Below are 142,064 nucleotides of genomic sequence, written 5' to 3'. Positions count from 1 at the left end.
AATAGCCATTGTTTAGCTATTTTCTTACAAAAATGTTGTTGGACATCAACAATTTTTAAAAGCTTATTCTCAAAAAAACACTATTTTAGATTTTTGCGTGAACATGGACAATATCTAAATGTATTACTATCATAAAAAAACGTTTTGATGCGTAACTTATAAATTTAAAAATAATTTGTACATTTGTAATTTTACAATTGCAGTTTTAAAACTTCACTCAAATATTAAAGAAATATTAAATTGATGGGACATTCTTCTTTTTTCATCATAAAGTACTCTAATAAAAGCTTTAATTTGATACAGGTTTAAAGAATGCGACGTCCTGGAACATTTTCAAAAATTGAAAACAAAAATTTTGTTTATTTTTTTATTTGGAAGATCAATTTTTCCAAGAACAAATGTGCAGATATATGAAAACATTTTCAAAAATTGAAAAATTAGATTTTCCTAACTAGCAAAATAAACTTATTATCTCAAATATATTCTATTAAAATTTTATAAAGATTTATCTATTTTTAGACAATTTATTGCAGCTTTAAAATGTAGAAACAAATTCTGATTTTACCATTTTTTACGGCTGCTAAATTTTGAGATATATTCTAAATTTTAAAAAATAAAGGGGTTTTTACGATTTTTGAAGGCAATATATTCAACTAAATTAAATTCAGTTTCTTTTAACATATAAATCATCAAAATAACTGTTGATTCATCGATATATTATGAGAAAAAATATATCGATTAATCCATACTATTGCACATTAAAAACGATTATTGGATATTTTGCGCAGGTCTACCCTAGTATACAGTCCACTTATCATAGTAATTCAAACAAACTATAAATAATACATCTTATAAAACTTACAAAACTACTTATATTTAACAACAGAGTGGTTCAATTAACACGAATCGCTTAATTAAAAAAAAATTAGAATAATATTGATAATTTCTTATTGGTTTCTTTTAGTTTGATGTTTTTTTTTTATTTATCAATCATAAAATATTTTTATAATTCATTTATTACACCTAACAATAGTATCAACTTTAATTTATAAAGTGGCAACACGCATGATTAACTGCTTATTTAATAAGTAATAACCTAATAAGAAATTGACTGGTCGATAACATTTTTTGAACTACTATTTCAGAAATTAACAATTTTAAGTAATAACTTTTGGCGAGACGCAAGTGATTTTAATCACTAGACATGTCACTACCGTTCTTTTTCTACCGCCTAAGTATAAACATATCAATTAATTCCAAAATTCTGGTTCAAAAGTTGTTATCGACCAGTCTTTTTCTTGATTAGATAAAATAAGCTAGTCAATTATATTGTATTACCATTTGAGAAATTTAAGTTACACAACCTTATAAGGTATAAGTGATGAACATTAAAAATACTTAATGATTGATAAATAAAGAGAACCATTGAACTAAAAGAAATCAATAAAATTATTATTAAAAATATTTAAGTTTTTCGATTAATTAAGTGATTCATAACAAGTGAATCATTGTGTATAATTTAAAACAAAATTTAACGCTGTTCTTGTAGATGCGTTGATCTATATTGTAAACATTTTTGTTCAGTACTAAGTGCGTGAGTTTTGTTTTTCAATTCTTCGTCAATTAGATTTATATGTCTAGTGAGAATATGGAACATTTCTCTGTAAAACAAAACAAATAATAAATTAAAAACAGATTAACAATTGTTCATGAGTTATTATCTCAACGTTTAAGGGGCCACCTTGATATGTCGGTTAATAATTTCTTTTTACCAATTGATTTTTTTTTTTTTAATTTAATAAAATATCATTGAGGGTCTGTGGCTTATATACATGTAGGGCTTTTGGATCCGAACCCTCCATTAACATAAAATCTTGATAGTGGTGTATAGTAGAGGATTGAAGCTAAAGTTTTCCTAAATACGCCATCAAAGCAGAGTTGACTTGATAACTGCTAAAGGCCCTAACACTACAAGTCCGGGCTCTATCATACGGGAATAATGGTTCCCTGAAACCAGAGTCAATTTTCGCATGTTTCAAAATACATAGTGTATAATAAGAAAAACTAGTATATAGAATGCGAAATTCAAAAAGGTGTAACGATTAATTATTTGATCTTATGAAAAAAAAGGCACAAGTCGATTTAGTTAACTAACTCAGGGGACAGTGAAGAGGCAAAGACGGAGCAAACGAAGCGAATTCCTCTGATCACGTGCTATTGAGGCATAGAATAATAGTGTAAATCTGAAAATATTCATTACTACCACCAAACAAGAAAGTCGTACTTTTACCATGTAATGTTTTTCTGGGGGTCATCCCATTAAATTTTCTTCCTACATGGCACAGGGATCCCATAAAATCTAGCGTCGGTACTGTCAGAAGATCACTTTTAAAATGACAAACCCAACATAGTCAAACATAATCTTAATCAAAACATAATCTAACAGTGTAATATTACAATAATAAAAAACGATGTAGAATAAATAAATATGAAATTATAATGTTAAATATTAGCCATAATTATTCAAAATAAGTGAATTTTTTTGTTATATCTATTAACTTTAAATTAATAGAATTAAATTTTTTATAAGTGTGATATTTGTATAATATTAACATCCTGTAGTTATTTAAATAATATTTTTTCCAATATTAATTTGAGCGTATTTAGTCAATTATATCATTAACTATAAACTAAATTATATTAAATAAAGTTTAAAATTAATGTTATTTTAGAATTATAATTTTGGTTGTTTTTTTTTAAGAAAAAAAATTACCTAGTCTTTTGTAATTTTGCAGTTAATAAACGAGTTGTATAGTTCAGCTCAAAAATTTCTTTGTGGAGTTCATGGGTAGTTTTATCAATACATCGTTCTGAACTGATTCTATATAACTTCTGTTCACATTTTGTTTCAGCTAGTTGTTTTAAATATAGTTTACTATCCACAGCAATTTCTAAATTCTCTATTTCTTTCAATAATTTTTCTTTTTCACCTTCCATCTGCAAATAAAATAATAAATAAAAAAATACAGAAAAATAAACTCGTTTTAACTGACCTTTAATTTTTGCCAATACAATTCATTTTTTAATTTTTCAGTTTCAAATATTTTGGCACGAAGTGTTAAATTAACTTCATCATTTTGTGCTCTTATATCATTTTTTATTTTCTCACGAAATACATACATGGTTTCTCGCAACATTTTGGAATAATTTAATTCTGTTTCTATTTTCAATTTTAGATTATTACAAAGTTGAAGCCACATTTCATATTCAATAAAACTAAAAAAAAAAATAATTGGATAGTAAAATGATAAAATTAAAAATTATGCTAGAACTTAATAATATATTTCAATTTTATCTAGAGAGGTTTTTTATAAAAAAAACCCTCCAAATTATATTGAATTTTAGTATTTTCACAATTATAAATGTTAGTAACTTATTTTGTATATAAATAAATTAATAAAATAATTAAACATTTACTCATTCGGAATTCGTAAAGGATCAGGCTTGAGAGAGATATGTTTCAAATCTTTAAATAATTCACTATTTATAGTTATGCTTCGATTTTTATTTTCTATATCTTCAGCTACCTTAATACATAAGTTTTCCAAGTTACAAATTTGTTCCCATGCAACATAACATTTTTCAGTTAGTTCTTTTTTCATTGATTCTAACATATTTTTCTCCTAAATAATTAAAACATCTTATTATAATATTACCCAGTAATTTATTATTCACTTACATTTTTTAATTCGATGTCAGCAATATCATAACATAAATCAGAACCACCTCTTTCATCTCTTATACTCATGCAATGATTTATTACACTAAAATTTATATGCAAAAATTCGAGAATTCTTTCAGATAAATTTTTTTCACTTTTTAAAATGGTCACTTCTTTTTCTAATTTCTTGTAGTATTCTTGAATTGAATTTTTCCACTTTAATAATTGAGTTTGACTTAAAGTATTATAAATAATTAGTAAATAAATATTTGAATTCAAAATCTTTTAAACAGTCAAACCTTTCAACAATTGACTTATTTGTGTGCTCCGTGTTCCAACATAAAGTTATGTCTGTGTTGTTTCTTAATTTATGTGAATCGTTAAGTAATTTAAAATTTTTACTCATTAAAACATCACTTATTTCTTTTAACTCAGATATTTTATTTAACCAATCAGGTTTAGAAATTTTAGGCATAGGTTTTTCAAGTACGACAATAGACATTTTTTATATTTTTATACCTAAGGACTAAATATTATTCCAAAACGTTCATAAATACATATAGTAAGTATTACCAATAACAAACAATTAAACAATTTTACTTAGGATTCATTGAACAAACTTAAAAAAAATTTTGATTATTTTGATATAACAACGGTTACTATGACAATGATTGTAAATATGTATTTAAATTTTTCTAATTTTAACTTCTATTTTGTAGTAATATGCTCAATGCTTTGCATGACGCATCTTACAATTATTAATGAAAAATGTATAATCTGTATTTTAAATAACTTGTAAACAATCAAATAATTTATCTGTCATAACAAATATGATGTTCAACACAATTTCTTATTATTTATATATATATGTCAATTTATCAATTGTTAAATATGTTATCTGAATATAATAATCCTGTAATGTATAATTAATACAATAAACAAAAAAAGATTACTAAAAGCGCTGACAACAATATCCCTGGATTGGGGGCAATATCATTTTACTATAAAAAACACTGAAATCCTTTCAGTCCGAGAGAGTCAGGGAAAGACTCCAGAGAGACGAAAAAAAAAGAAGAAGTGACAGCGACCAAAAGAGTTCGTTTTCTTCGAATTAAAAGTAACAATTATCAGTCACAGCCCTGTGTTGTTGTCGGCTGACTTTTATGCATTTTATTTATATATGAAAAGAACTTGCTTTAATTATTTATCTTTTGACGAAGTGCTAATTAAATACTTTTAAACATATATAAACATATCGAGATAATTATCAAATCATTTTACAAGCAATTTACAAGAATAAAAGAAGTAAGTAATTTTATGTTATCCCAATTATTTGGAGTTAATAAATTTGAGTAAAGAATGACAAAGCAATAGATCATTTATTAAATTAATATCTTAAAGTGTCAATTTTGACTGGTTGGTTAAAGAAATTATACATAATCACGTTATATGGTATTCGTGAACTGGCTCTGCCGTTTCGTTGCCTTAAAGATGTTTTAAAAAACCTAGCGTGATTTCTACTGTATAAATTAGGCTCTGGTATTCGTGGACTGGCTCTGCCGTCTCGTTGCCGAGGTATTCGTGAACTGGCTTCGCCGTTTCGTTGCCTCTTAGTTAGGACATTAGAAACTAACCAGACAAAAGTTTATTCTACCTCTATAAGAGGAATATAATATATTTTTATATCTACTTGTCTTTGTCGTTCTAAACCCTCGAACCATACGACCCCGATAGAACCACAACATCAGGTTCTCACTAAGCCCATCACCCTTCATTTATTTTCATTATTTTTACTTAACGATTATTGATTATTTTATTTGAATTATAACAATTTTAATTAATTTATGAGTGTTCTGAATACTTGTTTTTAGCTACAGCAAAAGAAGGGTTATGTCTTAGTTAAACGCGGGAACCTTTAATTATATTTTATTTAATAACTCTGGAAAATATCAAACAAAACAGAATGTTATATTTAATATATTGATCTATCAATTGAAATATTAATTTATCTATTTAAATAAAAATTAAATCAAAACTAGTCTTTAGGGAACTAAGACTTAATAAAGCTATGGTATTATCAACATCATTATTTTTATTTATTTTATAAGCAAAATAAATAGCATAATAAATTTTGATGCACTTTCTTAATTTTATTGATTAAAACTAGTTATTTAGGGTTTTATTATATAGTACCATGATTTAGAGTTAACCTAATTAAAGCACAACAAACATCTTATAAGTAATAGTTTAATAAAATCCAACAAGAGTAAACTTTTACTATACATTATTAATATATAGTGTTCAGTATGTAAGGAAACGGATTTCTTCTGTTCTCATTGTTTATAACAATTTACCTATTTCCTTACTTATTGAACACTCTGTATATATACAGAGTGAGAACAGAAGAAAACCGTTTCCTTACATACTGAACATTTTGTATGTATACAATACTATTATAAAGTAGATCAGACAATAGAATAATACCCAACTGTTTAATCATATTAACATAAAAGAACTGCAAGAAATACAAATTTAACGACATAAACAAACTTTTTCATTTTAAATTAAATATTTTATTATGTATAAAGTCAACACAAATAATTTATGAAGTAATAAAAATAAACAAAATATTTCAATTTTATAATTCTTAAAATATACTTAGTAAAAATGTTAATATAAACATTTATAAAAGAAATAATAAATAATATAAAAAATTCCATTCAATAAAATATTTACAGCTTTATAGTAAAACAATTTAGATTCATACATAAAAAATATAAATTCATTTTTTTTTTACATTTTTTTAGTTCTATAAAGAGTTACAAATTTTAAGATTAAAAATTTTCATAGGAACAATAAATTTATATATACATATAGGTATAATATTAAAAATTACTATTATTTCATAAGTCTTTTACTTTTTAAGTAAGTCTTTTTGTTCCACAATAAATTAATTCTGATAGTCTTTTAGCAAATTATATTATAAATAAGTCAATATTGATATATCTTAGAGCTTTCTTAAAATGTATACAAAAAATAAAAATAGACACCCTAAAACTAACCAATTGCTCCAAAAATTAAAAAATAGCATGAAAATATACACTTTTTACAACTATTATTATATATTAATTTTAAGTAAAAATTTAACAAAATTGTAGCAATTGATATTATTATTGAACAAAATAAGTCAAACTTAAAATAATTATAATAAAAATAATTTTAAATGCCTTACATATTAAATATGTAATAACATGAACTTAAATGGCAAATTGTAAAATCAAAATAGTACCAATATAAAATAGAACTTTTATAGAATTAATTAAACAAAAATATTAAAGAAAACTTCATAAATAAAAAATTTATAATAAAACTAAAATACTTTTTTAATTGTTTATAGAATACTAGATACAAAAATTATTTTTAGTTTTAAAATAATTAGAAATAAATTAATAAAAATAAGTTATATCCAAAGTAATATAGCCAATATTATTACCAATATTATTTTCCTTATCAAATTTTTTAAAAATTAGTCTGGAATGTCAATATAATAAATTAAAATATTCATATAATTTAATTAATTTTTAAACAACTAAAGAACTGCAATAGGTTCATCTTGTTTACGATTAGTTAATAGAATTTCTGGCTCACATTCAATTAGACCATTTTCTGGACTATATTGATTTTTTTTACTGATTTCAACCACATGTGGATACATTGAATGTAAAAAGAATATCATGTGTAAAAGATTCTTCATCATAAATACTGAAGCATTTTGATTATATACAACCCACATATATAATCGAATTCCAAGAAATGGCATCTGAACCAATATTAAATGCATAAAGTTATAACATATGGGCTGTGGAAAACCCATTGGCTTAGAATTAAAATCTGGTTGAGATAAACTATATAAAATCCAAACAGGTAAAAGGAAGTTAATAAAAGCTGTAGCATATATTAAGTATTCTATATAACCAAGAGAAACATTGATTGATATGACTATTGATAGTATTTCTACAGAATCAAATATTTCAACAATCCATGCATTAGTTGGCCACTTTTCACGGTTAATTTGTCTTCCAAAACATTCAGCGTTAACCAATAAATAAAATACAATTCCAGACAACCCAATAAGAAGCTGGTAAAAATAAACAATTATATCAATAAAAGTTAAATGCTTTTTAATAAAAATAATAATAGTCTCTTTTTACCTTAAGCATTTGAGGTCCCATGAAGTCATCATAACCAATTAATGATAAAACTTCATTTGAAAATATTAAAACAATTTTGCTAAACAAAACTACTACATATGTAGTCCAAGTAATACAATTTAAATATACAGGATATTTTGTCTTATGTACTACAACTTCTGCAGTATTAGTTTTTTTACTGCGTTCGTATTTGTATTCTTTATAACAGTTGAGGAATGTATGATAAAATAGTAATGTCAACACAATGTTTAGGACCAAGAATAATGCATTCGGATACCTTGAATACCAAGAATCTTGAAATACAATCATAATGTAAAAATCTAGACTGAAAAATTGAAGTAGTTGTAACGAAAATAATGCTCCCGCATCTAAAATGAAAATTGTTCTCATTTTTTTCATTGTTATTAACGGCACAATAAAATTGATATAGAACTGTAATTTAAAAGTCAATTAATATTAAATTAAAACAAATTCTTGAATTTAATAAGAAAAGTGAATTTATAGTAACAAAAAATTTGTACCTAATTAATATTTATCACTTCTACAAAGAAACTAATGAATTAAAAACAAAACGGCAAAACTAATAAGACTAATAATAACAGGCATTGTTATCACTATGTACTCTACATGTTGTTTACGTTAGCGTTGCTTCAGAACTTGGCGCTTTGACAAAGAAATGGTGACTCATACTTATGTTGATAATTACATTACAAAATTTATCGATAAATTGGCCTTGACTCTATTAGTGAAATAATTTACGTTATCACACTACTAATTAAATTTTGAACAATTGCTTATTAATACAAGTCTATTCAATAGTGTTATAGGAATTTTTTGCAAATATCAATTTAACAGCATTATAAAATCAAACTATGAACAAAATTATTATTTACCACGATAATAATTATTATTATTATTATTGTAATTGCATTAACCCATTAAGTCCAAAGTTTTCTTTTTATCATTTTTTTTATACATACGTTTAAAAAAATAATATTAATAATTTTTTTATTTATTATAAACTAATGATGAGATATTTCACGTTACCATGTGTTAACGCTAGGACTTAATTATATAATATAAACTAAAAATATACACAATTATTATTATTTATATATTTATCTCAACAACATAAAAATCTATGCGCAGGGTGGCAAAATTATTGGGGGAGCTAAATTTTATTTTTTCGCCTTCAAAAAATTCTTATATAACAATGTATATAATTGTACTAAATTTTATGGGGAGACTAAGTCTCATGCCCTACGCCCGTGACAAAATTGTACAATACTATAAAATTATTATAAATACAATATTGCAGCTACTCTCTAAAAGTATAGCTTTCAAGCTTTTCTTTTATTCAACCCATCCGTTCGGTTTCATAGAAACATTGTAAAAACATCAAGGAAATTTTTTCTTGTTCAGTGGCTGGAATGCAAGTTTTTTACTAAACTAATATAATGATACTAAGGTCAAATGTAAGGCGCATAGTCTTTAATAAATATGTTTTTAGCTTCGATTCAAAGCGGTGAAATACTGATTAATAATTCAAATGTTTATTCTTTTTATTATTTTGTTATTATTGATGCAAATACTTAAATTCTATTTAATTGATTACTAATTGTATCTATTTAAAAATATTACCACAAAATAATAAAATAATTTAATTTGTTCCTTGTAAATTGCAGTAGACTCCCAAACATTATAATTATAGAAACTGGCAAATATATAATATATAAACTTATATTACTAGCTTTTAATTAATAATATCATTATTATAATAGAACTATTTTTTTTTTAAATGTAATGATTGAAAAAACTTTTTTTGGGTAGTACCTTCATAGACGCAATCTAAAAAGGTCCAGTGGGGCTAAGACCTCCTTAAAAATTTAAATGTGTATAATTCTATATAAATGTTAAATTATTTAGAAATAATACCTTTGACATTTTCCGAATACATAACAAGTCATATAAAGTAATAAATTTTTGTCAATTCAAATTTTTAAAATGTCCTGAAACTTTTAAAACTATAATAAAATTATAATAACGTATTATATTAAAAGTCCAAGAATATATATTGTATACTATCCAGTAGCGTGTTAAGGATTTAAATACCTTAGAATAGATTTTTTGTCGCACTAAAATATTTTGTTTAGCAGAAAAAAAAATGTATTTAGCTTACACAGAAAAAAATGTCTGACTTAACAAGCTTTGAATATTTATAAATGCAAAAACATAAATTATAAATAACATTCTTTTTTGAAGTTTTGTTGGGTTGATCTGCTATGATGTTCTCAGACTCAGGGGTACCTTTATGTAGACACCCCTCTGATATCATTGAAACAATTTCTTCTGAATCGGTGGTTCCGATAACTATTCTCTAGTAGACCAAATACTATATTGTCCAAGAGATATAGTTAAAATGTTATAATTAAATGCGTGTATTTTAGAAATGTATATTATAAGGGTACGACACAAAAAAATTTCAATGAATTTCACTTTGCTCAAGTTGTTAGGCAAAACAAGGACATGTCACATAAGAAAAACTATTTAATTAGGTCTAATTGGGAATAATAGGGTCAAGACTAATGAAGAGCATAGCTATTAATTCATATAATTTGATGAAAAACAAAAAAAAAAAATCATTTTTACTATTAAAACTTAAATCTAGCGCCGATACTGATAGGGTCACTTTATAATTAACTAATTGATTTAAATTTTAAACATTTTATACGTTTCTACCAGAGAATTATTAAGAAATTTTGAGTAGGTGACATTTCAGATATAGTTTAAACAAATTTTGAGACATTAAGCTCAAAAAGTTTTAATGTTATAACTTGTAGCCAGGATTTTATAATGCGGAAATTATAATACAAAATTCTATATTTTAGAACATTTTTTTGCTTAACAATTCATTTTAGAAACGAATATTGCTGTCAATGGGGGGCCTAGTTATATCAATGTTTTTTAATACACCTTTACTTGATATTTTTCTTAATTTCAAATGAAATTACTCTTACAAATTCATTATAAAAGTAACTATACATACATTTTTTTCGACTCCATGGTAAAACCATTTTAGTTTTATGTGATTAGAAAAAAAAACTATTTAAAAAATATATACATATATTTTTATTTATTTACATTTGTTGAAATAAATATTATAAATAAATTACTTTCATAACAGTTTCATACTGATTATCAAAGTATTAAATTATCTATAATATGAATTTCAATAAAAATTGAAATTATACTTGAACCAAATAATTTCAGAATGTGTTAATTATGTACATGTAGTAAATGATAAATAAAAATTATTTTAATTTCATCAATTTAAAGGATTCTTATTTATAAAAATAAATGTGAGTAGCACATTATAAAAATATAAGTAAACAAAAGTTCCATTGAAATGATATGGTTAACAATTCAAAAATATGTTTTGAAAACATTAAAATATATGAAACGAAGCAAAATAAATTAAGAGATTAAAAATATACACACATTTTACTTGTAATGAGTTTTAATGTGAGCATAATATGATCGTAAATAGTTATACTGTCTATTACAAAGTTTGCACTTTAAATTCTTCAAATAATTATTTTTATTATTATCTAAATATTTACGTTCTGTTTGTTCATGAATAATTTGATGTTTTTTAAAATTTTTATACATTTTAAATTTGAGACCACATATTTTACACAAGAATTGCTTATTATTTAAACCTGAATGTTCAGTCTGATGCATTTTCCATTCAGCAATTGAAGCAAACACTTTATTACATTCTTTGCATTCTAATGTAGAATTTTTTAAATAATTAATTTCTACATTTTTTCTATGGTTAGTTATAAAATTTATACATTTATTTGGAGATTTTACATTTTTATCATCATGCATATTAGAAAGGCAAGATTCATTTTTATGATTAGAAATTTCAATAGAATCAGATTCATCACTTAATGTTATTGTTTCTACTTCACTAATGTTTTCAGTTAACCAAACACCAATATTTTTATTTACTACTGTCAATTTATCTGTTAACATGTCCTTGTGATGGAAGTTTTCTTTATTTTTAATTACAAATAATTCATTACTTGGTTCAATTTTTTCTTTACTATTACTTGTTAACTCTTTACGTCTTTCAATAAGTTTTGTAAGCATTAGAGCTAGTTTTTCTTTATGTTCAGACTCATCAATACTTTCTAATTCATTTGAAAGTCCTCGAACTTCTTTTTCTAAATTTTCTATACTAGTTATCAAGTATTTTTCCAATAAAGAATTTTTAACTTCTTCTTTATGAGACGTATTATTTTGATAGTATTCTATAAGCCAATTATATTCTTTTATATCTTTATCAAATCTCAACTCTTTACCAGCTACAGACCAAAATTTATCAGTTAATGTTTTAACTTTCAAAGAGAGCTGCTTTTTAAACGCTGTTAAATTATTATTGACAGCATCATCTGTATTAGGAGAATTTTCTTTAAATAGTACATTTTTAGAATTTTCAATTGGAATAACTTTTCTAGGCCTTCCTCTCTTTTTAACAGATTTTTCCACAATAACTTTTCTAGGTCTTCCTCTTGGTTTTTTTAAAGTAGGATCATCTGTACTAGAATTATTTTTATTTTTATTTTTCACACGTTGATGAACAATATCAGAATAACAATTATTTCTTGTTTGTAATGTATTCAATAATTCAGGATTCAACAAATTTTTTTTATTTTGATGACCACTTAATTCTTCTATAAATTTGCTTTTAGATTTTTGTTTACGTCTTTGTCTTCCATGTTTATACTTGTAATTCAAATAAATAAGATTAGGTCCATTGTAAGTTCTTGTACAAATATCAGTTCCAATATGAGCTCGATACGACATTTTAGAAGCAAATTTTTGACAACACTTTTGACAAACTACATTCTTACCAACAAAATCAAAATCTTTGAAAGGTAAAAGTTTTAGTGATCCTTTCTTGATTAAGAAATTTTCATACCCAGTCTTAATGCTATTATTTTTATCAGATAGATCTATAATTGGTGTTGTTGATACAAAATAAATCTGCAATAAAAATAATAAAACAATAGAATAATATTTAAAAAAATTTATTATGAACAATAGCAATATTAAGTAAGGTAATATAAATTTTTTTTTTAATTATTTACCAACTTTTCAAATTTGAATATAGACAAGTATTGAAAATAAAGATGGTTTATAAAAAAAATATGGGAAGTAGATACCTCAATGTTTAAACAATTACTTATTTTCAAATATAATTAAAAAGACCCAAGAAACACTAATGTATCACAAATATTATGTAATTTAATGGACCACAAAAATAAACAATTATTATAAAAAATTATGACTTCCAAATGTACATGAAAATTTAAAGAAATATTTAAGTTCTTTTTTTTAATTAATTTTAGATTTAAATGAAACAATTCATCAGCAAACTACCACTTTGTATATAATTACATTGAGCTTAAAAACACTCTGCATAAATAACATAAATAATTTCATAATTATTCATAATTCAATAATGTACTTCAATAATTTTATAAAATTAAAATGAAAATTTGATATTTGATTATAACAACAAATATAATAATAAAAAAGCAATATATTATTATTTACTATAAAGAATATATATAACCCAATATTATGGAATTAATGTGCAAATATAAACTGAAGGATCATAAAGATATTCCAACAAATTAAAATAAATATTAAAACATAAGAAGAAAATATAGTAAAATTTCTGTAGTGGATAAATATTACCTTTGGTAAATCACAAGTTGGCCCTGGACTAATAGCATGGAGACCCAAAAGACTGAGAAATTGATATTTAGTCAATTCTTTTTCAGACATTATTTTCTATATAAAAATATATAAATAAAACAGTATTATGAACAACAATTACATAAAATCTATGAATTAAACATAAAAACTTAAGGACGACAGTAAATTTTTATATATATATAGCTAATTAATTACCCAGAATATTGAACTTGATATACCAATGTAATAAACATTTATTTAACATTATTATATAATAAATAGCCCCTGAATTTTCTAAAAAAAAATTGATGATGTCATGCATTGAATTGTAAAGATTTTTTTTTTATGAAGCATTTATTTTTGTGAAACTTATAAATAATAAAATAAATAAAAATATTAAAAATCAAATTTTAAAACTAATAACTGAATTTTAAGGAAAATCTCAAATAACTCATTGAACATTAATCAAAGAAATTGCTTTTTAACTTTTTCTTACAATCAATTTTTTGTTATTTTCCATGTAATAAAATAAAAATCACATTTATACTCTGCTACTTGTTATTGTTTGAAAATGCTATCACATTAATAATAATAAAAATCAACAATGTGATTAGAAATGTGTTTTTGTAGACTAATTAAAGTCATAGTAATTTCCAGGTTCTTCAAAATTTTGCTTTTTTCAAGTATGAAACTTTTTGTTATGAATAGTAAAATATAATTATTTTTAGTCTATAATAATTAAATGCATAAAAAATTAAAAAATACTTTTCATTATATTCTAAATATAAGTATTGACATTTTAAAATATAAAATTAATGCATAAACAATTTAATAACATCCAAATGTTGATTTACAACGTTTTTTAATATTTTTAATGCTTCTTTTTCCTTGAAATATTTTTAATAGAGAGCATTTTAAATAAATCTACCGACCTTATACAAAGAACCACCCAAGGATCTAATTTACTTTATTTTCTTCTAAATAAACCTTTGCATCCAATTAACTTAAAAATAATGTATTTAACAATGATTGAATACTACTAAGTCAAAATGATTTTCTTTAAAAATTTTAAGAGAAAGATTATGTAGAAAATTTTTGACAAAAACTAAAATTTTAACAAAAGACGATTAAATATCTTAATTTTTGTTAATGGAAATTGTTATTTAATATATGTAAATTAGTTTTATACACTGAGAGCAGAATATTATATTGTTAAATGGTACATGTAATACAAAAGATGTTAATAAAAACATTAGTTTCAACACATATATTTTTCAAGATGAAGATATTAATAATTTCAGTTATTTTACTATGAGAAAGATTACAATAATTTAATAATAATATTTAACAGTATAACAACAATATTTATGTTTATATTAATATGTAATCAGGAAAAACTAATTTTTCAAGTTTTTAAACATTTAAAAAATTACTCAAATGATTTAACCTGTAGATCACTTTTTGAAGCGATTACATTACTATTTTCATTTGATGGTTTTTTAGAAAATATTCATTTTATTTACACTCAGAATGTTTAAACTTTAACATTATACACGATTTTTACAAAAATTAGAATATATTTAATAAAAATTGATATTTAGCTAAGAAAGAAAAATAGTTAAAACATCTTAATGTTAAACAAAGATAAATGATTAAAGTAGTAATGTTTGATATAAAGATATTATTACTGATTTTAATATTTATAGTATTAAAAAAAAAAAATTAATTATTCCAACATGATCGAGAAATTAAAATGCAACAAAAAATAAAAATATTACAACTTACAACATATAATAATTTGAAGATAAATTCGTAGTTCCTGAATAAAATTTTTTATAAAATTAATTAACAACAACAATTAAAAAATTTCATCATAATATGATAAATAAAAATTTAACTTAATTAATTTTTTTTTTTTTGAAAATATGAAAGTAAAAAACAAAAAACTAAATGTAACCCAAGTAGAGAGCACTGCTAGCAATGGCCAGCTGCAACTGGCATAAAAAATATCGAATCCATAGTAAATCGATGTTTATTCATTTTTTGTTACACCTTATCAATTTACCGTAAATGAAAATTAATTATATGTAATAAGTCCAAAAATAACATTGCTGTAAATATGTAAGCTAACATATATAGATATGTATACTCAATATACACTAGTCTATTAATTTTGAAGTCCAAAATATGATAATTGAATCGATTATTTTCAAAGGATAATGTAGTATCGATATGAACTATACCCTGTCGGATACATGTATAATCAGTGTAGCCATTGTCTAAAAAAATAATTCGTTAAAATGTAACTATAAAACAAAATAAAGTAAGGCATTATAGATAAAATAATTTTTTTTTTATTCAAAAACAATTAAAATACTGAACATATGTGACAATTATACAAAATTTTGTTTATAATAGACTTTTAAAGTATCTTATTTGGCTAGATTATTTTATAAAATTTAATTAAGTCTAACAAAAATTGCATATGATAAATTATGCAAAGTTATATAAATATATTCTTTGGTCGAAAATAGAACATGTTTTTCAAAATAAATATTGCACAAAGAAAAATCTATCCAATAACAAAAAATTATTTAAATTCAATGGAATTACGATAAATGAGAATACAAAGAAATTACAGAAACAATACCCTCACGGACGAAATCACGATCCAAACTTGACACAGAACTGTCTCGGAGGAAAAATTAGAGGGAGTAAAAAAAATTACTTTTGCTAATATAATTTTTTTTTAATTATATCTTTTTCTGTTATTATTTTATTGTAGCAACTTTATAAATAAATATAGTGTAGATTAAAATTATTAAATATTAACTAGAGGTAATACCGATTTTAGAAAAGATATAAAATATCTTAATACCGTCAGTAGCTTATTTAAAGAAAGAATAGGGGCACGTGCCCCCCGCCACCATTGACTAAATCATATAAATATTTTATCAAGCAATGTAATAATGTATAATATCATTATAAAAAGTTATTTTTTGGTTATCGATAATAACATGGGCTTATGAAATGTTAGTCTATATAGTCTTGTGGAGCAAAATTTGACGCCCGCACAGTTGTCCCGTTAATGTTATTACCTATTTTTAAAGTGTTTATTACGTAGAAATATTTTTATTAATAAAAATGGATTCAAATAAATAATAGATTTTTTTTTCAAAAAAATCTAAAATATGTGTTAACAAAAGTTATGAGCAAAAAAAAAGTCGTTTTATAGAACTTTATTCATAAATATATTTTTGTCCCCCCATTATAAATTTTTAAATAGGGCACTGAATATCGTCAAACACATTCAACAATAATTAAAATTATACATCATTGTTGTAAAATAATAATGTATATTAGCTTCGATGCGAAGCGGAGAAGGTATTAATTTTACTATGATGTGTATTTTTTTTTTTTATGTCTGTTGCCACTTTTTCTCAGCTCTCACTGGACCGATTTCTTTCGAAAATACGTCAAAAGATCACAAATCGTATCTAGTTGAAGACATTACCCTTAAAAATTGAAAAAAATTCCCTCGTTCCCCGCAAATGGGGGAAATATCCAAAAAAATTACAAATTTAAAAATCGCTAATTTTCGAAATTTTTTCACTTTTTTTTCTTAAAACTTCCATAACTTTTTGAAAAATCAACAAATCAACATAATTTTTTTTTATACTAAAACCTTAGATATTTACCTTTCATTTGATATCATTTTTTTGAAAATCTATCACTTAACCTGCTCATTGGGGGGGATTTAAAATGGCAACTTTTTTACAAAAATTAATTTTTTCAACTTAATTTTTGAAAATGTTCCGGAAATACTGCGTCCTTTAAACATATATCAAATTAAAGCTTATTTTATGTACTACAAAATGAAAAAAAAAAATTTGTCCCGACACTTTTTTTTCTACATTTAAACGGCTGCCGTAGTTAAAAAAACACTATTTTTGTGTTAAAATTTTCGATTTTCGATTTTAAATTTTCAACTTAAAAATGCTATAACTTTTTGAAAAATGTATATATCAGCACAAATTTTTTTTTTCTAAATACATTATAAGTACATCTTTCATTTGACATACTTTTTATTAAAATTGGACAATTTCCCCTTATATAGGGGGCGTTCAAAACTTAAAATATTGTAAAAAACATAGATCTTTTTCAACTGAACTTTTGAAAATGTTCCGGAAATACTGCGTCCTTTAAACATATATCAAATCAAAGCTTATTTTATATACTATCAAAATGAAAAAAAATATTTGTCCCGACATCTTATCTTCTATGTGCAAATGACTGTCGAAAATTTAAAAAAAAAATGTAATGTTTGCGATAAAAATTACATTTTATCGGGATGTTTTTTGTACTTAAAACTGCCATAACTTTTTCAAAAATGAACAAATAAAAATAATATTTTTTTATACTAAAACCTTAGATATTTCCCTTTCATTTCATATCATTTTTTTGAAAATCTAACACTTAACCTGCTCATTGGGGGGGATTTAAAATAGCAACTTTTTTACAAAAACTAACTTTTTCAACTTAATTTTTGAAAATGTTCCGGAAATACTGCGTCTTTTAAACATATATAAAATTAAAGCTTATTTTATGTACTACAAAATGAAAAAAAAAAATTTGTCCTTACGACCTATCTTCTATACGCAAATGGCTGCCGTATTCAAAGATATGCTGTTTTTGTATTAAAATTATGGGTTTTGTATTTTATTTTAATAGAAGTTGATGTTGATTTTGCAATTATCCATCAATTTTTTAAAATTAAACACTATCTACAGATTTGCATCGAAGCGTTTCTTATGATAGTGATTTTAATCACTGTCAGATNTCGAAGCGTTTCTTATGATAGTGATTTTAATCACTTTCAGATTAAATCTATACTGGACCTAACTATGTAATGTCTCCAAAATGCCGCGACCCCACTGTGCTACCGTTTTATAGCATAATTATAATTATAGTAATCAGTATTTGGTAAAAAAATAATGTTAATACATTTTAAATTCAAATAAATAAGAATTGCCTAATATTATTAATACTATCCATTTTAATTCTACTAATTTTTAAATAATAATGTATAAATTGTATAAAAGTGCTATTATTTATATAACTATACGTGTAATGTTATAAATAATCTATACACTAAATTATTATATACAATAATTAGTTATTTTGAATTATTGATCAGTACTTCACAAAACCTAACACTGGTACTGACTATAGGAGGGGTGATCATGAAACGGCCTTAATGAGATTACGGCCAAAATTTGACTAGACAGAGTTCTGCAGGAATAATATTACGAAATTATTAAGTTTAAACAATTATATTGTAAAAATTTGTTATATGATAAAATAATTAAAAAAAAATTCTTAATAATAGAGTAAGATATGAATATTTACCGTTATGAAACAAAATGGTAAATGTCAATATAAATGATTATTATATTCATTTTTAAGTGATCAAGAAATATCGTTGATTACTTACGAATAAAGGTATTCAAACTATCTTTAATGTTCTATAACTAAATTAGTTTGATTATTTTTAATAATAAATAAATAATTTTAAGTCTTTTTGGGGGGAGGGAGTTATTAGAATTTGAGCAATTACGTATTTGATTGAGGGGACAAATGAGTAAATACCACTTTATCTCATGTTTATTAAACATTTTTTTTTACTTTTAAATAAAAAATATTTTTATGCAGACATATTTTTTTCATGAATAATGTCATATAATTGAAATATTAAAAAGAAAAACTTAATTATTTCGAACATTATATATTAGTTTCTCCATTTTATAAAAAAAAAATGGCCATAAGTCATACGTCTATTAGCAAAAATAGTAACAAACATTTTATATTTCTGTTTTTCACATCAATATGAATTAATAACAAATTCATTTATTTAATAGCTTTTGTTAGAGAAAGTCTTATGAACATTTAATTTCTAATTAAGTAGTAAGAATCGTCTATTCAATGTTCCTCCGTAACATTAAAATGTTTAATATACATCACATTTTAATAGTTTAACTAGCAAATCATAAACGTTATTTTTATAAATATTATTAAAATTTATAATGTATATTTTTAAAGCAACTTTTTTGACTATACAGCCACATTTTATTTTTTGAGATAAAGTTTGTAATTTGGGAAAATTATACAAAATTTAATAATAATTAAAATTAATATTATTATTTATTTATTTTTCACTGTTATTTGCAGTATAATGTGATGATCACTATTAATTTAATAAAAAAAAAACACCAGTACAGGGGGGACGTGTCATAGTAGAGACGTACATAGTTGGATCAAGTATAATGATATCTGACAGTGATTAAAATCACTATCATAAAAAATGCTTTGATGCAAATCTTTAGACAGTGTTTAATTTTAAAAAATTGGTGGATTATTCCAAAAGCTACATGATCTGCTAGTTCCTTATTAATATCCTGATTAAGATATAGTAAGTCGAATAAAAAAGGGATTATCAAAAAATATTATTTTTCATATTAAAATTGTGTTGATCCATACATTTTTCAATAATTAAAAGCATTATAAAGTTAAAAATATAAAAAAAAATCGAGAATTTTCACACAAAAATAGCATTTGGTAGCCATTTTCACCGTGAAGATAAAATAAAGTCCGAATTATTTTTTTCTATAATAAAGTATGTTACATTAGCTTTAATTTAAGATATATATAAAAGTGTCAGACCTTCCGGAACATTTTCAAAAGTCAAGTTGAAAAAGTTAATTTTTTGTGAAAAATTTGTCCTTTTAAATCCCCCCTATGGGCAGGTAAAGGGTCAGATTTATAAAAAAAATATACCAAATGAAAGGTAATGATATCATGCATCTATATAAAAAAAAAAAATTGATTTGGTTATTTTTAAAAAGGTTATGGCAATTTTAAGTAAAAAATTTCGAAAATTAGCGATTTTTAAATTTGTAATTTTTTTGGAGGTTTCCTCCATTTACGGGGAACGAGGGAAATTTTTTCAATTTTTGAGGGTAATGTCTTCAACTAGATACGATTTGTGATCTTTTGACGTATCATTGAAAGAAATCGGTTCGGTGAGAGCTGAGAAAAAGTGGTAACAGACAAAAAAAAACACATCATAGTAAAACCAATACCTTCTCAGCTTCGCATCGAAGTTAAAAAGAAAATAGTGATATCCTTCATTTACAGTCATATACTTTTTAAACTTATCTCTTCAATTATTCAATGAAAGCAATAAGTTAATATGTAACACTTTAGCCATCCATTTAAATTACCACTCTTAATCATATCGTAAATTTGGATCAACCAAGACTATTAGAGAGATTATTTGACCCTTCTATAAAAAATAAAATTGTCCTCTCTATATTAAACGCCGCAATAGGTTTGGACCTATACTATAAACCATTTAACATTAAATTTCCGTCACTAAAATATTAATATGATAATATGAAAGTCAAAAACTTTTTTACTCTTAATACTTATTCTTACTAATAATAGGTAAAAATAAGTTTTCAAAGCCTCGTGAAAATTTTCCCTCGAATATGTTGAAATTAAAAATTTGCCTGTTATTTTATTTCTAAGTTTTCCTTCTTAGAATAAAATGTTCGTTATAAATGGGTTTATGAAGACATATTTTAGTAATTAGATTGTTTACAAATATCAAATAGTATTGCGACTACGCCTATCTTACAACCAAGTCGCACCTAAAATACATTAAAATATTTTTTAGTCTATGATTTTTATTTTAGAATTTTATATTTAATTATGTAATTATAGTTTGTCCTAATATGAGACCTGTGAGGTATAAACCCCCACAAATAAACTGTCTTTTAGTGAAAACTGAACGAGACTAAGCAATGTGGTAAAGAAGCTATTATCTAAATCAATGATTAACAATAGAAATCTTAGGCACCAAGATCAGTGCATAAGGGAATTGAATGAACTGCCAATAATATTTTACTATCAAGTTATATTTTCCTCATAATAATATAATAAATACATAACTTATAGTTAATAATATTATCACCATTGTACAAAAAGTAGACAAGTGATTTTATTTATTTTTTAAAACTTATTTAATAACAAGTATAAATTCTTAAATAAATTTATTAATAAAATTAATTTTATATTTAGAATTGTCGAAACACAAGCAATTGTAAAAAAAAAAAATTTTCATATAGTTATTTGGCACGACTAAAAAGAAGTATATATACAACAAATTTATTAATAAATATTAAATTTTTTCTGGCTCTTGAAATTTGTTCTTTTTGAAACCATTAGTTATTTTGGAGAGCATCTACTTCTTCATTTAACATAAAATTAGCTTATAATGACAATTTTTTCAAACCATGTTCATATAACACTGAATTCTTTACAATCTTAGCAACTGAAAAATTGTTTTCTATTATTATACTTATAGTTTAGACATTTATCTCCAAATGTAAAGTTCATAATTTTTTTTAGAAAAAAATGTTTGTTTCTTTATGCAAGTTTTACAATATCAAGATAATTAAAACCAAAATAAATCTATAAAATTGTATAGAACACAGACTAGTTTTATACTAATTTTTATTTTGTTTATTTTTATAAATTAAAAAATATATATATAATTAATGAGTACTTGTCATTACATATATAATTATGTATATGTTCCATAAAAGTCATTATCACTTAGTGGTTCACAAGTTACAACATTTGTTTTAGATTTTAAAGCAACACATTTATTTGAGGCATTTTTAGAAATGTCATGCCTATTACTCATATTCGATGATTCAAAACCTAATGGTTTCTGAACAAATTGAATGGATTGCACTTGTTGATTATTAATTAAAGCATCAGAGTATCCTCGGCTGTACATTGCTTTCAATATAGGATCTTGCAATAACATTGGTAATGGTTGGTTTTGTACATCATTTACACTCCATCCAGCAGATTTAACAATGGGTGATGGTGACCCTAGTAATAAATTATGCATTTCATTGATATCTTTCACTGTTTTGTTTAATCTATCAGTTAAATCTTTGGCCAAATAAGGATCTAAAGATGACATACTGTAACTATAAAATTTTTTAAAAATTAGAATTCAATGAGTAGTATTGCTTATTAATAGATACAGTATGGTATCATCTACCATTTCATTTCTACTGAGCTGATACTAATGGTTTTCAAATGGGAAATTCGAAAAGAACTTAATCAATATACATATTTTATTTATAAAAAATACTTTATTCTCAAAGTATAGAAAGTAGTGTTTGTGTGAAAGCGCATAAATACATGCAACTAAAAGAAACTATCATATCAGTCACTAACTTGGCTTATTAAGTCCACATAAAGAAAAAAACTTTTTAATTATGTAAACTACCTACTTGATAATGATATTGAGATATTAAGTCTGTATAAAAATAATTTTTTCTGCAATAGTTTCTAAATGTGTAAGATTATAATTTTTTATTAATAACATATGGGTATGTTATAAGTACACATAAATAGTATTTTATACTGATGTAAAAAAAATGTTTAACTGTTACTTAACGTTTTTTAGATGTTATATAATAAATGTATTAAATAAATTATTAATATTAGAAATAGTGCTCCTAAATAATCGTTTAAAATGTTTCAAACTTTAGAATACAGCCTATTATAACATTTAAAATGCTTCTAATTATTTTAACACGTTTTTAGAAAAAGCTAACAAAAAAAAGCGATTAAGCATTTAACATAATATTGTAAACACATGTATATTTTTAATTTCTTGTTATCATTAATACGTTTTCATATGGATCGATACATTATGCGTCTTCAAGACTGTGATAGTTGTGTTAATTTATCTACTGATATTTGATAATGGAATAAAATTTAAAAACACTCACGTTGTTTACATGCTCTGAATATTAAGTGAAATAAAATTTATAAAAGTGATACTAGTTAAAAATTACTGTAGATTAATACATTAAAAACAATTTTTTTTTTTTAATCGTACAATTTAATACTACATATTAGTTGGTTATTTAATTTTTAGAGATTATTTTACTTTTTTACCTAACTCTTGATAAAAATAAATATGTGTAATATTGAGATACGAAAAAAATACGATTAATTTGAACTGAATAAAAAATATTAACTTAATTTTTATAATTATATGTGAACTTAGAACGTTTTTGTAAAATATGAAATTGTAGTTTTATAAAAAATGAATCATGCTAATAATTGGACAGAAACGTGTGATGAACAAGCCCGAATTAGTGCAGAGCAGTTAGTTTCAACGTTTTCAACTCAGCCGTCATCTCGACAAGAAGTCTTGGGACATTTTATTAAATCATTTGCTACTCATTTCAAACGAGAATGTGATAGGTATAACTGGCCAGACAATGATTCTGGTAACAGCGATTCTGATACAGAATCAATGGCAACTGTCAAGAAAAAGCCATTTTTCAGGTATATTGCACTAAAATATTTAAAAAATACATAAGTTCATGATTTAAAATAGGATTTATTGCAGACGTATGTCATTTAGAGCTTTAAGACCCCTTTTTCATAAGCAACACTCAGATGAAGTAGAATTAGATGCAGCATCTATTGTATCACAGAGACCGATGAAATGTAAAAAGAAACTAGCAAAAATAGTTGTAGAATGTCGTAAGGAAGGAATAGTAAATTACAGATTAGGTGAAACAATTGATGGCGGTGAACCAAAATGGGAAAAAGCAAGACTTGCTCTAGTTAAAAGTACAGATGGCTACACTTTAGAATTTTATTCTCCTCCCAAAGTATGTACAAATAATCATTAAGTATATTCTACTAATAAACTATTTTTTCGCCATTAAATCACAAATATTATCATTTAACTTATTCCCATTGATATTTCTAAAGATTCATCTAAATTTTTTTTATAATGAATTGTTTGAATTAATTAAATAAAATTAATATTAAAGATTACAGGCAGTTCCAAAATTCTTTTTTTTATATATCAAGAATAAATTACTTAATTTATATTTCGAAAACTACAATGCATAAGTAACTTCTTTCATTTAGTTGAGAACTAGAACTTTAGTATGTATAAATAGGTAGGTATATGACTACAGTAAAGGTATATGTGTTAATTTTTGATACACTGTATTAAACAAGCTTTACTGTTCTCTCTGCAACAAATATTAGCTTATATGAAAAAATGTTGCTATGAATTATAATTATATATCTAATATAAAAATTTAATATATTAATATAATATAAAAAAAATAATAATAATAATCGCGTATGAAATATAGATATAATATTTGATGTCCAACAATAAAATCTTTGTTGATAGATTTTATTTAAATACTTCCAATAGATATATTTTTAATTTGGTAACTTTGAAAAGTATAAAAATATGATATTTAATATATTGATTGGAGTCTTTTATAGTTATAATGATCAATTAAACATTCTTTTATTTCCTAAACTTATCATGCAAAAGATGGTTCTTGGCTAAGCCAATGATAGTTGAGACGGGTCTTTTATATGACATATTTTTTTTAGCTCCAATGAAAAGCTGAGAAGGTATTAATTTTACTATAATGTGTTTTTTTTTTTTGTGTGTCCACTTTTTCTTAGCTCTCACCAAATTGATTTCTTTCAACAATCGTCAAAAAATCACAAATCGTATCTAGTTGAAGACATTACCCTCAAAAATTGAAAAAATTACAAATTTAAAAATTGCTAGTTTTTGAAATTTTTTCAATTTTTTTTTCTTAAAACTGCCATAACTTTTTAAAAAATGACCAAATCAATATAATTTTTTTTTTTAATCTAACCCTTTATCTGCCCACAGGAGGGATTCAAAATAACGTTTTCACAAAAAATTAACTCTTAAAAGTGTTCAGGAAATACTGACACTTTTATATATATCTTAAATTAAAGCTTATGTAATGTACTTTATTATGGAAAAAAAAAAAATTTTGAACTTTTTTTTGTCTTTATGTTGAAAATAGATACCGAATGCTATTTTTTAACAAAAATTTTTTATGAGAAATAATATTTATATCCCTTTTTTATTCGACATAATTTGTCATAATCAGGATATTAATAAGGAAATAGCAGATCATATAGCTTTTGGAATAATCCACCAATTTTTTAAAATTAAAAACTTTCTAAAGATTTGCATCGAAGCTTTTTTTTTTATAGTGATTTTAATCACTGTCAGATGTCATTATACTTGATCCAACTATGCCATGTCATCACTGTACCGCGACCCCCCTGTGCTGGGTTTTTTTTAAATCAGTTTTTAACCAAAATCGCAAACAAATCGACTTTATTTTGTTATATTAATTTATAGATATAAGTTTCATATGGCATAATTCTGTGTATTTTTAAATTTGTATGAAATTTAAATTCAATCCACTTATTTAAGAAATTTTACAAGTCATAAAATTAAAAAATGAGTTTTCAAATACAAGTTATTTTTTGTAGATAGATTATACATCATTTTTTAATTATTTGAAAGAAAAAGTAAAAATTACTTAATAACATTTTTATTTTGAGAACATACCTTTTGAGAACCTTGATTCGTGCAATTTAAACATGATTAATCAATCTTAATTCAACATTTATGTTCACTATATTAAAAAAAATATATTATTTGACTTGCATCATTTTAATAAGTAGTTCATATCTTATACCAATTCATTATAGTCTTTAAAACCAAAACATGGAGTGTTCTGTTTTCTTATACAAGATGCTAGAGAAACCAAAGAAATTGAAATGCCTGAACGATATGCTAATACTTTTGTTTTGAAGGTAATTTTTTTTATGCTAATACATATTTTTACATATTATTTTATAATGATTTTAAATATTTTATAGGATGAAAATAATATTGAATATATAATTGATGCATTAAATCCTGAAGAAATGCGCCAATGGTTAGCAACAATTAAATATTGTATGCGTAAACGAGATGGTTTACATGATGATATAAGGTAGTCGATCCATTTTTATTTTTATGTTTGATTAAATGCACACTCATTGTATTTTTATTTTACAGTATTATAGGAAGCATTGATGGTATATTAGATACATCAGTTACCCATTCAAATGATCACATCTTAAACTCTTCTTATAATTCAAATAATAATTTAGATATTGCAAATTCAGATGTTGGTAAGGAAAATTTAAAAGTTAATTTAATTTTTTAATTTTATCTTTCTACTTAATTTTTAATTTATTATAGAAAATGATATATCAGTATCTTTACGCCTGTATCCATGGTTTCACGGGATGCTTGCTCGATCAGATGCAACAAACTTAGTGTCACATCTTGGTACTGATGGTCATGGCATGTTTCTAGTGAGGCAGTCTGAAACCCGAAAGGGTGAATATGTGTTAACATTTAATTTCAAAGGAAAACCAAAAGTATATTTTAAATATATTTAGATTTAATGTACTCATTGATTTGATATTTTTGTATTTTTAACAGCATTTGCGTATGACATTGAATGATCAGGGACATTGTCGTGTTCAACATCTTTCATTCTCTAGTATACAAGATATGCTTGAACACTTCCAGACCCATTTAATACCTCTAGAAAATGGGGGTCCTGGTGATGTTACTCTTAGAGATTATATATTAAATACACCAATTAAGTATGGAGTCATACCTTCTAATAGTAATATCAATTATATTGTAATAACTCGAGATCCAAATGCTCCACCATCTCAAAATACTGAACATGGATTGCGACCTTCTGCACCACAATTATACCGAGAAGTAAGAAACTCAAACTCAACAAGTGTTAATTTTATTACTTTTATGTATAATAAATTGTTTATTTTGTGATCTAGTTTAAAACAATGTTGGCGCCCATTAGAACAAAGACGAAAGATTTACAAACTGAATTTACCAATCGTTTAACACCAGAACCTGGAGTCGGTAATATAGTCAGAGCAGTAAATAACCAGTATACTTTAAGATAGTCCTATTACTTAATGGTTTATAAATTTCAGTATTATAAGTAATTTTATAATTATTATTATTATTATTATAGTCTTCTTAATTTATTATTGAAATGGTTTAATCTTTTTTTGTGTTGTGTGTTCTTGCCTTATAGTGTATATTACAGTACTAAATACCTATTTACTAATAGTTAATGACTTAAAACTTTATACTATTTATATGATTCAATTAAACTCTAAATGTGTGTTATTGACCTTTTTTCGTGAAAATTATAGATTAAAAAAGTGTATCTTTGTATAAATATAAAATGTTAAAGGAAATACTATGTTTAGTATAAATTTATCATGATACATTGTTTATATATGTGTATACAATATTAGAAAAATGTATGCAGAATTTTTGTGTTAAAGAAAAGGTTACAATTGTTTATTTAAAATTTATAAAATAAAAATATAATTTTAAATAAAATATATATTGTGTAATATGTTTTAATCTCACAATTTTCTACATTTCTTACCAATTATCATAATATTAATCTAGATTATTTTCAAATAAAAAATATTATTACTATCCTCTCAGTTAAGGTGTAATGTGTTGTTTATTTTTATAAAAAGTTATTTGTAATATTTTATTTTATTTATGTTTATTTAATTTAACTAAAAGACTAATAACAAATTTGGATAATAATTTATAATTTGAGTTATTGAATATAGTAAATGACTAAACATCCTAAATAAGAACATTTTCCATTTATAAATAATTATTTTTAATATAATTTTTAGTGTTGGACAAAAATATTGATAGTTTGTTATGTAATAGTGAATTTGGAGAGAAGGTCCATGGCATCTGAACCCCTGACAACGTTTTTTATACATTATATAATATGTAGATTAAAAATCTTAAAGTACATATAATAAAAATTGATCACTTGTAGCTAATATTACTTAAAATTATAACTATTAAAAATATTATTAATTTAAAACTAAAAAATATTAAACTTAAAAAGCAACAAAAAATTACTGAAAAATCGCGGATACTTATTTCGGAAATAATGTTACCATTATCAACGCTAAACACATACTGACTGTATGTGTCAGTATATGTTTAGCAACCCCACTGTGCTGGGTATTTTTTAATCGAACCATTTCCCTTTATACAGGGGTGGTTCAAAACTTAAAATTCGTATAAAAAATAGAATTTTTTCAGGTTATTTTTAATTAAAATATATTTATTGATTATTCATACGTAATATAATAATCAAACATACGTATTTGTAAAATTATAAATATAAAAATTAATGAGACATTTACATCGAAGCGCTTTTTATGTTAATCACTGACAGATATCATCTATACTTGTCCCAACTATGTCGCGACCTATACTATTATTATAATTAATTTTATAAGTTTTAATTTTGTATAGGTTTAAAGAATGCAGACGTTCCGGAACATTTTCAAAAACTAAATTGAAAAAAAAATATTTACTTGCAAAAATGTCTATAGAGATATTTGTACGAGTGTGGTAATGAATACCGAAATAAAATTGTGTACTTTAAAGCCCGCGAACTCAAACGCATCAAATTTGCATACACATAACGCCGTCTGAGAACATTTTTAACGTAAATGTAATCTTTCGTAGTAAAACTCATTAATGTATACTTCAAACGTTCAATAAAAATTACTCTATCCAATTAATATGTTGATAACCGTAATAGTAAACCTTTAACATGTTTTTATTAAGGATAATACACTGTATAACCGGCCGCATGGATCTAGTATCTGGTCGACCTTGCATGTCATCCAATTTTATAAGCATGTGTTGTTCATATCATAAAAGTACTTATTGCACGTATTAGTAACATTATTTTTGTAATACATGCAGAATCCGCTGGCAATACCCAACCTACCTGGAGACTGTAAACGCGGGAGTACTTATGTTCTGTATCACTTTCACCTTCAGTGATATTGGTCTAAAGAACTTTAGCACAGTTTATACATGTTGAACTGTTTGTCACCTCGACGAGTAATCTATTCGACATAAAGTTCTTTAAAGACACTAAAACAATTCATTAGTACTACACCATTTTACAAGTAAGTAAGTACATTTTTATATATCATTAAATTATTTTTAATTATTGAAACAGAAATTTACCATTGTTATCACGTTTGTCAAATTATTGTTAGGGTTTTTCACATTTATAAATTATTAAATATAAAAACTTTTTTATTTTAAACAAGTACATTTTCATTAATATTTAAAAATAAAATGCTTTATGGTAATTTATGTGTATTATTTCAGTAATGTGTAGTGATTTAAACATTTTTTTCAATAATTAAGGAAAATTACAAAAATCTATATAACTAAATTGTTTGCACATAAAAAAAAACATTTCACATTTTAAATTAAATTTATAGTTAAAAGATCTCATAATGAGATTTTTTTATAAAGTAAACTTAAAAAATTACTTCTAAAAGCCAGAAATACTATATTTATTTGCAAATTAACATTTTTACATTCAAAAATTAATAATTATTGCTCAAAAAAAATTTTATTTTAATAATCTACGCTTAGAAATTAAATTTTTTTTAGTTGTTTTATCTTCTAAACATTTCGAAAGGAAAATTGAGTATGTAAATACAAATTATAAATTAATCAAATATATGCAAGACTTAATTACTAATCAAAAAAATTATTTTTAGCTCAAGAAGAGTCTTTTTTTTCGATATTTAGTACATAAAAATTGAACTAATCGATATCAAATTAACATTATTAGATTTGTATACGCATTTTTCTGAATAGAGATTTTATTTATAACTATGTTTAACACAATATCTTTTATGGCATTAAGTAAAATAGAATTATTTTTATGAAAATATAAATCTTTTTCGTTTATACTATAAGTTTAAAAAAAATATTTTCTTATATATTTCCCTCTTGCTTCGTAAAATTATAATGACTTAATTTTTTTCACGTGTTCATTTATATCATTAGATATAAATTTTCAATTTTCTTCTTACATGAGAAGTACACGACCCTATTTGATGATATAACGTGAAGTTTATTTAAAATATTACACTAATTAGACATTTTCGAGGTAAATATTTATTAAATTAATTTCCCTGCTAAGAAGAGTTAAGAACTTTAAATATAACACCTTCATAAATTTCAATAACTACATTTAAATTTTAATCACACTCTCAAGACTGTTCAGTTTACCAACTAAGCCGCGTGAACCCCATCTAGAAGTAATATCTTCTACAAGTGATTATAGTATCTAATATAGTTTGAAATAGGATTTCTGAAAAATATCTTTTTTAATTAGTAAAAATTACATTTTTTCATAACTCGATATTTTAATATGTGACTTAATTGTTTATAAATGACTCAAATAACCAACGAGCTATTATATAAGGTACTATTAAAATGCAAATAAAATTTCTATATTAAATTGTAAATAATTCAAATTTTTTGAAAAAAAAAATCAAATAAATAACATTTTTGATTTATTTACATTTCAATTATAAAAATCGTTACACCTTATTTAAAGCATATAAATCATGATGAGCTAAATACTTTAAGTAATTTCAAAAACTACTATCGCTTCTAAATTGCAAGTCATTCATGTAAATTCTAGTGTCATAATGATACTACACTTTAATTTACCATCGATGTCATTCTTAAGTAATTTTTGATGTAGTATTCGTTTGAAAAATACTATTTAGAATCTTTTATGTATTAAATAGCTAAACACCACATTATAATGGATATTTAAAGTATGTATTGTTGTAAATAAAATGGTAATGTGAACATATAAATTCAGTTTCATTGTGTTGGGTGCGGAACCAACAGTTTCTTTATTTACTATACAATTACTTAATTTATTAAATACTATTAAGGAAAGAATATTTTTTTGTAGTAATGCTTATTCGCTTTAATTTTTTCTAAATTGAGTTTTGCATATATAGATTTCATACTAATGGTTAAACGTGCATAAGAATTATGTGACATTTTGGTGAAAATTAGTTAGGGTGTTAAACTGGAAACTGAGCATTTTGTTTTTGTCCACAAATTATAAATATTTAACTTCAAATACTATCAATTTATAATAATTCAACATTTTGTGTTAATATTAATTCTTACGGCAATAAAAAATTTGAAATGAAGCACCAGAAAATTTCATAAAAGAACACGTACTATTTTGTGAACTAAGCCTTTAAAATTCGATCATTATATGACCGTAGCATTCTAAAATACAAAAAAAGTAAATAAATCAAAAATCTAATATTATATTCGTATTATTTCCACTCTATATTTATTAAGAAAATTATAGTCAGTATTCATGGAATAATAAGGAAAAATATTTAAAAACAGTTTATTTTTATATATATATATATATAAAAAAAAGTAGAAATACTTTATTTTCCGTGGCGCTATTGATATTCATTATCTAAGTATTGTAAATTAATTATTAAAATTAAATCAAACACGACAATCTATTTTTTTATTTGATTATTTTAAAATTGATGATTATTATAAATCTTCTTTTTATGAACAAAATTCTTATTAGGAAAAATATAGCAACCACTGTATATACTTATTTCTCTATTTGAAAATAGTCAAATTGACTATAGTCATCTTAAATTAAGTCATTAAAATATTTAATAATATGAATGACGTTTTACAGCGTCTTTCGCTGTAAGACAATTTACATTGTCTTAAATGACACAAATATTCGTACTACAATAACATATGATATGATATTATTGTAATACTATAGCATTCGCAAAACTAGTCAAACTAGATTATCTTTTTCAAATTTAATGTAAGATGTTCAATCTTATGCAACAGTTTATGAAGGATTTTAACCTTTCTCGAAAAAAATCGAGAACATTGCCCTAGGCATTCCATAAACTAATCCACATACGTATAAATCTACCAACGTAAACGTAATATGACTTTTTTTTATCAAGGTCATTGACGCACAATGTTAACCAAAATATATGAAAACTTTGTATAATAATAGAAAGGAAGTTTTAAAAAAGGTTAGTATTAATTTTTATAAGAAATTTTATATAATTTAATTAATTAGATTAATAAATTATTTACTTTTACTTTATTCATGTTTAACACTAAAATAGAGTACTTTAAGGTCACTGTTATGTTTTCATTGAATCAATTTAATTTTGAAGGTCAATTTAAATCATTACTATTGGGTTCTGTAATAGATTTTAATAATTATCTAACTGTATCAAAACATTTATCACTTACGTGTTAGGAATTTTTATTTCAGATGGCTGAAGGCCTTAGATTGTCCATTTTACTGGTTTTATTCGTTTTCAACTGGGCAAAGTCTGGTAAATATTTTGCTTTAATTATGAATAATTTGGTTCAGCTTTAATTAATAATTAAAAATAAAATAAAAACTTATCAGAGAAATATAACGATTTATTATAATATAGAGTACAGGATAATTTATTAAGAATACTACCCCTATTTTTCATCAATTTTAAATTTGACTTATTCACTTAGTAAAATAAAAATTGATTGTTTGGTTAGAAAACATTATTCCTAAGGGATACCCTGTAAAAATAAAGTTATCCCTAAAATCTATAAATTTTAGAGATATTCAACGTAGATATCTTATCTGTACGTTATGATAAAACAAGTGCCACTAAACAATATCTTCTTATCGCTTTTTATAAATATTTATATTTATATTAAAACTAATATCTCAAAAATTAATTTTACAAAATTAATCATCATTGACCAGTAAAATTTTTATTTTAATCATTCTCCATCTAATAGCAAAAGATATAATACGTTCCCATTTAACTTTTAAAAGCTACACCTAAAATTTCTACTCTTAGAGATAATTTTTTCTTGGAATATTATTGATATATATATATATATATATGTGTGTGTGTGTAATTCATGCTAATAAATCTAATTTAATCTATATATATATTTATGAAAAATTATTTACAAAACACTGTACTAGTATAATATTTTTTTATATCAAAGCCTTAATGGTTTTTTAAGAGAGGACTTTTGTCTATAGTTCATAACTCATTATACTGAAAAACAACTTTTATCACATCGAAAATATTAATATATTTCAAATCATATCTGAGATTTTTAGATTTTTGAGATCCAAGCAAGTGATCTTCTTGAATTAAATATATATAATAAACAAACAAACATTATAATATTTTTTTGTTATATTTAATAAAATAGAAGTCTTACATTTTTTATTGAAACAGGTTTTTTGAAGATAGTCGCTTCAGACCTTAAAATTATTATACAAAAAAGAATTTAAATTATAAATAAAATTATAAAAATATTCTCACAGTAATTTTTTCTAACTATACCTAGGTAAAAATCATGTTTTTATTGAAAATTATTTATTAAAACCAATATAAGACAATTTTTTATTTTAAAAAACTTGTTAGTTAAATTGCTATTTTGTAAAATGTGGATTTAATTTTACAGTTCAATAAAATAATAATAATAAAATATATATACTTATATACTAACATATATATTTTTACAAATACACTATTTTATTTTTTTTTAAAACCTCATAAACTTTTATCATTGAAAAAAAAATTGAAGTGAAATTTTTGGCAAAACTTTGACACTTATTAATTTTTTCTTTGTAAACCATTAATCATCTATATATACTTAATCAATTGAAATTTCTTAATTTTATACATTGTTTCAACATTTAAAAACTATCTTTTTTTATCTTATATATGATTTAGAAAATACAAAATGTGTGAATGTGCCAATGAAACAGATAATTTGCCAATTTGGTACTTCAAAAGAAATAACTGAACTAAATCCATGCCTTTGTACACATATAGCAGTTCCAGTGAGTTTAGAATTAGAAAAAAATGATGACACGAAAGGTAAGATTTTACACTAATTAATATTTCTGAATCTATTTACATAATTACTTAATTTTGTGATTCTTATTAAAGCAGATATATCAAAAACTATTAAATTCTATAAAGAAAGCAACATTAATCTTAAATTACTAGCTGCGGTTACCTTATATGCGGAAGATGTTGCAAAAAAACCAAACCAGATTTGCAAGGAGATAATAGACATACTAGTGAATTACGATGGTGTGCAATTAGATCTAAAACAATCCGATATATCAGTTGATAAAACATTAATTGTGCATTTTTTCAAGGTAAAATGGTTTAAACAATATATATTCTAAGTATGGTAGATTACTGTTATTGCTCAAATAAAAATTGTGAATTATTTAACGTAATCTCATATATTAAAAACTAGTATAAAAAACTCCTTTAAATCAACAATTTTTTTTATCAATATACATTTAATAATATTTTTGTTAAATAAATTGTATTTTTTTTTAATCGAACCATTTGTTTTTGTTGTTTTAAAAAAATATTTGTTAATTGATCAAGTTTGTTTTCTTCTAACAAAAATAATAGTAAAATTAGTAAAGAACTATGATTCATTTAACAAAAATTTTATTGAACGTATTTTGATAATGCATTTGTTAATTTTATCGGAGCCTTTCTTTAGTGTACTTGTAGACAAATTTTAAATACTAAATATTTATAGTACTGTAAAATTGGATAACTTTGATTTGACGGGACAAAATTGATTGAGACCCTATTTAAATTATAATGTCAACATTAAGATATTCGTATTAGCACTGGTAAAATGAAAATAACAATAAGAGGGACGGTGTGGCCAAGTTGGCAGTGTTAAAATTAGTTAAAATTTCCACGATCTCTCTCTCTTTCTCTAATTAAAGCCTTAAAATTGTACTCAAAATAACATATTATTCAGTACACATTATTAAGATTAAATTATATTTAAAAAAATGAAATTGTTGGTTATAGGAGTTGACGTCAAAAATGGAAAGTCATTATCGTACAATTACAAATAAAAATAATGCTGAAGTTGTAATAAAATCAAAAGAAATTCAATTAGTGCTTCCACCAAATTCTGTACTATTATCGAAGCAATACGATCTTAAAAAGTTATCTAAGTAAGTTTATTAAATTAGTCAGGCACGTATTCAGAAAGTTCCCATGGGGTTAGCACTCTCCATACAAAAATTTGGAGAAGAAAAATGTTTTAATTAAAACCCACTTCTCAAAAAATAAAATCCTGACTATGTGTCTATCCATAGTTCATTATTTGTGAATTATCATACTAATATAATAAGATTAATGATATAATAGGATCGTCGATTACTTTATAATAGCAACGCACAACCTTGTAGATACGACAGAGCAAAAATTTACCTATCATCCAAGCAGATTAATGGGTAGTGATGATCTATTAAATGCTGTAAGAATTAAAGACAACTATCAAGTTACTTAAATTTATTTGATAACCAATCAATTATTCGTTTTAGGATGCCCTGGTTGATCTTATTTTAAGTTTAGGAGTACATCATTCTTCATTACTACTATCCTTACCATCAACAGCAAACAAATTCGTATTAAAAGATCCTTTTTTAAATACACCTCGATCATCGACAGTTGGTTTGCCAACAATTATAACTCGACAACAAGTAACTAAATTGAAAAATAAGTATTTAAATGAAATTACAGACATATCGATGGTGTTTGGGAATCTAAATTAGAAATTTGTAAAAATGAGTATATGTTATTCATGATTTAAAAAAATCATTTGGTTATATTTGTATTATGATCTGAATTATAAAAATGGCTATGGTATATCCGGTGTATAGTATAAAGAGTTATATTTTTATTATTAACCCCTCTATTTTTCTTAAAATAATAATTATGCTAATAAAGTCCATTACGGTATTGTTTTATTTCATATATTTCTCGATTTATTAATTATTAAGTATTTTTTTAATTCACTCTTATAACTTATATGGACGTCAACCTAATTTTATTAAATTACAACATACATATTTAATTAACTTATAAAATAAAAAATGATTAAATCAATTAAGAAAAGACTGTTTGATAACATTTATTAACCCATTATTTCGGAAGTTTTAACTATTTTAAAATTTAATGTGTAGCTGAGGTGTGGTTTATGTTATTTTTATCACTATGTATAATTGTAATGCGCTTTACCTCAACTCTATATTTAGAAATACTAGTTCAAAAATTGTTATCGGACAGTAATTTTCATAACTAGAATATTTTTTATTTTGTAATCTAGTTAAATATGTATATTACCATTTTAGAAAAATTAAGTAATACCATTATTAGGTGTGAGAGATGAATTAAAAAAATATTTAATGATTGATAAATCTAAAAATATATGAAACTAAAAAATACCAAAAAGAATTTTCTTAACATAATTATTATTTTAAGAGAGATCGAATGGCTAATTTCAATTAACTTAAATGGATGAGATGAATGACTAAAGAAGATAGAATAAGGAACGAACATAGAAGAGGGTGTATAGATGTAGTGTCAATTGTGGTTAAGTTGAGAGAAAATATACTTAGATGGTTTGGTCATGTTATGAAGAAAGAGGAATTGAAAGCTATAAGAACAGTTATGGAAATGAATGTTGAAGCAAAGAGTGGTAGAGTAAGGCCGAAAAAGGATTAAGGAATGTTATTAAATGCAATATGAAGACTGCTAATATGTGTGTGGATGATGTGGAAGATCGTGTCAAGGGGAAGTTTAGAATAAGGCTTACCGACCCTAAGTATTGGGATAAAAGCGAGGAAAAAGAAGAAGAGTGGCTAATTTTAAAATATTAATGTATATATTATTTTATTAATTCAGAGGTACAGTTTTTTTAAATAATGTATAGTAAAATAACTTTTATAAATTTTTAATTTAGATTGTTTTATTCCAGCACGAGCATTATAAAAAATTGCAATATAAATAAAATTCCTTATTGGTGTATTAATTGATATTTTCATAGATGTGTGAAGAAATGAGGGAAGGAAATTGGACTATAGAGAGAGACGAGGATTTTACAGCTCCATATGCTTTTATGAATACTACATGGATGGCATTTGATGATAGTGTAAGCGCTTCAATAAAGGTAATTAATTAAAGTTTTTAAAGTAAAACATAGAAGTAATAATTGGAATTTGTTGTTAAATTAAAAATATAATTTTATTATTCAAAAACATATTTTACTATCCGAATAAATAATTCTTAAATAAATTATTTAATCTGAATATTTTTATGTTCTATTAATATCTTGAATGTAACGTGAATATCTTTCACGTTACATTAAAAAAATAATACGTTTACTTTTCAGGGTAAATATGTATTACTAAGAGATTTAGCTGGGATAGTAGTTACTGATGTTGAAGCATTAGACTGGAAATCATCTTGCTCGAATCAAACAAAAGCTGAACCTTTAACAGAACTCGCAAAAACATTTACAGAAACGGCAAGAAAGTCTAGAGCTGCCCAATTTCTAAGTTTACAAGAACAATTACAAAACCCAGTTGATCAAGAATTTTATTTTAACAGTAAAATAAATAGACCATTAATTATTTATTTTACGATAAATAACAAATTAATTAAAAATTATTTGTTCTAATACAGATGAAATTAGTTATTCGCCTTATTACATTGAACGCGTTGTAAGTAGAGATGGGGAAGTACATATAATTCGAAAAGACGTAAAAACAGAATTTGAATGTTCACGTCAAGGATATTTTAGACATCCTAGTGGTTGTAATCGATTTTATCGTTGTGTGAAATTCGATCAACAATCTAACTATTTTACTGTTTATGAATATGACTGTCCTGATGGTTTAGCATTTGATGAAAAAGTTGAAGTTTGTGTTTGGCCAGGATCGCTCTCCGACAGCGGAGCATGTCAAGGTATTAATTAGTAATCTATTTTAATTACTTGATAAACTATTAATAGTTTCAAAGTTAATACAACAATAATTATTATCAATTTTTAATATTTACAAAGTTCAGTTTCTTTAAAATATCAACTAGATTTTTTTTAATTTCATAAATTATTTTTAATATATAATATAATAATTTTTAAAGGTTCCAGTGAAATTGCTCCTGTTCCCAGAAATCAATTTATTTGTCCATCAATTGAAGGGTATTATGCCGATCCTGAAAATTGTCGTTGGTTTTTTGCTTGTCTTGACCACGCTAAAGATGGAAATACTCCACTTACCGCTTATGAATTCAAATGTCCATTCGGATTGGTTTTCGATGAACAATCATTAAACTGTGATTGGCCATGGAAAGTGGAAAAATGCGGTATTTAACTTATATTATGAATGTGCATTATAATTTAAATGTATTGTTATATATATATATTTTAGGAAATTCTGCGTATTCCCAAAACTTGGGTTATGGTGAACAGTCATATCAACCTTATCCACAACAATTTAGTGGATTACAATCAATAAATTCATTTTTACAGTATAATCAAAATTTAATAAATCAACAAAAATTATCGTATGGATCAGTTGACACACATATTTCTTCATACGAACCAAAATCATTGTATGCAAAAAACGAACCTCAGAATCCATTTAACACAAAAACATTGAGTTATACTCAATCATCAGATAAATTAACAGGAAGTACTCCAAATATTTCACCATTTTTTTACAGCTCAACCAAAATTGATCAGAGTAGCACACCTAGCCCTCAATTGGTACATAACATCGCTAAAAATTATGTGACTTTAAATAATTTAAAATCTGGTTTTATTTCAACACAAAACTATGAATCACCCAATCAATCCCCTACACCATTTAATTTTATAGAAACATATACGGATAGACCATCAAAATATGCTAGTTCAATTAGACAATATTCAAGTAGTACATTAAGCCCTACATTTACTTATGTTTCATCCGATGAGTATAACCCAACACAAAAATCTATTTTACCTTATAGTACTCCAGATACGTATGCTGTTCCAAATCAACCAACTTTCCGAATTAATGATTATAATTCTGAATTTAGCCGAACACCAGTGCCCGGAACTCTTTATCATCAATCTCATAATTTAAAATCTACACAATATGATTCTACTAAAGCTCCTGGTGTGCTCCTTCATCAACAAAATAATTTCCAAAGCATTCCAGTTAATCAAAATTATGATTCTCATAAAAGTGATATACAGTATCCTCCCTTAAGAGATTATGAGTTATATTCAACTACTCAAAAACCAGAAATTAAAATACAAGAGTCGGGATACTACACAACTAGTATACCAAAAATCTACCCAAGTTCAACCATACTTAACGAACCTCATTTTAATACAGAAATTAGGAAAGATAATAATTTGGATAAAAATTACGAGTATATATTGTCATCAAATGATTTTTATAAATACTCTAAAAATCAAAAACAATATTTTTCAACAAGTGCGCCATATGTACCTTCATCATCAAGCATTGGTTTGAATCTCTACGAAATTTTGTCTACTACACCAAACCCTTTGTCGTATGAAGAAAAGTTATACCAGACGCCGGTTAAATCTTCCTTTAACTTTGAAGATTATTTATCAAATGTTCCTAGTCAGTCATACCAGACAGCACCTATAATAAAAAATAAACATTTACCATCATTAAGGGAGCAAGTTTATTCACAAACTACTCCTAATTATTCTACAACGTCAAAACCTAGCATAAGATATTACAGTCTACCTCAAACTTCAGAGACATATAATTTAATCTTGCCTTATGTTCATTCTTCTTCAAAAATAGAAACAATAACCCAAAACAGCCCTAGTTATAGTTCTCCATCTTACTCGACAACTACAGCTAGACCTATTAAATTTGATATCACTGATTATAAATTCAAAAACCTTGAAACTAACGATTATTCAAATTACTCTCCGCTGAATTACATACCATCGTCTACTCCCAATACTTATACATCAACAGCAAAGCCAACAGTTAATTATTATACACCTTCGTCAATTTCTTCAACTGTTGATGATGCTTATATTAGTGATCTTATTTCAAAATTATCACATGACTCAAGCTATTCAAGTACAGTAAAAACACTTTATCAAAATAAAGATTATGAACCAAATTATTCTTTTAACATTGATGAATATATAGCGAAACTATCGGAAAACATTGAACATTCAACGCTTCGGCCAGAGTACTCGAGTGGTACTTATAAGCCAGAGGTTCATTCAAATAGCTATATTTCACAATTATTACCTACTTCGACATATTTCTCATCAACGGAAAAGCCTATAGAATTTAATGAGCAAACGTATTCAATTCTTCCTATTCAATCAACAACGTGTAAACCTGGAGCTGCTATTAAAGTATCTGCTCCTAAATTCCAATATGTACCTTCATTGGAATCTGTATTCAGTGTAAAACCTATAACTTATACACAACAATCAGAATCGTTAGGTGGATTTTCAAGTACAGCTGCCAATCTTATAGACAATTACCACAACATTCACAATTCTTTAGATTCAGCTTATCGTGCACCATATCCCAAGTATTATTCGCCACCAGTTGGAAATACACGTTATACAACTAATTACTCTTTGCCAAGAGAATACGAAAAAGATGCTGGACATGTTTTACATACCGGTTATCCTTTGTTTCCTTTACAACCAATCATTGTGGAACCAGTTAGTGCTGAGTTAAATGCTGAATTTGAAAAGTATTATATGGCTGGTATAAAAAAACATTTAAAAAGTGAAAAAGATGGAAAAGTATTTGCTGAAGGTGATTCTAACTCTTTATTAGTTGGTAAATTGGGAGCTCAATGTGATTGCACGAAAAAAAATAAGCCCATAATTGTAACTTCTACTACTAAAACAGTAATTGATAATGAAAATGATGATGACGAAAAAATAGTAAGCGTTAAAGCAGTAGAAACTAAATCTACAGTAGTTTTAGAAGAACTTAAAAAATCTTCGAAAAATAAATTATGTACTCGTCCGGGGTTATTTAGAGATCCAAAACAATGTAACAAATTCTATTCATGTAATTGGGATAAATGGTCCCAAAAATATGAAATAAGTGAATTTAAATGTCCAATTCACCTCGCATTTGACGAAAATATAAGCGCTTGTAATTGGCCATCCAAAGGTCCAACTTGCTCACATGATACATTAATTACATACACAACATAATTAAATATTATTTAATGTCTTCAAATATTCTTTCCATTCAAATAAGTTAAAAATTTATACTATTTTAGTTTAAGAATTTAATATTAAAATTAGGTTACATTGTTGTGTATAAAATAAAATAACAATATATTTTTATTAAGTGTAAGATAACATTTTTTAATTAATTAAAAACATCATTTAGGTTTTTTAAAAGAATTATTACTAATTTTGTTAGTTTACTTGAATAATCCAGATAATCATTTTTTTTAAATCAACAATAAATTAGTGTTGATTAATAAAAAAAAAACGGTAGCACAGTGGGGTCGAGGCACAGTGTAGACAAGGCATAGATGGGACAAGTATAGATGATATTTGACAGNTCCAGATAATCATTTTTTTTAAATCAACAATAAATTAGTGTTGATTAATAAAAAAAAAACATAAATTATTCATCATTTAAATATATCTAATCATTATATAAGAAATGGTGAACAGTAATGTAGTCATGAAATATTTCATAGGTACGCGCCTAAATCAAAGTATAACTCCCAATATATTACCCAATATTCTATACTCCCCAGAATTTTTTTTAGGGTGGGAAGAGAGCATAATTTTTTCAAAAAGAGGTACCATAAAGAAAATTAATGTGCAAAAAGTAATTGAAAGGTCAACTATGACTATAATTCAAGAATGGCTATAATTTTTAATAGAAGTTAATAGATATATTATATAGAATATAATAACTCCCAATCCTCTCATGATTGTACATGTCGTACGTCGGTAGTGCCCCAACGTAGACACAAAAGTTTATTAATGTTTTATATATATATCTTGATGACGAGTTCGTCGTCCGAGCTCTTCTTGAGTCCTCCCGTTGGATAAACTGATCAGCCCCAATCTCTCTAATTAGTGGACTACTAAAGGGGTAGAGTTTAGACCCGTCAGCACAGTCTAGCTCAAAAGTAGCAGACTGAAGGGTGGCTCCTTGTCAGCCACCAGCACAACTACCTTTTTACTATACCCACTAAAGGACGGTTAAGCCCAAAAACTAGCCAGCTCGTACACTAATTATTAAGATTGACTAAAGGACCAGCAGTCCAACCTAGACTCTAGCCGCACACACACACACACAAATTCTAAGAACACGGTGAATAAAATATTTGCGCTAAGGCCAGATTTTTAAATAGATATTTTATTTAAAAACGTATTAAACACAAAGTCAAATATAATATAAAAATTTAACACAAAAATTAATTAAATCTTACAAAAATATAAAGTTATTCTTACACCAACGACCTAACTCGTAACTCGACGTTTCTTCGACAAAAACGTCCAGTCTCGTCTCCCTCAGTATCGTCTCCCTATACTTTTCATGTTTCCCTTTTATATTCTTTTTCCCACTATTATTAATTTGCTTACCCTGCATTTCCCTTTTATATGGAATTATTATTTTGCTTAAGAGTTCAAAAATTGCTTACTACTATTGTAAAGCTTATATTATACTAAAATCGACGTAATNTTGTAAAGCTTTATTATACTAAAATCGACGTAATTCAATACTTCCTCATCTAATTACTACATACAATAACTTAAATAGTTTTTCTATCTTGATTTCTTAGTTAATTTTAGAAATTAAAGGTTTTACAACGATGTTTATAAAAATGATTTCTTAATGAAATTTTTAAATAATAGTAATAATAATATTTTTACTATGATGGAAAATAGGAATAATCCCCAACATTGTTATTTGATATTTTCAAATAATTTATGTTACATGTATTTAAATCATTTGAAAATCTAATGTTTATAGTATAAAAATTTAATATAAATGTTAGGAATAATAATTGTGTATTAATGGACCAAAATTATTATTATGGATAAAGGTATAAATATAAAATTATAAAGTCGGTACACACCAAATACCTGCATATACCTCCCAACTATACCACTGATGTATTTGCTTAGTAATTAATTTTTCTGCACAGCAAAATATAGTCCATAAATATTCTTTTATATAGAGTATAAACCCCCAAAAATGTAGAAAAAAAAGAACTAACAAAAAAAAGATTTAAGACATTAAGCATAAAATTATAACACATGCGGTTAATGTTGTCAATGATATCTCGAGAAAACACAGAATATACAATGGACTACAGTTAAACGTATATTTATGTGCTTAAGAAATACAGTTAATTATGGTCTATTTTATAATTTTATAAGTGTTAAACTTGAATTCGTAAGATACAGTGATATTGATGAAAACTGAATTAAATTGACACTTAAATTAACACTTTAGTTTAAGCAGTAGTAAAATATTATTTTAACTTCTACCTTCCAACATTTATGCATGAGAAAACTCTAAATTTTAAAAGAACATTTATTTACCTGGAAAATTTAAACAATTATTTTGTAATTATAATTGAAGAAAATTGAGATTCACAGTAATAATAAAAACAATATATTTAGTTTTAATTAGACTATAATTAATACATTTTATATCACATTATAATATTTAAATAACAAAAAAAACACATAAAATCATGGCTTCAAACTCAATCATTTTTTCTTTCAAATGGATCAGTCCAGACATTCATACCTAAAATTTATTTGAGAACTTTGTTTAAAAAAGTTTTAATTAAAATTAAGATTTCATACTTGATGGTAAAACTCTGGCTTGATCTAACTGAGAACGATTTATTTCTTGAGCTTTTTCTAAAAATAAAAAAATAACTTAACAATTAATTTTTAATACCTATAAATTATAGATATAATATAATGATTATCACTGTATCCCGAAGGTAAAGAATACTATGTACTAAAGTTGTAATTTTTCAGGAGAAAATTTTATTGCTAGATCTTAATACAGTTATAAATTACTCTTTTAAACTTTATTATGTCATAAACTAATCCAAATAATATAAATCAAGAAAAAACAAAATCAATGAAATATTTTGCATAAATCATGTAACCATAATACCTCTGCAAAATATTTTTTTCAAAATAAGTATTTTTTTATGCCTAATAAAATAGTATATTTAAAGTGGGCAAATCAAATATAGTTTTTGAGTTATTATAAAAAATATTAAAATTGACTTATTTAAAAGGTAAATTTTTTAGAAAATGTAGCAAATTTTTTTAGATTTTTCAAAAAAAAAAAAATTTTTAATGATTTCAAATTTAGGATCAAAATATTGAAACAAATTCATTTATTCTATTTTACTTATTTTTTTAATTAATTAAAAAAAAGATTTTTTTAATTAATTAAAAAAAAGATTTTTTGAAAAGAACAAGTTTATTTATAAATAATTTTTTTTTTTCATGATTACGTTAAAAAAAACTTATATAGCATAATTCCTACATTATTTATGTAGTTCACTATATCCTGTAATGCTTTTTTTTTTTTATAGAATAAAATAAAATTTGTCTCAAATGTTTTCTTTTATAAACTTAACATATAGTTTTGACTTAATTTTCCTGGAATTTGGTAACTTGATGATTTACATATTATTCATTCATTAATTCAATTTAATTGGTAAACATAAGTCATATTTCTAATTAATATACAAAAAAAAAACAAATTTTTGCACCCTTTAAGATTAGATTTAAAAACAATACCCTAAAACACCTTATATTTATAATATTACTTAATAAATGGAAACAACTAAACATTTTTAATTTTTTAACACACTACTTACTATATTCTTCTACATGAGTCATAGGATAAATGATAATAGGATAAGTTGCTAATCCGATAGAACCAACAAACGCCGAAATGAATGCTACATATTTCCATCCTTTTAAAACACTCATTCCTAATTAAAGAAGAAATTTGAACTTGTCAAAAATTTCAAAATAATATTTTTATTAATATTAGTTATTTAATAGTGATAAACCATCACTGATAATACTTATCACAATCATAAAATTTACTGTTTTTAGCAGAACTTCAATTATTACAGTCACATATCCATCGTTAGGACTTTTGAAATATGCAAAATGATTTCTTAATATAATCTTCAGAAATGTAAAGAGAATTAGATTTTTTTTTTGTAGAATCTTAATCTTTTCTCGTGTACGAATTATAAAAAATTCATAACTTTTTTTTAGTAAATTTACTTGAATTTTTTAAATGGCAATAAATAAATTAGCTTAACTATAAGGAATACGTCTAATAAAAAAAAATTACAACATTTCAACTAGTATTTAATAATTTAAATATAAATTGTTGGAGAGGTGTTGGTTAAGGTATTTCTCTATAGTGCTTCTATTTTTACTCAAGTTTAAAACTTATTAACGGTCAGTAATTTTCTTGATTATAAAATTTTCCAGTAAATTAAGTCTCAGAAGATGATGCATAAGACATTTTAAAAAAAAGCACTGTATATTTCATTTGTTTTCATTGAGTGAAATAGTTATAAGATACAATAACTAACTCCCCTAAAAAATAATTAGTAGTTAATAAAATTGTATATTTCATTGAATTATGAATTCACAATGAAACGTTTTTTATGATGGTGATTTTAATTACTGTCAAATACACCTANACGTTTTTTATGATAGTGATTTTAATTACTGTCAAATACACCTATACTTGTTACAATTATGCCGCCACCTAATTGGCTAGGTTTTTATTTAAAACTACTTTTTTTAAATTATTTTATCCATTCAGTAATAGTCTGACCACAAAGTTAGGGAACAAACATCATAAATCATTAGACTGGTAAGGTCATACCTTAATATTAATAAAAAAACTATTCAACAAAAACCTCATAGATTATTTGCTCTTTGATTGAGACAAGTGAACTAAATTTACAAATAAAACAATTTTAAAAAGATTTAGTTAACAAAAATTAATAAAATATTACTATTAACCCTTACATAGAGGGGTCCTTATATAAGTTAATAATAATGCATTTGTGGTCTTACTAAGGAAAATGTCTTGGATACATAAAATTCTTCTTAGCCTCTACCCCAAATATTTGGTGTTAAATTATGATGATTTGATGGGAATTTTACACCAGCTTTTGACCTGACACAACCTCATTATAGTTGAGGGAACCAATACGGCATTGTATAAAATTTAATAAAATCACTATCACTTATATAAAATAATAATAATAATTGCAATTTAATAGTTATTAATTAGTATAAATAAGTTATAGTTGTTTATTATAAATAAAATTAATAATTTCAGGTCAATATATTTTTAAATAATTATCACAGGCTAAAATAGTTAATATACACATATTTTATTTTTTAATTACAAAACATTTATTCATATTGTAAAACAGTAATATAATTTCATTTTCTCCATTTAATGGCTCTGTAAGCTTTGAAATTTGCTATTTTTTCTCCTATATGATCATAATTATAAGATAAAAAACATGATTCACACATATGGTTAACAGTTACAGGAGTTCTGTCATCATCACTAATCATAACAATACTAGCAATAAATTTATTGCAAAAGATACAATTTTTTAATCTTTCTTTTGCTGTACTTACAATTCTTGGATAATTATTTTGACCTAAACAATCATTTGTTTGAGCAAAACTTATGTCATTAAAAATGAATAGGTGTTCACAGCGTCCCAAATGTTGATATACATAAGGCTGGCCTATACACACTTCTAAATCTAAAAGCTGTGTATCCATTGTTAACACATCTTTAATAGGTCTCTTGTTATCTTCGGCCCATTTCTTCATAGAATTTGCATGGGTAAGAGTAGGTCCAGAACATAATGAATCGATATACAAATTATTATTTATATAAAATAATCCTGGTTTTAAGTCACAGTTCATGATAAACTCTAAAACACATAATTTAATAAATAATACATTTTTTATGAAAAGTTTAATAGTTTATTTTTTAGAGATATGATTATACATTATTACAATTGAAAAATTTCTCTTTAAATATATATAGCTATACTATATCTAATAATAAAAAACAATGATGATAAACCATTACCATATTATTACTATTATCCTTCATAGTAAATGATTTTAGTATACATTTAGCATATAACTGATAAATCAAACTATTAAGTAACTTAATTATTATATATTTTTTTAATAATTGAAAACATTTAACAAAATATACACATTAAACAAGTATACTATTTATTTTCATTTAAAAAATTAACCATGATACTATCTCTTAGTAATTGACTATCCCACAAAATGTCTTTAAACTCAATTTATATCTTAAGTAATTTTTATACCATAATAGTACAAACAATCTCTAAGTACACTAAATATAATTATATATCTTTTATTTTTATTGATACATACCAAATGGTTTGAAAGGATTTTCACTTATATCTCCACTAATTTCACTATCAATATTAATACATTTGATTGCACTTTTAACATCTCGGAGAGTCTGAGATTCATGAAATTGAATAGAATCATTACAGTGAGGAATAACGGCTTCATCAGGATCTTGATCTTTAATCCAATGAAAAGGATGATAAACAGAAATGGTAATCAATACAGTTTGACCTGGAATAATATTTCCTCTAGGAGTAAATACAGGAGGCGGCGTATAAATTTTTGTTCTCTTAATTTGATATAAATCACTGGAACTTCTTTTGTGTGTTTTGAGATCTCCATCTGCTGAATCATAAATAGGAAAAAGACATCGTGCATTTAAACAATCAGGAGAATCAAAGAAACTTTGGAAATTGTACTTTTGCAGTTTGATATTACAGTCATTCATTTCATTTTGTAAATTTGAATAATCCATATTTGGATTGATTGATTTAAGTTTATCAATAATTACTCGATAAGAGACTTTTGAAATTTTAACTTGATCAAAAGTATGAGCATTTTCTGATTTAAAACGTCTTATATTAATTAAATTTGAAAAATACCCTCCCAGAAATTCATGACTAAACTCCATCGGTTATCAATATCTGTGAAACATTTTTGTTGGATTAAAAAAAAAAACAATAATACCGTATGCCAAGTTCAAATAAAAATTCTTAAAGAACATCATTAATATGTACAATTATTTCTAATTAACATAAACAGCAATAAAATAAAATAAATTCATTAATAATTGATAAATACTTTCTATTATTTTACCTAGGGAATTGACAATCTGAAGTAATGCTAACAATTATTAATTAAATTATTATTTTAGTTCAATTATTTTCGAACAGAATAATTTTATTATTAATTGGACATCATTGGCTTATCATTGAACTTATCATGATTAATTAAAACATAGACAAGTATACTAATGGAATAATTCCTTAACACTAGTAAGCAGTGATAACCACATTTACAGAATAAATCAAGAAGATATGACAAATCTAATAACTATTGATTAAACTATTATTTGTATTGAATATTTTTTTTAATAATTATTATTTGCTTCTTAGACTACGTTCAAAGTATATATTTTTATTACTTATCAGTAGTAATAAAATAATAAAATTAAAAATTACATTTTTAGAATATTTTATAAAATTAACTAAGAACTCTTTGTGAATAAATAATTAAAAACATTTCCTAAATTTACTAAAATTTGCTAAAAAGGAATGTTTGAATTTGACGTTCAAATGATGCAAAGTAAACTAAAATTAATAAATCTTCCGTCCTGTATTTTTTTCTATTTGTTATTTATCGCCTATTAATAGTATTGTAAATAGATTAAATTTATCAAATGTATACTGTTCATTATTGCAGGTTAGTCAATATTTGATATACATTATTCATGCACCACATTTTCTAAATTAATTTTATTTTTTTGTTCTATTTTTAGCAGATATTGTTGTTATGTTAGTATGGCAGTTTAAAATTTTTATTTTACATTTTATTTAAGACTAAATATATGATGTTCTTTACATAGACTAAATTATAGCTCAATAGCAATCTATATAAGTCAATCAATCATAAAAGACAAATCTTATTATCAATTAACGTAATTATTGCATTAAAAAAAATAATTCTGAGGTATACTTTTGTTTCCAAAACAAATGTTATAGGTCAAAAACTTATGATTCATGAACTTGAGACTTAATTTTTAACACGCTTATATTAGTTTCACATGTATGTTGTTGTTTGTTTGTAAGTTTGTAACTCCACGCGGCACGGTTATTATGTCGCGTATGCCGTCGTCTATGACCTTGAGACTAGACCGTCGTAACGCATTCACCCCACCCCGCTCACCAGTCGGCGACAACACTATTTTTTTCTGTATAATTTTATTTTTGGTTCTCGTACCTGTATACACGTATATATACACGTGCGTGTCATGAATTATATATATATATATATAACAAATTTTTATTGTGACTGACACAACCCCGCGTCGCTTCATTATACACGATGCCCCCCAACTCATGCCACCTTTATCAGCCATCGCCCTATTATGAGTATTTGACTAACCAACATCTCGCGTTATACGCCGTGGTGCAAAGTCCAGCAAGTGCCGCACGGCCGACGATGTACCGCCGCAAATGATACCGTAGTCTTCTTCCCGTTGTCAAAGTGACAATGTCGACGAACTGATCTGTACTCGCGCACCGTCGCCATCAACGCTGCTAACCTTTTGACGCCCGAGGATCACGCCGGACATCGCGTCGTCGACGCCAACGAAAGTGCCACGATATTATGCGAAGATTATATATTCTTACCATCGCCGCTAATATTAATATATATATACATATATATATTATTATTTATATATACGTATATGTTAATATTCATTTATATATCCCTACAGCCGACGCCGCTGCCGCCATATATGCCTCGCGCCCCGCCCGCCAACAAAACACAGCTATACCTCGTGCATGATACGTTTACGTACTTAAGTCGCTTTACATGTATATATATATTTATTTTAATTACTATTAAAACTTATATATTAATACGCTTTATTCTCATTAAGAGATATATAGGGTATTTATTCCGATTACAAAGGATGATTCCCGTATCGTCATTTTACGTCACTACCTCCACGTTGCGCGCCTGCTGCTTTCCTTGGATGTGGTAGCCGTTTCTCAGACTCCCTCTCCGGAATCGAACCCTGATTCCCCTTTACCCGTTACAACCATGATATTGATAGTAACTACTATCATAACATGTAACTAAAAAGTGAAAAATAAATATAGTTTAAAAAAACTAAAAAACACGCTTTTAAAGAACATCGAACTAAAAAGTTAAAAATAATTTTTATAATAAGCTTAAAACAATAATGTAGGAAAAGTACTAGTATTATTGTGATAGCGTGGGTGCTTTGTGCCATATTTTTCGTATATTGAGCGCCCGACGCTTTTATCACAATAATACTAGTACTTTTCCTACATTATTGTTTTAAGCTTATTATAAAAATTATTTTTAACTTTTTAGTTCGATGTTCTTTAAAAGCGTGTTTTTTAGTTTTTTTAAACTATATTTGTTTATCTATAAATCAACCGAGTCCTAACTTTTATAAAATGAAAATTTCTTTCTCCCAGGGTTGTTAAGAAACATGTTTTTGACAAATGTAAATTTTGACATTTTTAGTATTTTAAAACGTAATATTCCTGCTTCCTACCTAAAAATTATATTTTAAGAATTAACGTTACTAAATTATTTTTTTCATTATATACAACTATTAAATGTTTGTGATAATTATAAAAATAATTATATTTTGAATTTATGGGATCGATAGCTTTAGCCTAGCGAAATCATTTAAGTATTATTTTTATACCCATCAAGACCTGTTAACTACGTGTATGAAAACTTTTAAATACGAGTATTAACTATCTAAATTAATTAATGAATTATTAAATTTAAATGGTAACTACCTATTCATTTTTCGACTATTGAAATATGATATTCTACAATATCATACTCTGACAATTAATTACACTTAACAGATTTTCATTTTATGTATTTTATTTATTTAAATCATTATATATTAAACGTTATGAAAATGGCCCTTTATTTTGATGAACCTGAGTTTAGGATCTGTACGTAAAACAAGGGAAATTTTTTGTCAATGTCGTATATTTTGAAGTACTTTTCAATGTTGCTAATTCCTATAAATCAAAATTGAAAAAAAATTTTTGTTCAAGTAATATCTAAAAATAACCCAAAATTAAACAAAATAAAACAACAAAATTATCTGTATTCTTGGATCAATGTTTATATCTAATAGTGTTATATTAAATATTTGTCGGTAAGTATATTAACATTCTGCACACAAAATATAACCCAGCAATAAATTCGCCTCTCTGACATTATTTATGATAACAGTTTGAATTTTGCCGCCTTAATTCATAATTGTTTTGAAAGAAGATTAAAAGTTATGTTTTAAATAATGGACAAATATTTGTATGAGTTCTTTGATTAACTTTTTACACATAAATACTTTAAGTAAAATCATTTGATGCACATATCTGAATATTCTCATATATTATTATTTATTAGCAATATTCTCTTTATATTTGTATGTAAAGTGAATCCAGTTATAAGTTCTGAAAACCTTCCTTTGTTATTTAACAATAAAATTGTTGAATCTAACAAAAATATACATTGGTTAGGTCAAATATTTTAGATTTACTGATTATTAGTAATTGGATTTATGAGTTTTCTTTAAATACTAATACTAAATGGAATGTCCGTTCTTCTGTTCCAAGTGGAACTTACATTCAGTGCAAGTTAGTAAATATATTGTTTTTTTGAATTATGTTTAATACAATAATTAATTAACACTAATATAATATTTTATAACTGTTTCATAGAAAATTATTTATATGTCACCATAGCTCTTNTAATGGACAAATATTTGTATGAGTTCTTTGATTAACTTTTTACACATAAATACTTTAAGTAAAATCATTTGATGCACATATTTGAATATTCTCATATATTATTATTTATTATAATTGTATTATTTATTAGCAATATTCTCTTTATATTTGTATGTAAAGTGAATCCAGTTATAAGTTCTGAAAACCTTCCTTTGTTATTTAACAATAAAATTGTTGAATCTAACAAAAATATACATTGGTTAGGTCAAATATTTTAGATTTACTGATTATTAGTAATTGGATTTATGAGTTTTCTTTAAATACTAATACTAAATGGAATGTCCGTTCTTCTGTTCCAAGTGGAACTTACATTCAGTGCAAGTTAGTAAATATATTGTTTTTTTGAATTATGTTTAATACAATAATTAATTAACACTAATATAATATTTTATAACTGTTTCATAGAAAATTATTTATATGTCACCATAGCTCTTACCATAAAGTTGACAAAGAACACAATAAAAGAGGACAATCTAAAAACACTAAGTGTAAAGCCAAAATAAAAGTTGTGGTAAAACTAGATTCTGTTTAACTAGAAAAACTGATCTCTACATTAAAGTTAGTATATACAAACATAATGTAGAAAATATAATAGACTTTTCTTTAACTATTTTAATAATATTTGAAATTGATTACTACACTATTTTACATATTTTTAAACACTACTTTGTATAACCCATTTAAGGAAACAATACAATTAAAGTTAAATCAAAATTTAGACAGTTTTACATTAGTTAGTATTACACTAACTTTAAATTTTAAAGTTAGCATTGAAAAAAATACTTATAAATTTTGAAAAAGATAAAAAGTAGTTTTTTCATTTTTTGAAATGTAGTTGTATCATTATATTGACTATTTTATGTATGGACAGGAAAAATTATTAGGTGTTTTTATAATTTTTAATGAACACAATTACAACATAAATATAGCAGAAGCTTTAAAATGCTTAAATGCTTTTCTCAGAGAAAATTTTGAAGTATATTTTAATGATGAAATGACTATAACTGAAGCTATTCTGTTTGTATGTATAATGTATCTATAAAATAAAAGTACAAAATTTTAAAATTATGTAATTAAGTAATTTTAAAAATAAATACATTTTTTTAAGTTTTAAATTAATATAAAATATATAGTTTACTTATTTAATCATTTTTAGTCATATGATATTTTTAACATGCAATATTCACCCGTTGAAAAATGAAATTAAATATAAGTTTTAAATTAAATTTCCCAGAAGTCACAATTTTACACTTATACCATTTTACTTGAACACCACTGAATTATAAATAGTGTTAAAAAATATTACTATTACATTTTTACATAATTTTTATTTTAATATTACTGATACATTTTTAATTGAATAATTTTTACAAAAATTAAATGAAAAAAAAATATATAGTGAAAATGGAATATCAATATATTTTCAAGAAAACCCTTTTGCTGTACTAATACTGACTCCTATTATGTTAAGAGCTCATGATTTGCCTCTAGTCATGGACATAGTTTTTGTTGATTCTACAAGCTCATGTGATCCAGAAAATCATTGTATAACTTTTTTACTCACTCCTTATGTTTCTGGTGCAACTCCTTTAGATGTACTTATAACAAAAGAATAAAGTGAAGAGTCATATTCAGCTGGTTTTCAATAAATTAAAAAAAAATTTAGACAATGCTTTTGGTGGTGGAAAAGGTCAAACTATATTTCTAACTGATAACTCTGATTCAGATATAAATGCCTTAAATAAAACTTTGCCTCATTCAAAATCACTTCTTTGTATATTTCTTGTTTTACAAGCAGTTTGGAGATGGTTGTGGGATGGTAAAAATGAAATAATAAAAGAGCATAGACAACTTTTCATGCATGCTTTTAGAAATATTTTATATGCTTAAACTATTGAAGAAGCTCATGCTGCTTACCAAATCACTCTTGAAGAAAGGAAAATGTATTGTAAGTGGCAAAATTATATTAATACATTTCGCTGGAATCATAAAGAGTGTTGGTGTTTATCATGGAGAGATCACATAAATAGAGGCCACTGTATTAATAACTTTAGTGAAGTTCAGTGAGAATTTTTAAGGAAAATATATTAAGTAAAGTTAAAGATTACAATGTTATTTCAATTATTGATTTTTGTTGTACCAATTTGGAACATTATTAAAAAAAAATTTCTCGACTTTTCAAATAATAAAAATGCAACTGTTCGTAATTTTGTTGAAAAAATTATAAAATTAACTGATTATGTGTCCCAAGAAGATATTAAATTGGATAATGAAGAATACTATGTACCAAGTCAAAAAAATAAATAGTTGATGTATTATGTTATGCCATCTATAGGTACTTGTTCATGTACAGCTGGAATGTATGAATAGTTTTGTAAACATTAAGGTATTGTGTACACGTTTTTTAATAAAGTTGGAGTTAATTTCCCTCCTGTTACAATAGAGGATAAACATTCAATTGCACAATTAGCACTAAGCACCAAATAAATCATTTTATGAAGGTCTTTAACCATTAGAGGTTATTCATAAAAATGCATTGACAGTTGAAGAAGTTAAATTTAAACCAGTAAATGTAATAGAAAATATAGAAAACAATATTAATGAAAATAGCATCTTTGGCAATATGGTTGAAGAAAAAAGTACTATTTAAGAAGAGACTTGTTTGTCAATAATAGAAGAAATCAATCAAATTTTGTTGAATATTAATACTAAGTATGGAGGATCAATCTATAAAAATGTACTAAAATTTAAAAATAGATTAAAAAAAATAAAATCAGAAGGGCAGTTCAACACATTTTTAGCCACTGCTGGAGGAACCTCTTTATCTTTAAGACTAAGAGATGGTACAACAATAAGAGTTCAGCCAACCACTATTTCTAGGAGGAAACCAGGCATAACAAAAGGAAGCAAACGTCTATTGGCAGGTAAGTATAATTTATAAATACCATTTGTCAATTAAACAAAATACAATGTTACTTTTATTTTTAGGTAGACCAGCAATTTCAGAAAACAATTGCCCTAAGAAGAAACCAAGAAATATACTTCAAAACATAACTAACTGTACGCCTAATGCAAAATCGCACTAATTTATTTCTGTTACTACATTTTTTAAATAATATATTTATAAATAATTTATAATATTAATGTTTTCTAGATATTAGGGATATCAACTCAAAGAGTTGACTCTTTTAGGTGTACTGAATGAGCTGAATCAGTATGCCATAGTACTGTGACTCGGTGTGGATTACTAAGAATTGAATTTAGTTTAGAACGTCTTATCAATAAATTTTGAATCATGTGAATTGTGATATATAGATTTAACTTACAGAAGTAGAAGTTGATGGAGCAATATTTAGGTCATCAATCGTGTCTTCTATTACATGAGTCTTTCTATTTATTAAATTTACTAATGGATGCTTAAATATAATATGTCTAATTAAATTTGAAGTCGAAGAATGATTATTTTTTAATTTTATACGACAAAGTCCACACTTTACATGAATATTATCTGCTTCAAGTTGAAAAAATCTCAAATAACACTTGATTTACTTATTTTAAAATGAAATAAAATACCTTTGTAAATTAAATAGTGTTTCACAATTTTTGATTTTATGCACAAGATTTATTGTGATTACAGGAAACAGTGTTTACACAATGAGTAAAATTTTAAATAAATGAGACTAGGTTATACATAATATGTCAGTTATTAGAACAATATTCATTCAAGAATAGACCTGTAATTGCATACAAGAAAATTTTGAAAAATATGAGAGAAGAGACCAATTTTTCCCACTGCATGCACTAAACATTAAACATTGATAATACCTACATTTTATTTGTATACCTAATTTAACACATAAATAAATCTGATGTTAATAATAAAAAAATAGTTTTTTTTTTTATTTTAAATTTACTCTTTATTTCAATAATACTTAACAAATTTAAATATAATTAGTAAAAATATTAAACAATTTAATAGAAAAATATTTTATAAATATCAAATAACCAAATAAATTACTTTTTGTGGGTATGTATTGAGAATCTAAAATTTTAACAGAAGAAAAAAGGAATCAAATTATTGAATGATTAGAACTTTTAACTTAAAATTAGCTCAACGATCTTATAGGTAAAAATCAGGGTTTGAGGCCCATTATCTCATAAAATTATTAATATATAACCAACTACTTTTTCCATAATGTACATACAATTTGAATTTGATTCTCATTTCTTTCGCACTTTAATTTAATTCCAATATATATAAACAATTAATGAATAAAAAATTATTGATAGCAATATTACATTTCATTTTACGATAGTAGTTAATAAATAATAATTATTTACAATGAGTAAAATAAATTATTATTCACATTTGTGTAAAACAATAATTCATATTTGATATTAGTATGCCTTTCGAGTTGTAATTCGCGTTCCACAAACTTCTACAACTCACAGATCAGAATCGCGTCTTTAAAGATTTGGGAATTGGAGTTGACTCAATGAGTCAACTCATTTGAGTGAACTGATTCATATCAGTGAGTCAAAAATTCCACCTCTAATTAATATACTACTACTATTAATAATAATAATTCACTGATATCAACTGTTATAATAAATAATGTGTAGCCAATCAGAGAGGCGAATTTATTGCTGGGTTACATTTCGTGTGCAGAATGTTAATATGCTGCCGGTAATATTTGATCAATAACTGTATAATGATAACAAAAATGTAAACATATAATTATTGATAACAAATTTAAAATATTAAATGTTTAGAATATGTTACATTTTGCACTGGACATCTTATAGAAAATTTTGAATGAAGAAAATGTTTATGTTATAATTTATTGTATATAAAAACATAGGAATAAAACGTTTTTATATTTTACTTGACCTGATCTAACAATTTAATTGTATAAAATTTAGAGTTAATGGTTTGAATTAATTTGAGTTTATTAAATTTTATTAAAATAAGTTTGAATTGATAGCAGATTAATACATTTTAGAAATTTAGTTTACAATATGAATTTATTTAAAATTAACTATATTACCCTTACTACTTAAATCACAATAATTAATTTTAACATAAATAAAAATATTTAAATGAGTACTAAAGTAGAATTCTCTATTAAACAAAACACTTTTCATGATAAAAAATGGTTGAAAGTAGAACTTCACGAGGCATTGGATGAACACTGTCTTAATAACTACTGGAATGAAATGATAGAAGATTCTGAACTAGTTCCCATTAACACAGATAACAATAATACAAAACAAAAAATAGGTTATTTACATTAAATATATATATATTTAAAATATTAAATTACTGAAAAAATATTAAAATTTTTTAGAATATTTGTGTAATGATAAAATTGGTCTTTGGGCTCCTAATTGCTGTATAGAAGAAGAAGATAAATTAGACACTTGTGTCTTATGTCATTCTAATAATGTATATGAAATGCATAGTTCTAAGCAACTCTTTGAGTCAATTGTGTGGAAATCAAATTGTAGTAAGAATTTTTGTTACCATTTTATATTTTACATTTCAATTTTTAGGAAAATAACTGAGTTTATAATTTTAAACATAAATCTATCATTTAAAATTTAACTAAATCTTTTAATTTGTAATTGAATTTTGTAGTAATAGTTACAAAATATAAATCCTCAAATATGTAGTTTATTTTAAAAAACACAAATAATATAACAGTTTTATTAAATAGATACTATAAAATTCAGTGACCAATCTTTGGGAGGACACTCGCCCTCTCCTATAACCATCTTGGCCTACTAAAATAGGAGAAATTACCTTTGGATAAATCTGGCAAAAAAATGATTTTGACATCTTAAATATTTTTTGTGTTCTTCTCTTGAAAATATTCTAAATTCATGCCTTACAATATTAATATTTTGTAAAAATAAACTTTTCGATCATACTTTTAATTAGATAGACATTGTTCTATTGTCTCATTCAACTTTTAGAATTTAGAATTTTTAATATTATCAGATCTAAATGAAAAGATGATTAGGGCTATAGCTAGAACTATTGTAAAGCAAAAAAGAAGGGTAACACTCAACATTTCTTTTGAAATATGAAATACTATAAGAGGTACATTAATGATTTGAATTAATCATCAAAGGTAAGCAATTAGTTTTTATGTTAAGTATATGATTACAATAAAAAAAACCCAGCACAGGGGGTGCGGCACAGTGGTGACGTAGCATAGTTGGATCAAGTATAATGATATCTGACAGTGATTAAAATCACTATAAAAAAAAACGCTTTGATGCAAATCTTTAGATAGTGTTTAATTTTAAAAAATTAGTGGATTATTCCAAAAGCTACATGATCTGCTAGTTCATTATTAATACCCTAATTAAGATAAAGTATGTCGAATGAAAAAGGGATTATTAAAAAATATTATTTCTCATAAAAAAATAATGTTGATCCATACACTTTTCAATATGTCATAGCATTATAAAGTTAAAAATGTAAAAAATAAAAGTAAAGTTGAAAAAGTTGTCATTTTAAATCCCCCCTATGGGCAGGTAAAGGGTCAGATTTATAAAAAAAATATACCAAATGAAAGGTAATGATATCATGTATCTATAGAAAAAAAATTATATTGATTTGGTTATTTTTAGAAAGGTTATGGCAATTTTAATTTGAAAAAATTTCGAAAATTAGCGATTTTTAAATTTGTAATTTTTTTGGAGGTTTCGCCCATTTACGGGAAACGAGGGAAATTTTTAAATTTTTGAGGGTAATGTCTTCAACTAGATACGATTTGTGATTTATTGACGTATCTTTGAAAAAAATCAGTTTGGTGAGAGCTCAGAAAAGTGGTAACAGACAAAAAAAAACACTTCATAGTAAAACCAATACCTTCTCAGCTTCGCATCGAAGCTAAAAATTAAATATTAGTAAAGCAATTTGTTAATATATTAATCCTAATAGACTGATCATCTTGTTCTATAATTTTAGTTTTCAAATATTCTGGCTATTCATTAGAGCTTTATCTATTTATTCTAGATGAAGATGATATAATTTCATTGATCACACATTTAACTGCTGAACAAAGAAAACTTTGTGAAAATATTTGCTATTCAACCTTATTTTTTAATCGAACTCAACTACGAATGACAATTGCTTCTCGTTATTTTGGAGCTTTTTATCGAGATTTATTTTTTCAATTTAAAACAGAACCACATAACAGTTTAAATGCAATATCAAAAAACATTACTAATACTGAAATTATAAAAAGGTATGTATGCTAAAACATAATTTAAAATTGTTAAATTTAAACAGTAAAAAATTTTCTGTGCACATTGAAGTTAACAAATCATGGTTGCCATAAGTTTAAAAATCCTAGATATATCAGAGGATTTTAAAATGGCTTGATATATTAAAGGAAAGTTAAAGATTTTGTAGAAATTTGCCTACAATTTTTGAAAATATATTTAACCATCATATATTTAGATTATGTTATTGAGAGGTAAAAGATTTAACCCCCATTACTCATTTATTTATATAGAACTTTTATATGTTAAAAATTATAGTGTGAGTTTTTTTGTTTATGCTCTATATGATTGAAATGAAATTTTTTGAATTCACTAAAAAATTACTCATTTTTAAGTCAGGGAATTGGAATATTTTAACTTTATGGCAAACAAGCAAGTTTTATAAATCTTTTTTTATGGTAAGTGACAAATTGTTTGAAATAGGACTTAATCTTATTTTTTTAGTAATTTGACTAATTAAATAGTCCAAATGTCAAAATTGTCACTTCATTAATAAACATAAAATAAAAATTAAAAGTTTCAATATTTATTAATATAAAATGCCAATTAAAGTAATAAAATTGGACAACAATTAATGAAAAAATTTTTACTGTGTATAATATTTAGGAGAATTCTTATAAGGAATTTTGATGCTAATTCTAATCTGGCTTCAGATTTTATCCACCTCATCTAGTTTTTTTAGATATTTACTAATTTGTAAATTACCAATAATTAAACAATTAAATCATTATAAACATTTGAAAAATAATATTTTTTAAACTTCTAAATATGAGTACAATTTTTACAATAATGTAATCAGATTTCCAGATATGAACTGCCCACTTCAATCTTGTGCCTTTTACAAATTGTACTATACTTTCTTTTTCATATAATTGTTGTACTTTTTCGTTTGATATTATTCTCATATTTGAGTTTCAGGGTTATAAACAGTTCCACAAATATTCCTTAACACCTTGCTTTCAAAGATATTGAGTCTATTCCTAATCCTTGCTATTGTAAACTAGGTACAACATGCATAAGACACAACTAGTCTACACTAGAGAAACTATATACTATGTATATAGTTTCTCTTTGGTTTTCCTAGTATCACAGTTGCCGTAAATTGACGTCAGTCATAGAAAGTATATTGAAAATTGATTGAAAAAAAGGCATAGTACAGGATTAAAACTCATGACTCTAGGCGTTGTAGAGACAAACTTGTCCACTATCATCTGCGTAGGTTAGGAAGGTATGACTTTTATTTACTTCCAACTTAAACAGGAAAAGACTATTTAGTAAACTAAAGTAACAGTGGATAGACGTAGTCAAAAGAGACATGCAAGAGTTGAGACCAAATTGACATGAAGATCTAAACTATGTGTTTAATAGAGAGTTGTGGAAAAATTTAGTGATGGCAGCAAAGGGCCTAAATGACAAAATTTAAGGCTTCTCCATCAAGTTTAAACATTTTTATAAACCTATAAATTTGATATTATAAAAACTTATAGGAGTTAGAAGCTATCTTTTAAAATAATATGATAATTATTTAACACTTTATATATTAAAATGGATAAAATAAGATCACGATTATTAAATATAAAAAAATAATTTATTAAATAAGGTATTTAATTTATAAAACAATCAAATTTTTGTGTTTATGAAACTTTAATCTTTATATTATCAACATGTATATACATTTTTAGGAACAATAAAGACGAAGAAAAAAATTCTTTGTTTGCTAAAATTGGTACACAGACAGCATTGAATTTTTCATTTGGATTCCTAGTCAGTACATGGCGATCAGGAAACAATTCAGATTTGTGTACACAAATGTTAAAAGAATCATTATCTTCATTACAAAGTGTTCCTGAACAGTATCTTATTAATAAAAATAGTATACCCAAGTATTGGATTGAAACTTTGGAGAGATCAACAAAGTTCCTTTTTCAAGTTGTGAATGGGTATTCAAAATAATTTATATTTATTATTTAACACTAGAAAATAATTGATTTTCTTTTTAGAAATGTTACTTTGTCTGATCCAAAAATCATTAATGCCAACCAAATTCCTGATATAGACCGCCAATTAGCTTTATGCCTCTCATTAGAATTAGGCATTCAAAGAAAGTCCTTATGTCAGTTATTACAATGTGTTCTTATGTTTTTTGATTTAGGATCATCTTGCAATAAGTAAAAACAGTTATTTTATTTAAAAGTTTTGTTGTTTTAATACTTTTTTTTTTTCTGAATGTAGGTTTTTCAGTGCATATTTATGTAACTCGGTAACAGTTACAGTTAGACGTTTGAATTGGTTTGTAAAAAAACTTCAAAAAGACACTAATATTAATGAAGAATACAATGACTATGTTAGTAATGAGAAAATTAAAAAATTCATTTTTTACTAGATGTAATTTTATCAGTATAAGTTTTTTCTAGGCTATGGTTACTAAAAGTTTTTTAAGATTATACGGCTGTTCTTTAGATCCAGAACCTAGTGATATGAAACACACTGCTGTAACAGTTTTAGCTTTATTAGATCAAATTGCTTCTGTTTTTTTGAATAATCAAGTAATTATAAGATTTTTTAAGTTATTGTTTTTATAAAATTATATTTAAAAGTCGTACTACTATAGAATGCTAAAGAAACTAAAAATGTCAAAATTTTTGTACAATATTGGGGTAAACCTTTCCATTCTGAAACTAAAAAGAAAGTAATTTCTGCATTAGAACAACTGTCTATAGTTTCCGTTGTTGGATCAAGAAATGAAATCTTAGCTCTTACCTCTCATGGCACTCTACATTTTATTAGTTATTCTTCTGATTCAACGGTAATTTTGTATTAATAATTATAAATAACTTATTTTTAAGAATAATAATTATTATTTTTATTTTTTAGAATTTTGAAGAAAAACAGTTATTAAATGTTCCTATCAAATCAATTGATGCTTATGATGAAACCTTTATGGCTATTACTAAAAAGGGAGAGCTTTATTCATGGGGTATAAATGAGTTTGGTGCTCTTGGACATGGTCAAAAGTATTCAACAATTACATTGCCTGAACAAATTTTAAATCTTCCTAAAATTGAAATGGTGTCATGTGGTAAAGATTTTAGGTAAATTGATTTTTGTTAGTTCAAAAATGTATAATTATTGTTAAAATATTTAAAATCAATGTTTTTCTTTGTTTTATATGATAATCAAATTAGTTGAGTTAAAATACATAGTTAGCTTTATGTATGGCTGACATTAGAATTAACATATACATATATAAAAAAATATTTTGTGTTAAGGAAAAAATTTATACTATTATAAACTCTTTAAAATTAATTAATTCAAAATTATAAATACAGTTTTTTTGAAAAGGTGATCAAGTCAAATCTTGTAATTTTAGCTTATTTATAAATTTTATTAGAAAATCTTTACTGCATTCAGTTATATTTTTATTGTGATTTGAATTTGAAAAGTCACTTTTACTATCACATAAAAAAAATGTGTATATTAATATTCAAATATAATAATGTATAATAATATTTTAGTCTAACGGAAAATTATAGTTTTTTACTTGACCATCTTCTTATAAAAACTGTCCACATGGCTTTATTAGCTTAGATGTGAAGCTGAGAAGATATTAATTTTACTATGATGTGTTTTATTTTTTTTACTTAAAACTGTCATAACTTTTTCAAAAATGAACAAATCAATATAATTTTTTTTTTTTAAATTTGATCTTAACCTGCCCACAGTGGGATTCAAAATGACAACCTTTTCACAAAAAATTAACTTTTGAAAGTGTTACGGAAAGTCTGACACTTTTATATATATCTTAATTTAAAGCTAATGTAATATACTTTAATATAAAAAAAAAATTTCGGACTTTATTTTGTCTTCACGGTGAAAATAGCTACCGTGTGTTATTTTTGTGTTTAAATTCTTGATTTTATATTTTACATTTTTAACTTTAAAATGCTATAACTTTTTGAAAAATGTATGATCAATACAATTTTTTTATGAAAAATAATATTTATATACCTCTTTTATTCAACGAACTTTTATTTTAAATCGGACCATTTCCCATAATACAGGGGGGGTTCAAATCTTAAAAATGCATATAGAAAGTAAAACTTTTTCAACTTAATTTCTGAAATACTGACACTTATATATATCTTAAATTAAAGCTTATGTAATATACTTTAATATTAAAAAAAAAAATTTCGGACTTTATTTTGTCTTCACGGTGAAAACAGGTATCTAAATCAATAAAAAAAATATGATTTTTGTAAAAAAATTCTTTTTAATATTTTTAACTTAATATCATTATACTTCACCCAACTATGCCACGTCACCACTGTGCTACAACCTCACTGTGCTGGGCTTTTTAAAATATTTTGATTTGTAATTATGTATAAATATTTTTATACTTAGTTTTTGTTTCTCTCATACAAATTTTTGTATTTTTAGTGCTGCTATTACTGAAGATGGTAAGATATACATGTGGGGCAAAATAAAATGTGGATCACATACCTGTTGCTATACCCCTGAATTAATAAAATCTATAACAGGTAAATAGAAGTATCTAATAATAATACTCCAACACTAATTAAAAATAATAATAAATTTTCAATTTTCTTTAGATTGGCGTATAACAAAAATATCTTGTGGTGCATCTATAAGAAATACTTTAGCTTTATCTAAAGAAGGCATGGTGTTTTTATTTGATTACAGTAATAATGAAAAAGGTTAGTATTTAACAGGGGTGTATTTACATATTTTCCGATTATAAGCATTTAAAAATTTGCTGCTCTTCATTACAGAGGGGGCTCATTTTTATATATTTTCGCCATAACACTATTAGTTCTTCCTCAAAAAAAAAAAAAATTAAAAATATTTTTCAAGTAAATCTATGTTTATTAATAAATCATAAAATAAATTGCTTGTATCTATTAATATACATATTATAAATACACAATAAATGAAAACGATTATGATAATTATTAGGAAGTCAATATGTCATAACAACAGTAAAAAAATAACTCGCTTTGTTGGTCTTCAATATTTTCTGCCCCTTAAAATATGCTGCTTTAAGCAGTTTTCTATATTGCCTGCATATAAATACACCTTTGGTCTTTAACTATATTAAATTTCTAAGGATAGTTTGATTAACTTGGTAATGAGGTAATTCCTGATGCACACTATCATTATTTGAAAATTGGTCATTAATGTCTTCTTTCACTGAAGATCAGATCAGCTTAGTAATTTAAGTTGCACTCCCTTTCTCATGTGACAGACAAACTGGCTGTCGCGGAGTATTTATAATTAAAACATCTTCTCTTTAGAGAAGGCCACAATAGCTCTTGATGGATGGACCATATAAGCAAAAATAATTTATGAAGAGGGTAGCGTATAATTATATATAATTAGGATTCTGAAGCAGTCGATTTCCAAAGTTAAATTCTGTATCTATTTTTCAAAATTTTGGTTATTTTTTTGGAAAAGAAAAAGCAAATTTAAAATTTAATAGCATCTTATGTAAATAGACATTTTTAAAATGCAAAAACATACCTTTTAACAAAATTAAACAACACTTTTTAGTAGATATTATTAATAATCCCAAAATTCTATTTTGGTAACATCAATTTTTGAATTCAAGACAAAAAATTATAACATTAAAAATTAAAATAAATTTTTTATGCACATTATTTTAATAACCCTGAGATCTGAAAATATTAAATATGGTTTAATTTTGAATTGAATTTTTTGAAATCTGATGAACAATGGTGTATTTTTATTTTTATTAGGATTGGATGAAAAATCATTAAATATAGTACCTACTATGATCGATTTTGACTATGAAATAATATCAATATACTGTAATAATGGCATGAATGCAGTGATTGATTGTGTCAAAAATGTATTTACTTGGGGTGTTGGACATAATAACCAATTGGGCCATAATAATTCATATCGAGTTAATAGACCCAAAGAAGTAAAATTTTTGACAGGTAAACAATTGAAATTTGATTTAAAAACATATAAGCTATTTTTGAAATGATTTATTATTTAAACAGGTAAAAATGTAATATCATTATCATTAGCTGACAATTATACTTTAGCATTGACTGATACTGGTCAAGTTTATTGCTGTGGCTTACTAGATAATGACAATTTAACTGACTGTAGACCAGTAGAATGTCTTATTAATAAAAAAGTTAATAAAGTAATTTGCTGTTTAAATCAAGTAATTTATTTTGTTTATAATAATTTAAGAATGTTACTTTGTATTCTCAAAATGATAGTTAAAATATTTTAGTGTTTTGCATGGTATGAAAAAGAAAATTTTGATATTGAAAATTGTTCACTATTTGTAACTGATTTACAAGTACAAACTTTGAGTACATTGGAACAACTTCTACATAATGAATACAAAGAGTATAAACTTAACATTTATTGGCCACCATCTCAACAACAAGAATGTGTATTGATAACTATTTTACATTTACTTACTATACAAGTAAATTCTCTAATAAACACATTAAAATTTAAAAAATTATCATTCAAATAAATTTTTTTATAGTTTCAATTAATTATTTCTAATAATATAAATGTTGATACGGTTGGGCTTATGAGTAATTCAAAAATATTATTAAGTATTCAACATATTACTACTGAATTAGCATCAAATTCTAAAGTTATCAATACAATTAAAGTAGCTGCTCAAAAAGTATTAGAAGTTGGATGGCATATATTATTTCAAACTCCAATTGAGAGAGCTAAAATTTTGAGTACTATTCTTCAACCAATGACATCCCCTAACAGTATGTAATATTTTAATTACTAATATTAATTATCTATTTCTTGTCATATTAAATCATTTAGATGATATGCTAATGAGTGGAAATCAAGAATTTATGATAAATCTTATAACAAGTAGTTTACTTGGCGATAATATTCTCCATTCATTTATACAAAGTGCTATTGAAAGTAAGTAAATGATTTTTTTAATTATCAGTTTGGTGTATAAACTCAATAACAGTTATTTTTATAAAATTTAAATTTTTTTAACTTTCTTATTGCATCAATTTAATGTTTAATAATATTATGTTAAATACTGTTATTTACATCATCTCACTAAAAGTTAGATCATGTGTTTGTTTATTTAATTGTGGTAATAACTAATTTAACTAATAATAATAAATAAATATTTATTGTTATTGAGTTTTCACTCCAAACCAATAATAAAATTTAAATTTAAATAATATTTTTGTGGTATAAAGGTGAAAAAATAAAAAATGTTGAAGTTTCAAAACAAAATTTAGAAGAATCAAATTTTTCCTTATTTTTTATTGTTTCTCAGCTTCTTAAGTAAGTAAATCTCTATAGAGCTTAATACTCTACTCACAATTTGTATTTTTACAGTAATTATTTTACAAGTATTTCAATTCAAATTCAAACAATGAGATTGCCTGCAGTTAATTTTAATCAGTCTCCAAGCTTAAAATTTATTGTAACTTTTCAGCGTCTAATTATAATGTTTCTGTATAAACCTAAGGAATTTAAATCTAATTATAAAACAGGTAAATATTTGATAAAAATTGTTATTTTTTATTTGTATTTTAAATTGATAAAATTTTATAATTTTAAAATATTTTCATCAAAATTTTTTAATTCATTCCTGAGTAATTTCATTAAATAAAATTTTAAATGTTGATACTAAATATAAGTGTGCAATACTGTTTATAAACATTCTTTTTATTTTTTTTTATTTATTAAATATTTTAGATCAATATATTGAATGTGCAGAATCACTTTTTTTGAAATATTTAAAACATTTTGTCAAACGATACTGTCAAGCTATTAAATTAGCTACTATAGTAGCTGGTCGTAGTTCCAAACATCATCATATAGTTAACAAAATTATTAGTATCACTGGTTTTGGTTAGTAATGTAAAATTGTCAAATAAATCAAGCTAGTTTACTAACTAAATTATATTTTTTATATTAGATAAATTATTCTTGGAACTTCTAATAAGTTTAATCATGGTTCACAAAAAAAACCCTTTACTTCTTAGACACCTAGATTGGTATAGTCTATTTTCACCTCTACTTAGTACATTAGATTCATTTAATTTAATGACAACTAACTTAGAACGCGAAGAAGATGATAATTTGTCTTGGCCAGAATTTTCAAGTATATATTTATGATATCTTGAAATGATTAATTTCTAATATATTTTTAAATATTTTTTGGTTTTAGACTATTCTTGTAATACATGGTACAAAAACACTGAAGATGTTTTGTTAATACGTAAAGCTGATTTAGAAAACCATAATAGGAATGGAGGTCATTGGGTTGTTTTCAATAAAAAAGTTTATGATATTCAAAACACAAGGTGACTATATTTACCAAATTTAATTTTGAAGTTTATCACTTTAAATACTTGAATACTTTATTTTTAGTGATATTATTTCATTTACAAACTTAATACATTCATCATCAATTATGGAACATATACTTACTGAAATGCCAGATGAGATCTTGCAATCATGTTTTGTTGGAAATTATTTAGATACTGAAGAAGATATTGTTGAGGTAGAATTTTAAAACATTTTGAAGATTCTGAAAAATAAATTTAATTTGTATTTTTTAGCCCATAACATCCATTTTATCAGAATCTCTTTTACTAGACATTGAAAGAACTTTAGGATTTTTACTAGGTCTTCATTCACATTGTCTTACTACCGTATGTCCTATTAATGACAGTTATAATAATTTTAAAGGTTGGTCTCAAATTCTCCAATCTGGTCTAGACTTTAGTAACAGAAAAGATTATGTAAGAATAAAGTAATTATTAAAATACCAATTGTTATATATTCCTCTTTTTATTTTAGGATGAGTGCTCAAATATCATTATTAAAATGTATAAAACTAACTCTAGAACTATTGACAGTCATATTCAATATAATTGTGACCATCCCGTAGAAGAAATACTTAGGATTGTTGCTAAAGTATTAGTTAAACACTTAGATTTAGTAAAACATGAAGTTATTTCTAAAGGTTAGTTAATTATTTTTATAATGAACAACTAGAAAAAGGTTTTTAGCTTCGATGCGAAGCTGAGAAGGTATTAATTTTACCATGATGTGTTTATTTTTTTTTTTATTTTTTTTTTATTTTTTTTTGTGTCTGTCACTACTTTTTCTCAGCTCTCACTGGACCGATTTCTTTTAACAATACGTCAAAAGATCACAAATTGTATCTAGTTGAAGACATTACCCTTAAAAATTTAAAAATTTTCCCTCGTTCCCCGCAAATGGGGGAAATATCCAAAAAAATTACAAATTTAAAAATCGACAAATTTTGTCATTTTTTTCACTTTTTTTTCTTAAAACTTCCATAACTTTTTCAAAAATCAACAAATCAACATAATTTTTTTTTAAACTAAAACCTTAGATATTTTCCTTTCATTTGATATAATTTTTTTGAAAATTTAACACTTAACCTGCTCATGGGGGGGGATTTAAAATTGCAACTTTTTTACAAAAACTAACTTTTTCAACTTAATTTTTGAAAATGTTCCGGAAATACTGCGTCCTTTAAACATATATCAAATTAAAGCTTATTTTATGTACTATAAAATGAAAAAAAAAAATTTGTCCCGACACTTTATCTTCTGCATGTAAACGGTTGCCGTAGTTAAAAAAACACTATTTTTGTGTTAAAATTTTCGATTTTCAATTTTTAATTTTCAACTTAAAAATGCTATAACTTTTCGAAAAATGCATGTATCAGCACAATTTTTTTTTTTCTAAATACATTATAAGTACATCTTCCATTTGACATACTTTTTATTAAAATTAGACAATTTCCCCTTATATAGGGGGGGTTCAAACTTTGAAACATTGTATAAAAAATAGAACTTTTTCAACTGAACTTTTGAAAATGTTCCGGAAATACTGCGTCCTTTAAACATATATCAAATTAAAGCTTTTTTTATGTACTATAAAATGAAAAAAAAAAATTTGTCCCGACACCTTATCTTCTATGTGCAAATGGCTGTCGAAATTATAAAAAAAATGTAATATTTGCGATAAAAATCACCTTTTATAACGATGTTTTTTGTACTTAAAACTGCCATAACTTTTTCAAATATTAACTAATCAAAATAATATTTCTTTATATTGAAACCTTAGGTAATTTTCTTTCATTTGATATCATTTTTTTTTGAAAATCTAACACTTATTCTGCTCACAGGGGGGATTTAAAATAGCAACTTTTTTACAAAAACTAACTTTTTCAACTTAATTTTTGAAAATGTTCCGGAAATACTGCGTCCTTTAAACATATATCAAATTAAAGCTTATTTTATGTACTACTAAATGAAAAAAAAAAATTTGTCCCGACGACCTATCTTCTATGCGCAAAAGGCTACCGTATTTAAAAATATGCTATTTTTTATTAAAATTCTAGGTTTTGTATTTTATTTTATTTTAAAATATTTTATTAGGGGAATAAACTGACTTTCATGAATATTATATAATTTCATTGACATAGAATAAAGTTCATAAGACATATGATATTATACTTATTAACATTTTTTACTTTTTTAAAGTCGAAAAAGTAATTTTTAAATTTGAGTTAGCTTAAATAGCCAATTTTATCATGCAACAAAAATCAACGAATAGTTGCCGAATGGGTAACACCTTGATCTTTAACGCCTAGGGTACGAGGTTCAAATCCGTTTGTGGCTTCTAAAATTTTGCATTTTTTTTTTGAGTTAGAATAGAATTTTCAAATCATTTGATATTTATCTCATTTAGATTCAATAATTTCAATAAATATAAAGGATCTTATCACTATAGTCTCCCCTCGTGAGAAGAAATTGATATTCATGTTAATATTATTTTACTATGTGGTTCTTTTTCTGGCTACGATTTATTTTGCCAACCCTCACTAGACCTACTTTTTTCAACGATACGTCAAATGATTCATTTAAGTTTATGATATTTAAGTTAATGATTAGTTTAAGTTATTACTCTTAAAAATCAAAAAAATATTCCTTATTCAAATAAAACTTAGCTTAACTAGATTTGTCCATACAAACAATTAAAATCATTAATTTTTAATATTCTTAAATTATTTATTGTCGAATTAAATTTGATATGATAAAAGTATTCAACTACAAAAGTAAATAATTTTACTTTATAATTTATTAATTTTTTAACTCTATTTCTGTGTGCTACTACCAGTCTATAATATGCCAAATTTTTTAGTAATATTTTGCTATATAAATCATAAATTTAAAAAAAAAATGATTTTTAGTTTCACCTGAAGTTAACGATGGAGTTTTACAATTATAATTATATTTTTGATAATATGCTCAATTGAGTAAATCTTTTTAACTACTTTGGTTTGATTGGTTCATTTAATTAAAGTAAATTATTAAAATTAATTAAGTTCTGAATATTTCAATTGCAGAATTTTTTTAAACACCAAAAGTTATTAGGATATGATTACTATTCTTTCTATTTCAGTTATCTATTACGATAAAAATGTAAAAAAATCGAATTTTTCTGACAAATGTACTGTAATTAGTAATTATAAAATTTCCAGATTGCATATTAATCTTAAAAATTTCATTTTTTTCAATTTAATAATGTCAATTTCAAACTTGCAAGTTGAACTATAAGTTATGGTAACAAATTCATTTTTTAGCTTCGATGCGAAGCTGAGAAGGTATTTTTCATTAAAACTTTCACTTTAAAAGACAATAAAAAATAGGTTCAAAATGATTACCTTTAACATATTAAAAATCAAAATCAGTATTAATTTAATACAATTTTTTTTGTTCTTAATTATTTTTTTTTATATGTAAATACTTATTTTTTAATAATAAGTAATAATATTAAAACTTAGAAGTAATAGAAAAAGTTTAATTGCACATTTGAAAACATCACGAAAAGTTTATTTAGAAAAGTATATTTTTTTTCTGATGAAAGTTCCTTTTGTTTAGTGTATTTATTCATAAGTAACAAAATTTTTTTATTAAAAAGTATTGCATAAATTCCTTTAAATTTGTATACGCATTAAAAGTATATGAATATACAACTCCTTTTTATTTTTATAATATCTCCGTAAAAATTACAATATTATATTATTGAATACCACTTTCATACTCAATTTAATTACTGTAATTATTATGTATTCATATATTATAGTTATAAATCGGGGTAAAATTAAGGGAATAAGTGTTATTGTTGTTTTTGAAATAATCTACCAATTTCATTTTTTTCTATTTAATAATATTTATTTCAAACTTGCAAGTTGAGTTAAAAGTTATGGTAATAAATTCATTTTTTTTTTATTAAAACTTTCACTTTAAAGAACAAAAAGAAGTAGGTTCAAAATGATTACTTTTAACATATTAAAAATCAATAATAATTTGAAAATAATTAATTATAAAAATTATATAATATATAATTAAAATAATTACTAATCTGGATATAATTAAGGAAATAGGAGTTGATGTTGGGTTGGGTTGGTTACATTTTTAACTTTATAATGCTATAACTCATTGAAAAGTGTACGAATCAACACAATTTTTTTATGAGAAATAATATTTTTTAATAATCCCTTTTTCATTCGACATACTTTATCTTAATCAGGGTATTAATAAGAAACTAGCAGATAATGTAGCTTTTGTAATTATCCACCAATTTCTTAGAATTAAACACTATCTACTGATTTGCATCGAAGCGTTTCTTATGATAGTGATTTTAATCACTGTCAGATTAAATCTATACTGGACCCAACTATGCAACATCCCCACTATGCCGCGACCCCACTGTGCTGGGTTTTTTTTTTTATGTTTTTACTTTATTATTTTATTGATAAATTTTAAATTATTTTTCTTTAGATAAATCTATTCCATTTGACACAGTTATTAAAATATTTAGTCAAATAAAAATTCAAATTCTTAAAATCAAACAAGATAATAATTTGAATTATAAAGAAGTTTGCAATCCAATATTGGAACGATGTAGGTATGTATACCTACATAATTATTTTTTATCATTTTAATTTAGTAAGTATTTAAATCTGTTTTAGATTTTTACTTAATGAAATAGCTCCTATTTTATCACATAAAGTTACCATTGCTGAAAAATTTCCTATTATAAAAGTGGAATCACATTGGAAAAATATAATTAACTCTGTAATTTCCAGCATTAAAACTAATAAAAATATAAAAAATCATAAGGCTCGTAATCAAAATTTACCATTGTATCACAATCCAAATATTAATGAGGTATATACATTTATTTAGTAAAAAATCTAATTTGTGTAAATTGTTTATTATTTAAAAAATTAAATACTCAAATTATAGCATAATTCAACAAATAACTGTGCTAAAAATCAAAGCACTTATTCAAAACAAACTGAAATTACAACAGAAGGTCAGTAATCAAAAAAAATTATGCATTACTATAGTACTCAAAATATCTTTAAGTTATTTTAAAAAAATAGAAATTAATAATCCTCAACAATTAAAAAATTATAACCTTAACCTTAAGTAAATGGTTAAATTTAGTTTTTTTTATGAAATATTTATTGGGTTTTAAAACTGTTTCAATTGTTTTATCAGATCAATAAATGGTATATTTTGTTTCATTGTATTAAAATCTCAAACAAAATTTTTTGTATTATTATTAAATTTACATCTACATTTAAGGTACTAATACTGATTTAAAAATAACATATGATGAAGAGAAAGAAAATAAAAAAGAGAAACGTATTAATATTAGTAAAATTATTTTATCATTCATATTGTCAAATGTTAATATTGATGATCTAAGAAATTTAATGCATGCAGAAGTAATTCCCATTTATTTTACTTTTACATTTAAATAATCAATTTTATGTTTGCTAATTTTTTTTTGCTAAGGTTGATCGATGTTACATAATAAAATCTGGTTTTGAATTAATAAATAAATTATTTAAAAACCCTTCCATGATTAAGTCTGTAAAATATTGTATCTTAACTGGATGGTTATCAAAAGTATCTAATAACATGTCATCTAGGTAAAAAAAATTATTTTTAATTATTTGGTTATCATATTATTTTATTGTCTATTGTTTTTTTTTGGGGGAGGAAATAGTATTTGTCATGATGTTGAATATGCAGCAGTACCATTAAAACTGAAGTTACTTATAACAAAATGTGATTTTATGCGGTGTTTTTTAGACCAAGTTAAACATATTGTCTTTAATATAGGACAAATACAAAAATCAAATAATGTTAGAGAAAAAATATTAAGTGTTAAAAAGATGGTTTGGTGCAGGTAAGAAATTATTAAACAATTTGTTTCAATAAAAAAATATCAATATTATATCAAATATATTGATTTATCCATTTTATTTATATTTATGTAATTATTACTTATACTTTTTTTTTTTGCATGATTAATTTTTTAGATTTGCAATTGCAACTTTTGGGTCAATCACTCGCGTTCTTAATGGAAAAGAATCTAATATTTTAATAAGCTGCAGCATTTTATCCACAATTAATTCAGTTATCAATTTACTTGATCTTACTACAACCCAGCCATCAGAAATAACTAATATAAAACAAGTTATATATGAAGAAGATTTAAATAAAACAAAAAGCTTAAAGGGAGCTGAAATTATACCATATTTAAAATTAGGAACAAGAGTAGTAAGAGGAGAAGACTGGAAATGGGACAATCAAGTATTATATTAATAAAAATTTAAAAAGATTGTATAATAAATAATTATCATAAATCTTATACTATAATTAATTTAGGATGGTTCAACACCTGGTGAAGGCCAAATTGTAAGTAAAGTTGGTGATGATGGTTGGGTTAGAGTTCTTTGGGATCATGGAGTTTCTAACTCATATAGAATGGGTAAAGAAGGAAAATATGATTTAAAACTTGCTCCTGGTTTAGAGACAAATGAAGAAAAAGCTGATAGTAATGTATCTTTCACAAATGATGGTGGTAATTATCAGTTTATTATATATATAAATTAATTTAGTTTTATCTCAAAAAAAAAAAATAGTAATAATGATATTAATTGAACTAGGAATTTTAGAAAATGCTATGGAAAATCCTTTTGAAGTGCTTAAATATGTGATGATCAAATTTCTTAATTGTTTAGCATTATCAGTTGCAATTTTTCCAAAAAATAATGAAAATTCTGTTCAAATATTATCAAAGTATTTTTACAGTACACTTAAGGTTAAATAAATACTAATCAATAATTGAAAAGTACCTCGTGTTATTAAATAATAATTTGTTAATTATTTTTTATTTATAGAAAAACTGGCCAAAGAGCAATTTTTCAAATTCAACTAATTTTCATTTAGAATGGGTCAATATTCCTTTATTGAAAATCATTACTACTGTATCACATGAATTTAAATACCAATTATCATGTAAACAGTGGGTTAATGTGCTTTTAACATTTGTTTCTCCATCATCAAACTGCACAAATTTAATAATTAAGGTATTTTGCAGAAAAAACTTTAAAAATAAAAATAATTTTTAACAAAATTTGCCTAATATGTATCAAGCATGTGACTTCTTTTTAAAATAACATTATAGTTATATAATGTATAATTATAGTTAATAGTATAACATGAAGAAGATAAAGTTTTGTTTGAAAATGGGCTACGTTTTGGATTTTGCCAAAATTACCATAATCTTTATTTGACTTTATTATAATTTATTTAAATTATAATTTTGGTATTATGTGTAAATTTGTATGTATCTTTTTTGATGGTTCTTGCATTATGAATAATTTTTTATCTTACTAATTTTTTTAATGATTCTATCAAAAAAAAAGATTTATTTTATAACTAATAACAGAACAAGTTTACTTATTAAACTTATTTACTGGTAAATTAAATATGATTTATTTTTTCTGTAATTAATTTGTATTTTTTATGAATACAGGGTGATCAGTTTACCATAAACCACTCGATTATTTGCAAAATAAATACAATAATGGGAAAAAAAAGTTTTTAACAATTTAAAGTTATAACTGAAGGTGAGAAGTGAGTACAGTACTATTTTTATGCCTAGTAATTTTCTGGCCGTACTGTTCTTCCCGCCTAGGTATAAAAATTTAAATAGCTTTAGAAGTTGACACACCTATAAGTTATTAGAGATGATTTTTAAAAATAATTTATATCTGATAAATCAAAAATTATATGTAACTTTAAACAACCAAAATATTTTTCCCATTATTGTATTTATTTTGAATGTAATCAAGTGGTTTGTAATAAATCACCTTGTATATAGCGGTAAAACATCATTTTTCCCCCTAGAAAAGAAATCTACAAAATTTATTTTTAGAACTCTCTGGAAAGTACTAAAATAACTTAGGTAGCTGATATACCCTAGATATAAAAATAATATTTAACCCAATCATTTAATGAAAAAAAATAATGTATTCTTAGATTCAAGCTTTACAACTAATAAAAACTCTAGTAACATCAAATACTATTGATTCATCAACTATTACAACTATTGTTGAAGCTCTTTTGGAAATAATTGGATCAACTGTCATGCAAAATAATTCTAAATATGACATTATAGGTAACTAACATATGTTTAGTAGGTAAGGAAATAAGTTTCTATTGTTCTCATTGTTTGTAACAACTGACCACTTTTTTTACTTACTGAACACTGTATAATTGATGTTTTGAAAATTTATATTCTATGATCTTATATTAATATCACATGAAAATTTTTTTAAGATGGTAAACCATCAGTACCGCTTACTGCTTCATATTCCACCACTTTAGCTGAAGAATGTATATTATTATTACGCACTCTACATAATATTTCAAGACAAATAAATGAACCAGATTCACCTTCTTACTTTGATTCAACACTTATGTTGAACTTAATAACAGCTACGGAATATTTAAGTAATCCTGTGCTTGAAAAAAGTCCATTTGTAAGTTTATTTCATAATTTTGTATAACTTAAGATTCTCTTATTTTTAATAAATATTTTTAGAAATCTCAAGGATTATCATATACTTCAATGGCATCATTGATGGTTGTCGGTGGATACGATAATCGCCCTAGAATTGGGGGAGATATTATTTTTAAAGATAATATTAAAGGTAAAACATTTAAGCATGCTAACCTGAATACTTAGAATATGTTATTATATATAAATTGGGGTGGTTCATTACATTTTTGTGATTTAAGGTAATATGTAATTACAAAATAAAAATATTTTTATATGAAATTTTCCTGAGTGTAATTTATAGGGCTGACTTCAAAAATTTCAAGTCTTATAAAAGATCTCATATGACAGACTCTAAAGTCAGTATGTTAAGTGAATAGATTTGCGTACTTTTCTTAAATTTTACATGAAAATGAGTTTTTTATTAATCCAATTCAATTAAAAATGTAATAATTCAGAATTTTATTTGCATATTTTTTGGGGTACTCTCAGTTAAATATGGGTTTTAAATTTTAATGAATTGTGATATACTTAATTAAATAGTAAATTTCATTTGGAAAAAAAATTATAAAATTGAAATTTTTTTTTTTTTCATTGAATAATAATTTATTACAACGAGACTTTTTAAGGAAAAAAAGGTAGTTTATACAAAATAATTTAAAAAGTTAAAAAATTATTTCAAGTTTATTTTATTTTATAGAAATTTACAGGATGATCCAATTGTGATGTGATGCCCTTTTTTTGAGAAACTTTTGATAATTTTACATTTTTATTGAAAGAAAAATGATTAGGTTTTAAAAATCTACAATATTACGTAGTTAAATAATTTTTTTGATCCTTCCAGTGTTACAGTTTGATTGGTGTATGTGCACTCTACCCTCACTACATGCCACCTGTGTATTTAGATTCCCATTTAAGAAAATTAAATTAGTTTTTTTAACCCTGAAGGAATGAAAAAAAATTTATTTAATTACGCGTTATTGTGGTTTTTTAAACCTTATATTTTTTCTTTAATAATTTTTAAGAAATTGTGTATCAAATTTGAAACACATTGTATACCTGTATAGAACAAGCTTTTTATTAATGAAAATATATTTTCCGAAATAAAAGTAATTTTATAAATTAACTTAATATAAGCAAAAACTAATTTAGTGCTTTATTATTATTTTTTATGCTAATAAATGTATATTTCGATTTTAAGATATTTAAGATAATTTTAGCATATTTCACTGATTTTTTAAAGAATATAAAAAGAGTATTTTCACCTATATGAGAATATCAGCATCAAATTATGTCTAATTTAAAAGAATATTATTTCACCCTTAGTTATAAAATTATATTTTCCATTTAGCTATAAAATTAATTACTTTTTGTAAAATTTAATCACTCCATAATTTTTGGCAATAAAAATTTATAAGACTGTACAAAAAATAGTGATATTATAAACTATTATTATTTTTTTAAGCCACGGTGTTAGAAATTGAGAAAAAAGGTAAACTCAAAGTACTTGTTCATAGTTCTGCAAAAATTGACAGTTTTTTCATAAAAGATGTTGAAAATATTCCAACTTGCAAAATAGCTATGGATTTCATGGTAGAATCTATGATTGATACATGGGCAAAAATGTTCTCAGTAGTAATTAATAATCAATTGTTTAAAACAGTTACTGGTTAGTGTCAAAAACTGATACTTAATATTTTTCAAAATAACAATTTGATGATAATTTTATTTTTAGGGGGTTCTGTTAATGAATCTTTTCTTAACTACCAAAAAGCATTATTAGCTGGTATAAAAGTAGTAAATAGTCTTCTTGAAAACCGAGTTTTACTACGTAAAATTATGATTAAACCAATACATAATGATGTAAAGTCTAAAAACCTATTTCAACACATCTTGTCTAAAGCAGTACAACCTTCACCGATAAAGCCAGAATATTCTAAAAATGAATTGGAAGAAGCTGCAATTAATTTAACACAATATCTTACATCAAATATGCAGTCTTTTAATGCAAGGCAATTTAAATATTCTAAATATTTTTCAAAAAGCACTTTAAACATGCTGTTAGCTCAATTATCTGACATGGGATTTAACAAACAAAGTGTCTTCAGTGCTATAGAAGCTCATGGTTATACAACTCTTGATACATTGGTTTCTTTATTGATGGAAGGAAAAAATGAAAATCTTTCTGATGTTACTGATACTTTCTCCTCATATGAAGATTACTCTGATAGAGATGAAGCTTCATTTACTGAAGAATGTACAGATCTCGTAAATTAAGAATCTGTACATTGTGATTTCTATATAACAATAATATAAACTATATTTTATTTCTAGCCTATAAATGAAGATAAAGTTGTTTTTAAAAAGAGAATAGATTTTGACAGTGCAGATAGTTATGCAAAATATGTCCAATCTGCTGTAGATGTTGGAATGATTGTTCGCTGTTGCAGGGAATATGAAAGTATTGGTATTGGTAGTGAGGGCAAAGTAATAAAAATAATGAGACAAGGAGGCCTTCATGATCTTAATGTTAAAGTAAATTCTTATACTATTTAATTGAAATTATCATCAAAATATAAAACATTATTAAATTAAAGGTAGAATGGAAAACTATTGGTATAGTCTACTGGGTGCGGTACATTCACATAGAGTTAATAGATTTTGGTACATCATCCATTGACTATACACTAATAGATAACAATAAACAAATAGAGAAAGTAAAATTATCAAATGACAATATTGAAGGTAAGTAATATTCAAAAAAAATGTATATTAAAAATAATCTTTCTTTATTAATTCAATTTTTATTTTATAATTAGAGAAAAATGTACAAACATTTTCAAATTATCCAAATAAAGAGGAAATATCAAAATTTATTGCTAATTATTCATCATCTGCAGAAGAAAATATTTTATCCCATTTATTTGATTGGAAATCTGATAATAATTGGATTAGTGAAAATCCTAAAGGAATTGTAAAACTTTTTCAGTACCACATTTTAGATATAGTTCATAAAGTATATAACATTTTTAGCATTGGATAAAATTGGAATTTTTATCAAACATAGCTATTTGTTCCTTAATCATAAAATTAAATGAAGAGAATGAACAATATAAACCTATACTTATTATAGTAAAAGGTGGCGTTTCTTTTAATATTATGGAAGAAATAAATAGAATCACGGTTAATCCTTTAGATAAATGCTTACAACTATTAAATTATACAAATAAGGTAAATAATATTATAGATTTGCTTTAATTAAAACTTAATAATAATTATCTGTTTAAAATTAATGTATTTTGAAATTTACAATTTTTCCTAGTGTCATCAATGTATTGAGATAACAATGCGTACTAATGATTCCACATGTATTGTCAATAGCTTAAAAATTGATGTTACATTATCAAATGAAGAAAGCATTCCAAATTCATTAGTATCTAATTTTGAAACAGTTCAAGTAATATTTTTATTAAAAACATTCATTTAATTATATTTATGTTTTTTTAATAATTTTACTTTATCAATGGAAATTTATAAAAAAAAAAAAAAACAATACTTTTTGAAAAAAAATTGTAACTTTCTTGTATTTTACATGTATTTAAATACCAGTTATCATGTAAACAGTGTGTTAATGTGATTTTGACAATTGTTTCTCCATCATTAAACTGTACAAATTTAATAATTAAGATATTTTTCTGAAAAAACTTTAAAAATAAAAATAATTTTTAACAAAATTTGCCTAATATGTATCAGGCGTGTATTTAGTGAGTAACTATTAAGTCTGAACCTCTTCAAAATTACATTATAATTTAATAGTAAATAGTATAATGTAAAGAGGATGAACATTTTGTTCAGATGTTCTGTAAATTAAATCATGATTACATGCTTGCAAGATGCAGATGACTCTTGTACACCATAAATTAATAAATTTATACCGTTAAATAAGATTTAATTCCTAATTAATAATTAAAAACACAAGGGAAATTTTTAGCATAGCTACTACAAATTTTTCATAAATATCATTTTTGAGTTATAATATTATATAAAATATGAACAATATTTTATGTAAAGAAAATAATTAATATTCATTTTTTTTAATACTTCTATGTTTATTAAGGAATTTCCACCTTTACCCGAATCTGAAAATAAGATAAAAGTAGATTCAGAGTATGCTGTTTTTGTTTGGGGATTAAATGATAAGGGTCAACTTGGAGGCTTAAATGGTTCAAAAATAAAGAGACCAACATTTAATGAAGCCCTTACAGCTCTTAAACCAATTGAAATTATTGGAGGATCGAAATCTTTATTTCTTGTTTCAAATGAGGGCAAGGTATAAGAAATTTAATATCTTAATATTTAACAATGATATAATGTGCAAAAATTTTGTAGGTTTTTGTTTGTGGTGATAGTAGTGGTGGTCGACTAGGTATTCCATTTTGTGGTAAAGTTACATTACCTCGACAAATACCAGGACTTAGCCAATTTGTTATTAGAATTGTAGCAGTACATTCTGGAGGAAAACATGCTATGGCTTTATCTCTTGATGGAAAAGTAACTTAAATAATTCTAGTATTTCTATAATAACACATGACTAATTTTTTTAATAAAATTCAAATTTTTAAAAAAATTATTGTTTTTATCATACATTATAGTTAATAAAATTATTTTTATTTATTTTATTTTCAAATATTTTAATTAAGTTTACATTGTACCTTCCTTCTCTGTTTATAATTCCAATGATTATTTTTTTAAATATTTATGCTAATTGTTGAAAGTAAGAAGTTAAAAAAAAATATTTAATTACTGTCTAAACAAAAGTATTATAACAATTAATTTAGTAAAAGTAAAATAGACAACAATTATAACAAAAGACAGAAATGACGATGCAACAACAATGACAATACAACTAACCATCGCCTGAGAGTCCCAAAAAAAAATGTTTAAAGTAGCCTACTATTTTAACTTTGATGCGAAGCTGAGAAGGTATTAATTTTACGATAATGTGATTTTTTTTTTTTTTTGCCACTTTTTCCTAGCACTCACTGGACCAACTTTGATGAACAATATGTCAAAAGATCACAAATCGTATCTAGTTGATGACATTACCCTTAAAAATTGAAAAAATTTCTCTCGTTCCTGGTAAATGGGAGAAATCTCCATAAAAATTACAATTTTTAAAATCGGTGAATTTTGTCATTATTTTCATTTTTTTTCTTAAAACTACCATAACTTTTTGAAAAATTAACAAATCAACTTAATTTTTTTTTTTATTGAAACCTTAAATATTTTTCTTTTATTTGAAAATCTAACACTTAACCTGCTCACAAGGGGGATTTGAAATAACAAATTTTTTACAAAAACTAACTTTTTCAAATTAACTTTTGACAATGTTCCGGAAATACTGCATCCTTTAAACATATATCAAATTAGCTTAAATTCCCAATTTTATTAATTGGCGAAAGCGATGAACAATTGTCAAATCGATAACACTTGTTTCTTTTGCGGTTAGGGTACCAAATTCGAATCCACCCGTGGCAATTAATATTTTGCATTTTTTTTAGTTAGAAAAATGTTCAAATCATTTTATTTTTATCTCATTTAGATTCATTAACTTTAATAAATATCAAGGATCCGATCACTGTAGTCTACCCTCATGAGAAGAAAATTTCTTATTCATGTTCATATTATTTTACTATGTGTTTATTTTTGTGGCTGCGATTTATTTTTCCAACCCTCAATTAACCTATTTTTTTCAATGATATGTCAAATGCTTACAATTCGTATTTAGTTGAAGATATTACCTTCAAAAATTAAAAAAAAATTTCTTAATCAAATAAAAAGTACCTTAAACAGCTTTGTCCATAAAAACAATTAAAATGATTCATTTCTAATATTTTTAATGTATTTATTGTCGAATTTGATATGATTATTAATCTTTAATCTTTTATTATAGAATTTTATATTAAACTTTTATCATATTAAAAATCAAAATCAATAATAATTTGAAAACAATTAATTATAAAAATGATATAATATATAATTTAAAAATTGATTATTATATATAATAATTATAAATCAAATAACTAATCGGAATAAAATTAAGGAAATAAGAGTTATTGTTGTTTTTGAAATAATCTACCAATTTCTTAAAATTAAACACTATCTACAAATTTGCATCAAAGAGTTTCTTATGATAGTGATTTTAATCACTGTCAGATTAAATCTATACTGGACCCAACTGTGCTACGTTCCCACTGTGCTGGGTTATTTTATACTACATTAGCATAAATTACAAATATTTACTTAACAGTAAAATAAATAATTACACTAAATTTTATTTTATTTTCAACACTACTTTTACATAAATTTAAAATAAATAGAGAAAACATTGTTTTTTATATTGTTAGTAATTAACTATTCTAATAGCTTATTTTTTTACTGAATAAATAAAAAATAATTTTACTGTGGCTTTGATTTTCAAATTTTATTTTCATAAAATTAAACAAGGTGTTATCATGGGGAGATGGAGAAGATGGTAAACTTGGACATGGTAATACTACAACTCTAGACTCGCCAAAAATCATTGAAACACTACTTGCAAAAAGAGTAGTCTATATAGCATGTGGAAGTGCTCATAGTGCTTCAATTACTTCTGATGGAGAACTTTATACTTGGGGTCAAGGCCAATATGGTCGTTTAGGACATGGAGATGAAATTTCTCAATATACACCAAAACTTGTAAGGATTTTTGTTTTACATAACTTATAGCTAATAACACTTAATAAGAGTAATTAAATATAGGTTATTAATATGTATAATTATTTTAACAAGGTCAAAGAACTTATTGGGAGAAATATTATTCAAGTGGCTTGTGGTAGCCGTGATGCTCAAACTCTTGCATTAGACTATGATGGTAATGTTTATTCGTGGGGTGATGGTGATTTTGGTAAACTTGGTAGAGGAGGTAGTGATGGTTGCAGTACTCCTCAAAAAATAGAAAGACTAGTTGGACACAGAATTGTACAAATCGAATGTGGCGCCCAGTTTTCAGTTGCATTAACTGCTACTGGACAAGTAAGTTGTATATGAATCTCTTATTTAAGAAACTATGTAGGTCACAAAATTTTGATAAATAATTTTTCTAGTACATTATATTTTTTGACAAATTATTTTTAAAAAATTTTTAAAAACTTCATACGTTTGAAAGTTCTTCAAAAAGTTTTAAATGAATATGCGTACATGAAAATAAACATGTATCTAGTAGCTGATTAACTTCCAAACTTATTAAGTTTTTAAATATTTTTCAAAAATTATGTGTCTGTTCATAAAAACATAATACACTTGAAAACTCGTTTATCAAAATTTTGTGACAGTTTCTTGAATTAGTAGTTTTTAAGTATAAATAATAAAAATAAAATGATTAAAAAAACGCATGTGGTTTTGACACATCAAATGAAATTTTATATTTTCTAAATTATAAAATATTCTTGTTAAAAATACCAGATAAATGACGTATGTATAATATACATCATTTACATATTATGTAAAGTTATTTTAGTTATTTATATTATTTTAAAATTAAGATTTGAAAACTTGATTAAAAATTGAATGAAAATATGATAAATAATAAAAAAATATTTTTCAAAAATACATTGGAATATTAATTTTTAGATTATAACACTTATAAAGGAATTACAGTACAGGAAACTGTACTATGATTTGGCAATATAAAACTAAAAAAAGATAATAATTTTACCCCAGAAAATTTAAACATATGATCACATAGATATAAAAATGTCTTCCTAACAAAAACATTTGAAATGGTTGCATAAACTTTAATTTTATTCTAAAAAACCCAGCACAGTGGGGTGGCGGCACAGTGGGGTCGTGGCATAGTTGGGTCCAGTATAGATGATATCTGACAGTGATTAAAATCACTATCATAAAAAACGCTTCGATGCAAATCTGTAGATAGTGTTTTAATTAAAAAAAAAAAAATTTTGTTAAAATAGCATATTTTTGAATATGGTAGCCATTTGCGCATAGAAGATAGGTCGTCGGAACAAATTTTTTTTTTTTTTTTTATAGTACACAAAATAAGCTTTAATTTGATATATGTTTAAAGGACGCAGTAATTCCGGAACATTTTCAAAAATTAAGTTGAAAAAGTTAATTTTTGTAAAAAAGTTGCTATTTTAAATCCCCCCTAATGAGCAGGTTAAGTGATAGATTTTCAAAAAAATGATATCAAATGAAAGGTAAATATCTAAGGTTTTAGTAAAAAAAAAAATTATGTTGATTTGTTGATTTTTCAAAAAGTTATGGAAGTTTTAAGAAAAAAAAGTGAAAAAATTTCGAAAATTATCGATTTTTAAATTTGTAATTTTTTTGGATATTTCCCCCATTTGCGGGGAACGAGGGAATTTTTTTCAATTTTTAAGGGTAATGTCTTCAACTAGATACGATTTGTGATCTTTTGACGTATTTTTGAAAGAAATCGGTCCAGTGAGAGCTGAGAAAAAGTGGCAACAGACATAAAAAAAAAACACATAATAGTAAAATTAATACCTTCTCTGCTTCGCATCGAAGCTAAAATAACTTTAATATGCTATCTCCTATTCTATTTTCCCTGCATTTTTAAAACGGTGAAATTATTATTACCTATTTTATTTAACTCTTATAGATAATGTTTTGTACCTTTTATAAAGCCTTAATAGTTTATAACACATAACTTGAACCAATTGCTTGTGATACTGTGGTCATTAAAAAAAACAGAACTTAATAGATATGCTATGATCACCTTTAATATAGAGGAATAAATTGATTTTTTGGGTTATCTTGATTTTTAGAATTACTACCAACATCAATTCTAAAATTTGTAATTTATTTTCTATCTATTTGTGGAGTTTGGTGAGAACTTAAAGGATAATTCCTCCCAAAAATATTATTTGCCTCCTCCCCAAAATAATATTTAGAAAAAATACTGTTTTCATATAAAAGTATTTCTAAAATTGGACAGTAAAATTAATTTTTCCAAAAATGTTTACTAACTTGATCTTAGTATAGTTTTTATTGTTAAGTTTTTAACTAATATTCCTTTGATTTAACATTAATGAATATTTGAAATTAATAATGTAGCAATTATTTGATTTTGAATTATTCAACATTTTCTACATTTTTAAAAAACCTTGATTGTGTTGGATTGGTGCATGCCTTAGACATTTTCTTGTAAATATTTTTTAAGTCATTAGTAGTAGCTCAATGTACATAGCATGTTTTACACATTACTTACTTTAGGATTAACTTCCTAAAATATTTTTCTTTTAAAACTTTTTTTAACCACAGCACGTTATTGATTTCAAGTCTTTAAATGTTAATATTATTTTATAGGTATGGACTTGGGGTAAAGGTGATTATTATAGACTTGGTTTAGGGAATGATGAACATGTCAGAAGACCAACACTAGTTAATCAGTTGAAATTAGTAACAGTAGATTATATAGCTGTTGGAACTTTACATTGTATTGCAGTGTCTACACAAGGAGAGGTAAATTTCCATTATTAATATGATTTATTCATGGTGAGAAAATACTCATAAATAATGAGTTGAAACTTGTTTTAAAAATAGAAAGGGTTTAAGTTTTTTAAATGAAGAACCATAAAGCTATTTTTTCTATTAATTGTAGTTTTATCTTAAATTTGTTTTTTATTTGAAAAATGAAGATAAAGTACTAAATTTAAAAAAAGGTGTCATCAAACAATAACTAAATGGAGTTTTTGTCCTTTTTTTTTTTTTGGCTCATTCACTGCTTTTTAATACAACTAACCTAGCCAAAAAATGTCTCAAGGAGATACTACAGTATTCTAGTACCATCCCANAAAAAATGTCTCAAGGAGATACTACAGTATTCTAGTACCATCCCATTAGACCCACCTCTGCTCTATGTTTTTAAATATCATACTTACATAGCATTAATTTTATATTTATTTAAACCAAGATTCTATTAAAGTAATACTTAACTAGTAACCATTTTTTTATAGATTGCTTAATAACAGCTGTATTAAAATGTTTATATTATAATATGTATAATAAAAATTATATTATATTATCTTTCTAAATGATATGTACTGTTGATATTATTTGTAATTATTATATAAGTCAAAGAATCTTTCTATTTTCATTTTTTTAAATATTTTTTATATTATTTATTTTTGTCTTACTATTGATAAAAAAATGTCTAAATAATTTTTAATTCAGTATCTAAAAATGTAGTTTATTAAAAAAAAAAAACGGTAGCACAGTGGGGTCGAGGCACAGTATAGACGTGGCATAGATGAGATAAGTATAGATGATATCTGACAGTGATTAAAATCACTATCATAAGAAACGCTTCGATGCAAATCTGTAGATAGTGTTTCCTTTAGAGAAATTGGTGAAATATTTTAAAAGCAACATGAACTCTTATTTCTTTAATTATATCCTGATTAGTAGTTCTTTGATTTTAAAATATAATATATGAATAAATACTAATTATAGTTTTTAAATTTAGTATGAAATTGTGAGGCCAGCTATGATGTATGGTTAATAGTGTTGGGCGGTTGATAAGAAAGTAGAGCAGAGAATAAGTGTAGCAGAGATGAGAATGCTTAGTTGGATGAGTGGAGTGACTAGAGAAGATAGGATAAGGAACGAGCATATAAGAGGAAGTATAGGTGTTGCGTCAATCGTGGATAAGATGACAGAAAATAGACTTAGATTGTTTAGTCATGGTATGAGGAAAGAAGAATCGAAAGCTGTAAGAACAGTTATAGAAATGAATGTTGAAGGAAGAAGAGATAGAGGAAGACCAAAAAAGAGATGGAGGGATGCTATTGAATGCGATTTGAGGACAGCTGATGTGAGCGTAGAAGATGTGGGAGATCGTGTCAAGTGGAAGCTTAGGATAAGGGTGCCCGACCCCAAGTAGTTGGGATTAAGGCAAAGAAAAAGAAAAATATTACCAGATATTCCGGTGGCAATTGACATAATATGATTGTTATTTCGGAATGTACAATTTAGCGTTTAGTTGGGTTTAAATAATATAGCGTCAAATCAATTACCTACTCTATCGGTTGTATCTCAATATACACTACACTTTAATGATACAATAAATAAATAAACTCACACATACACACATATGCATTTATAACATTGTGTCTAATGTAAGTATAACATGATAAAAAGTAACCGTAAAATGAAAAAAATGGAATATAAATTTTATTACTCATATTAAATGTAATGTAACTCGAAAAATATTTGTTTAAATGAAAAAATATAAGATTATATTTTTATTTATAATTGTCTTTTAAACAACTTTTGTGCGAAACTTTTTTTTGTAAGTTAAATATTTTTTTTTGAGAAAATTAAGAAAGCTCATATTTTTGAACTTTTGCGAGGATTTAAAAAAAAAGCTCAATTCCAATCTTGAGGACTATTAGTATGTCATTATACATATTTTAATTCAACTTTTAAAAAAACAAAATTTTTTCCGCAATTTTTCCTTTGTTGACAGGCCTAGATGTCAATTTTAAACTTGTAATTGAGCTAAAAGTTATGGTAATATATTCAATTTATTTTACTATAAACTTTCATAAATCTTTATCAAAAATTTTTCATCAACTTTAAAGAACCAAAAAAATAGGTTAAAATTGAAAATTTGGACTGATTATTTTTAACATATTAAAAATCAAATCAGTAATAATTTGAAAACAAATTTTTTTTTCTTTTAATTATTATTTTATATATATAATTAGTAATAATATAAAAAATTAGAAGTGATAGAAATAGTCTACTTGCAGATTTGAAAACAACGCGAAAATTTGATTTAGAAAAGTATATTTTTGCTTCTGATGAAAGTTCCTTGTAGTCCAGTGCATTTTTTTATAGTAACAAACAGTTTTTATTGAAAATTATTGTATCAAGCCCTTTAAATTTTTATACACGTAAAAGTAAAGCAAAATATAACTTCTTTATTATTTTTATAATTTCTCCGTTTAAATTACAATATTAAATATCAATTTCATACTAAATTTAATAATTATAATTAGTATATATTCATATATTATATTTTAAAATCAAAGAACTACTAATCATGATATAATTAAAGAAATAAGAGTTGATGTTGCTTTTGGAATAATCCACCAATTGCCTAATTAAAACAAAAAAAAAAAAAGTTTGTTGGGAATTTTTTCTGCTATTCTGCAAAATTACTCCTTCGTTGACTAGAATGAATCATTAAATAGAAAATTTTATGAGAATTAAAACAATGTTATTTTTAAGATTAATATGCAGTCAGAAAGTTTTATAATTATTATTTATTGTAAATTTATCAGAAAAACTCATTATTTTTTGCATTTTTATCGTAATAGAACACTTAAATAGAAATCATAGTAATCATTTCTAAGTAATTTTTGATATTTAAAAAGATTCTACTATTGAAATATCCAGAACTGAATTAATTTTAATGATTTACTTTAACTAAAAAAAAAAAAGTTAATATTTTGAATCCCTCTTGTGGGCAGGTAAAGGGTTAGATTTATAAAAAAAACCAAATGATAGATAAAGACATGCATCTAAATAAAAAAAAATATACTGATTTGGTCATTTTTGATAAAGTTATAACAATTAACAAAGTTATAAGTTTTATACACTGGACTACAAGGAACTTCCATCAGAAACAAAAATATACTATTCTAAATCAACTTTTCGCGATGTTTTAAAATGTGCAATTAGACTTTTTCTATAACTTCTAAGTTTTAATATTATTAAAAAATAGTTTTTACATATAAAAAAAAATAATTAAGAACAAAAAAAATTGTTTTAAATTAATACTGATTTGATATAATATTTAATATTAATTTGATTATTAATAAGTTAAAAATAAGGAAAATGACATATTTAACCTATTTTGTTAATCGTTTAAAGTTGATTGTTGTAAATGTTTATAATAAAAAAAAAAAATTTATTTTACCATAACTTTTAGCTCAATTGGTAAGTTTGACATTGACATAATTAAATAGAAAATTTTATGACAATTAAAAAAATTGTATCGTTAAGATCAATATGCAGTCAGAAAGTTTTATAATTACTATTTATTGTAAATTTATCAGAAAAGCTCAATATTTTTTTGCATTTTTATGGTAATAGATAACTTAAATAGAAGTAATAGTAATAATTTCCTAGGAACTTTTGTTGTTTGTTGAAAAGATTCTATAATTGAAATATTGAGAACTTAATTAATTTTAATGATTTACTTTAACTAAATGTACCAATCAAAACAAAGTTGTTAAAAAGATTTACTCAATTGAGTGTATTATAAAATTTGATTATATTTGTAAAAATCAATTGTTAATTCAGGAGAAAAAACAATCATTTTTTTTAGAAATGATTTATATAGCAACATGTTACAAAAAAAAATTGTAATATTATAGTCTAGTAGTAGCACACACAAATAGAGTAAAAAAATTATTAAATTACAAAGTAAAATGATTTAATTTTGTAGTTGAAACCTATCATATCAAACTTCATTCGTTAATAAATATTTTGAAAACATTAGAAATTAATGATTTTAATTGTCTTTATGGAGACGATGTAATAACTAACTGTTTAATTGATAAATTAGAATTTTTTTTTCAATTTTTGAGAGTAATATCTTCAACTAGATACGAATTGTAGTAATTTGACGTATTGTTGAAAAAAGTAGGTCAAGTTAGAGCAGAGAAAATAAATGATAGTCACAAAAAAATATCTTCTCGGCTTTGCATCGAAGCGAAAACTTAAAATATAGTAAAATAATTTTAATACGAATAAGAAATTTCTTCTTGCAAGGGGCGACTAAAGTGATGGGATCCTTGATCTTTATTGAAGTTATTGAATCTAAATGTGATAAAAATCAAACGAGTTAAAATTTATACTAACTTAAAAAGAATTAAGAAAAAATGCAAAAAATTCATTGCCATATGCGGGTTGGAACCTCGTACCCCAAGCGTGTAAAACATAAATTTTACCAACTCGGCAACCGTACGTTGCTTCCGGCGGTTGAAAAATTGGCTATTTAAGCTAGTTCAAATTTCAAAGTTATTTTTCTCGACTTAAAAGAAACAAACATATTTAAATAAGTTTAACTATCTATACTATATCAATTTTAATTTATATAATATTTATGAAAATCTGTACTCCCCTTGTCAGGTATTTTAAAATAAAATAAAATACAAAACCCAGAATTTTAACACAAAAATAGCATATTTTTGCATACGGTAGTCATTTTTACCATGAAGACAAATCCAGAGGTCAAATTTTTTTTTTTCACATTAAAGTATATTACATAAGCTTTAATTTAAGATATATTTAAAAGTGTCAGTATTTCCGGAATACTTTCAAAAATTAAATTGAAAATATCGTAGTAACAATACGCATGTTTAAAGTTTTGACCCCCCTTGTTAAAGGGGTATGATCCGATTTACAAAAAAAGCGTGCCAGATGAAAGGGGTATATCAATATTTATTATAAAAAAATAATAATATAGATCCATACATTTTTCCAAAAGTTATATAAAATATAAATTAAATAATATAACATATAAAATCGAGATTTTTTTCACGGAAATCGTACGTTTTTCTTTAACTTTGATGTCCGTTTTCACCACGAAGACAAGTCCAGAGGTCAAATTTTTTTTTTTCAAATTAAAGTATATTACATAAGCTTTAATTTAAGATATATATAAAAGTGTCAGTCTTTCCGGAACATTTTCAAAAGTTAAGTTGAAAAAGTTCTACTTTCTATACGCATTTTAAAAGGTTTGCACCCCCCCTGTATAAAGGGAAATGGTCCGATTTTAAAAAAAAGTATGTCGAATGAAAGAAGTATATATAAAGTATTTATCATTAAAGAATAAAGTTGATTCATGCATTTTTTAAAAAGTTATAGCAACATAATGTTAAAAAATGTAAAATATAATATCAAGAATTTTTTCACAAAAATAGCATATTTTTGCATACGGTAGTCATTTTCACCATGAAGACAAGTCCAGAGGTCAAATTTTTTTTTTTCAAATTAAAGTATATTACATTAGCTTTAATTTAAGGTATATATAAAATTGTCAGTCTTTCCGGAACATTTTCAAAAGTTAAGTTGAAAAAGTTAATTTTTTGTAAAAAAGTTACCATTTTGAAACCCCATCCTTTGGGCTGTTAAAGGGTCAAATGTTCACAAAAATATATAAAATGATAGGTAATTATCTAAGGTATCTATAAAAAAAAAAATTATATTGATTCGGTCATTTTTAAAAAAGTTATGGCAATTTTAAGTAAAAAAAATTGAAAAAATATCGAAAATTAGCGATTTTTAAATTTGTAATTTTTTGGGGGATTTCCCCCGTTTACGGGGAACGAGGGAATTTTTTTCAATTTTTGAGGGTAATGTCTTCGACTAGATACGATTTGTGATCTTTTGACATATTGTTCATCAAAATCGGTCCAGCGAGAGCTGAGATTGAGCGTTCACAGACACAAAAAAAAAAATAAAAAAAAAAAAAAAAAAATAAAAAAACACATCATAGTAAAATTAATACCTTCTCAGCTTCGCATCGAAGCTAAAAAAACAGTACAGTGAGAACCTGAAAAAAATGAAAATATTTTAATCAAAATTTCAAATTTTAGTAGCCGAATTGACAAATCAGGACATTTCCTTTTTAATATTATAGTATACTTCAAATGCTTTAATTTGATATAGGTTAATAATCGACAAAAGTCTGGAACATTTTCAAATATATTTATTAGTCTCGATTAAATGCTTCCTATACTTAAGTTTTATGTTTGATTTACATAAAATTCATACCAAAAGAAAGTTCATTTTTTCTATTGTATTATATTAACATTTGTATTTTTAAAAAAAGTTATAGTAGTTTTGAAATGCAGAAAAAATTCTGAATATGTAAATTTTTTACATATTTTTGAGATATGTTTTTTCAGTTGAGAGGATTTTTTTAAATTTTCGTTACTAATAAGTTGAACTAGATTAAAGGTTCTTTTAACAAAGAAATTATCAAAATTGGATTGATGAGAGATGATTATTTTTATGGACAGAGACAAAAAAGACATATGGTAAATTAATACCTTTTCGTCTTTGTAAAGAAGCTAAAAATTAACTGAATAAAAAAATGAACAAAACTAGTTTAAATTTAAAAAGAATTTACCAGCAATATAATTCTTTTATTTTTCAAATAATATTTTATAGGTCTATTGTTGGGGTGATAATGATCATGGGCAACAGGGAAATGGTTCTACATGTGCAAACCAAAAACCTAAAATAGTTACTAATTTTAACAATATTAAAGTGAATCGTGTTGGATGTGGATCTTCTCAATCTATTGCATGGAAATGTCCAGAGCTACCATTATTAATGTCAGATGAACCTATTCAATTTACACGACTAAAAGATTCTATGGGTGCAACTACTTTAAGTAATATTTCCCTTTTATATTTTTACATTCATTTAAACACATTTCTATTTTTACTAGATCAAAATGAAAATAATAAAATAAATAATGAAGATGATCAAAATAATATTGAAAGAGATTCATTATCTAGAACAATATTATCATTAGATTCAGATGCAGCTAAGCAAAATGCTTTGCAACATGTTTTAAATGCCTTACGAATTACTTTAGCCCGAGAAATTGTCTTAGCTACTCTAATGTCAAATTCTGGTAATAGTAAATATAAAAATAATTCTTTTAGTATGGATATATAATTATTATTGATCGTTATTTACTTTTAAGATATTGATATAAAAATATCTGAAGACATTATCAAATCAGATCAAGGAGGTGGCGAAGCACCAGCTCCTATTTCAGAAGCAGACCCATTTCTCATGGTAGTACTTTTTTTTTATTAATATTGATCTACCCATTTTTTTTCTCAATTTTTTTTTAATTATATAGAACCAAGTTATTACACCTGACAGTATAGAAAGCTCTCTACAAATGCATTCATCACTCACTGCTTCAGCTAGTACATTATCTTCCAAAGCTACAAATACTATGTCCATAGTAGCAGCTACTATAAAATCAAAGAACCAAGTATTTAAATTTATAATTTTCTATCTCTTCAATATGTATAATTTCATCAATTTTATAAAAAGTATATTCATTAATGTTATTTTTTTTAGGTGATTGGTTTAAATGACTCATCATTACTAAATCTAAAAAAAATTGATGAATTCTTGAATGTTTTAAATGAAAAAGATATTAGACTTTTATTAGATTTGTTAAAGTTAGCATTTGTCAATAGATTTAGTTCTAATGCTGATAAAGTATTGATTAATACATTGATTGGTAATAAATTATATTTTCAACAAAATTATTCAATAAGATTTTTTAACTATGTTTAGAGGTATTTTTTCTCATTTTATAAATATTAAATTTTAAATTCAATTCTTATCCCTTATAGAAATATAAAATTGATTTTTTATGTAGTAATATACATATAAAACCAGTTTAAAAATCAAATAATAGTCTATTTAAGAAAATTGCTGTCATTATCAACTTTTAAACAATCATTTAAAAGATATGTATACTTTCTAATGCTTGTTCAAAAGATATTATTGGCTTGACATTATTTTAATTAGACTATTAGATCTAAAACATGATAAATCCTTTAAATCCTTTAAAATTAAGAAATAATTGCTACTAACAAAGCCAAGAAAAAATATTCTCAAAACTATTGTTATTTTAAGAAAAATCTAGAGATTAATAAGAAATCAATCACTGTAGTAGAATATATAGATGTCATAATTTATTGTATTCTTTTCTATTTCAAAGCTTATATACATGCAAATTTACACGTAAATTTATTATTGGAATACTGTGTATCAGAAATGGAAGCAATTTATACTCATTGTTCATTTTTGGTATCTCCACCTTCAAAGCATGTTGTACAAGAAAGTACTCATCCATATCAAGATGATTCTTATCTTTCTGGATATGTGTCTATACCAGGTTTTTATTCTATATTTCACTAATAGTACTTCAGTAAATATTTACAAGATATAAGCTCAATCCAGAAAATTTGCAACATAATTTTAGTTTTCACAAAAATTATCATATTTAAACTTTCAAATAAACTTACAAATGATTATCTATCAAAATTTCTAAATAAATACTATTTTTGTTTATCAAAATTTATAAATAAATATTATTTTTGTAGGTGCTATTGCATTATACATAGAGTTTAATCCAAATTGTTCTACTGAAAAACTTAAAGATACCTTAACATTAATGGATGGATCTGAAAATGTAATTAGTGTACGATCAGGCAGGGATTCTGAATGGTCCACTCCGTTATTTGTTCAACGTATATTTTTTAATTTAGATTGTTTTGAATGCTTTTATCTTATTAAAAAACCTTTCTAGGTGATGAACTTCATTGGAAGTTTATGAGTGATAAATCAGTAAATGGTTGGGGTTGGCGATTTGTGGTTTATCCTATAATGCCTTTAACAAGACAAAGTGGTACTGATCGTGAAGTCTTTTCCAGACCATGTTTGCCTATAGTTCAAAATTTGCTGCAAGAATGTTTTAAAAGACAGAATAATATTCCACTTACGAAACGATTAACTGCTACATTAATGCTTTCATTGCATTTGACAACATTAAGTATAAATAAGAAATTTTTGTCCTCAGTTTTTTTTTTTTTTTTTTACTTATAATTTTTGTGTAAAGCTCTTGAAGAAAGAATCTGGTGTGTTAACATTCTTAGTGAGATATTTAAATGCTATTCAAATTTAGCATATGAACTTCTTATTTTACCTTATGGTGAAAGTGGGGTTGCTGATATATTAGTTCGTACTGAACGATTAATGTTTAAGCAATTTGAATATGAAGAAGCTGCTGTCTTATCAGGCAAACAACTCTGCTTTTCGGAGTATTTTAAAGTAAATAATAATGCCTTTATTATTATTTAAATTAATATAATTGTTATTTTTTATAATTTTATATCATTACAGTCACTGGTGATTATGATGAAATGGCTTAATAGTAGTTTAAGTAGTTGGCATTTTGATGCTAGTTGGTTTGTTGATTACTGTTATGGGAGTGATGTAGCAAATTCGTTAATTAAACGTGAACCTATGCCAGAAGAATTTATTAATCAAGTACATAAAAAAGTTGAAACTTTAGACAAAAATTATAAAAAAGACTCAAAAAATGCCTTTTTAAACAATTCCATTTTCACTAAAGAACATGATGAGCAACTTCTTCTATGGTTAAATAGGTAATATTGAAGTTTACTATGCATAATACAGCTATATTAAAACTATATATTAATAATACAGTTTCAATTAAAATTAATTATTAGTAAACCTGTTGATTGGAACATGACATGGGGTGGAAATGGTCATGTAGTTTATGTTTGGGGTCACAACCATAGAGGTCAGTTAGCATGTATTGATTCCAGTCAAGTAAAAAAACCCTTAAATTGTGATGCTCTGTCTGTTTTGAAGCCTATTCAAGTTATTGGTGGAGAGCAAACAATGTTTGCTGTAACTCCATATGGGAAAGTTTATGCTTCTGGTAAATTTAAATAAAAATAATAGAATTTGTATTTATTTTTAATCAATGAAATTTTGTAAAATCTATATAAAAAAAAAAGGCTACACAGAAAATGGACGTCTTGGTATAGGGCCGTATAACCCTAAGAATCCTTATGTTGTAACTCCTCAACTAGTACAAGGACTTAACAATATCATAAAAGTAATATTTATATATTGTTATTTGACCTTTTATATTTTATCAATTATTTATTTTTTTTTTTTTAAGGTTGCTGTAAATTCAGGAGGACGACATTGTTTAGCATTATCTTCAAATGGAGAAGTATTTGCTTGGGGTGATGGAGATGATGGTAAACTAGGATTAGGAAATAGAGTGTAAGTATAAAGAATTTTTTGTTTATTATTAATGTATGCTTAATAATGATTAAAATGTTCAACTTCTAGTTCTTATGTTAAACCTCAATTAGTACAAGCTTTAAATGATAAATATATTATTGATATTGCTTGTGGAGGTTTTCACTCAGCTGCTATATCTCAATTAGGCCATTTATATACATGGGGAAAAGGTCGTTATGGTCGTTTGGGTCATGGTGACTATGAAGATTACTTGTATCCGACATTGGTTAGTTGTGTATTAAATTAATGTCATAAATAAGTAGTTAAATTAAATACAATTTATTTTAAAATAATTTTATGTAGGTGCAAAGCTTAATAAACTACCATGTATTAAAAGTAGCATGTGGTAGTGGTGATGCTCAAACTTTGTGCATTACATCTGATGATAATGTTTGGTCATGGGGTGATGGGGACTATGGTAAATTAGGACATAATATATCAGAATCATGCAAAGTAAATTTTAAGTTTAGATACATTTTAATAGTTAGTTAATTTTTTTATTTATTTACTAGTTACCATGTAAAATTGAATCACTTTCTGGGAAAGGAATTATTCAAATAGATTGTGGCTCTCAATTTTCTGTTGCTTTATCATCTAATGGTACATTATACACATGGTAAAAAAATTGAACTATCTACTCTATTTGTATAATATTTAGTATTATATAATATACTATTGAAATTATAGGGGAAAAGGAGATTACTTTAGACTTGGTCATGGTTCTAATGATCATATACGAAAACCAAAACCTGTAAGCGGACTGCATGGAAAGAAAATTATACAATTTTCAACAGGTTTAAATAATTAATTTAATAATTTCTATGTATTATTGACTCTACTTTTACAAATTGATAGAAAATTATTATTAGGTTTAATTTAAAATATTTATTAATATGTTTCAGGGTCCCTCCATGTATTAGCACTAACTGATGATGGAGAAGTTTTTGCATGGGGTGATAATGATGAAGGTCAGTTAGGAGATGGTACAACACATCCAATTTCAAGACCTCGTCCAATTACTGCTCTTAAAGTAACTGAAAACTTTACTAAATTTTTATTTCTATTACTTTTGTACATTTTTATTTGTATTTTAAAGGGTAAACCAATACAACAAGTAAGTTGTGGCTCAGCACATTCATTTGCATGGGCTAATGAAGAAATTTGTCAAGTAGAAAAATCTACTCCAACCTTAGTGCCTTTAGAGTATGATTTATTACAAGAATTTGATATAATTGAGTTAAGAAATCGTTTGTTACTTTTACATCATTTTTCATTAATAATCAATCAAACAATGCTATTATTTTTGCCATTAAATGGTGAAATTAGTTTAGATACCATAAGACCATATATGATATATCCTGTTAAAGAAAGCATTTTTAAAAAAGTAAACTATTACTTCATATTAATTATCTATCAAAATTAAGTAAACAATATATCTAATTAGGTACTTCAATTGTCAATGGTGAGAGAACAGCGACATGGGCCTGTGTTTGAGTTAAACAGAATTCGAACCCGAAAAACTCGTAAATCTATAACAAATGATTACACTCACACGGTTTTTGGTCAAATGGTAAATAACATGGACTTTTTAGATGATGATTCATTGTTTTTGTATCATAGAGTTTGGAAAGTTCAGTTTGTTGGTAAGTATCAATTAGTAGTATTTATTTATACACACAGAAAATTATTTTGGATAACTTTTTAAATTAAGTAAACTAAAAAATATTTTATAGTAACTATTAAACTATTCAAACAATGAAAATATTCTATAATTATTCAATAGTTTTTAACATTAAATATTTTTGTAAAATATTCAATACTAAAAAGATACTATTCAGTTATATAAAAAAAATGTGTAAATGCCCATTACTAAAGTAATCCTTTTTATCATCAGGTGAGAGTGTTGATGACTACGGTGGAGGTTATAGTGAGAGTATTACTGAAATATGTGAAGAACTGCAGAGTGGATCCCTTCCAATACTAATTCAAACACCTAATGGTAGAGAAGATACTGGTACTAGTCGTGATTGTTTTATTATAAATCCATCTGCTACTTCTAAAATACACTTGAAAATGTTTGAATTCTTTGGTAAATTATTTATTTATATATTTTATTTATTTATTTAAATAAACCTTGGTTAAGGCTCAAGTATATGAATGTTAAATAATATTATCTATACATTACTTTATAAATTATTTTAAAGAATAAAAAAAAAAAAGAATAAAATGCATATATATGTAAATAACTAGTATTTTATTCATATCTAAGTTAAAATAATTTTCTTATGATATAGTACATTATTAGGATAGAAAAAATGAAAATTAATTACAGAGGTACATTTTATGGGAGGATTATAACCATATGACATTTTATATAAAGGAATGAAGAAATTCTGACAGGAATGTGAAATATATATAGGTACTTGGAGATTAATGAAACCTAAAGCTCAAAACAAGACATGTAACCATTTATTAAATGATACATAAAAGAAATATAAACTAATTTACATCTAGTTGCAAATGTTTTAAGTTAAGGCAAGAACACGTTTATGTAGTTGTGAGGACTTCTTTTATAGCGAATATAACAAACAAAATGCCTTCATATGCTTATAAAAGCTTCAAATAAATCAGTTTGTGATGGATTCCACACCAATGAACTATACTCTAAAATGTATACTGTGCTTAATAAAGCACAATATTTTTTTACACATAAGTATTTATATATAAATAAATTATAACTTGTCTTCAAATTATTTTGATACTACTAAAATGTTATATTTAATACTAATTGCTATAAAAAATTTTAATAGGTGTTTTAATTGGTATAGCAATTCGGACGGGTAGCCCATTAAGTATTAACTTAGCTGAACCTATGTGGAAGTTGTTATGTGGAATGAAACTTATGCCTACAGATCTCATTGAAATTGACAAAGATTATGTTCCTGGTAAAAAAATTCATCAAAAGAATCAAACAAATGATTAATTAAATAGCACAGAATAATTATAAAATATAAATTTTAGGATTATTATATGTTCGAGACTTAGAAGGAGAAGATGAGTTTACTAATCTTGATATTTCATTTTGCACTACATCCTCAACAGGCCAAACTGTTGTTCTTAGTTCAGAACATAAACTTGTTACCCATTACAATAAGCATGAATACATACAAGCTTGTTTAGATTTTAGGTAATTAAAATTAAATTTATATCATCACTAAACATTTTTTTATATGTAAAAATCAATTTTTTATAGATTACATGAATTTGATTTACAAATAAAAGCTGTACGAAATGGCATGGCTAGAGTAATACCAGTTCCTTTGTTATCACTTTTTACAAATACTGAATTAGAGTCTATGGTATGTGGATCACCGGAAATTCCTATTAATATGTTACTCAGTATTGTTTCTTACAAGGGTAATAAATTTTATAATATATGAATGTTTTTATAATGTATAAAAATTTTAACACAAAAATAATTAATTATTACAGGTATTGAGCCAAATGATAAACTAGTACAATGGTTTTGGGAAATTTTAACTGAATTTTCTACACATGAACGTTCTTTATTTTTAAGATTTGTTTGGGGTCGTACTAGATTACCAAGAACTATAGAAGATTTTCGAGGAAGAGATTTTGTATTGCATGTTAGTATAAATAATACACATATTTTTTAGTTTTTAATTTAATATCTTTTTCATTTTAAGGTTATTGACCGATATTCACCTCCTGATCACTTTTTACCAGAAAGTTACACATGCTTTTTTCTTCTTAAAATACCACGATATAGTAATAAAGTATGTATATTTATTTTTGAAAAAAAAAACTATTTTATTGCAATTACAATTTATTTTAATGATTTTATCCGGTCCTTCTGCTATTTAAACAGTCATTGGAGAAAACCAAATTTTAAAATAAGGATTCTTATGTTATATGAAATATTAAAATAAGGAATAAATTATAATTTCAGTATTGAGCAAAAACTAACTTAGTAAAAATGAGTTTTCCAATGTTTCTTTGAATCAATTTTTTAAAAACTTTGACTTGGACAATTGATTGACTCGAGCACAAATTTTGTATAGTTGTCACATATTAAACTTTAATTTTAGTGAATCAGATATAACATTTGCTGTATTTATTTTAAAATATTGAGAAAATACAGGCAAAATTTAATTGTTGATTTTTTAGTAAATATTTTCTTTACTTGTAAGAGGACAGTAAAATATTTGTATAAATATATATTGATTTTAAATTATATTCTATGTATTACAGGATATAATGAATGAAAAACTTAAATATGCAATTCATTTTTGCAAATCAATAGATACTGATGATTATGCTAGAATAGCGTTACCTCGAAGTATAGATGGATCATCTATTGATACTGAAAGTTTAGTCAGTGATGACGATTAAAAGACTTGAAAGATATAATTTTCTTTTTAATTAACCTATTATTATTTTAATTTATATGATAATGTTTATCTCTTTTTGTTAACATCTAACTATTTAGCTATTAATGTTTTTTTTATTTTTATTTAATAATGACCTTATAATTCATTTTTTTAGGTAATTTTTCAATAACTATCTTGATAAAAATTTGTGTATTAATAAGAAAAAATATAAGAACGATGTAATAGAAAATATGAATGAAATTAATTAAAATGTTCAAAAAGACATTTGTTGTAACTAAAAACTTTTTTTAGTGAAATTTAGTGTATTATATTCATACTACAATATAAAATAATTGCCTTGAAGATAAATTATTATTTTGATTGGAAGGATTAAAAAAAATATTAACATGCAATGTCCCCATGAGTTACAGTTACTCTATACTGTAAATATAACCATTAATTTAAAAATTATATTCTGTTGTCTATATAATTTATATATAGGTGTTCAGTAAGTAAGGAAACGAGTATTTATTGTTCTCATTGTTTGCAAAAAGTGACCTGTTTCCTTAATTACTAAACACTGTATATTTACTTCTTTAGTTATGCATTTTTAGTTTTAAAATTTATATTATAAACAGTAAAAGAGTAAACACCAGACCTGAATTTTTTGCTCTTAACAATATTTTTTTAACTACCTCTTTGTAAACAGTCTTTTAATATTATCTATTCGAATTTTCTTAAAATAATAATTATATTAAGAACATTTTTTTTGGTATTATTTAATTTTATATATTTTTTTATTTATTATCAAGTATTTATTTAAATTATCCCTTATATCATATATATATATATATAAATCATATAAGGGTATCAACTTTACTTGATTAGATGACAACATACATATTTAACTAACTTATAAAATAAAAATTATCCAATTAAAAAAATTTCTGGTTGATAACAACTTTCGATCCATTCTTTCAGAATTTATAGCAGTGTAGAGTGATGGTAAGATGTGGGTTATGTTATTTTGTTACGCATTACTCCGCCGTGCTTTTCCTCTACTCTATATTTAAAAATGTTAATAACTTCCGAAGTACTATTTCAAAAGTTGTTATCTGCCAATATGTTGCTATTTACAAAAATGTAGTTAACATCCTTATAAGAATTAGAGAAGAATTCAAACAGTAATTAATAATTTATAAATCAAATAATATATGACACTAAAAATACCAAAAAAAATTTTCTCAATATAATTATTATTTTAAAAGAAATAAGTCGCTAATATTAAAAGATTCGCTCTGTGTAATAATAATAAAAAATCAACATAAATTGATTTCTTTTTTATAAATTAATATAGTTTTCGTAATACTTTATTTACTTTGAGGGACCAAAACTTCTTAGATAATTGATATTAAACTCCCAACGATTTAGTATTTATATTAAGCACTTCGTCACTCAGTAATTATTATTTACAATCAAATTTCTTTTTATTTTGTTTTATAAGTTTTAGAAGGACACTTTTATTTTAGTATAAAAACTATTGTAATTCTCTTGAGAGTTAAGAAGAAGTAGAAAACCTACTCAGTCTCTCTCTTGATGCTACACACCATTAATTCCCGAAGTAGTCGATTGTAAGAGAAATGGTAACGGTGCGTGCGTATATATGTTTTATGTATTGTCCGAGTTCCCTTAGTTTTCTCGATTTGAAAGAGAAAGGAACAATTCCGATATGTGTGGGTGAAAAAAAGCTTACTAAATCCAATCAATTCTCAAGCGGCACAACGCCCTGCTTCTCTGTTTTAGATAAGTTGCTCGTGTTTCTTCACCCTTAAAAATCAATTTCCTTAAAAACTACTAATATTTTACCTTTAACCAGTCAAAATAAAAATTCTTATAATTGTATTACAGTTGTTGAAAAATGATAACAATTTTTTTTATGACATAAAATTTGCATTCAAAACACAACATATAAAAAGTTAATAAAATAAAAATGATCACAATATTAATATTTGATAACAACCTATTCTTCTTTTAGCTTCGATAAAAAGCTAGAAGGTATTAGTTTTACTATGTGTTCATTTGTATTTTTTGTATTCATCACCTACTATTTCTTAGCTCCCATCGGACCAATTTTTATCAACGATACGTCAAAAGATCACAAATTGTATCTAGTTTATAGCATTACTCTTAAAAATTGAAAAATTTCCTTCGTTCCCGTTAATAAAGAAAAATTCCTAAATAGTAGTTCAACTTTTTTTACTTAAAACTATAATAAATATTTAAAAAATTAATTAATCAAAATCATTTTTTTTATAAGTACTTAAAATGATTTTCTTTGACTACGTATAAAGGAAATAGGAGTTCATATTGCTTTTAGAAAATTCAATAATTTCTTCTAAAAATTAAACACTATCTACAAATTTGCATCAAAGCGTTTTTTATGATAGTAATTTTAATCGCTGTCAAATATCATCTATACTTGTCCGATCTGTGCAGCGACCTCACTGTACTGGGTAATTTTTTCTATTCTAGTTTGATTGAATATAAAACTTCGACTTATAAAGATATAGTGAATTTTTGTTGTAAAATTGACTATCTTTAAACAATTTTTGTATGTTTAGTTTAATTGTGTTGACTATCAAATTTTACCTTAAAACAGTTTATACTATGTAGGCAATATTGTCTTCAATTTTATTTAAGCTGTACACTTTATTTTCTTGATAAATATTATGAGCACGTGTAACTTATCACGTCATTCGTGGAATACCATAGAGATGGTTACTCATTTTTTAAAACTAATTTAACTTCAAATAGTTAGAAAAAAGTCATTAATTTTCCCAGCTTTGCTTATATTTTTACTTTATAATTTCTTTGTATAAATGACAGTACTAAATGATTTAATATTAAATCCATACTAAATTTTATTCCAATAATTTATTCATGTATTTATTATTCATTAATTCATTTCTTCTTAAAATTAAAGACTATTTGCAGATTTTCATTGATTTATTTTCATGACAAAGTTTTTAATAATTGTCAGATATTATCTATACTTGTCCCCACTATACTACTGAATTAATTATATTAAGTTCTAGTATTCATTAAATAAGTCATTATTTTAATATAGTGTTAAATAAAATAAATTAAAAATTACGATAGAAAAGTTCTGAGTTTGCAACAAAACTAAATTGGACAATGTTGTTATGAGTGTTTCAATTTTACTTCCTATGATGTCTATACATAGAGCGCAATTTAATCGTTATATTTCTACCGTCAAGACATAATAACTTGTATAATATATCACCTAAAGATTTTTGTAATCTCTCCATAAATCTGCCATTGAGAACGTAAAAAGAACGGGAATAATATATGATGCTCAAATAATTTTTTCTGTAGTTATTTTTGTGATAATAGGATTTTTCCTTTGTTTTATACGTTATTTACAAACAAAGTTATTTATTGGTTGTTTTTATTTGTGTAAAAAGAATTCTGTTTAGAGATTTAAAGCCGACACAACTATATTTAAACTGTCTACGAAATATCAGGAGCCTATCAAAGGGTCTAAGGATATACCCCCATTGAATAGCTCTATTAAAAAATGTCATAATTTTCGATTGAAAAATGGATTTTACTACCTCTTTAGTTTATTTATTCTCGACATTTGCATGATAACATTAAATTAATAAACATAATTAATAAATCAACGATAATTGTTTTAATAACCCATAAGTTATATAGCATTTTTGCTTCAGTTAAGGACAACCTAAAATAACGTTACAAGCTCGCTCATATTAAACACTATAGGTATAGCTTCTGTGTAATGTATACATTACACACTATGTAAAAGGTTAATGTTAGGGTCTCTCTTTTAATAGGGTAGCCTATATTTAAGTTTTCCTGCGTCTTTCCTATTTTTTTTAATTTTATTTTAGTGTACTCCCTTCGGGTCTCCCGTCGACTACATTAAATCAACGTGTGCCGCATGTGCATTTTGTCAAATGTGTGCGTGAGCTCATCACAGAGGTACCTATATTAGAGTCCTCCTCCAGTACTCCGCGCATAGCATACGTACACAGATTTTTAACATTTTGACATGTCCGGTAGTTAAGGGCCAAAGGGTCTGACAGGAAGTGCGAAAAGGTCTCTGGAGGGGTCGTTGGGACATCCTCGTGAACAGACGTCGTTAGAGAGACTAGCAAGACAAGATTTTTTGAGTGGAAATAGAAACAAATGATTATTAATAATTTGCAGAAAAATAACCACGTGAAGAGATTTTGACTCGTTAGTAAACATGCAGAACTTCAGTTAAATGAATGAAAAAATATATGGTCAGTTATTTTGTGGTGCATTATGGGAGACAGAATTATTACCACAAAAAGGCCATTAATATTTCTCATTAAAAAAATAATAGCATGTATGACTAAAAAAATAAAGTGCAATCATTCTATCGGTAAGCAAGACTGTGAAGAGAACTGGTACTACCTCTCCTAAACTTTTGAATTTGAAGTTTCATATTGGGAGAATAATTATTATAAAAGTGTAACATGATATCAAAGTTTATTTCACATAATTCTTCGCTAATTTGTTTCTGCCTGCTGAATAATAGGTAGAGACAAACTAGCAAAATCGCAACCAAACCCCAATACGTTGCTAATAACAGAACATTTATTAATGGAATCATTATAATATATTATACTACGTAAATATCAATGAGTATCGATAAGATTTTATAAACAGTTTCAGTGTTACTTTGTTAAAAATTGTATTTTATTTCTAAGCAAATTAGAAAAGAATGAAATAGAAATAACCATTTTATATTTATTCAAGTGTGATCGGTAGCAGTCAATCGAATTCTTAAACCTTAATCTTTTGGTTGAGCATTGGCTATGGAATATTGTGTTCTTTTTGAAAATGAAGGTTTCTTGTACTTATACATATATATTATAATCCAACCCGTTTGTTGAGCGTGCGAAATTCGACAGACACAGAGAAAAGGTAAAAAAAGATTAAAAATCGCGAACCATTAATATGTATAAAGGAATGTATATGAATAGTTTATTCGTTTTACATTAAAACATTTTTCAAACACCATGACGGTAGTAAGGAAGAATTTTCGTGGGTGTATTAAGTACTCCTCATTTCAGAAAGATGCGTGAAATGCGCTTTTTCTATTTTTAATATAAAAATGTCGAAACGAAAGGGGTGGGATACTACAGCGAAGGGGTCCAAAGGCAGTGGATTGACAGTCCGTGCGCGTCTCCTAGCAACGCCCTCGTGGACGTATCTGATATTTATCACTTCCTTATACTCTCGTGCTACCCCGCGATTCACCATTACCGGTACATTCCCGAAATCAAAAAAAATACAGAGAAAAAAAAGATTTATGATTAGATTGATATATTAAATATTGATTTTCTAAATAATTCTACTTCTAAGTATTATAATACTATTGATACAGTACCTGTAACAAAAAAGAAATTAAATGCGATTTTTTGTGTACACTCTTAAAAAAAAATGGTCGAATTTACATACACATGTGTTGGAAGTTTTTAATACAAAAATACAATGAAAAATATTTTGTAAACATTTATGACAGTGTTATATTTGTCTATGAATTTTTACTTCATATCAAAATTACACTACTTGTATGCAATTTTAACGTATATATTACAAATATTATATCGACGTTTGGGAATTTATGGATAATTCCTGACAGTGTACATATATTTCGAAGGATTACAAAACGTTTTTTAGTTTATTGATCTATTATGCAATTAATATTATCTTACAACACAATTTCTTAATTCTCTACCCGGAACTTTCATGTCTACAAAGGAAAAATTACGTCTCCGTACGTCACCTTTTAGATACAAAAATTAAAAAGACATCAATTTTAAATTAATGAATATTTTTTATAGTCAATGAAATAATCTCGTAAATCATTTTACCAGCACATCTTTATTTAGTCACTGCGTTTATGACCGCAAATGTGTTAATTAATGCATGTTAATGAACATAGTATACTTAGCTAAAATTTATAATGATTTACGACGTCACGAAACAATGATGCCAATAACTTGATATGTTTGACCAGATTTAGGAATATGGGAGGAGCAGGCTAATATCATAGTTGGACAATAATTTTTTTTTTTAAAGGCCACATATTAAATGTGTATGCACTCCTTTTAATGGATGCCCTCCCTAAAATCCACCCTGCTATATTGTGATATAACTTAGTTTAAACAATTATTATGTTATACTTATTTCTTGTAATAATAATATACCTATTTTAAAATATAAAATTATACAAAAAACTAAATTAATAATAAACTACAAATTAAAAAAAATATTCCATTAAGTATACCATGCATACATAAAGAAATGAAAAAATGTATAATAAAGATTTCATTTTTCCAATAAAATCTACAGGTACACTCTTACAAAATTGTTTATGAAAATATAAAGCAGGTATATAATCGTATAAAGAACCGTTGGTTTCAACATTATTTAGTTTGGTACATTAAAAAGTGGGAGTTGTAGAAATCTTAAAAAAAATATTTTTCATTTTTTCTACCTAACTTACCGTGTATATACTGTATTAATATTATACCTAAAACATTATTTTGGATTTACAAATACTCTTTAAATTTTAAATCGATTTACACATTATATACTTTATTGTAAAAATATATACAACCACTTTTTTGTAAAGGAAAATATTGAAATTACGCAGTACTACACATTACAATTGGGCTCCATTTTTTTAAAGCGAGGTGTAGCGAACATTTTGCCATTAAAAAGCATTTTTACGTGATAAAATTTCAATATTTATCTGGAATATTTTATAGTTAATACATTTTCTATATTATTTAAAACATTTTATCAAAGCTGAGCATAAAAGTTTTAATGAGTTGAAGTTAAGTTATATTTTTAACTATTAATTATATTTTATATTATATTTTAACGTATTAATAACTAAGTTAATTAACTATAATTGTTAATACTACTTAACTATACATAAATTTTACGTTAAATTAATTTCTCTTTTGTTTATTTAATAACTAATTAACACATATTTTTGATATTTTTCGTGAAATACATATTTTTTAAAATAAAATTCTGAATATGATAAAAAAATTTTTTATGAAAATTAGAATAAATATTTAAATTATTATTATTACACATTATAGTCTCCGTCATAAAATTAACTGTATATCTTGATTTTTTTAAATTATTCACAAGGAGGCAAAGAATACATGATTTTTGTATAGCTAAAAAAATAAATTGGTTTTTTTACACTGCATTATTTAAAAAAATAAATGATATTCTTTATTACAAAAACGATTAAAATATATTTCAATGTTGTAAATAAAAGAATGTGTTGCAAAACGAAAATTGTGTTTAAAAATATATCAAATCAACATTAATAAATTAAACAACGTGAAATTTATTTATAATTGTTTACTATTTTTATTAATTAATAATATGCATTTTTTTAAATGTTTTATTCTATATTTTTATCAAACATCAAATTTTCTCTCCAATGATGTAATAATTATTATTACAAGAAATATTATTAACATTAAATTTATCAATTTGTTATTGATTTTTAAAATAAAAAATAGTACTCAACAAGTAAACGTATAATAATTTTATAAGTAAATATATTTCACATTTTACTTTTGTAAATTTTAATATGATTATTTTTTTCAATGAACAAAAACAGTCAACGAAAAAAAATTGATTATTGGATATGGATTCTATTGAATTTATTGAAAAAAATCTCTGAAGCAAACTGTTATTCATCGCGTTGAAAATGAAATATATAATAAAAAAGATAGCGGTTGTTGATGATAAATTTTTTTTTTGCTACCTCGTGGACCGTTAGATTTACTGAACAACCGCCAAAGGTTGCAGTTGCGCAAGAAAATAGACCCAAAGATGGTTCTCAGGCCTGACCATTTTTTTCGCTCTATATTTTCGTAGTTACTGTTGCGTCATTTTGTCCGGGTCATTTTATGGTTATGAAATGTTAACAAAAGCAATAAGAAAATAGTAAACACAATATTGTACTGTAAAAAGAAAAAAAGGTCGCATTATTTTTTATTTATACGTTACCTATTATGAAGTGTACACTTTTTTTGCTCCTATATCCAACGTGTGAAAAAATTTGTGGCCTGTAGAGTAAAATATTGCGTATGGCTTTGAAACTGTACATACATCAAATGTACCTTTATCCCATGTAATCTTTATATGTTATGCAAGCACCAAAACCTATGTACCTAGTTAAATTCAAAACTGTCCTTTTTCTAAAGAATCGCTGACAGATTCCTTCTGGTACATTTTCTACTCGACCTTTTTTATTGCCACCGGTTAGGTGTTAAACATAATGTTTTTTTGCCGTACTGTTTACTGTTTTTTTATTGTACTACGATTGAATAGATAACTTTTATACTAAATAAAATACTTTTCTATACATTATTTCACTTAAAATAATAATTATGAAAATTATTTTTGATATTTTTAGTTTCATATATTATTCAGTTTATCAATCATTTGTTGCTTTTTAAATCACCCGTTATACCTTATATGGGTGTTAAATATATTTTATTAATATAATTAAATAAATAAAAATCAATGTAAGTATGTTTTCATTTTATAAAATGTGCACATACATACTTAACTAGCTTGTAATATAAAAAATGTTTCAATTAGGAAAATTACTGGTGGATAACAACTTTTGACCTATTATTTCAGAATTTATAACTATTTTAAAATACAGTCTGTAGCTGAGGTGCATTGTATGTCAATATTTATCATTAAACATTTCTCGGGCCCATCTTTCCTCCCGCCTAGGTAAAAATGTTATAGTACTATGTCCTAAAAAATACCAAAAATAATTATGTAATATAATTAACCTTGTATTTAAAGGGTAAGTTACGAAGATATACCAAATCTAATAACTATAATAATCAAATAATCATTTTGCTGTAATTTTTTTTTAACAATTTAGTCTACGTTAATAGCAAAAAACATTTTTTTGAAATTTCAAAATAGCCATTCTTTATTTTTTTTTTAACAAAAATTGATGATTGGTTAAAAAAACTTTCAGATAAGTACTTATTACAAACATATTAATACATAGATTGGATAAGTAGCGTGATTGAGTACAGCTCATACTAGTGTAATTGGTCATTAACTACTACTAAATTTCTCATATAATAAATTTTAAATTTATTAAATAAACTGAATAATACTAAATATATTTATTGAACACTTTTAGAATTATAGTGAACCATAAAAAAATTCAAATAGTTAAGAGGACCCAGATTTAAATGCATTCAAAAATTTTGTATGATTCACTTTGAAAAGTCTCAAGTTGTAGAAATATATTCTAGCATAGAATTTTTTTGATAACCCTCAATTCCCTCAAAACGAACCTTAATAACACACATTACTGAGTTTTAAAACTAATCATTTTAAATTTGAATTAGCTGATAGTGTGTTTGGAATAACTTGACAAAATTTATAAATGAATTTAAAACCAGGCCCTAGTTATGACACCTTATGTAGTGTGAGATAAGTGTTAAAGTGGTGTAATTTGATCCTTTTTTACTACACCGAGTATCATATTAAAACTGTAATAAGTTAAAAAAAAATCTGTTTCAATTAGTAAATAGATCTGTCACACTTAAAACTGTAAAATATATTGAAGTAAATAATCTTACTTAATATCTTATTAGTACTTCAGTCTATACTTTTTTTCATTCTGTTTTTAAATAAATCACCAATCGGTCTTTATAAATTATCAAAAATATTACATAATACACCGACATGTTGTATATTGGGTATTTATTTTTATTTTAATATACATACAATTAATTTTTTTTTTTAATTATTAATATAAACAAATATTTGAAAAATTCGTCTAAATTGTTCAAAACATTGTAAATATAACAGTGAAAAAAAAAATATTTAATTTCATTGTTTGCAAATGCTGAAAAATTAATAATAGATGATTTTGTGAATCATAACTTGTAAAAAAATGCGTTTCTTCGAAAATAAGACTGTTTTTTCATTTTTACTACCATTACAAAATTTGTTAAGAGGCCGCATGCGGTTAAAAATCGTGGTCACCTTGTGTTCAAAGAAGTCGATACACATTTTGTATTTTTTGCTCTCTTTCTTAACTGAGTGTAAAGCGCGTATATGTGTATTTTTTCTTCCTCTTTTTCAACCCCGTCTCCTCTTTCAATTCCATAATAAATAACCCAAAAACGTGTGCAGCTGACCGTTTCCAAGAAACGCGAAAAAAAGAAAGAGGAAAAAACACGGACCGTCTGATGCTGCCAGTCCACAACGCATTCTGACCCTTTGTATCATTTCCTAAAAATACTATCATAATTGCTACAACGGATTTTTTTGTGTTTGAATTCTTTAAAGCAAATACTTCGAATACTAATAAAATAGTGCATTTTATTATTTGTATCAGAAATGCATTTGAACGAATAACAGATAAGGTAGCACTTCCTTTACACGACTGTTTTTAATAGTAAAGTGGTATGGTACAGAAAATATTACATTTTTATGCGATACACTTTTTTATCCGAATTTAAAACCAACTAACACTGTAATGAATTTTTTCAATGTCGAGTTCGAAGCCAAAAGGTTCTATATTTATTTGGTGGCTAGTAGACTTACGTAATAAATGTTCAACGGTCCGTTTGTGCCGGAAGCCTAACTACAGTATTCCCTTTACACTGGTTTTATCACAGAGTTTTTCAAGAATGAACGGCTTCCTGCTATTCTCACAAAATTCGACTACAAACGTCATTGATAGCATTATTAGATACTGATAATTGTGTCACGTGTTTTATTTTTAGATCCGTGTCTGTTATGATTTCATAAATGAATTAAAACGCATGTGAAACTTCCGTACTAAATGAATAAAAAATACATTTAAGAGAAACACGTCAAGCTAAGTCTACGGTATAGGGCACTACAGAGAACATGTAATTGAAAGTTCTGAATGTGTTATTTAAATGTGAACAATCGTTACTATTGTAAACACTAAACAGTGATTCAAGCAATGAGCTAAAAAGACATTAAATAAAGAATGTATACGGCCAAACGGGTTGTTGGGTTTTATGTGCCATAAGCAGACAGTCTTTGTAGTCAAATGTCCAATAAAAACTGCAGCGGCGGCAAAAGTGGTGAGCGACAGTTGAGGTTTCAAGTGATAAACGTACAACATTTTATGCTCAGGATAATTCACAAAACAATGTATGAGTTGTGTACAGAATTTATTTCATGTAATCGTATGATAAAATTACACTCCTTAAGCAAATCATTAGCAGTTTTAGGAGGCATTATAATATGTTCATTGTTTGATCGATTTTGTATTTTCCAAATCGGTATGGCGCCGTTGCAATTATTTATATTTTGAGTTATTGTTAAGAGTTTTCAATTACCATTACGTACAATTAATGCACAAAATAATAAACGACTGCGTCTTAAATGTTCTGCTGAAATTATTGTTTACTATCATGTCTCGCTCATTTTTCTTTGTAAGTATAAAAGTTTTTACGCACACGCGTATTTCAAAACCGCGATAATGATACTACAGTGCACTTTTGTATAAAAAGCGATTAACAGATATCATTAAAAACCACGGATGTTTTTACAGAATACTAGATAGATAAAAAACCATGAAATTGTAGAAAAAAACTCGCCCCGAAGTATTATAGTGCTGTACCGTTTTAATATTTTTAACGTTTTCACACCGAATTGTCCAAAACTGCCTTGGCTTGTAGATTACGTGCGTCTAAACAAGAGATATAAAAATGTACACGTCGTGTGTGCGAAACATCCAAGACCCGATTGTGCTCGTCCCTAAGGCGCATACGAGACACGCATTTTATCATTATTTTTTAAATTATTTCTGCATTGTGTACTTTAAACGTAGTCTATTGTATTATTGTGGTCATTCGGTACATCGAAATGAGCAAAAATACAAAATCTATTCCCCCCAGTATAGATGGCCCGTACAAAATTGCATATTTGTCAGGGAAAAAACTATTGGGATATCATCCCATGCACAGTTAAAAATATAATTCGATGACAAGTTTAAAAATTTATGGACTTTTCGCTGTTTTACATAAAAAGGATCGATTGTTTGACCTCTGACGTGTCCGGTCGATTAATGGGTTTTGGACAATAGGGACTTCCGAATTTTTATTTCTTTTGCCGGACGGGTCACACGGCTGCTGGGATGTGTACATTTAAGGGGTCAATATTGTACCACTGTTTTATACAGCTGCCCTTTGACACCCCTTAACCCCCTTTTGGCCATCAAAATTGACCCCCGTTGGCGTAATGATAATAGTAATTTACAAATAAAACTGGTTTTTTCTTTTTGAAAAAATCGGAAAAAATCTGCACAATATATTTTAGTAGATTAACTTTAATAGTTATGTTCAAAAAATGTGTATTTTTGTCCATTTTGTTGTATATGCCTACAACTATTCTGAAACGTGTGATTTTCTTTTATAAATTATTAGTTGAATACGATTCTTTTTCTTTATTGTGCACTAATAATACAATAGAACCGTAAAATAAAATAAAAATCTCATAATTTATAAAACTATATTACCCATTACGAGATTTAAAATTATATATACTGATTATTATTAGAATTAATTTTCTTAAATTAAAACTAAACTTACTCTTTGCGTGTATGTATTCATAATATTTTTCTAAGTTTCTTGAAAAACAATTCTATTCTGTTTTATTTATGTTTTAACTTTTCACCATCGTGTTAATCGATACTTAATATCTGTTATGTGAAATTTATATGTTACTACCTAGAGATGTTAAATAATTAACAATACTGAGTATTCAACAATAGTAATTTTTGATAATATTGTGTAATGATTTTGCAATAAGTTTTCTACAAGGAATTATTTTTGTTTAAGTACACGATGCGTTAAATTAATCACCGAATTTTAGCTTTGAATCTAAAAATATAATCATTGTTTTGGTTATATAATCTTAATCTATACAACCTCTATAACATATATTAACGACAATTTTTATACATGCAGCTGTAAATTACTTTACTTGCAAATTAAAAAATTATAATTTAACTAAATTTTAACATTGCCTATAATATGCTGTCATTTAAAACTGATCATTTCTACAGTAAAATAATTACTCAATTAATCATACAAAGAGATATTTATTTACATACAAAATATTGTTTCTCTAATTTTTAGTAAATAAATTGTACTTGCGTTTGTACTCTTTTACTCGAATGATTCTCTGTTCTGTTGTACATATCAGAACGTATTTATATGACGTTTCAGGTATGTGCTAAGACATGATTGGAAAGTTTTTTTCCAAGTATGAACCAACATGCGATTTCGATAGATGAACGATGAAGTTTTGAACAGAACAAGAAGCAAGGGGAAACAATTGACGTTCCCCTTCGGAGACACGGGAAAAAATATATAAAGGGGTGAATGAGAGTGCAGCATGAAAAGGAAAGGGGTTGTAGGAAGGAGGTAGAAATAAATTCAACAATGAGCGAAGGACAGGGGATGTGTATATACACTACACATTTTCAATCGATCGGTAACGTGGGCCATGATGTGGCTGTGCGTGTAAGTGGTGAGAAGAGCGAGTGGAGATTTGCTATATGAGGCGGTGGAAAAAAACCCTATTGTACGTGACAGTGTGTCTTTTATGAAAGGATCGATGGAAAATAACTATTTTTCAGAAGGGTTATGGTTTGTAACAAAATGGCCGGTCCAAATACAATATATATCGAACTACACATTCATAATATATACCTCTGCATCGTAACACCGGGTCTTCCATGCGCGTTGTTTTTCTCTGGTCCAGAAAAAAGGGTTTGCATTTTTACCCAAATAGCATACAGCTGTTGTACCAGTGTTAATAATAATAATGGGGCAATAACCGAGCGTATTGCAAATCCTATCCCTTTTTTCCTATGGATTATTCATGTTTTTGATGGATTCGTCGATTTTTTCCACATTTCTCGGATTTTTTATCTTTTATTCGCCATACCAGGAGGTCGATCCCACCCGCTGATTCTCTTGTTCACCAAAAACGCAAATACGTTATTTGGCACAAGAATGAACTCTTTCAATCGTCACATTCTTCGTACCACAATTTCAGAATACAGCTTTGTGCTATTGATGTATTTTTTACTCCAAAATAAAATGAAAAAAAAATATCGACCAGATATGTATCTCCGCATGATATTATTCATCGATATTTTTTCAATTTTGATGATGGTGAGAAAAAACTTGTATAGAAATTAAAGAACTAAAATAATCAAAATATTTTCCTACTATATAAATATATTAAATTTAAAATTAAAACCCATAAATTACTTTTATTTGCGATTTTTAGAAAAAAAAAAATTCTTTAATTTAAAGGTAAAACGAAAATAATACATTTGATAACATTCAGAAAATTAAAAATGGCAACCATAAATATCTGTCAAACAAGACCAATATCAAAATTTTATTTTATTTTTTATCTTTCACCAATACCTTAATTATGTTTTGCTTAAATTTCACGTTACAAATGTAATCATCTGAAAAATACTATTTAAAAACAATTAATGAAAAACATTGAATAAATATTTATATAATAATATCTACTTAGAAAAATTTTGTTTTTCTATTCATAGAGCCTGTAGGGTCTGACAAAATAATACTTAGTGCTTTAGTCTTAAAAAGAAAACACATTAAGATGTATTCATTTTTACGAGGAAACAATTTTTAAAATAAGTATTCATAAACAAAATGAAAACATTAAAAGTGGAGTCAGTTCAGTAAACATTTATAGTCTATTATATAAATACCTTAAATGTAAAAATAAAATTAAATCTTTATATATTTCCTTTTAGTTAATTAAAAAATGAATTTTCTGAAAAATAACTAGAAGATACATTTATAATTTTAGGTTATGACACTATTCGAGTTAAAATTATCTTATAATGTCGTAAAATAATTTTATCGCACTATTAGAACATTAGTTCTCTTTTATTCAAATATTTATAAAAAAAATATTAAGTTATATTTAATAAAATAGACGATGACTTTGCCAAAAAGAGTTTTTTATCGATTGTGCTTAAAGTTGCAAATGATTTATTTTACGTATTGACAAATGATAATTTTCGAGACGATTTCAACAGCCAAATATTTTCTGTTTATTTATTTTTTATTAATGTCTATTTCAGATTTCCCATCATGTGAGTTTCAATGACGGCTTTTCGTTTTCTTTGCTAATAATTGTTTCCAACGGATGACTCAGTTTCTCATATAAACCCCATATCAGCGTCCGTTCGTGAAATATATACCCTTATTTTCATTCCTGAGGGCCGAGGGTGAATTTTGTAGTGATCGGAAGGGGGTACGTAAACGGGGTGTTTGCGTGGACATTCGGGAAAAAATAACGAATGACCATTGGGCATCGGGGGAGTGCAGTGGCAGAATAGGAGAGTCGGTTTGAAATATTGCGGTCCCTTTGCACCGCTACCGCCCTCCGATCACATTCGGATATCGTTTTCTTCTCGTTTTTCACTCGATGCCCCCGAAAAATCATAAATTCCACTCTCCTTTTTTTCTCCTCTCTTTTTTTTTCCATCAATACTTAATGGCTCGGACAACAAATGTTATTCCTCCGCTGCTCTGTGCGCAAACACATTAAATCCACCGCGATCAACTATATACATTGTACTGTTGTAGGTTTGTGTGTGTGTACACTACTTGCCTTGGCTGCCCTTCTCACCCGCGAACGCAATTATCATAATTCTACCGCGTTCTTGTTGTGTGTGCTGTCGAAGGCGCACGGCTCATAACATAAATTTTATCGCGGCTCCTGTTCAGGGTAGAGCACAAAAATTATTTTCTATCGTTTTGTAACCTTTTGGGCCACCACCCGAAACTATTACCAACAACGAAAAACGGTCATATCTTTGAACTTAAACACGAGTGAAATACATTCGGTACGTTCTGTAAAGAATTGACTTAATATTACGACAATTAAATTTATGTGTGGAAAAATTGTACGGCTAACTCGGTTTTTTTGCAATCCTACTCAGTTTTTCGAGCAAATTTTCGATAATTAGGTTTAACAGTATAAAAATCGATGTCTCTGCGTGAATGTAAAAAAACGTAATACACACGTACAATACTGCAACACAAAATAGTTTATTATATCTGTTCATTAACTTTAATAAATGTTATTCTTTGGTCATGCCATTATTAGTTTGCAAATTTCAAAATGTTATGTACTTCGACGACAATATGATTATATTCGAAATTTCTGTACTTTCTTAGTAATTGCCAACATTTATTTGGTCTCGGCGTCTGTTGTCTGCATTATTCCATTACATTTCAACTTATAAATACTTTCGAGTCTGTTTAAAATAATGTATTTTTTAGAAACAAAACAAAACACATTTGACAGTCACAAAGTCAAAATGTCTTTTTCACATTTAGATAAGCCAATCTTTTAAAACCCTCTAGGAGTTTTCTGATTAAAGTATATAGTTATTATAAACAAAATATATAAATATGTTTATTTATTTATCAAAATTGTTATGATAATATCGCTTAAATCAGAATAGAGTATTAAATTAAAAATCGAAAACACTACAATTAAAACAGAAATTTATTTGGATAAACTAATGATATCCAGAAAATGAAATTCTACTTTAATTGATTAGTTTTGAAGACTTAATCTCCAAAAAAATTTTTAATTGATACATTTTAAACTTTTCATTTCAAAAACCTATACCCGCGCATATATGCCTCGTTCTCTAGAATGTACAAAATTATACTGATAAATATTTTTTTAGATAAATCTGCAAAAATGTAATCTGACGGAGAAATAAAAATTAACTCAATGGCATTTTTTGAATATAGGTAATTGAGATAGATATATAACCACATTTGACCGAAATCCTCTGACCGCGATTATATGGTTATTTTTGTAATTTTTCTAAAAATTGATCGTTACTAGGAAAATGTAGAAAAACTATAAAGCCATAAGATAGATTTTATACACAAATTTAAGAAACAATTTAAAGGTTTTGGAAAATTAATTAGCTTTATTCACTCGTCATAAAAAGTTTTATAGATTTACGCAAAATGTCAGCACAGAGCAAGATACAAGGAAAAGGAATTAATTTAATGAAAGTTCTACAGTCTATAAGCCTTCTTCTAACTAGTTATAACACAGTTGATAATTATTTGAATTATTGCCTCTAAAAAGGGTATGGCATTATTGCTAAGAATTAGACGCGATTGACACAATAGGTACCAACATTTTGTTTAATATTATTCATAATTAGTCTAGACTATGAAAAATGATTTACTACTTTCGAACGCAGACCTTTTTCGTTTAATGATATGAAAGTTCTCGGAAATTGTTGTATTTAATTGACAATAACAACCGATAAATGGCATTATTGTTGATATCGCTATCGATAACTGTTGAAAAATCCATTATTTTTTTTAGAAAGGGAGGCCAATTACAGAATTATATGACGTCTAATTATAGAACACTAGGAAAAAATAATCTATTCCATTAATTTGCACATGTACGTGTGTCCATAGTAATCCGATAACAACTCCAATAGTATTCAACCTACCCGTCGTAACTGAAAAACAAAACAAACTTTTGAATAAAAAATCAAAATCGTGCCTGTTAAAATAATTAACCAGTTATTTTTATAACAATTATATGTTCATGAAGAATATTCAATATTTATTTATTTTATGATTCGTGTCCATTGAGAAGAAACGGCGACTGTGTAGTAACCATTGAAACTCGTTAAAATCACAATAAACCACAATACGTAGGCAGTGGTGATAGTGTTTGCTTAATACGTGTGTTCACCGCACGGGTCTACCGGTCGTTGCGGCGGCGGCGGCGGTGGTGACAGACACAATGCTGATGAGGTAGACGTGAACACATCACACACACTCATATAGCTCGCGCTCATTTGAGGAGGTGCGCGTTTTGTTGTAACCTCGGGGCGGCGGCGGCTGTTGAGTCGAGCAGATGGTGATGCGACCGGGACATACATTTTGCTGGCGCGTACGCGTTCTATTGGGGGGAACATTATAACGTAATAATATTTCCTGTGGCACGCGTCTGCGTCTCATTATATATATATAGCACGAGGTGGCCGCGGTGCTCGAGCCGTAGGTCGACGAGTACCGCAGGTTCTTCTCCTACCGCCACTACCGTTCGCCCGACACCTTAAATGTTAATTATCCAACACCCCCGTCCCATCCCAAAATGCATCAACTACCATCACGGACCACCTAAGATTAATGACGTTTTAACCGCCACCTCCTATAGGTATATTACAGTTATAGTCAAAACATTTTTTTTTGTTCTGAGGGTCCGCTTTAAAGTTTTTTTTGACGCACTATAAAACGTTTGTCATTATTTTAAAACCTAAAAGTAAAGGAAAAAATAATAAGTTACTAAGCTACTGCTCTCGACGCTTCGCAAAATAATTTATACTAATTATTCGTACAAATTGGGGACAGTTTTTGTTTATTACGTCGTTTATTATTGTATATTGTTATTTTATTATATTATTTATTGTACATCATTTTAATTTATAAAATCTGGCATATTTTTTACAAAACAAGTTATAAAATACTCTCTTTTATGAAATTTCCACTAAAAGGCAAATATAATAGTAAATTTAATCAAATATTTTAAATAACTAAATTTCATTTTATTAAATAAATGTTGAAAACGATTCATAGAATTATACATATAAACGGGTCTTTAATTGATCTTTATATTGAAATTTTAAATATTTTAAGTTTAGTATATTAATGCATTAAATATATAGTTATTTAGGTAGGCATTAAAAACTGTCCATAATGTAAAATTTAATTATATATATTACTGTACAGCTATTTTAGTAAATAACTCTAATTAAGCAAATAATATATTATTAATTAGATTTTTGCAATAGGTCAATAGTGAATTGACTTGCTATAATAGTTAATTGATAATGAAGTATCTAAAAATACTTAAAAACGTTAAAATATCAGAAAATGTTGGTATAAATTTTTACATTTCACATATTGAAACTTTACATAAAAATATCACTTTAGGAATAATTATCGTTAAATAAATTTGTTAAGGGCATTACAATTATTCGGAAATCAAATTTAAAATTTTTTTATTTTATATAAATTGAATGTTTAGAAATTAATTTTTAAACGATTTAATAATAAAATAGACATTTGCATTTCAGATGTAAAATAATATTTATTATGACATTTGTACTTAATTTAATCAAATGGAATACGTACTCATTACAAACTGTAATTAACACTGGATTGCTACGACCTTTAAAATAACCATTTGATACCGGATATCAATAATTAAAACTAATAGGTAAATTTAGTCCATTATGTTATAATAAAATACTAAAAAAAATTTATTTTTTTTATAACATTTTTTCTTAGAAATTTTTAATTTTTTAAATATTTTTTAAAAAATAATTGAGAAGCAATTGTTTTATAGTTATTGAATTTAGTTCTATTTTTTACTGTAATTGTAAGTGAAACAACAATATTTTTTATTATAGGTAAGACACATTACGTCATTTTCATTAAATCAGGTAAATTCAATTAAAACGCAACAAAAAAAATCTGAATCAGACAACAAATTTTTCGTAGGCACAATTATTTTTTAATGCCTCATTATGTAATTCGTTGATGAACAAGTTGCTTTTGAAATAAAAATTCATTTGTTTAAATGATTATAAATTAGACAGTTAGAATTCACACGGATCTTGTTCATAATTATGTCTGTCGTGCTGAACCCAACCGTTTTAAATAAATATGAGCGGATTCCAAGTGACTCTATTAAACGAGTTACTTGTTGTACAACGAGCGCACTGCTGTATTTTTACTCTGTTATTTACCCAAACGTCATTATACTATTTACCGCACAATACCATAGAGGTTTCTACATATTTTTACGAACCGATCGTTAGTAAACAAAATAATAATTACTGGCAAGTCGTTAGGGGATTTTTATTTCTTTTATTAGATTCGCTGTGTATTTATTATACCGTCAAAATGCTGAATAGCATTAGCACGGGGTCGACCATTGCGAGTTTAGGTATACATACATAATAACTTACAAATATCATATAATCATTCATAATTAATACACCAATAACGAATCTATTAATTGCAAATGCGATACTAACGAGTGGCTTATGGGCTCAATAAGAAATAGCATATATTTAACACAATTAAATTATTAAGCTTGACATGTTCTATATTTTCACCAGGTTGTCCTACAAACCCTTTATTGCATCGTCTAGGGGTATTTTTATTACACGTTATGTATATGTAATAAAATGGGTGTGTTTGAACCATCGCCGCCAGACCTATCATTGGTGGATGGATATTTAACTGGGTACTTTTTTTTTTACCGGCCTTGAGTTCATTATACACGCAGAGACGGAGAAAAAAAACGCAGCCAACCCTTCTAATAAATATAGTGCCGGTTCCCTCGTCTTCCAATGAAAACGTGTTACTTTAGGGGGAAGCCTTGCTACGAGCCTGTATCTTTTTTTTTAACATGCCCGGGATTTGTTTTTTTTACCACCCTTCCATTTTTACCCCGTAAACCGATTATACACAGCGCAGGTTTTACGTTTTTATTACATGTCTTCACGCATAATATGAAACCTGCTGTCAAAAGCGTTTAGCTAAACGAAGACGGGGGAAAAAAAATATACATTATATTGTGTATCCCTATTCATGTAATAATGTTGTTACTTATCGTACAAAATGTTCAAAAACGATAAAGGCCCGCAAGGTGCGACAGTGAGGAAACAAGTGCCGCCACAGAGTTTACGACACTTTTATGAATTTTAATAGACGTGCATTTATTTCCATATAAAAGGATTGACAAGCGATTTCAAGCCTATACGATTTTTTTGCTGCTCTTACATTTTTTTTGTTCTTCATTTGACCAATAAAACCTAACTATCTGGGATCACTCGCCTAATAACCCACATGAGTCACGACCGCATTTGTCATTGCCGCCCAAACAATTAAGTACCGGTATTATAGTTTGTGTTTTAGTATGTCTATTGCGTTAATTAATATTTCTTTAGATGTTTTTTCATACAAAAATATTTTTTAGAGTTAAGTTACACAATTGATTATGTTTTCACTTGACCAAATTTGTTTATTTTAGCTATGTGTCTTGGGTACGGATCTAGAATACGTAACATAAAAAACTATCGGTCAAACTATTAATAACACTTAAAAAAAATTAGCGTGCTACCAATTCAATAAAATACAGTTTAGTAAAAATACATATAGTGTTTGGGTTGAAATAATTAATTTAAAATTTATAAAAAAGTAGAAAAGGCACGTGTTTGTAAAAACCCATAGTTAATGGGCTAAGATGTATAAAGATTTTAAGGATATGTAACAAATATTTTTAAAACAAAATTTTATGTAGTCCGTGTGATTTTGTTGACCTAAAATTGTATTTAAATTAATTCCATCATCGACTCCACTCTGAGGACACTCTTTATGATACACTTACAAAGAGCACATTATAAGTCTTAAATTTTATTTTTAGGATTATCAAATAGAATGTTATTCGGTTAAAAAGCATTCGATTCAATTAAAATTTTTAATTTGATATTGAAATTATTAATAAAATAATGATATATTATCGTTTAACTACTGTTTTATTGAGCGCTACAGTTATATTGTTTACTATTAGCTTTAGTAATGCATTGTAAAATATTTAAAAACATTGATATTTTATTATAGCCCATTTTACTTATGCACCTTTCTTATTATAACACACTGATTATTCATTTTTATTATGCCATATAAATAGGTAGCACACATTTTTTTTTGTCTAAGAAAACAATTTTCAACACATTGAAACTGTCAATAACAAAACTATTAACAAAATGTGTGTCAAGAATTGTAATAATCATTTAGTTGTGGGAACAACTATTAGGTTATGCTTTGGACCTTTATAATTAATAATGTGTTTTATGTGCCATTAAAATTACACATGAGTTTACCTGCGCGTGTAATACTTCAATATGAAACATTTGCGAATAATGGGAATCCCTAACTACTATAAGTAAACAAATTAACAATATATTGTTATATTAGTAATTTTATACGCGTCAATTAAAAACTTTTGGTGATTTATGAGTTAATTAACAAACGTAATATTTTTTTACATATTTTTAAGAATTTCCACTAATAATGAAAAATGATTCAGAATAAAATTCTCTTCTAAATATTGTGTACGACATTTTACTTCATTCACATAACTACAGTCAGTGATTTTTATAAAAATAAATCATTGGTGAATATCAGAAATATTAATTAAACATTCGTTTTAAATATAAATTTAATTTTACTATTATAAAACTAAACATTTTTTAATATTTGAAAATAAATATTAATTTTTGTAATAGAAAATGTTTAATTTATACAATAAATACAACATATAAGATTATGTGTGTACAAAACAACTTTTAATTTCATTTACAAATATGTGATAAATTATCATATTATAATTATTATTAGTTTTATGTAACTGTAATAGTGAAATAATATTTCAGCACTGAACTTAGACATGATTGATTTAATTATTAATTTTAACACTATGCTTTGAATAGGTTAACGAAATTAGTACATAGACATATTTTAAAATTCAGCTAATTTTCAATAACAATAACAATAATATTAATATAACGGAATGAAAGTAAACCTTCGTTTCATAATACTCAAACGGTATAAAGTATCATCACTTTACATTAGCTTACAATTGAAACCTTAAATCAGTAGTTACAGTTAGTTATATAAATGAATTCGGTATCATCATCAAACAATGGTTGCTTTGGGCTTTAATTTCGTGTGAAAACAGTTATTCGAGGGAAAATAACGTGAGGGTTGATCAAAGGATTAAAATAATACTTATTGAAAGTCTGTTCCCACAGTTTAATATTTTATTTTTATTAAATTTATATTGAAATAAGGGGTTAGTATTGTGTATTGCTTCTATCGATAAATTATAGATTGACACATAATTTACAATTTATCATACGTAGATACATAACAAACCAACATTTTGTAGCTCTGATTTTTGAATTAATATTTTAGTGTGATTTTAAAAATATTAATACAGTAAAACTTCTTTTATTTTACACGCTGCGAACAAACATTTTAACGTTTAAAAGAGGTTTCCGTCGAATAAACTGTCCGTTACATGGAGATTCACCGTAGAAAATATAAGTTCACAATTGGTGAAAACAAACTATGACATATTTTGTACATACATTCTGAAAAAATTTGTTTTCTTAAGTTTAACTTAAAAAAAAAACAATCCAATAAAAATTTACATAATTTTATTGATAATTATAAATTTATAATGATTTTCTATTTAATTACTCAAGAAAGTTTACACTCGCATAAAATCTAAGTAATTATCACTAATGATTGTTTCCAATTGGTTAATAAAAATCAGTACTAGTTGGTCAAATGAAATATTGCCAAAATTCTATAATCGTTTTTACGGGAAAGTACCGGAAATGACATATTTTTAAATAGCTCAATTAATATTTTTATTTATAGGAAGTTACCTAGACTAAATCGATAAAAGATTTCTATAAATTGAAAAAATAATAACATGATTTTTAACAGCGATAAAATGCAGACGGGGTTGTAGTGCTCGTGACATAAATAAGAGATTATTGATAAATTATATATTGTAGTATATTTATCGCACTCTATATTATTGTTCAACATTAAACAGTATGTTTATCAGTGTTCTTACTAAAATATATTAAAATATTTTCTTTACGTCTGGCTCGTGTAATAATGTATTGATTACATAAACTTTTTCTTGTTGTAATGAATTAAAAATAAAAATATAATTTGTCAATAGATAATTTATATTTATACGCATATTTCACAACTTTTTAAAGTTAAGCTTTTAAAAAAATTCAGATATTTTTTCATGGTACAACTTAAACCTCACGTAAAAAGTACTGTTTTAAAAAATTGAAAATATTTTTGCCAACAAGTGATAAATTTATTATTATGACAATTTCTACATGAAAAGGTTTATAAAAAATTATGAAAAACTGTATTATGGTTATAATTTGCATATGAAAGAACTGCAAATACTATTTGTCATTAATAAAACATTTTTTTTTAATTTTCGTATAACAAAGTTATGTTGACCTAACAATTTTTAACTTCCTAAAAAATTATAACTTCGGGGTTTCAATTTATCGAATATATGGCCTCGATCAACATTGTGTCAAAAATTTTCAAAAAAGTTGTTTCAGTAACACATATGCATTGGTATAGTAATAATATTTACTATACTCAATAGTTATACTAACATAATCTATACATGTAATTGAAAGATACAATAAGTCATTGAGCAATTTCCTGAATTTTCCAATCGATGAATTCAACTAAAATTTTTAGTAATATATTATTGAAAATTTTAATTACGTCAAAATAGAAGAAAATAGTAGTAATAAATAAAATAGTAGATCAGCTGCTCAATGCAAAAATGTTTTCTTTTATAAAGATGAAATTTTTTTTATGGGTTAGCCAAAATCATCTAAATGTTTTTCTAATTTCCGGTGATTATCATTTTGGTAGCTTTATAAAACTGTTTTACAAAAACACATTAGAATAAATATTTATTTAGGTAGGCCTTTGATAAGCTTTTGCTTTAATTTTCTTTACTAATGGCGATGGAATGATGTTGTTATGGATGGAGATGAAAACATTTTTTGATAATAAATTTTGTGGGTTCTGTAATCTCAGAGTTTTTTTATTTGTGTTAACTTAATCGGGACATTATTGTATCCTAATGTATACATAAATAACAATTTTCATATTGAGTTTTAAAATATATAACATGCAAATTATACAAAAATGTCAAATATAGTATGTCGATAAGAGGAATCTATGTCCCTAATCCCGTACAATTTAATCATCACTATTTACATAATCGTCTATAAAGAAGTATTCGAAGGGAATAAGTTTACTAGAGTTACAAGAGCAATTTTTTATTTTAAAATAATAAAATTTTACCAATTAAAAACCCTAAAATACAATTTTAATTAAAAAAATATACAGACCTCGGTATATATAAACATTTATTGCGGTTTTTCGATTTTCGCTTATCTTATGAACAAAGCATTAATAATTTCACATAAGTATTCATATTTGCTAAAAAAATTTAACCATTACTATTTGCAGATAGTAATTACACATGTGTAACTAATCAAAGTTATTTATTTTAGTAAAGATTATTTGCATTTAGATATAACGCAAATCACTGATGATCATTAGTTTAGGATTATAACTAAATTTCGTTTTATAGGGTAGATTTGTACACGTTTTCATAAAAAAATTGTAATCTTCCATCTGTACATCGTCTTCTTCGTAATATACTCACATAAGTAAAAATGTTGTGTTTTCCATTATTTTTTCAAATTCTATAAATTTGAACTTGTAATTAATTTTTTTTTTTTTGTAAATTTTTTATTTCATATGGTAATGGAACAATATAAAAACTAAGTAATTAACATTTTTATAAAAATGGGGTTTCCTCCTGCTGCAAAAAGGTCATAAATTTGATTTACGCGGTATTTCTATATGTTTTTTTACTTCTAATCAAAGCGCAATGAAGAACATTGTTAATGTTTTTGGTGAAAAGTGGATTTTAAAACACTTGATTGCGATATCATCATGCCAACCTGGTCATAAGTTGTTCAGCGAGTCGCACTCGTCATTGAATGCTTTCATTTTTTTGAACCTTAAATTACTAAGTGAAATTATCCTGTCGGAATACTATTATTTTGATAATTAATTTTAAATTAAAATCAAGTCGCAAAGTATATGTACAAAGGCCAGTCGGCAGTTTTACCGATAAGCTTTGAAAGAGTAGGCTGTGCTGCGGCGTTTTTATTGACACGGAGCAAAAAACACACCCAATTACTGGGCCGGCCCAATCCTTTCGTCGTGCGTACGATAGATTGCATTATATTGTACACTGGGAGTAAAAAGGAATGAAAAAAATAGGTAGCGACGGCGGTAGAAGGGAAAAAAACTAAAAGAGTTCCGTAGAAAAGCGCACGGCGGTGGGCGTGTATTGTTGGAGGTGGTGGCGGCGGCTAGTTCCGTTGGTGGGGATACGCCGGTCCGTTGGGGTAGGTTAGCTGAGCGACCGCAGCAGATGAACCTGCAATAACCGCCGACGTTAACACACCGGTTCTTGCGCTTCTCGTGGTCGCTTGTAGTGTATCCGTAACACCTCCGATGATCACGTGCTCCTCTCTGTGTGCATGATAATTTGCTATTACATACATATTTTTTATCTATCTTGTCATTAAGTTATACATTTTCGCGTGTTTACAAATACGTATTGTCAAACTCTCGGATATTGATAACGACAATAGTTTTTTTTTCTAAATCAATTTAGTTTTTGTTTTAAAATGTTAATGACATCAAACTGTTTTGCGGCTTACGCGGCTGTGAAAATTTGAAAAAGAGTTTTTCGACATTCAGTGGATGCATAATTGTTGATTTTTTAGCAGTTGAAAAGTATTTATCCAAGGTTAGTTTGATTAATTACTATATCAGTTACAAGTATAAACTTTTTTAATGGCTTAAAATTTTTTTAATATAGAAATAAGTTTTTATTAACGGTACTTAGAGGATGCTACTAATTTTGAATTTTACCCTTATACTTGATAATAAATATTTAATTGTGATTAAAATGTGAAAAAAAAAAATCGCTATAATATATTTATATATTAATATGATAATAATACATTTAAATGTTTATTGTTCATATTAGTTTTTGCAAATGTTATTTTCTATTTTGTAATGTTAATAATTTCTGATCAAAATTTCCCTTGGTCTGAATGAGAACCGGCGTTGATCAATTGGCTACTTTTTCCGATATAGTTAAATTTAGAGTTAAAAAAAAAAATTTCAATAACGCTAAATCATTTCATTGTGTTATTAAACGGTACTTTTTTTATTTCTTTACCGGTTTGTTCATTATCTATTGTAGCCTTTAGAAAGTAAAGTCGATAACATTAATAATAGTATTATTTAATGATTAAACGTTGGCTATCGCGTTTTATTGCATTTTTGTCTGGGATAAAAAAATTTCGTTGTCTACTGTCTTTTTTGCTGGTGTATTTTTAGCTTACATTTTATATGCGTTAAATTGAACGTGGTTTTAGTTACGAGACAAGAGAATATCAGTGATAGGGAAACGCTCATTTTTTGAGCCCACATATAATTGTAAACATTGTAGATTATTAGTCACCCCTTAAAAGTGTGTAGATGATGCGGGGGCAGGATGACAATACCACGATTTACTAGTAGGAATGATTAGGGGTGTATTCAACCGATACCAACTGTTAAAGTCTCTTTTTAACAAGTCATAAACAAGTCGTATTTTATGTTACTATAATTAAAAGTACAGGTACTAGTTAAAAAATTATTTTAATAGCCGTAAACTTACTATCCATGTGTAATATTTTAATACAAATATTTTGTATGTAGTGTACATTAGTAATATACGGTGAAGTGAGCTAGTTATAAATTCATTTTTTCAAATAAATGGCCGATATTTTATTTTGTGCTTTTATTCAATATGATAGCAACACATATAAGAATGAGAATTTTTCATTCTTACCCAATTTGTTTTTATTTACCCCACTTCATCCTAATATTTATAACTTAAATTATATCCATTCTTACAAAATTTAAGACTGTACATTTCCTCCCTTCTATTAAAAGTTTAGTAATGTCTGTGTAATACGAACAAAAATATTATGTTTAAATTTACTTTAGAAAAGTTATTATAAACTACTTACAGGAAACCTCCTTTCAAGGAATACGCTGCGGACCAAACATTTTTCCGTTAAGATGAGGTTTCCGTCCATTTTAGTGTAATTTCAACGTATAAAACACACAATATAATAGCATTTTTCCGTTTAATAGATGGCTCTTTGAAAGAAGGTTTCACTGTATTATGGTTTTTTGTTATAAAAAAGTGTTTTTTCGACAAGTATAAATCGATTTTATTTTTTCTTTGCAATTTTCTTTTAGTAATCATTGGAAGATAGTAATTGGTATTTATATAAATGAAATCGTGTTTTTTGTCCATCAAAAATTCATTTTTTTTAATATTTGATATATTTTATTTAATCTTAATAGTGATTTTGTGAGAACTCTGGTTTTTCTTTCTAAAATAGATGTCGTTAATTTGATCAATTTTCGAAGAAAACCCTCTTTGTCTATTTTCTCTATTAATTTTTTCTCATTCTTTTTCCACCCCAAATGAAAACCATTTTCTTCAAAACCGCACACAATTCCGAGAAAAGAAAAATAAAATGGGCTGCAGCGCAGGCTGGAAAAGTGAAGGGGTGAAAAAAAAGGAAGGAAAAAAGTATATATACGGCGACTGCGGTAGAGGTTCTTTCCATCCCAATCACTCCCTTCTCTTATTCATTAGAAAAAGGGCCCGTGCTTGAAGAGGCATTTATTTTATGGCTTTTTGTTTTGTCCAGGGAACGGGTCGGCCATTTTTCCTACTTTTCCGCTACTCGTCGTCCGCCCATTGCTTTTGCCGCTTGTTCCGACGCGGCGGTGAAAACAAAAATGAAAAACTCGACCCTCGCGGCAAAAACGATTTTTTACCCGCTCGCTCGGCCTTCTTTCACACTGCGCCCCCCGGTCCAATCAATACCGGCAATCATCGCTCCTCTTTTATTCCATGTGCGGCGTCGGTGGCGACGAACCTCGACGACATGCGCCTTAACACCCACCCGGGCTTTTTTCTATTTTTTCTCCCTTACCCTCGTGCGCTTTAAAAATCAATCCCACGTTATAATATATTTCATTTGGGCTCTACCAAGATGTAAAATAATTTACTGCAAAATTTAACCGAATTAGAAGTATATTGTTTTTTTATTTTAATTTTCGATTTTTTTTTTTCCGTTACAGAAACAAAAATGTTTTTGGAAAACGAACATCAACCGATTATGAGTCATTCACCGTACGAGTTGACTCGACCAGCTATGGATCACCATCACCACATCCATCATCACCAAACAGTAGCCGCCGATCAACAAGACGACTCGGAAGGCCGCAGCACGGCCAGTTCCCCGACGTCTAGTTATCGAGACCTATCGGGTTGCGAGGATTTCGACCTAAAAATTCCCAAACCTACCGGTGGACCCGGTTCAACTGGTAATAACAATAAAGAACAAAAACCAAAAAAACACAAATGCAAACACTGCGGTTTGGAGTGCACGGAAAAAGTTCAATACTGGAAACATATTCGCACGCACATCAAACCCGAACAGCTGTTAGAATGTCCAAACTGTGAATTCGCCACGGACTTGAAACACCACTACGAGTACCATTTGCTTAATCACACCGGCGCCAAGCCTTTCACTTGTCCCGACTGCGACTACAAGTGCGTCAGTAAGTCAATGCTCCAATCACATCTCAAGTCTCACTCCAACGTGTTCCAGTTCCAGTGTTATGACTGTGGATATGCTTCAAAGTATATGCACAGTCTGAAACAACATTTGAAAAAACGCGATCATCGGCCGGCTACGCCGCTCAACCCGGACGGCACACCGAACCCAGATATCGTGATCGACGTTGTTGGTAACCGACGTGGTCCCCGACAAAACAAGAAGCACAACAGACACAACCCTTACCAACAGCACCAACCGACGGTAATCCACGCAGAAGACTCTCATCCGTCGCCGTATTCCATGCAACAGTTATTGCAGATTCCGACGACGGGTGCGCCCGTACAGTATCCCATTCCCGAGTCGTTCATGTATTCCATGATCACCAAACGCACCATGGAGATGGTGGATTACCATGCGGAGTACATGGCTATCAAGAATAACAACAACACCACTGCGGTAGACGATAAAATGGACGTTCAATGTCCGACCGAGCTGGCTAAAGTAGAAATGGCCCGTAGCAGCGGTGACAGGACGCCCGAACCGATTACCGACCTGCCTGTTCAAATGATGACCGCCTTAGACATGCAAGGTCCGTTGAACTTGAGCAAAGACTCCATGACGCCACGTGTGGCCGGCAGCAGTAGACGCAAAGGTATTGCTTGTAAGCTGGAGAGGCCGGAGCCACCCAAAGTCATTATGTCTGTCGAGTCCAAGTCTGAGGAACAACAGGAACCCATGTCGCCCGTAATGGAACGCGAGAAGAGCGAACCGATTGCCGACAAAGAAGACGGCACGCATGTGTGCCACCATTGCGACATAATTTTCAAAGAGAGTATCATGTATTCTATGCACATGGGATTCCACAGTTTCAGGGATCCTTTTGCGTGTAATTTATGCGGTGAGATAACGGCCGATAAGTTTTCGTTTTTCGCTCACATCGCTCGCGTGCCACACAGTTAGACTTTTTTAATTGTTTTATAGAGTACAAAATTAAAAATATGTAAAAAACAAAAAAAACACCTACAAATTACTCTTAAGACACATACATATTATTACTATAGTAGAATTTATTGTACAAATAAATTAAATACTCTCCCAAAGATCGCCTTAACCCGTTTAGTAATTTTACTAATATTATGTTTATATTTACTGTGTTGTTTAAATACCTCGGAGTTAAAAAATATTTATTATAAAATTAGTATTCACCTTAAGATTTATATCGACTCTGAAATGTTCAAAACCTTTTTTATGTTAATCGACATTTCAGAGTCGATGTTGAATCTTGTACGTAAAATTAATAATCAGCTTAAAGTGACGTGAAGTACAATTTTTTATATTATTTACGATTTATTTTCAGTTATTTTTTTTTTTTCTACTTGCAATATTTATTTTTGTTTATCTGTTAAAATAAAAAAATTACATTGAATAAATCCATAATTTGATTTTTGATCATTACTAAAATTTTATTTTACGTCATTTTTAGCTCTGTAAACGGGTTAGGATGTTTTATTGTTTTTGAAATCGTTTTTCTGTATACTATTAGTAAAATACAGTTTTTTTTAATTGTATGCACCTACTAAGAACAATGTTCTTAAGGACAATGTAATAACATTGTTTTAATTTAAAGGAAAGCCAAGCCTTCGTGTTCTAAATTCTCTATAAGACATTTTTATTTTCTAGTCTCTTTCCCTTTTATGTGTATATCATCTGTATACACTTTGGGGGGGTATAAAAAAAGTCTATCTCTTTTTTTTTTTTTGACTTTTTATTTAGGTTATATACGTATATATATTGTTTTATTTTAAGTATATCAATTGGTTTGTGTTCGTTGTGATATAACATTGTTGTATGTCAGAATATCGACCGTTACATTAATGAAAATGAAAAAAATTAATTAAGGAGAGGTATACTGTTTTCGCTCTATGCTGTTTTATTTTTTATATGAAGCGGGGGTGTAGTTTTTTGTTTCATTTATTTATCTTAATGTAAATGTTTGAAAATAATACAAGTAAAAAGTATTTATGTATTAATTGTTGGTGCTTGAATTGTATTGTAAATAAAAGTAATAAAAGTTAAATCATGATAATAACAACATCGCCTGGTTTTTAATGGAAGGTCTAGTCAATTTCACTACCCCTCGTCCCTCCATTATACTTTTGAAACTCTCGTGGTTATCTCGTGAATGATTTATTTTCACAAAACGACTAAAAATTATTCTTTTTTTTTTTACTAATAACTATTTGTTGCAAGTCAGGTACTTATTTTTAATTGCTAATATCATTTGAATAACACTAAATAATCCTATGATTATTAGTAAATTAATATTTAAATAATTGTAGTGATTCAAAAACGTCATGTTAATTTTTGTAATTTTTATCCCTCGCTCTTTTACTGTGATTATAAACGAGACTTAATGTGTTTAAATATCAATTCTGTAAATTCGAGTATTAAAAATAATTATAATATTTTTATTCTGTTTTAAGACTTATTGTATTGATCTTTTAATGTTTGTAAAAAGATGATATAGTAATGTATGTAGTAATAATATAACTGATCTCTGTACAGCATAAAGAAAAATGTTTACACTTCACTTGATCTATAATTTTTTCTGAAATATGTAATTTAAACTAAATTTTATGTATATCTATTATATATACTTGTATACATATATTATGTACCTATAAATACTGTGTAAATATTCTAAAAATAGGTGAACTTAATAACTGTTCAGTATACTTTTTTGTTTGTTTTAGATTTCTCTAATTTAGGAAAAATTCTTGTATTTATGTGCCAAAGTTTAACAAAATAATCATATTTATCAATAACATATGTTTTGAAAGGATAATAAACGATATTGTTTACCAATGATAATTCATTTTGTTTTTACTTGAGTATTTTGCGATACCTTATACCTGGTTGAAAAAGTGTAGTTTCTTATCCGGTTTGTACGAGTAAAAGGTGATATGGAGGCACAAAATAAATATATATTTTTTTTTTAATGTGTAGACTGGTGGATCTGACTAAATTTAAAAAATCTGACCTATCCACTCGTATTAAAAATATAAGGTAAAAATATTTTTTAACTATAACAACTATGCCTCTGTTTATTTAAAAGGTATTCAACTTGTCTACCTGCGGTCGCTCCAGTCACTTAAAGATTATACTCGAGAGTTCACCGTTCCGTTAATATATTATTTACTCCTATACAAGAAAAAATAATATAAATCGTGATTTTCGAGTTGAAGGATTTTAAAAGAGTAAATGGGCGTATCACGCTTGCATACACTTCATTCGATTGTTGTGTGAACAATAAAATGTCCCATAATTGTGTTGGCAAAAATAACAACATTTTTGGATATTAAAAATCGTTAAAATGGTTAAAACTTTGATATTTTGTAAAAAACGGAGAGTTTTATTTGCGTGAAAATAGTATAACACAAATCAAATTGAATATTAACGAATGTTATAATGATTAATGAGTATGTGAGACATTAAGGGTCTTCCGCGAATTCTTCAAAAATGTCATTAAAAACGTCAGGGTGTATAATTAAGTAGTAGGTACAGTTAAAAAGTAATAACTGCTACACTGAAATTGCAACACGGAGCAATTTTCCATTGAAAATATGCGTTGGCTATTTTATGTAATGCAGGGGATCTAATGAAGGATAAAATTAATGATTTAAGGGTCGATAACACATCGCACGTTTTTCTTTTGTAAATTTAATTGCGGTAGTCGATTATAGGCAAATATTAGAATTACGATTTGTTTGGTTAAATATCAAATCTCCACCGCTGGGCGTTGTTAGGTATGTATTTATTAATGGTAAAATAATAAAATATCAGTCGTACTTTGTCTCATTAGTAACTTACTACATTTATTGTATCGTTCGGCGCTCCGGGTAATAATTTATTTATCATTGTTATACTTTTGGAAAATTTAAGAAACGACATATTGGTGAGCATGTTTTTTTTTGACATAACACTCCATACTTTTTGGGAAAATCGGAACGCGATTGGCGACGGCAAACGAAATGGGGTGTGATTTTTTTCTCAAGGTAAAAAAATAGCGTTCATAAAAAACGTATCGATGTAACAAAATGGCGTCGCCGGTTCCGGTCGGTAAATGGGTTAAGCGAGGGGAGCAGCGAACTCGTTTTTTTTTTAATGTTAAAAAAACATTGAGCCGTTGAAAATGGCCGTGAGGCGGCCAATAATATTTTGTCTCGTGCTCGTGCGCCGTAAGAACATGTATAAAAAAAAAAGACAAAAAAAAATAAACACATACAAAATCCCCTTACCATTTTCCCCCTTCGTTTTGTTGCGGATGTGCGAGCTCGACAAAAAAAAAATATAATAAAAACCACTTGGCTTGGGGTGGTGAATGGAGCGCGTGCGCCCGTTTCAAAAGCGCGTGTGCCCCGTCTACGCACTTTGTTAACTCTGTGCCACGACCCTCGTCGTTTATAATACACAGAAAACGGTTTTTTTTTTACGCGTTTTCTTTCCGGAATTTGCCGTTGGGGTAGCCGTTTTTTTTTCACTGTGCACACGCGCGCATTTTTTTCTCCCTCGTTTTTTCGTGACACGAGTCTCGTTTCCCCCACGAGTATTTTTTGCCTCGGCATACATCGCTGTAGAGGTCATCGGGAGGTTCAGAAACGGCTTCCCCGCCATAATAGCGAACAATAATAATGTAAACGTGCCACTGATAAGCTTAAAAACTCTGAGAGTACACACACATGTTGTTTTTCGGTGAAAATGTGTCTTTTTAACCTTTCCAACACTCCGACTGCGGCTCGGCTCGGTCTGATTTATGTGATGCGCTCTTAGCCCCTCGGAAACCGGAGCTCCGAGTTCGCCCTTCCGTATAATTTTCTTCTAATTTTGGCGTCGACTCGGTTCATATAATATAATATATGCACGTCGCCTATGTATGTATAATATAATGTGTGAGCTAATTGCCACCATTTTTGGTTTTTTTCTGTTACACCTGCAGACTGACTGCAGTGAAAAATATCCTATTGAGTATTAAAATACGTTATTAATCTTGTTGTTTACATTTTAATCGAGTGTGATCTTAAATTCTATGTGTATAAAACACCTAGAGGTCAATTATTAACAAAAACAGCTAATTAATTTCATTCAACAGCTTATTTTGGGATTCATTTCTATGCTCACGTTTTTCTCGGTAAACTTTTTTTAATAAATCGTAAAATGGAAGTAGTTATGCCTATTTACGAGTAGAGAGAAGTACCAGAAACAGCCATTAAGTTAGAAGCAATTTACTTTCATTAACAACACAGTACAAACTTATTTAAACAATTTAACAACGTTGTCGTAAATTTCAATTTTGAAAGTATTTTTAAATGATTGTCAAAGTTAAACAAAATGTATTTACTAGTTCACACTCGTCCCCGTCGTATTTAAATACATATTACACACCAAAAAAACAGACTTTTACAGCTGATGTTATCAACAATTATTATTAACTTTTTCCTGATAGAAACTACCACTATGTAATGTATTAAGTATTTTCTGACATATTAACAGTACATGAGGGCAATTGTGTACCATAATTAAAATACANACAGACTTTTACAGCTGATGTTATCAACAATTATTATTAACTTTTTCCTGATAAAAACTACCACTATGTAATGTATTAAGTATTTTCTGACATATTAACAGTACATGAGGGCAATTGTGTACCATAATTAAAATACAATACAAGAACATGGTACTTAAATTTATTTTAGTACATTATAAGTAACAGTATCGTGATAAATTGATAGCTAAATTAAATAATTATTAAATTATGATCGTCTCACTGTAGTGGCGTTAAATTATCCTAACAATAAAAATTTATACATAAACACCGTTATGAAGTTATATGAGAGAAATGAGATCACAAATATAAATAATTATAAAATTTTATTGAATATCTCGTCATTTATTTTATATAATTAAGTTATAGTTCATTGTAATGAACCTTTTATAAAATAAATTCATCTTCATAACAGTTCAAAAACCTTTTGGGTTCCAATTATGTTGATTTGTTCCAGTTTTTTAGTTAGATCTTTAAATATATTTACTGTAGTAGACAAAATAGATCGGTTATGCGATTCGTGAGTGCGTCCTTTTTATGAATTTCATTCGATTTGTAATAATTAATCGATTTTTTCTTGTTTTTCGATGAAAAACGCAGGTGCAAGATCCCTTCGTAAAACGATCTCGTCCGGTCAAACGTGTGCGGTGTTGACTGGAGAGTCGAAATACATTTTTATAAACATCTGGACTGCCAAAAAAACCGCATCGAGTCAAAAAATGTCCAGATACTCTTTGTTTTTAAAAACCATTACAGTTATACATGAAAACCCAATTTTTTTATCTTTAACACGTGTATACTATGTACACCAGATGCTTTCCGGAATGAACCCATACACCTATTTGATTCACAAAATAAGTTATCCGATGGTTTCTAAATAAAATAATGTATCTCAGACGTTCGGCAAGTCGCAAAACGATATTAGAGTCTCATTATTATTATTTTTTAACTGTCATTGTGTGTATGTGTCTGTAGATATGCCTACAATGTAGTATTGTGCGTGTGGCCGAATTTAATAACGACGGGCCGCCTGCGACAACGACCTTTTTGTGCGATACGAGTATACGAATCTAGAAAGATACATACGATCAATCAATATTTTGTGGCAAGCAAAAAGGAAAAAAATCAAAAGAGGGGTGTGTGTCGAAGAAAAATAACGTCGAAGGCGACTGACTTCATTAAAAGACGTTTGGGTATTTAAAAAGGGTCGTAAAAAATACATTATACGTTGGGGATTTTTAAAAATATTGTCGCAAACAAATATCCGGCTTTTTGCTTGTCATTGTTGTTCTAGCCCCCGTCCGTCGGGGGAGGATCATGATGATCGTCGAGACGGCAATAATTTTGCCATTTATTATAAATATAATATGCGAATTTTCTTTTGTTGACAAAAAATATTCCATTACTCGACCATGCTGCGAGCGAAGAATTCTAGATTTTTTTAAAAGTTTTATTTTTTCTGCAATCTCAGATAAATGTCAACATTCGATTTGATGTTACACGGTCATAAAACATGTCTAGTGTGTTCGACCTAATTCCCACATTATCCGCGGTCTCGATAATCCCTTTTTTTATACAAATACTCGAATCTGATTTAAAAACCAGAACTAAACCTTTTTTATAGTTAGATTGAGAGATAGAAAGAGAACTCAAAACACATCATTTCGATCCCTTTTGATTCGGTTTAGAATCGGTTTTTAAACATGTTAATACCTTTCTATAGAAAATTTACAACGATGGAGTTTGTCTGGTGAAGACATATGGCACTAAAAACAGCGTGATAAAATTTATTCACAGTTACATTCCTATGTCATTTTTCTGTTAATATGCGTTCTGGTCAACTATTTCTTGTAATAATGCATCATAACTAGTTTGATAAAACAACAGTATTTTGATTGAGCAAGTCACTTTGCTGTTGTTAACATTTTCGATAAACTAGCAAATTGTTAATTGATAGTCAGCCTATGATAAATAAAAATAGACTAAACTCATTTCTCATTTAATTTGCGTTTGTCACAAAATATCAATCGAAATTTAAAAGAGAGTCTGAAGTAAATTTTACAGTTGTTGAACTGTAAAATTGTTTTTCGTCTCGTTACAATGTCACAGACGTGTGGATAAAACATACATTTTGTTTTTATGGCCGTGCATCGATTAGTTTTCGAAGGTCTCCACACACGAGAGAGTGTACAGCAAAACTATCTTCGGGTAAATGGAAAAAAAAAAACAATTTTTTTCACAACCCCCACACCCACCTACTTATCAGAGCGCCGAGAAAATTCGTCCAGGGACACTAATCCTGCGCCGTCGCCGCCGCTCCGGTCCTTTGTAACATACGAACGTACAGAGAGATGAACACTATTATTGTTGTGTTGCGCAATTGGTACGCACAGCACGAAGACCGTTAGGTCCAAATGAAATGCACGCGATTTTGATTATACATTTGGTCGGAAAAAGGACAATAACGGTTTTAGATACTTTTGTCATTATTATGATTTTTTTGTACAATTCCTTTTTCAATTGGGTTTTGCAGTCCGAATTTTTAATAGCAAAAGTAAATCCCCATTGATTGTGTCGCAGTATTTTTCTCACCCGGACAGTTTCCACCGGCGTGCGACACCCCCGCGATATCCATTGGCTACCGCTGCTGCTACTGTTTTTAAACGTATTTCGCCTTGTCATTACTATTGTTGTGTGTGCTGCCAATACCGTAGACTGGAACTCACTCGGCGAGTAAGGGTGCAAGCCGGATAGGGTTGGGATCAATGGTCAATACTGTGTGAAATCTGAGCGAATTCGATAAAAACACCCGTCACCACCGTACATTTAGTGCGAACCTTTTCAACTCGAATGTCGACGATGCCCACATTCGCCATACAGCAGACGTTCAATAAAAAATACCGACCATTTCCGCCGAGATCGTTGAATTCTACTTTTGTGTCAATGCCTGATCGAAAATCTCGGTATTGTGAACTCTGAACACCTTTTTGGTTTTGTTATCAACAAGAATTTTAAGTGAATAAATAACAAATCAAACGATACGTTTCCCCAGATCGGTTAAATTTCAAACAGTTTATTTATTTTGTTTGGATCTCTGTGATCGCCTACCGTTTAGTATATAAGCCGAATACATTTTTATCGTCTACAGTCCATGCATATTTTAATACGGAAACATACTTTGCGTTATTCTTCCTTTAAATACATTTGACCAACATTAATGAACATCAATTTTTACCTCTCGGGAAGAGTTGAATATCTCTTTTCTAATATTTTCAATAATCTTAGGTTTATTCTAAGCCAGTTAGTAAGGTTTGGTTTGGTAAATACTCTTCACGCATGTGCCACCTTTGTTATATGTCCTCATATCAAAATATGTTTAATTTTCTACTCAATGATACGTTGAACATAGGAAAAAACTTCCTGTCGTTATTGCATATTTTGCCTTAAATCTGTCAAAACAATAAAAACTCCTCTCACCATCTCATCTAAAAATAAAATAGGCTGACACACAAGTATTAATCATAATATTAAATCTTAATTGTGCGTTTAAATATGTGAAATTTTGTTACTATGAACCATTTATTTGAAAAACAATTTAAGTCACTAGATTTTGAAGAACGTTTTTTGGAGTGCAACATATTATTTAAGACTTGGGCATCATTTCTAAAAATATTTGAGAAAGTGCACAAAAAAAAAATGTTTCTGAGCCACTTTTAGACAATAAAGTGTACAATTATTGTACACTCAACAATAATTATACCATTTAAATTTATGTGTATAATTTTTGGATAGTAGTTGTTGATTATGTTTTAATAATAACTCATTGTTTTTAGAATCAAAAATAAAAATTTTAAATAATAAAAAAATGTAAATATAATTATATATATTTTAGATTTTCTGATATGAAACTTGCACTTAACACAATCCTATTGAAAGTACTTAGTTTTTATAAATTGGGAAATAACTATTTACTAATGTTGATGATTATTATTAATATTTCAGCTAGTGATAATTTATTTCTTAACAAAATACGACTAACAATTTTTGTATTGTTTTCATTGCACCGGTTACGTGCATTTAGTTATAACTTGCATGGAATTGACCGTCCAAACGTGATTCTTGGAATCGTTTTCTCTTATGAATATAAATAGCAATTATAAGTGTCCGAAATAATTTACTGTGTAAAATGTTTGTTGTTTTTCAAAAATGTATAATAAACTATATCGATTTAAAAATAATTACTGCAATAAAATCTTAAACTACCTTTCATAATTTACAAAAAAATGTCGTTTCATACAATTNAAGGTAACTACCTTTCATAATTTACAAAAAAATGTCGTTTCATACAATTTAAATGAACATTAATGTTTTATTGAAATAACGCTGTCATTTTATGTGTATAGACATAATACGATTTATTTTCGTTTTTTTCGGATCATTTTTTTCATGTATTTGTCATTATCGATATACCCTTTTGTTAATGGTGGGTGGTACACATTTTGAGTTAAATCGAGTTTTACAATTCAATAGGAAATAGATTACACCAAGCGAAAAACCATTATCGATCATTGATCTGAAAAAAAAAACATAATTCTAAAAAGTCTTGACCGGTGTTTTGAATTGTATCCGGAACGAAAAAAGGTGTATAAAGGATATTGAAAACGTCCATGGCTAGTCACGACACAGATCTATAAAAACATAATAGATGGAATTTAACCAATTCTTTTTTTGCCACCATCATCATCATTATCATCATATTTTGCAGGGCCAAAGGTTGTGTCGTATGAGTTTTTTTCGTTGGTCGGTCCAGATATCATTTATTACACACGCGTGCAGACAAGTCTTGTGATTTTTTTTTTTTTTTGCCTCACAGCGACAAAATTCGATTTAAAAACACACTGAGGCACACAAAAGGACGAGTTACAGTCATAATTGAAAAATGGTGCACGACAATTTTTTTCTCGCCTTATACTTGGTGCTGAAACGCCGGTGTTTGTACACTATTCATCACGTTACAGATTAACCGGACCCGAAAATGCGAAACGGCCGTCATCGGCAATCGATTCTTCGACGGCAAATAAATGTCCAACCGGACCTCATGTCGACACGAGTTGGGCGATATTTTTGCGCAATTTTCACAGCCTAACTCATATTATTATTACATTTAGTCCGCAAGGTATACACACACAAACATAAGAGATATGCCGTGCAGGATTCGATACGGTTAAGAGTTGGAGTAGCTGATGGGATGGTCGAGAGAAAGTGCGTGCGCAGGGTGATATTATATTTTTGTTTTCAGAACAATAAGCCAATAAAATTTTTACAATAAACAGCGTGTGCACACCGTACAGAGACTGTGTGCGATGAAAAAAAAAAAATGTTATGCCAACAATAGCGAATGGAATAACAGTATGGAGTAGATTTACAGCCTAGGCTGTGTTTGTGTACAGTAGTCGCAGTAACGGTTGTCCGGATTATCAGAGGAAAACCATTTTTACCCTGGCCAGACTCCCACTGTTTCAAACGACTTTACGGTGTTTTTCCAAGTCTCCAAATAAAAGTTAAATTCTTATAGAGTTCAAGCCACTCAACGCGCCTTGTTATTGTAGTACCAATCGATTTCCTCCCGGTATGGTTTTTTTTTATTAGCTTTTCCGTACAAACTTTCTTGAAGACTATTTTCGAACGTTCTAGTGCT

The 142,064-nt window shown here is 26.1% G+C and overlaps 10 protein-coding genes and 1 long non-coding RNA gene across 20 annotated transcripts; 5 read left to right on the top strand and 6 right to left on the bottom strand.

Moving 5' to 3' along the window:
• Nucleotides 1-624: 624 nt before the first annotated feature.
• On the bottom strand, nt 625-4,543 carry LOC126895059 (tektin-2-like). Its single transcript, XM_050666525.1, has 6 exons — nt 4,021-4,543; nt 3,740-3,956; nt 3,478-3,683; nt 3,054-3,276; nt 2,774-2,997; nt 625-1,661 (listed from the first exon to the last, which is right to left on the bottom strand). Exons 1-6 carry the CDS (start codon nt 4,221-4,223, stop codon nt 1,532-1,534), a joined length of 1,203 nt encoding a protein of 400 aa, XP_050522482.1. The 5' UTR covers nt 4,224-4,543; the 3' UTR covers nt 625-1,531.
• A 1,411-nt stretch (nt 4,544-5,954) lies between these two features.
• LOC126895062 (uncharacterized) lies at nt 5,955-8,657 on the bottom strand. 2 transcript variants are annotated; one of them, XM_050666531.1, is made up of 3 exons: nt 8,454-8,657; nt 7,933-8,364; nt 5,955-7,859 (listed from the first exon to the last, which is right to left on the bottom strand). In XM_050666531.1, exons 2-3 carry the CDS (start codon nt 8,329-8,331, stop codon nt 7,311-7,313), a joined length of 948 nt encoding a protein of 315 aa, XP_050522488.1. In that variant the 5' UTR covers nt 8,332-8,364; nt 8,454-8,657; the 3' UTR covers nt 5,955-7,310. The 2 variants fall into 2 exon arrangements, with proteins under 2 accessions (XP_050522488.1, XP_050522487.1); XM_050666530.1 differs by having other exon boundaries at nt 7,933-8,656.
• A 2,556-nt stretch (nt 8,658-11,213) lies between these two features.
• LOC126895055 (uncharacterized) lies at nt 11,214-15,704 on the bottom strand. Of its 2 annotated transcripts, none has more exons than XM_050666518.1 (3): nt 15,149-15,260; nt 13,702-13,797; nt 11,214-12,984 (listed from the first exon to the last, which is right to left on the bottom strand). In XM_050666518.1, the coding sequence occupies exons 2-3, from the start codon at nt 13,789-13,791 to the stop codon at nt 11,434-11,436; spliced, it is 1,641 nt and encodes a 546-aa protein (XP_050522475.1). In that variant the 5' UTR covers nt 13,792-13,797; nt 15,149-15,260; the 3' UTR covers nt 11,214-11,433. The 2 variants fall into 2 exon arrangements, with proteins under 2 accessions (XP_050522475.1, XP_050522474.1); XM_050666517.1 differs by lacking the exon at nt 15,149-15,260 and adding an exon at nt 15,487-15,704 and having other exon boundaries at nt 11,215-12,984.
• A 6,028-nt stretch (nt 15,705-21,732) lies between these two features.
• Nucleotides 21,733-23,393, bottom strand: LOC126895065 (uncharacterized). Of its 4 annotated transcripts, none has more exons than XM_050666536.1 (3): nt 23,017-23,034; nt 22,328-22,763; nt 21,733-22,093 (listed from the first exon to the last, which is right to left on the bottom strand). In XM_050666536.1, the coding sequence occupies exon 2, from the start codon at nt 22,754-22,756 to the stop codon at nt 22,346-22,348; it is 411 nt and encodes a 136-aa protein (XP_050522493.1). In that variant the 5' UTR covers nt 22,757-22,763; nt 23,017-23,034; the 3' UTR covers nt 21,733-22,093; nt 22,328-22,345. The 4 variants fall into 4 exon arrangements, 2 of the variants coding, with proteins under 2 accessions (XP_050522493.1, XP_050522491.1); XR_007701584.1 differs by lacking the exon at nt 23,017-23,034 and adding an exon at nt 23,073-23,393 and having other exon boundaries at nt 21,735-22,093; XR_007701585.1 differs by lacking the exon at nt 23,017-23,034 and adding an exon at nt 23,073-23,392 and having other exon boundaries at nt 21,736-22,093; nt 22,338-22,763.
• A 157-nt stretch (nt 23,394-23,550) lies between these two features.
• LOC126895058 (SH2B adapter protein 2) lies at nt 23,551-27,998 on the top strand. Its single transcript, XM_050666524.1, has 8 exons — nt 23,551-24,141; nt 24,206-24,473; nt 26,377-26,481; nt 26,548-26,663; nt 26,729-26,844; nt 26,915-27,096; nt 27,161-27,451; nt 27,526-27,998. Exons 1-8 carry the CDS (start codon nt 23,897-23,899, stop codon nt 27,655-27,657), a joined length of 1,455 nt encoding a protein of 484 aa, XP_050522481.1. The 5' UTR covers nt 23,551-23,896; the 3' UTR covers nt 27,658-27,998.
• Nucleotides 27,999-29,520: 1,522 nt separating this feature from the next.
• On the top strand, nt 29,521-41,931 carry LOC126895054 (uncharacterized). Of its 3 annotated transcripts, none has more exons than XM_050666515.1 (13): nt 29,521-29,731; nt 32,608-32,679; nt 32,928-32,991; nt 34,399-34,545; nt 34,618-34,832; nt 35,518-35,666; nt 35,863-35,971; nt 36,039-36,197; nt 37,544-37,666; nt 37,889-38,105; nt 38,182-38,463; nt 38,641-38,862; nt 38,928-41,931. In XM_050666515.1, exons 2-13 carry the CDS (start codon nt 32,638-32,640, stop codon nt 41,723-41,725), a joined length of 4,527 nt encoding a protein of 1,508 aa, XP_050522472.1. In that variant the 5' UTR covers nt 29,521-29,731; nt 32,608-32,637; the 3' UTR covers nt 41,726-41,931. The 3 variants fall into 3 exon arrangements, with proteins under 3 accessions (XP_050522472.1, XP_050522471.1, XP_050522473.1); XM_050666514.1 differs by having other exon boundaries at nt 29,526-29,727; XM_050666516.1 differs by having other exon boundaries at nt 29,526-29,731; nt 34,621-34,832.
• Nucleotides 41,932-44,139: 2,208 nt separating this feature from the next.
• Nucleotides 44,140-45,596, bottom strand: LOC126895066 (small integral membrane protein 20). Its single transcript, XM_050666537.1, has 3 exons — nt 45,400-45,596; nt 44,360-44,416; nt 44,140-44,300 (listed from the first exon to the last, which is right to left on the bottom strand). Exons 1-3 carry the CDS (start codon nt 45,512-45,514, stop codon nt 44,257-44,259), a joined length of 216 nt encoding a protein of 71 aa, XP_050522494.1. The 5' UTR covers nt 45,515-45,596; the 3' UTR covers nt 44,140-44,256.
• Nucleotides 45,597-46,934: 1,338 nt separating this feature from the next.
• Nucleotides 46,935-49,017, bottom strand: LOC126895061 (snRNA-activating protein complex subunit 3). Of its 3 annotated transcripts, XM_050666529.1 has the most exons (4): nt 48,794-49,013; nt 47,999-48,621; nt 47,210-47,514; nt 46,935-47,135 (listed from the first exon to the last, which is right to left on the bottom strand). In XM_050666529.1, exons 2-4 carry the CDS (start codon nt 48,606-48,608, stop codon nt 47,133-47,135), a joined length of 918 nt encoding a protein of 305 aa, XP_050522486.1. In that variant the 5' UTR covers nt 48,609-48,621; nt 48,794-49,013; the 3' UTR covers nt 46,935-47,132. The 3 variants fall into 3 exon arrangements, with proteins under 3 accessions (XP_050522486.1, XP_050522484.1, XP_050522485.1); XM_050666527.1 differs by having other exon boundaries at nt 46,935-47,514; nt 48,794-49,017; XM_050666528.1 differs by lacking the exon at nt 48,794-49,013 and having other exon boundaries at nt 46,935-47,514; nt 47,999-48,756.
• A 3,518-nt stretch (nt 49,018-52,535) lies between these two features.
• Nucleotides 52,536-56,401, top strand: LOC126895067 (uncharacterized). The gene is made up of 4 exons (XR_007701586.1): nt 52,536-53,070; nt 53,384-53,533; nt 53,912-55,436; nt 55,501-56,401. It is a non-coding gene; the product is annotated as an uncharacterized LOC126895067 (long non-coding RNA).
• Nucleotides 56,402-57,214: 813 nt separating this feature from the next.
• On the top strand, nt 57,215-101,419 carry LOC126895053 (E3 ubiquitin-protein ligase HERC2). The gene is made up of 76 exons (XM_050666513.1): nt 57,215-57,793; nt 57,861-58,019; nt 59,540-59,771; nt 61,491-61,748; nt 61,809-61,976; nt 62,041-62,152; nt 62,223-62,354; nt 62,420-62,614; nt 62,683-62,900; nt 64,246-64,346; nt 64,419-64,523; nt 65,583-65,786; nt 65,853-66,022; nt 66,095-66,295; nt 66,359-66,599; nt 66,661-66,765; nt 67,059-67,146; nt 67,201-67,358; nt 67,564-67,719; nt 67,787-67,972; nt 68,039-68,174; nt 68,242-68,374; nt 68,433-68,615; nt 68,674-68,839; nt 72,699-72,825; nt 72,890-73,088; nt 73,167-73,236; nt 73,512-73,654; nt 73,725-73,861; nt 73,939-74,121; nt 74,255-74,528; nt 74,604-74,799; nt 74,885-75,039; nt 75,119-75,307; nt 76,263-76,401; nt 76,563-76,765; nt 76,828-76,936; nt 78,248-78,451; nt 78,518-79,050; nt 79,117-79,317; nt 79,380-79,527; nt 79,602-79,756; nt 79,816-80,013; nt 80,105-80,239; nt 80,900-81,112; nt 81,172-81,333; nt 83,290-83,520; nt 83,614-83,856; nt 86,173-86,328; nt 93,055-93,280; nt 93,338-93,526; nt 93,599-93,693; nt 93,761-93,898; nt 93,988-94,153; nt 94,640-94,816; nt 95,025-95,171; nt 95,231-95,473; nt 95,540-95,751; nt 95,824-96,089; nt 96,174-96,388; nt 96,468-96,568; nt 96,635-96,741; nt 96,811-96,988; nt 97,066-97,215; nt 97,275-97,378; nt 97,450-97,556; nt 97,665-97,792; nt 97,859-98,146; nt 98,207-98,405; nt 98,657-98,851; nt 99,573-99,707; nt 99,784-99,949; nt 100,016-100,179; nt 100,255-100,409; nt 100,470-100,559; nt 101,035-101,419. Exons 1-76 carry the CDS (start codon nt 57,613-57,615, stop codon nt 101,173-101,175), a joined length of 13,173 nt encoding a protein of 4,390 aa, XP_050522470.1. The 5' UTR covers nt 57,215-57,612; the 3' UTR covers nt 101,176-101,419.
• A 26,077-nt stretch (nt 101,420-127,496) lies between these two features.
• Nucleotides 127,497-131,776, top strand: LOC126910372 (protein hunchback). Its single transcript, XM_050692885.1, has 2 exons — nt 127,497-127,871; nt 130,280-131,776. Exon 2 carries the CDS (start codon nt 130,288-130,290, stop codon nt 131,719-131,721), a length of 1,434 nt encoding a protein of 477 aa, XP_050548842.1. The 5' UTR covers nt 127,497-127,871; nt 130,280-130,287; the 3' UTR covers nt 131,722-131,776.
• The last annotated feature ends 10,288 nt before the right edge of the window (nt 131,777-142,064 follow it).

Source organism: Daktulosphaira vitifoliae, unplaced genomic scaffold (genome assembly GCF_025091365.1).
Source record: "Daktulosphaira vitifoliae isolate Bord-2020 unplaced genomic scaffold, ASM2509136v1 Scaffold_1, whole genome shotgun sequence".
NCBI classification, from domain to species: Eukaryota; Metazoa; Arthropoda; class Insecta; order Hemiptera; family Phylloxeridae; genus Daktulosphaira; species Daktulosphaira vitifoliae.
Note: the sequence above shows the minus strand (reverse complement) of the source record. Positions and strands in the feature narration are given on the sequence as shown.

What these genes read in the sequence shown, in the direction of transcription:
- LOC126895059 (XM_050666525.1), bottom strand. Translation starts at nt 4,223, where the DNA reads ATGTCTATTGTCGTACTTGAAAAACCTATGCCTAAAATTTCTAAACCT. An exon ending in CTGACATCGAATTAAAAAAT is followed by an intron (nt 3,684 to 3,739) that starts GTAAGTGAATAA and finishes TTAATTATTTAG; the next exon opens with GAGAAAAATATGTTAGAATC. An exon ending in CCTTTACGAATTCCGAATGA is followed by an intron (nt 3,277 to 3,477) that starts GTAAATGTTTAA and finishes TTTTTTTTTTAG; the next exon opens with TTTTATTGAATATGAAATGT.
- LOC126895055 (XM_050666517.1), bottom strand. Translation starts at nt 13,791, where the DNA reads ATGTCTGAAAAAGAATTGACTAAATATCAATTTCTCAGTCTTTTGGGT. An exon ending in CAACTTGTGATTTACCAAAG is followed by an intron (nt 12,985 to 13,701) that starts GTAATATTTATC and finishes TTTTTATTGCAG; the next exon opens with ATTTATTTTGTATCAACAAC.
- LOC126895054 (XM_050666515.1), top strand. Translation starts at nt 32,638, where the DNA reads ATGAAAACTTTGTATAATAATAGAAAGGAAGTTTTAAAAAAG. An exon ending in TAATTGTGCATTTTTTCAAG is followed by an intron (nt 34,833 to 35,517) that starts GTAAAATGGTTT and finishes TGTTGGTTATAG; the next exon opens with GAGTTGACGTCAAAAATGGA. An exon ending in GATCTTAAAAAGTTATCTAA is followed by an intron (nt 35,667 to 35,862) that starts GTAAGTTTATTA and finishes ATGATATAATAG; the next exon opens with GATCGTCGATTACTTTATAA.
- LOC126895066 (XM_050666537.1), bottom strand. Translation starts at nt 45,514, where the DNA reads ATGAGTGTTTTAAAAGGATGGAAATATGTAGCATTCATTTCGGCGTTT. An exon ending in GACTCATGTAGAAGAATATA is followed by an intron (nt 44,417 to 45,399) that starts GTAAGTAGTGTG and finishes TTTTATTTTTAG; the next exon opens with AAAAAGCTCAAGAAATAAAT. An exon ending in AGCCAGAGTTTTACCATCAA is followed by an intron (nt 44,301 to 44,359) that starts GTATGAAATCTT and finishes AATAAATTTTAG; the next exon opens with GTATGAATGTCTGGACTGAT.
- LOC126895061 (XM_050666527.1), bottom strand. Translation starts at nt 48,608, where the DNA reads ATGGAGTTTAGTCATGAATTTCTGGGAGGGTATTTTTCAAATTTAATT. An exon ending in AAATCCTTTCAAACCATTTG is followed by an intron (nt 47,515 to 47,998) that starts GTATGTATCAAT and finishes TATGTGTTTTAG; the next exon opens with AGTTTATCATGAACTGTGAC.
- LOC126910372 (XM_050692885.1), top strand. Translation starts at nt 130,288, where the DNA reads ATGTTTTTGGAAAACGAACATCAACCGATTATGAGTCATTCACCGTAC.
- LOC126895065 (XM_050666534.1), bottom strand. Translation starts at nt 22,756, where the DNA reads ATGTCATCTTTAGATCCTTATTTGGCCAAAGATTTAACTGATAGATTA.
- LOC126895062 (XM_050666531.1), bottom strand. Translation starts at nt 8,331, where the DNA reads ATGAAAAAAATGAGAACAATTTTCATTTTAGATGCGGGAGCATTATTT. An exon ending in TGGGACCTCAAATGCTTAAG is followed by an intron (nt 7,860 to 7,932) that starts GTAAAAAGAGAC and finishes TATTTTTACCAG; the next exon opens with CTTCTTATTGGGTTGTCTGG.
- LOC126895053 (XM_050666513.1), top strand. Translation starts at nt 57,613, where the DNA reads ATGAGTACTAAAGTAGAATTCTCTATTAAACAAAACACTTTTCATGAT. An exon ending in TATGATATTCAAAACACAAG is followed by an intron (nt 68,175 to 68,241) that starts GTGACTATATTT and finishes CTTTATTTTTAG; the next exon opens with TGATATTATTTCATTTACAA. An exon ending in ACAATCCAAATATTAATGAG is followed by an intron (nt 73,089 to 73,166) that starts GTATATACATTT and finishes CTCAAATTATAG; the next exon opens with CATAATTCAACAAATAACTG.
- LOC126895058 (XM_050666524.1), top strand. Translation starts at nt 23,897, where the DNA reads ATGAATCATGCTAATAATTGGACAGAAACGTGTGATGAACAAGCCCGA. An exon ending in CTAATACTTTTGTTTTGAAG is followed by an intron (nt 26,482 to 26,547) that starts GTAATTTTTTTT and finishes AATATTTTATAG; the next exon opens with GATGAAAATAATATTGAATA. An exon ending in GGTTTACATGATGATATAAG is followed by an intron (nt 26,664 to 26,728) that starts GTAGTCGATCCA and finishes TTTATTTTACAG; the next exon opens with TATTATAGGAAGCATTGATG.